Genomic DNA, 109,348 nt, shown 5'->3' on the forward strand with positions numbered 1-109,348 from the left:
AGGAACTGGATTTTATGCGGTTATTAAGGGATAACTATCTGCGACAGCATGTAATGGAAAATACTAGGGGTCAGAGAGTGCTTGACCTAGTAATTACATCTGAGGATTTGGCTGTAACAAATATGACCACATTGCCACCAATCGGCCAGAGTGATCATAGGGTCTTAACTTGGGAGGTGGCTAAAGGTGTAGAATTTTCAATTAAGACAGGGTACATGTGGAATTATCGGGCGGGAAAGTATGACAAGCTTAGGAGTTTGATTGGTTCAGTGCCATGGCATGTACAACTGCAAGGACTAGAAGTTGATAGTGCATGGGAGGTAGTTAAGAAGTGCTTGCATGAAGCAATGGCTGACTGTATACCTAGAGTCCGAATAATAAATCAAGTAGGGGTTAAATGGATGAATAACACCATTAAGCTTGAGTTGCAAAAAAAGAAACAACTATGGAGGGAATTTAAGGAGAAAGGTGACCGGCAGGCACATGAACGGTATAAAGCGCAGGCCAGAAGGGTGACGAGTGTGGTAAGAAAAGCAAAAAAGGATTACGAAAGAACATTGGCCATGCAGGCTAAAGAGAATCCTAAACAGTTTTTTAGATATGTAGCAAGTAAAAGGAAAAATGTACATGGCAGATTGATTTTAAAGAATGCCGATGGTAGGGAGGTAACTGAATCAGTTGAGATAGTTGAGTTACTGAGTGAGCACTTTGCAAAAGTATATCATCAAGGTGGTGACATTGCAGAAACGAATAAACCAGTAGATTATACGGGAATTGTGGTTAATGAAGTGGAGGTGAGTAGTCTATTGCATAACCTCAATGTCAATATATCTGTGGGATTGGATGGTATACCAGCTCGTGTTATACGAGAAGCAGCTAAAGAATTGTCAGTACCCTTGACCATTTTGTTTAATTTGAGTCTCGGGTCTGGGTTAGTCCCGAGCGGGTGGAAAGAGGGGAAAATAGTTCCACTGCATAAAGGTGGTTCCAAGACTGCTGTTGTAAATTACCGACCGATTAGCATATCAGGAATCATTGTAAAGGTCTTAGAGAAAATAGTCAAAAGGAAAATACAAGATTGGATTGAAGAAAATGGGATACTGTATCGGGGACAGCATGGTTTTGTGAAGGGTAGGTCATGCCTCAGTAACTTGCTCACGTATTATAACACAGTGACGGCTGAACTGGATAAGGGTAATGGGTTTACGGTGATTCTACTGGACCTTGCCAAGGCCTTTGACAGGATTCCACATGGAATTCTAATCAGTAAATTGCAGCATATGGGAATGGACATAGGGTTGGTGAGATGGATAGGAGGGTGGTTGACGGAGAGATATCAGAGAGTGGTTTACTCGGGAGTAGAGTCCACAAGACGGCCTGTGACTAGTGGTTTGCCACAAGGATCTGTTCTTGGACCAATGCTGTTTAATTTGTTCATAAATGATATAGGAAATGATCTGAGAGGAACAGTTCATTTGTTTGCGGATGATGCGAAGTTGGGTAGGGCAATAGTGAATGCAGATGACGTCAAAATTTTGCAGGATGATTTGGATAGATTGGAGGTCTGGGCTAAGGAGAATGGATGTCAGTTTAATGTGGCAAAATGTAAGGTTATGCATTTTGGGGTGAAAAGATTGGAGGCAGTTTACTGCATTGGTGGAACCCTGCTCCAGGAAATTGATGAGGCACGAGATTTAGGAGTGTTGGTGGATAGGGAATTGAAATTTAGGGGACACATTGCAAAAGTGGCCAAAACAGCTCATCAAATCACTTGGTTGCTGAAGAATACGTTGACAAGCAGAGACAAGCAGGTTATTGTTCCTCTCTATCGAGCCTTGATAAGACCCCATCTAGACTACTGTGCTCAGATTTGGTCACCTAGGTTTCTTCTTGATGGGGAGGATGTGGAGAGGATCCAGAGGCGAGTGACCAAGATGATAGCAGGTCTGTGGAATGAACCGTATGAGAACAGGTTGAGGATTTGTGGGTTGCAAAAATTGGTTGATAGGCGGAGGAGGGGAGATATGATTGAGACATTCAAATTACTGAAGGGTTTCTATAAAATTAATTCAGAAGATATTTTTGAGAACAGGGCTGGTTGTGGGAGGACTAGGGGACATCCATGGAAACTGGGCAAAAGTGTGGTTAGTAAAGGTGTTAGAGCTGGGTTCTTTACTTTTAGAGTAGTGAATGAGTGGAATGCGCTCCCTGAGTCTGTAGTGGATGCTGTGACAGTGAATGAGTTTAAGGCGAGGTATGATAGATACTGTATGAATGTCAGATAGTTGTGATGAATATGATTTGGGGCCTCCCTCGATGAGTCTAATGACTCCCTGGAGTTGCCCGTAATAATAGTAATAATAGTAATATAGTTATTAATATGTATATATAGTTTAATAACTACATACACATTATTCCAGACTTATTGTGCTGTTCTTCTCAATTGTGGCAGTGCATCAAAACCATCCATAAACATGCTTAATACTTTCTAAAAAAAAAAATAGACCGCAACTTTAATAGATTGCTCTCTTTCAGAATGCAGATGGAGTGAGTTACAGACTCATTCCATCTCTTCGATGCTCTGGTTCCATGGAAACTGAATAATTTAAGGTTTTAATTTCTTTCTTTATATAGCACTTGAATATTTTTTTTTAGCTATGTATTTCAAGTAACCATCTTAGAGAAAAATGCCAATCCTGGTTGGCTGAGTGGATAGCACATGCAGTCTCTAATCTGTAGGTGTGGATGCTTGTGAATACTTTCAGTCAGCAGGTGAATTTCTTCAATGTTAGAGCACAATCTTGTTTAGTGAATGCCTGAGTGGCTTGAAATAAAAGTTCCATGTCTTTCAGAATTAAAAACAAACATGTAATGATAATGAACTGATTATCCACTCTTACACAACTTCTGCCATATATGGAAAAATTTCCTTTGTGTCGATTTTATAAAACCCCTTTAACATAGCTTTCTATCATATCCTCTTTTCTGCCTAGTAACTAAACTTGGTAACCTGACACCTTCGATCTTTCCTCATAGGGAGCATTCCACAGATGTCACCAGCTTGGTCACTCTTTTCTACCACTTCCTGCTCCCAAGAAATCCAGGTGACCAAATCTGTGCACAGCATGATTCAGATGCATCTTACACAGCAGTGCAAGATGCAGCCTAATCATAACTTTATAAAGAGGAATAAGTGTATGTAGTCATAAATACTAGGAAATTGTATTATGAAACATCAATAACAGCTATTTCTCTAAGTTGTATTTATTTTCTTGTTCTCATTTAGTACTAAGGTTAGCTTATTATTGTGATAAATCATTATTTAATAATACAAAAAGGTATTGTTACTAAAATAACTATTTATTTTGGTATTTATATTTTATAAAAATAAGTTTAAATTACATGAAATGATGTTATAGCTTTAAACACTATAATTTACAAATCAAGAAGTTGAACAAAAACATAGTTTATTAAATGTAAACATGTAAAACTGGTCATACCAAGAAGAGTTCCAATGCACATTCTTTAGATTGTTCTCACGGTTTGAGGTTCACCTGTAAGTACGTTCTGCCAATTGAAGTTTGATATTTCATAGAATTATCAGATATTTGCTCGAAAACCTACATTTCCATCTCTTGATCAATTTTCGATATGTCTCAGCCACAAAACCCAGATGCTCAGACAGCTTCCTAGATACATCCCAATCCCTTTGATGGTGTCTTGAAACTAGCATTTCTACAATCAAGCCATTATATATTCTTGATTGCATTTCGATGTACATCCCCAAATTATTTTGATTGCTGGATGAAAAATCAAGTTATCTTTAAGGAATATCACTCCCACCACCATATGGGATTGGCTACTCATCTTCTGTCAAAAACTTTTGTAGAAAACTTCTTTTCACAAAAATTCCTAAACACTGGTCTGTTCCAACTAGAGCACAACATGCCATCCTTCAAAATGCAGTATGGACGTGCTATTTATATACATAAAAAAAAAAAAAAACTACACATATTAACTGTCCTACGTAATTGCATGCAACCGCCCCTATATAGGAGTTTGACCCCCATGTGTGTTCATGGGGCCAGTTTGCTATACTGAGGAATGACGAACTTTTTTCTGGGTAAAAAACCCTCTACCTCTGTATGAGACTGACTAACTCATCTTTAATCAAAAGAGACTAAATAAAGGTTCCTCACATCAGTTTTGGAACTGAATCCAGTTCTTTCCAATCAAAGGGCTTCATCTATACCGACTGAGCTAAGGAGGCTTTTTATACATAGGCAACAGCTCGTCAACACTCCAAAGTCCCAGAAAAATTTTCTTCATCCATTCCATCTGCTGTCTTTTGAAATATCATCTCTCTTAAATAATTTCCTTAATGTGTGTGTGTGTGTGTGTGTGTGTGTGTGTGTGTGTGTGTGTGTGTGTGTGTATATTCAGATTTGATGTTAAATTCCTGAACCTTCAGTCTATACATAGTACTAAAATACCATAGGTTAAACAACTCTCATGGATAGAATTACTGTTCATGTAACAATTTAATAGACAAACTCAACAAATGCACCTACATCTTCTGTTGTCATTAGTTTTCAGCATCATAAGAGGATATTGTAAGTGAATGTTGAGAAAACGTTGAGCATGGAGATGTTAGTGACAGCTTTCTCTTTATCATCTGAACTACTATCTTGCAATTAGAACACTAAATACCAAAAATGTCTTTTTGGTATTTAGTGTGTTCATCAAAAATGGCTTGATCACTGATACCCCATAACATGTAGGATTCTGTGTAACTTAAGTCTCAATATTGTAAGAACATACTAGAAATTCCAAGTCATATAATTTTACTCGTATCCAAGTTTTCCCCAAACACTTATATGTGAAGCAAAAGTTAATAGGTACCTGCTGAATTTCTGTTCAGGACATTGTCTAGTAATCAATGACAATATTATAACAAAGACGTACACAAATTCACATGGAGAGAAGATATAAATGTTAGTGACAAAGTTATTGTTGATAGTGATATTGTTACACTTATCCAACATTATAACATTATCCAATATTAACCAACAGTGTAACAGGATAAGATCAGGGGATTTGAAACTGGAAGTGTCCACCACTGAGTAGAATAAAAATGAATATCACACTGAAAGAAAGTAAGTCTTAAATATAGCCAAGTTAACTGTAGAATCAGATGCTAATATTACCAGAAACAAATGGGCAGTGTAAAAACAAGAATCACACCTTGAAACAGACTGGACAACTTGGAAGAAATCAAGGTAATGTTTTCTTGAGTTTCCTGATGTCATACCTCCTTGTAAGTCCAGTGCAAGTCATCAGGATTCATTAATTAAATAATGGCTGCAACAAATTTAGTATAAAAATCAGCAATAAATATAAATATTAGAAACAATGAATGCATCATTCCCAATGGAGAATGTGTATAACAAGAGAAATATTTCAGCTATTTAGGCACCATGTTTAGAGAAAATGGCATAATACAAAATCAGACAAAAGAATAAAGCTGGTGGAGAGCCACCCACATGAATAAAATGAGCAGCCATTAGCCAAAACACTGAACTAGCAATATATAAAGCAACATTCCAAACCAAATTTAACTGAGGATTCTGATAGTTGGGTCAGAAATGTAGCAGTTGATCAGATCAAGTTGATTAAAAACATTAGGGGAGTGAACAGATGGCATCAATGGCAGCATCCTATTAAAAATTAAGATACACTATAAGGAAGTAACTTGGCATTGTTAGTGCTCAAGAATGTATGAGCAGAGGTAATCAATAGTTGTCTAAGTAGCATGGGAAATTAGTAAAACTAGTGTTATCCAGCATTTATTTTGATGCTAAGATGGTTAGAAAAGGACAAAGAAGAAGACCAAGGTCGCAGTAGAGTGATGTAATTAGAAGTGTTCATCTTCCTTATACCCTCTTTTACCTTGCCGTGTCGAAGGTCCATTGATCATTGGACCTCACTCCATTTACAGGATAAGGTGGTCAGCCTTATGCCCCAGTGTATCCTATGGCCTGTAGTGTTGAGTTCTCAAGACCAGTTTGCCTGCTTTGCGGCATGAAAACCCCCAGAATAAACTGGGGAAAAAACCCTGCTGTCCACGCCCAAGACTGGCTAACTTGGCTATGGCTGAGGAAGATCCTTCAGCTCCTCACGCCACCAACAGGAATCGAACCTAGGACACTCCTTCCCCAGGCATATGGTTGCGAAGCGCTTAGCCACTAGGCTAACTGCGCAGACATTAGAAGTGTTCAAGAAGACCAAATTATAAAATCTGAAAATATTGGAATCATAACAAAAAGCAGATTAATTAGGAGGAAAATTATTGATATGGAGTTAATACTAATGTAAAACCATCAGTGTACATATCAAAAATTTGATGACAAATTTATTCCTTGGCTTTGGCAACATTTCACTTTTGTAGCTTCTTTAAGCATTAACTAAAAGCAAAAATATCCTATGGGAGATACAGAAACATTATCCAAGGGTGTGCTATTGCCATCCATTAGTTGAGTGTACTAAGAGTGCATTCTCTTGGTTGAGTCAGATGCAATGTGACTAGCCTGTGCATAAATTTCTGTCAATCTTAAAATGAGTGTTAGTCTCTCCAAAAGATTCTAATCCACTTGAAAAATCCCTGCACAAATACCAAAAAAAAAAAAAAAAAAGCACCCTATAGGTCTGGAAAAGTCTACGGGAATAAAATACAAGGAGAAATCTGCACTGGGTTGGCATGTTAGTGACACTGCAAAAATGCATGCTGATAAAATTGCACCTCACAAACTACATGGGCATGAACTGGGAGATGGCATGTGAATCTAGAGGTTTTGCTAATGATACTTTTAAAAAATGCCAAGAAATTATATTCTGGATTTAAGCTTTAATCCAAATGAAAGCAAACAATGTGTACACCCTTTCGGATGGGTATAATACTATGCATTATGGGAAGGGTAGACCAGTTTTGAACTTTGATGTCTAATCAGTGGGAGCCAGACCCAGAAGAGATACCAAGGTTGAAGTAATGCATAAGCCATATTTCCCATATACAAAATGTCAAAATAATACACCTTATGACTACTTGTATATATCTTCTGCATCACTTCAACCTTTATCACTTCTCGGTGTGGCTTCAACTGATGAGACCTCAATAAGGTCTCATCCTTATTGAGGTCTCATTACTCAAGGCCTCAATAAGAAAAAACCCAGGTTTTTTCCATTTCTATTTTAATTCTCCCACATTACCTACCCCCCCCTACACACACACACAGTAGTTTGCACATCGCAGAAAGAAGAAAACCCACAATACCCAGAAAATTGTTTGATTGGAAAGATCTGATTTTGAATTCTTTTAGAGTGTAAGTTACATTTGAAAAATGGTGTATTACTTGGCTTCCTAGAGATATGCCAAGGTATTGATCCCCTCACATAGAAAGAAATAGAGAGCTTTGATCTGCCTGACCTAACATTTTCTGTTGGTGCAGTTGTTGTTCATAAAGAAATGACCTGTGTTCCTTGTAATGTTGTCTGAAATCATTTGTATTTAGAGAAATCCTTGTGTTAATAAATTATGTAATTGCTTATGTCTAAAAAATGTTCCTTATCCTTACCTCTCCATCCCATTGTTGCCTCCGAGTACACAATTCAGTAAACAATATTAAAGATGGATATTATTTCTGGGAAAACCCCTATGTTACTCCTCTTAACAAACTATTATATTTACGGCTATTTTGCCTGCTTCTGTTTAGGAGTGCCCATGTTTAAATGTCATTGGGTTTTTACTCATGGATTCTTTAGGGCATTGTAGATGTATATTTACCAATAAATATATGTATCATAAAGGAAGAGAAATTTACACATACCTTTTTCTGGGTATTGTAGGTTTTCTTCTTTCTGCGATGTGCAAACTACTGTGTGTGTGGGGGGGGGGGGTAGGCAATGTGGGAGAATTAAAATAGACTAAGGTCGTCTCCAATCTTTGATTTAGTTTTATTTCAAACCAGCTCTCAGATCCATAAGGTAAAATTGGTTTGAACACTGTCTTGTATACAGTGTTTTGATTAAGCTATTTCTTATTCCATATAAATTTATTCAGTTGACTCTGCTGTCTATTTCCAAATTTAATTTGTCATCTTCACTAAAAATTATGCCTTAATAACTGAACTCTTAATTGTTCTATAAGTTCTTCCAAATTTATTATAGCAGTTATTCAATTTGGTCAGGGAATCCAGCAGACTTTTCCTGGATTTATTTAGGAATATAACATCTGCATAAAGTAAAAAGCTGAGATTAACATCTTCAATTTTGATATCAGGCTTAATTCCTTCATAATATGATCCATATAGATGATGAATAACAGTGGAGATAATGTACACTATTTTCACCATATAGACGATGAATAACAGTGGAGATAATGTACACTATTTTCGCACACCTGATTTAACATCAAACCATCTTCCTGTACCACCTCCAATTCTAACTGCTGATTTACAATTCAAATAGAGACTATGTATTGTTTTTTTTTTTTTTAAATATGGACTATGTATTGATTGCTTGATATAATGTCCCATTTACACCATATAATTGGAGCATTTTAAACAGCTTTCCTCCTGGCACCTTGCCTTATGCCTTTTCCAGATTTACAAAACTAAAATACAGATCCTTGTCTTAAAGCAAAAATCTGATCCTGACAACCTCTATTTGGCCTGAACCCAGCTTGTTCTTCCTCAAGCTTCTCCCTCACAATTTTACTTAGCCATTTCTCAAGAATGCTTGAATGAATTATCAGGAACACTCAGTAGAGGAATTCTTCTGTAATTCTCATATTCAGCTTTATTTTATTTATTTTTTTATTTATTTATTTATTATTTTTTTTTTTTACAGATGAGCACTCTACTCCAACCATCTGATCAGGCATTCGGAATTTTACAGTGTTGCCAATGCAAAACATTTATACCTCCATATGTAACATTTCTGGTCAAATATTATCTGCTCCAGCTGCATTTCCAAATTTCAGGTTTGTGCATTTTTTTTTTTTTTTTTTTTTTTTTTTTTACAGACATATATATAGTCAACCCTCCTATAACGCGGTTTCCATATAACATGGAGAGAAAATTGCGACAGCCCTCCTATAACGCGGTACTCTTATAACGCAGTTTCCATTCAACAACATTCCATCAACTAAATTGGTTTAAGAAGATTCTCTATAGCATGAATTTATCTATGTGTTAAATTTTTACAGTTGAAATTAACGGGGAATTCCCTTTTTGGTGAAGGTACATCACCATTTTCCAATTTCAGTTATCAGGGAATTCCCCTATAAGCGAAGAAACGATGCGAGATTGTTCACAGTGCTCTGTTTTAATGCTTAAAATAGACCGTATGATTGGCTGTTGCGTATTTGCGTGAATTTTTTTATCCAATAGCGCTGCCGAACTTTCGCTGTTGCAACCACCCACTTCGCCATCAATTTTAAGTGCAACTTAGTAGGAAACTGTCTGTAAATCCGTGCAGACGTACATATCACGATTAGTGCTCAATAAAGTGCCTTTTGCTCGCTTAATTTGTGTTATCGTAATGAGACAACATTACACAATACTGTAGGTAATATTTTTTATTTGTTGTAATATTATAATAATAAAATAATTGTTAACACCAGGTTTACGTAATGTCAGACACAAAAGAAACAAGAAAACAGTTAAAAAGAAAGTTTATATCACTTGAGGACAAAATCCAAATTTTAAATCGTTTAAAGGGTGGTTCCCATAACGAGGTACGAATCAATCTGATTCGTACTAATTCTGAGTTTCTTATAGCGCAGTATATGGTTTCCATATAACGCGGCACGAATTAACCTGGATTGCACGTTAAATCTGAGTTTCTTATAACACGGTTTCCATATCACGCGGTACGAATTAATCGCATTATAGGAGGGTTGACTGTATATTATTCAAGATAGCATTCCTGTCGATTGTTTTCTAACATCTTGCTGTCACTGCTTGTTTCATTTAGCAATATTTCAAAGTAATTACTCCATACATCAAGAATATTTTTCCTCGGTTTCATGTCCCCTTTATGATCTCAATATTCTGGATGCTATTGAAAAAGGTCAGAAAACTTCCGAATATTTTGCCACCTTCCTGATATTTATTTTCTATGTTCTTACCAAAGTCTTCCCATGACTTTTGTTTAGCTAATTTTACACAATGCTTTACTTTCTTATATTTTTCTCTGTATTCCCTAAGAGCACAAGGTGACTTAATTGCCAAGAACTTTCAAAATGCTTTCTTTTCCTTGACTGCCTCTTTAACTTCCTGTGTCCACCATAGAGTTCTGATTCTTCTATCTTTGCAGATTACCATACCATATGCCTCTCTGGGTGAATCAATCAGTTTTCTTTAACGTTTGCCACTGAATCTTCAAGGTTGAGTCTACACGGGTAGCAGCTGATAGCTGGTTGAATTCAACTTTGATTAGTTTCAAACTTTCTTACACAACCCTTCTTCTGAATATGAAGTTTGATTTCATCTTGCTCAAAACTAAATGATGATCACCTCCTATTTCAAATCCTGTGTATTCCCTTGTCCTGAACCAGTGGAAAAACATCACTGCCAATAATAACATTTAGTCAATGAGACTTTTCTTATTCCTTGCACTTCTCTCCATGTAATTTGTGCATTTTATGTTGGAACATGGTGTTAGTAATAACTAGTCCATGTCATGAGCAGAAATTTCGCAAATACTTACTATTATTAGCTTTGCTCTTTTCTCCAAATTCTCCCAAAATATTCTTATGTCTGGTAATCATTTCCTACTCTGCTGTTTAAATCTCCAGCAGGGACCAACATTTTTCTTCTTTTTTTTTGTTGTCAGCTGTCTTCTCTAAAGGCTTGAAAAATTCTGCAGATTATAATTTATTTTCAAAACTGTTAACAGCAGAATTGAAAATATAAATCCCTTGGGAAGCTATTTATACATTATTTTTGTTTTGTCTTTGTTTATATTTAATCCTTTCTTTTTACTTTCTGCTTTCAGTTGATTTATCATTTGTCAAGTTTTTCTGCAGAGTTTTCTAAAAGAACAATGTCATCAGCTAGTTATAGGTGATGGTGTGTAATTTGTTATGAGGAAATATCTATTATTATTATTATTATTCAAACCTCAAATCAAACCTGTAACACATGCAAAATACCTTGGTCTCTACAATTGCCACCTTAAATGGACAAAACATATAGAATACCTACATACCAAACTCTGGATCATCGCAGCAAAACTCTTCCATGTAAAAGACATTATTCCATCAAACATAAAAAAACTCTTATATCACAGTATCTGTGAATCCCTACTCAGATACAGTATAACAGTCTATGCAAACACATCTAACAAAATTAGAAATATTAGAAAATTGTGTCGATGATTTGGACACCTTATATGCAACAACCAATATCCAACCAGCACATGGCGACACACAAAATCCTGAGCATAAAAAACCTGAAACACTACATAACATTAATAAGAAATTACTTCAACATCACCTATCGAAACAACAGAGACACATATCGTATAACTCAACCTACAACAACTCTCTACATCCCTACACCCTTCAACAACTCATACAGTTCTTTTGTGAGATCACATAAGATACCCATGCAACTCTACTAAGAAATTTAAAACACATATTATAGATAACTATAGAACATTAAAAGGGGTGCTTAAGGGTCAAAGCTGTATAACTGAGAGGAGACCTCCACATAGCCTTTAAAGGAATGCAGAGAACTGACCAGGGCTTCTGATCTAATGTCCAATCCTCACCTTCTCGTGGTGCACCCTGTTGGGTATCTACTTGGATACTGAACGAACTAGGATGGGCTGGCAATTTGGGATTTAGCCGACCAAATTGTATTCTTATTGGTTAAACCAAAATAAAAAATGATGGTACAACATGACAAATTTTCATGCCGGCTGGGGCGTCGCCCGGTTAAACAATGCCCCCGTTGTTTTCGCCAGGGAACCAGGGCGAACAGCGAAAAGTCAGCTACTGGGACAGATTTGAAAACAAATCTCAACTCAACATCACCAGAGTTAAAGATCGGTACTATCAACATAAGAAACCTGAATGGCAAAGAAATGGAGCTAGCTGAGGAATTAGATAAGTACCAGATCAACATAATAGGGGTGACTGAAACAAAAAAGACAAAAACTAGCGAGATCTTTCTGAGCAATAAATACAAAATGTTATATTCAGGCAATGACAATCAAGGAAAAGGAGCAGCCATAGTATTCAACACAAAATACAAGGGTAATCTTCTTGAATGGCAGTCAGTCTCAAGTAGAGTAATGTGGGCAAATATGAGAATAAGGAACTGGACAATGAGAATTATTTGTGCCCATGATCCCACAGAAGGTTCTACTAAGGTAGAAGTGGAGGAATTTTTTGAGGCTTTAGAAAAAGCAACTGACACAATGAAAAAGGAAAAGTTGGTTCTTGGAGGTTCAGTAGCAAACTGAAGAAAACATTGACTGATTCTGCCAGAGAGGCATGTGGCGAGGTTGTCTGCAAGGATAAAAAAATCAGAACTCCCTGGTGGGCACAGGAAGTTAAAGAGGCAACGAAGGAAAAGAAGAAAGAACATCAAAAGTTCCTGGCAAATAAGTCAGCTTTTGCTCTTAGAGAATACAGAGACAAATGTAAGAAAGCGAAACACTGTGTAAAACAAGCTAAACAAAAGTCATGGGAGGACTTTGGCAAGAATATAGAAAATAAATATCAAGAAGGTGGCAAAATATTCTGGAGGTTGTTGAAGAAGCTTAGAAATGGAGGAAAGAGTACTGTAAAAGGAGTTAGAGATGATAAAGGTGACATGTAAACGGGAGAAAAAGATATCCTTGAAGTATGGAGTAATTACTTTGAAAAACTGCTAAATGAAACAAGCAGTGATGACAGCACAGTGGTAAAAAACACTGACCAGGCATGCAGTCAGGAATACATATCCATACTTGAGTTAGAAAAAGCCACCAAAGGCTTGAAATGTGGAAAGGCAGCAGGAGTAGATGATATTCGACCAGAAATTCTGAAGTATGGTGGTATAAAAGTCTTACAGTGGCTGCACTGCATAGTTCAGAAAGCCTGGACAGAGGGACGAATTCCCGATGATTGGAGTAAAGCTCTCATATTGACCATATATAAAAAGGGAAATAAAGCTGAATGTGAGAATTACAGAGGTATTTCCCTACTGAGTGTTCCTGGCAAGATCTATGCAAGTATACTTGAGAAACGGTTGAGAAGAATTGTGGAAGAAAAGCTGGGTGAAGAACAAGCTGGATTAAGGCCAAATAGAGGCTGTCAGGATCAAATCTTCACTTTACGACAAATAGTGGAGAAATCATGGGAATATAACAAAGATCTGTATTTGAGTTTTGTCGATTTGGAAAAAGGCATATGACAAGGTGCCAAGAGAGAAGCTATTCAATACGCTGTAGTTATATGGTGTCAATGGGGCATTATATCAAGCAATACTTAGTCTTTATTTGAGTTGTAAGTCAGCAGTTAGAATTGAAGGAAGTACAGGAAGATGGTTTAATGTTAAATCTGGTGTGAGACAAGGATGTACATTATCCCCTCTGTTATTCATTATCTATATGGATCACATTATGAAGAAAAGTGGTATTAAACATGATATCAAAATTGGAGATGTTAATGTCAGCTATTTGCTTTATGCGGATGATGTTATACTTCTAAATAAATCCGCTACAAGTCTGCAAGATTCTCTGACTAAATTGAATAACTGTTGTAATAGATATGGTATGAAGGTCAGCAATAAAAAGACAAAGACAATGAAAATAGGCAGAATCATTGAAAATGTCAACTGTGTTGTGAATGGAGAGCCTGTGGAACAAGTAAAACATTTCAGCTACTTAGGCACGATTTTTACTGGAAATGGTAAATTAAATATAGAAATAGACAACAGAATCAGCAAAGCTGGTATGATGGGAAGTCAATTGAATAAATTCATATGGAATAAGAGAGAAATTAGTCGGAACACTAAATTAGCTGTATACAAGACGGTGTTCAAACCAGTTTTAACTTGTGGATCTGAGAGCTGGGTCAGAAGTAAAACACTTGACCAAAGACTAGAGACTGTAGATATGAGAGTCCTGAGAAAGATTAGAGGCATGAACAGATGGCATCAATGGCAATATCATATTAAAAATGAGGATATTAGGAAAGAACTTGGCATTGTCAGCATCCAGGAATGCATTAGCAGAGCTAATCTCAGATGGTATGGTCACTTAAATAGAATGGGAGAGGAAAGATTAGCAAAACAAGTGTTCTTTGCCAGGTTGGCAGGAAAACAACCCAGAGGAAGACCAAGATATAGGTGGATTGATATGGTACAAAGTGCCTTAGACGATAGAAATATAAGATCTGATAATGTTGGAGTCTTGACAAGTAACAGTCTGATTTGGAGGGAAACTGTAGATAGGAAGTTAGTAATGATGTAATTTTTTCATATAGTACTATCATATCCTGTACACCCCTTGAGGGTATATGGCAGGAATTTGATGATGATGATGGGAAGCTACTAATATATTTTTAGTGTAGAACAGTAGTAAATGCATAGCTACGAGGGGGGGGGGGGATTCCAATAAACACAGAACAAAAATGAAAGAGTAACTGATATAATCATAAGAACACATCTTAAAACTCTTTAACCCTGATGTTTCATGAAATAGTAATACTTTTTTTTTTCTTTTAAAATATATAAGAAGACCTAAAATTATTTCATTTTTATTCTGTTTATCAGACCTTTCCTTTCCAAGACCCCCTCCCGTACTTCAAAGATGCCACATTCCAATACTGTAGTAAATGTATTTCTTTTCAAAAGGCATAGCAATGTCTTCTTTCAACTGCAAGAAAACATAGAATAATATGTGGTGTTTTATTCTTCAATGGACACTGGATGTAATCATTTCAGAACCAAATTTTATTTACAATGCCATTTTAAGATTCTTTTCTTGCTACTTTTGCAAACTTAAGTTTGAAAATAATTATGACGATAATAACTAATATTTTAGAAGCATGTTACGCAGAAAGCTTAGCTAATACATAATTTGTTCCATGACTTGTCTAAATTTGTAATGTACAAATTTAGACAAGTGTTGGAAGTGTGGGAGGCTTTCTGTTGCTCAAAATTCTGCAGATAATATTACATTATTATAGATGTCATGGTTTGTTTTCTGTAAATCAAAATTGTAAAAGAGCAAAAAGTAAGCATTCTGTGAAGGTTTCTAAGTAGAATTATGAATAAACAAGATTTAATTTACAAGAAATAGTGCACTTCTAAATAAATACTTTGCAATTAGTTTATTAATAATAAAATTAACAATTAATAGTTACAAAAGATATATTTCAGCGATTACACCACATTTTTTTTATTCAGTTATTCAGTTATATAAAACACTGAAATAATAGTTCCCGACAAGTTTCGTAAATCGTAAGATTTACATCTTCAGGGGTTAAATAGTATAACTTAAAGTTTAAACAAGAGAATTAATAAATACAAATCATAACCATCTGGCTATTCATAAAACTCAAATAACAGAATGCAGATATATAACGTTATTGACGATGAACAATACTGGCCTACACACAAAAAAACAAATGATCTAATAAAAAAAGTGCCTCTCTGGACGGCAGAACTTAAAAAATACTTACAATCAAAACATCCTTTGATACCAAGAATATATGGTGTTCCAAAGATCCATAAGACAGATAAGACCAACAGTAGATGGAAGAGATTCACCGACTTCCAACTTGGCGAAATACCTCACCAACATAATCTCACAACATATAGGAAAAACACCTTCCTTCATAAAAAATAGTAAACATTTCATAGAAAAAGTGAAAGATATACATATTGGTCCAACAGACAGCAAGTCTCGACATTATCAGCTTGTTTACAAACGTCCCGAGACAAGACATTTTGAATCTCCTAGAAGACCTCTTCCCTCCGGACATCTTGAATCTTTTTAAACATTGTATAAACAATACTTTTTTCACCTATAAAGATAGAATCTGGGAACAAAAAGGAGGACTGGCCATGGGTTCATCATTATCACCGGTATTAGCAAACCTATTTATGGAAAATTTTGAAAACAATTCAAATGTTATTGGGAATATAAATGGCAATTCTTAAGAATTACCATAAAAAACCAAAAATATGGCTACGCTATGTGGACGATATTTTCATCATATTCAGTGGAACAACAGATAAACTTATCAATTTCAAAGATTATCTCAACAATTTGCACAATGCCATAAAATTCACTTTAGAATGAGAAAAAAATAAAAAACTTCCTTTTCTGGATATTCTATTAGAAGTTAATGAAGAAAGTGAACTCTCCTTCTCAGTATATAGGAAGCCAACAAACACTGGAAGATTTCTAAATGCAACCTCACACCACCATCCTTCACAAAAAATAAGCTTAATTAAAACTCTTCAAGACAGAGCATACAATATCTCCAGCACACAAGAAAGATGTAATGAAGAACTAAAATACTTAACACAAATCCTCCAACAGAATGGATATGAAAGAAAAACCATCAAGAGAATCCTCAAAATGCCTCCAGCTAACAACACAATAAAACAGGATTACAAAAAATAATCTCGCTTCCTTATATCAAAAATGTTACAGATGAGCTAGCCAAATTAATGAACAAACACAACATAAAAGTAGCCTTCCTTCATATGGAAATCTCAAGATTCCTACATCATCATCCTCTTAAAAAACCAGGAGTCTACAAAATCCATTGCTCTTGCGGGATTTGCTATGTAGGACAGACAGGAAGATCTGGAGAAATATGCATGGCTGAACACCAAAAAGACGTACGATACAAAAGAGAACAAAAAACAGGTCTTGCTTTCCATACCACTTCCACTGGACACGATGTACTCTGGCAGAAAACCATGATGTCATACATAGAAAACAACAGTTATAAGAAAATTTAAAGAAGCTGTTAATATGTTAAAAAACCCAACCCAATGCAATAAAAATCAAGGTTTAATTCTCCATCAAGTGTGGTCAGCTCTAATAAAAAATCTACCTCAATCTGAGATCGGACTGCATGAATGAACGAGAACAAGAACACGTGACATTGTCCAGTATTGTTTCAACGTCAATAACGTTATATATCTGCATTCTGTTATTTGAGTTTTATGAATAGCCAGACGGTTATGATTTGTATTTATTAATTCTGTTGTTTAAACTTTAAGTTATACTATTTAACCCCTAGAGATGTAAATCCTACGATTTACGAAACTTGTCGGGAACTATTATTTCAGTGTTTTATATAACTGAATAAAAAAATGTGGTGTAATCGCCGAAATATATCTTTTGAAACAATTAGCCACAGAAGTCTATGCCTGCAATTAATAGTTAGTCATATCCTGGAGTGGGAAAAAAGCATGGTCATCTAACAGCAATTAAGCAAAATTAATTTAAAAACATTGATTATCGCACTGGTTTTTTTTTTAGGCTCACACAAGTTTTACAATTAATTGAATATTTTTGTTTGAAAAATTGACTATTTTCCAAACAAACTGATGCATCCCCCCCCCTCCAAAGATGCATATTTCAGAATGAAAGATTCTTATTTTCTTCCGCTATTAACAGCAAACATACAATAAAAGAACTATAAATATATATATATATATATATATATATATATATATATATATATTTAATATGTATAGTTGATAGCTATTTAAAATTTCAGTTATGATGCATGTATTGTAAGGAACTACATGTTTCATGCTGTTTAGTAACACTGACTTGGAGATGTAGCTACAAATGCCAGTTAATCCTTCACACTCTATAGAACCTCTACCTGGATTGTCACACACCTCTTAATGAAGATAACCAATAGGTACTAGAACTTATCCATGTTTCTCAACTCTACACTGTTTCACATCCACAGTTTGGTCAAGACAAAACAAAATTAAGACTATACCATGCAACCAGTAGATCCATCTTTTTTTATAGTTCTCAAACCTGGACAATAAGCACCAAAAAATCTTCAGATCTAATTAACTCCTTTGGAACTACATGGAACTACATGTCTCAGAACTACATTTCTTTGGAACTACATGTCTCAGACTGATCCTTGGATAGACCATGTCACTAACTCTGCTGTGCTAAATCTGGCTAAGCAAGAACCACTTGTTAATATAGAGTCAAAAAATTACAACTCAGATGGCTTGGACATGAAGTCTCATCCTTTTTGGAATCCCTCATCCTGTACAAACCAGAAGATGGCACTCGCAGTAGAGGAAGACCATGAAACAATTCTGGCAATACATATGTGAAACCATCAGTAGGCTGAACTGTAAAACTCCATCTGACATCTTCCAGTTAGCTCAAGATAGAGAGACTTGGAAGACCATAATTTGCAATTTTAATAAAAATCTCTTTTCCCTTTTCACATTTATCTTATTGTGAATAAACTATGATGATAGAACGAAACTTAAAGGAGACTTGTGTGTATATGGTTCAATATATTTTTGAGTGATCAGAGATGGCATCTGATATATAAAGAAAGTTCATCCTTGTTACAGATCTAAACAGAAGAGCAGGAAATGAATACCTGACAAAAAATGGGTTGGGAAAATCTGGAAAAAAAGACAAAGCTAATAATAGTATTCTGTTCCAAACAGACTAATAATAAATAATACCATGTTGTAACATAAAGATGTGCACAAATATACATGGAGAGAAGATATTATTATTATGGGCTACTCAAGAAGTCCTTAGACTCATCAAGGGAGGCTCTAAACATCATTTATGCAAATGCATAAATGATGTTTAGAGCATAACTTTACATATTTTGACATTAAACTGACCCCAATTTAAATTGTCCTGCAAACTCTCCATATCGCCTTGATTAACTATCTACTAATTTTGCATCATCAGCAAACAACTGAATATTTCCTTCATGTTATTTCCTATATCATTTATGTACAAATTAAACAGCATAGGTCCCAGCACTGAACCTTGCAGTACACCACTAGTCAACTGTTTTTGCCTCGATTCTGCCCTTCCATATACCACTATCTGATATCTATCCAGCAGCCATCCACTTAGTCAGTGTCATATCCATCCCCTTTTGTTCTAATTTGTGAGTTTTATATCACAAGACAACATTTCAGCTATTTAGACACAATTTTTAGTTAGATAGCAAACTAAATAAGAAAATAGACAACAGAATTAGAAAAGCTAGTATTGAAAGAATTAACTAAATAAATTTAGATGGAATAAGAGAAATTAGTCAAAACACTAAAATAGCTATATACAAGACAGTGGTCAAACCATTTTGAACTTCTGGAAAACTTGATCAGAGACTGGAGATCACAGATATGAGAATTCTGAAAAAGATTAAGTGAACTGATAGTATCAATGGCACAATTATATTTAAAATGATATTAGAAACAAACTAACACTGTTAGCATTCAGGAATGATGATCTCAGATGATGTGGTCCCTTGAACAGAAGGGGTATGACAAGATTAGAAAAGCATGCATTTCATGCAGGCAAAAAGACTCAGAGGATGGCCAAGATGTAGATGGACTGAATCTAGTTAGAAGTGCCTCAGAGGACAAAAATATTCGATCTGACAATATTGGAATCTTGGCAGATAAGAAGTTAACAATAATTTAAACTATAAGAAGATTAAGTGAACTGATTAGGTTCATGGGCATCATAGCATTCTGTACACCTCTTGAAGTACATACCAGAATTTGATGATGAAGTTTCTGATTGTCTCTGAGAACAAACAGTTCCAAACAGCTGCCAGGCCAGTGAAACCTAATTTACACATTAATAAAAGTGCAGAGATTAGGTTCTTGCTAAGAGTGTCTTTTAAATGATGCAAACTAAGGCAATATCTTAATGCCAAATTGAAGCTTTTCAGTTCTATAATACTCAATAGTTTTGTTTCCTACAAAGAATACGAAGGAAAGTAGTTGCACTGTATTTATTCACATTTTTTGGTGAATGGAGTAATTTCTTTATATATATATATATATATATATGAGAAGAAAATCTGGATTAAAACTTTAAAAATTAAAAAATAAAACAAACATAAAAACAAATTTATTTTTTTTATAAAATTTGTTTTATGATCTTATTAAAACTTAATACACAAATACAGAAACTATACATTTTTCATTGCAAAATGGAATTCTATAGAAGTACTGGTCCACAAAACTGGAGTCCACAATCAAGTTATCATGATTTTTGGAAATTGGAACTTACACACGTTTGCGATCTGTTAAAACTCTCACAATAGTACCTACCCCTCCAGCAAAGTATGCCTGAAAAGAAATAATAAATTAACACAACTAATATTGAATACATATTGCTCAAGAGATATCTAAATAATTTACAGTAACAAAACTTAGAAAAAGTACATTTTAAATCAGTATATGGATGGTAAAACTGAGTGACTGAAGTGAATAAGTGAGAAAAAACAAAATTGATACTGTGTAAAAGATGCCTTCTAGGGTAATTCAGTTATCAGATGTGTGAGAAACAAAGTACTGGGAGGTACAATAAGAAAAATAACTGAGTGAAAAGCACGATGTGTATTAGAATTCATTGTAATAGTGGGATCAAATGACAGGTGAAAGACTGAGCAAGTGACAAAAAGGATCAAAGCTGAGAAAGAAAATAATTACTTTCCATCTCACACTGTTGTGTGAGATGGAAAGTAATTATTGCACTGCCTAAGTATAAGAGTAGTGATGAAAAGAAATTAATAAATGGTGATAACTGCACTATGTAATGTATGCACTTGTATATGGAATCAAACGGAATGGTGGATTTAATGACAGGCATTTCAAATAAATATTTTTATGTGAATGAAAGTATTATTATACAGTACCTCTACTATAATAATACTATATAATACAGGAGTCTGGGGATTTGTTGAAGACCTCACATTAACTTTTATACACACAAAATCCATCATACCTCTCCTTCAACACATTCATTGTCAGTGCACTCAATAATTCTAGCAATCCATTCTACTCTTTCACCACTCTCCATGCAAAAAACTGACTCCATGCATCCTAACTGACCACATTCTTAACTTCCACAGATGACCCCCTAGTTATGTTTCATATTGAAAAATTTCCTTTGTGTCAATTTTATAAAACCCTTTATATCTTAAGTTTCTATCGTGTTCCTTCTTTTCAGCCTATCAACTGAAGTTGTAACCTATGCACCTCATAGGGAACATTCCACACTGTCATTGGTCTCGGAATCCTCTCCACCACCACCTGATACCCAAGAAACCCAGGTGACCAAATCTGTGCACAGTAGTCAAGATGCAGCTGAATCAAAGCCTTATAAAGACAAGGATAATAACTTCCCTATCTTTACTTATTAGCATATTTTTCAATATCCAAGTAATCCTTTGAGATATTTTACCAACTTTTGTAATATGCCCTCTGATCTTCTATCCTCTGTCCGTCATTATTCCAGTCCCTAACCTCATCAATTTCCAGCAGCACAGCACCATCAATGTGTTACACAGTACTTGATCTTTTCAACCCGAAATACAGAACCTTACATTTTGCAACATTAACCTGACCATCATTATCCTTTTCCCACAATGCCAATTTATGTAAATCATCTTAAAGATCATACATCACCTTTATCAACTGTTGTCCTCCCATTTTGTATATTCATCAGCAAACAACTAAATATTCCACTCCTTAAATTGTTCCCTATATCATTGACAGTTAGCAGATGCTATTACATGTCAACCATTAATAGTACTGTTAATGGTTGACTAAATTACTGACTTTGGTATACCACATGTAGCTTGTTTCTTTGCATACGTGTATACTCCAGATAACCTTGATATGAAGGTCGAAATGTCAAGTGGTTATTTTGGTTTATATTAAACTGAATTTTTATATAACACGGTAGTTGTTTCCATAATTTTTAACCCGGTGCTGGTGCGGTGGGAAAATGTAACAAAAGTGGTAAGGTGGAGTCCCACAGATCCACCCAAATAATGTAGTGTATTATAGAAATCTATATATTTTTAATCAATATTAGTGGATTCTCTGTGGATTCTTCCTCAAAGTCTTGTTCTATATCAGATTCATAGTTACTGATTAATTCTGAATCAATTTCACTATCATCATCTCCACTAAATGGCTCCTCTTCTGTCAAAGCATCATCTATAAGTTGAGGTAACCTCTGTTCTTCCTTCTTATAACTCATCTGGTAAAAAAAAGATCATTCTCAAAATGCCCTCTAAATATTTACAAAAATGTATTTGCTTATAGTTGGTATATAAAAATATAGAAGACACAGCAGTAACGATAATATTTTAGTAGAATATATGTGAAAACAACTTACATTTCAGAAGTAAATATAGTCACACTTTTGGTAAGGTGGGGTCTGGTCAACCCTAACACACTTTACACCGCTGCACACTAAACATGCTTGAGTGCAACAGCCTGTAATCATCTATGCGTCGATTAGCAGGTTATGCGAGACTGAGGCATGACTCTGCCACAAAATCTTTAGGGTCTGTGACACCCCACCTTACTAACGGCGGGTTAGTAATGAATACTTCAGAATGCAGGAAAAAGCACATGAGATTAAAGCACAGTTCAAATGATCTTTGTATGTAAGAGTGAGGACTGCAAACAACTCCACAGAGGTATTATGTGATGAGGATAACATTTTATTATTTAGAAAAATATCTTCTGTTATTCATTTCTGTCTTATTAAGAGAGACTTCCAGGGAGTCAGGGACTCATTGAGGGAGGCCACATGCTACATCCATCAGTTATCATACTTATTCTTGAAATCATTCACACTTCTTGCACTCATAACATCCAATGGCAATCCATTCCAATCACGCACCATCCTTACCTTGATGGACCTGTGTTTCACTCAGAATTTCGCCACGAGTGCAGGTCACAAAGATGCCTCCGACGATCTTGAGCCTCTCTCTTCCATGTTATACCCATAGATTTCACTAGTGGATCTTCCCATCTTGCAGATGGTCTTCCTGCTTTTCTCTTTATTCTTGGTTGCCAGTTGAGTATTCTATATGTCCATCTGTTATCCCTGAGTCTTGCTACGTGACACCGCCCATCTCATCTTGCTTTCATATACTGCAGTTACCACATCTTTTATGCTTGATCTCTTTCTTAGTTCCATGTTCCTAACATGTTCCATTTTGCTGATGTTACAAATCCTGCGTTCTATTGCATGCTGAGTTATTCTGAAAGTTTCTTCTTCTTTTCTTGTCATGTTCCATGTTTCTGATCCACATGTGAGTGATGGAAGAATGTCACTATTAAATAGTTTTGCCTTTGCAGAGATGTCAAGATCAATAAGTATTTTTTGGATCAATAAGTATTTCTTTTAGTCTGTTGAATGACAGCCATGCAGCTTTCTTTCTTTTTGCTAGTTCTTCAGATAAATCATTATTCATTTTTATTGTTTGTCCTAGGTAATTGTAGGAGTCAACTTGTTCTATAGGGATGTTAACAATACATAGGTGACTGTCGCTTGTGTAGATGTTTTTGATCCAATTTGTTTTCTCTAGATTCATTTCCAAGCCTATTTTACTGCTGTTTGTGTATATGTTTTCACCCATTTCTTCTAGGTCTTTTGGGTTGTGGGATATCAGTATTAGATCATCAGCAAACATAAGGATTTGTAGTTTTTCACCATCTATGCTTATTCCTCTGTTTAGGTCTATTTTTTTCAGAATGTATTCTAAAGTGCTGGTAAAAAAGATTTGGGGAGATCACATTGCCTTGACAGACCCCTCTCTTTATATCTATATTTATAGGTTGATCAAATAGAGTTATTTGTGTGGTCTGATTTTTGTTAATTTCTTTTATCATATGGATGTAAGTAGGGTCCACATTTATTTCCAGTAAGGCACTGATGACTGCATTGTGTTCTATGGTATCAAATGCTTTTTTAAATTCAATAAAGAGGAAGCATAGAGGGATTCGTTATTCTCTGCATTTTTCTGTTAGTTGTGAAATGACCTGGATATGATCTGTTGTGGAGAAGCCTCTTCTGAATCCTGCCTGCTCTCTACTGGAGTTGTCTTCGAGTGTGTTTTGGATTCTGTTCAATATTACTCTGTTCATGATTTTATATATGTCAGAGAGTAGACAGATTGGCTGATAGTTATTTAAGTCTTCCTTGTTCCCATATTTTAATAGAAGTATGGTTTTTTAAGTCTTCCATTTCCTCTAGAATCTTTTTTTCTTTGAAGTACCACGTGAGTCTGGCAGCCAATGCTTTGAAAATAATTGGTCCACCTTGTTGGATTTCTTCAACCTTAACATGATCAGGTCCTGTGGCTTTACCTTTACTCATTTTCTTAAGGGCATGTTCTATTTCTTCTGGAAGTACATCTGGTATATTGCTTGGTTTTGGAATGATAGGTTCTGAAACTTGGCACTTATTTGCATAGAGATCATTATAAAAATTCTGCCCAATTTCTTCTATTCTTTTTCTATTAGTATGTTTTTCTCCATTTTGATCCTGTATAGCAGATGGAATTGAGTGTTTAAAATTTAAGTCTTTCTCTATTTTTTTTTTCAGACTGGTTTTTGCCTACACTGCTTCTCTTAGTTTTTGTATCCTGAAAGCTTTGTAGTCTTCTGGAATTCTTTTCCTTAGTAACTTACAGATAACTTTGTATTCTAGAAAATTTTCTTCAGATTTCTTCAGTTCTTTTCTCTTTTTCAGTAGTTCTATAGCTTGAGGTGAGAGTCATTCTCTTTTCTTTTGTTTCACATGAATTTCTGATTTTTTCTTGCACTCAATGAATTTATTAATAAAGTCAATATAGTCATCATTTATGTAACAATTCTTAATAGTCCATCTCTTCTATGTACTTCCTGAACTTATGATAGTCTATTTGTTTGGGTTGTCTTTTGTGGTTTGATGTTGCCCTGATATTTATTCTTTCTTGTGGTCTATTCTTATAATGGCTCTGAGGAGTCTGTGGTCAGATCTATTTTGAAGTATGTTTCGCCTATTGTACCAATATTTTGTACCAGTCTTTTACTGTCTGTTAAAATGTAGTCAATTTCATTTTTCGTCTCCATTCAGTAATTGCCAAGTCCATCTTCTTCCTGGGTGTTTGTTGAAAAAAGTGTAATATAATATAATATTATATTATATTATCCTCTTTATGATTTTAAAAAAGCATTTGATACCACAGAACACAATGCAGTCATCAAAATAAAGTCATCATAATAAAAACATTTTATTATTTAGAAAAATATCTTGTTATTCATTTCTGTCTTATTATTAAGAGAGACCTCCAGGGAGTCAGGGATTCATCGAGGGAGGCCACATACTACATCCATCAGCTATCATACTTATTCTTGCATTCATTCACACTGCTTGCACTCACAACATCCAATGGCAATCCATTCCAATCACGAACCATCCTATGAGGAAAAAATCTACCCTTACACCCTTCTTAGCAGCATTCATTCTCAGCTTCCAAAGATGTCTCTTGTCCTTTCCCCACCCTCCGTACAATGAAAAATTCCATAAATTGAAATCCTGGATGAGCCTTGCAGAAGTTTGTAAGTCTCAATCATACCATCCTTCTTTCTTTCGTTTGCTAGCGTCTGCAGTCTACAAATTCTCGATCTGTCTTCATAATCAGTATTCCACAATCCTGATATCATTTTTAACACTCTCCTTTGCACCCTCTCCAATATATCAGAAGACCACACCTGTGCACAATAGTCCAAGTGAGGTCTTACTAAGGCTGTGTAACAAAGCAAAAGGACGTCCTTATCTTTACATGTGAATGTTTGTTTCAGCATTGCAATTATCTTTTGAGTTGTATTTGCAATCTTTGCTACATGCCCCCTGAATTTCAACTTCCTATCTACTAACACTCCAAGATCTCTAGCCTCATCAGTTTCTTCTAGTATAATCCCACCAATATAATACAACATTGGATATCTAATCACAACAAAGTAAATGGCTTTACATTCGCTAACATTGAGCTGCCATCCATTTTCCCATGCCCACAATTCCAGACTATTCAAATCATTCTGCAAGTACTGCATATCGGCAGCATTCCTGATTACCTTTCCTATATTTGCATCATCAGCAAATAGCTGTGTGTCACTTGTCAAATCCTTCACAATATCATTAATATACAGATTGAATAACAGTGGATCAAGCACTGATCCATGTGGTACACCACTGGTCTGATATCCGTCAGTCAGTCATCCTCTTCTCCATGCTAATATTTTATAATCCAAACCAATATTCTCCAATTTATGCAACAGTCTACCATGCAGTATTTTGTCAAAATCCTTAGCAAAATCCAAAACTATCATGGTGTATCCATTCCCCTTGTCTAGTTCAATGGTAACATTATTGTAAAATGTGAGCAACTTGCTAAAACATAACCTTACCCTAGTAAACCCATGTTGCTCATTGCAAAGTAGAGATTCACTGTCAACTCATTTCTGAATGCGAACCCTAACCAATTTTTCCAAAATCTTCACCAACCACTCCTGAGATATTAATTGGTCGATAGTTGGATACATCAATCTTTGCACCACTCTTGTGCAGTGGAATTACCATACATTCTTCTCTATTCTGAGACTCATATTAAACAGCCTGGTCAAAGGAATAGCGAGTTCAGTTGAACACAGATGGTTAAGAAAATAACTATTTATTAACTTAAAAGCTAATATTTTGCTGGTATTATATCCAGCATCTTCAGAGCACACAACACAAAGTTTGTTGCCCGCTAGAGAGCCAGACGGATGGTTGTGTTTTCAGAGTGCTCCCGAAAGCTAAGTACAATTTTGAGTAAAAATTAGAATATAGGTTAAAATCATAATGTAATATTGCCTAATTTTGGTAGCTTGTTGTGTCTGTGGGATTTTGGTGTGAATTCCATTATTTAATTTAGTATATAACGTTACGTTTCATAGATTTGAATATGGCGGCAATGCAACATAAGATAATGGCGTCCAAAAATACAACGCCATTGTTCAAAAACTATAATGTGAGAGAGTTTGTCCAATGTGATGTGTGTGAGATGTATGCATTCCCGAATTAGGCTGGAATTTGGATTGAAAGTGATAGTGGTGGGAGAATGTGCAGAAAGTGTAAGCAAAGTGAGGAGTTGAAGTATGTGTCAGGTTGTGAGATAGTTATGGTTGAAGAAGACCAGAATTGCCAGAATGTGAGTGAAAATAGTGGCTTGATAGGAAATTGCGATGTACAAGATGGCAATGAGAGCGGTGATCTAAGAAAGAGTGAAAGCAACCATACAGAGAGAGAAAACGGTTTAAATGATAAAAATAATGAGGAATTATTTGTAGGAAGTGAGATTACTAGGTTGCACGCAGTGATACAAAATGCGCAGCGGCAATTAGAGCACTTGCAAAACTCTTTCCAGAGTGATTCGGCTAACGTAAATAAACAGCGTAAGAATGGGAGAGTTTCTGAAATGAAGGAAAGAGTGTTGTATGGTGACTCATTATTAAGAGGGGTGATAGATGACAGTGTAACTAAATCGTACTTACCGGGTGCGAAATTTAAGGATGTAAGTGAGAGTATTAGAGTGCAAAAACAGAGGGTGAAAGAATTAATAATTGTGGCGGGTACGAATGAATTGAAAGGTGATAATTTTTTTATGAGAGAGGACTTGAAAGTATTGTTAAAGGTAGCGAAAGAAAAGAGTGACAGAGTTAGAATGGTTAGTCTGTTGCCGCGGTATGACAGAGAGGAGTTTAGAAGGAGGGCCATAATCGCAAATGACATTATGCGCAGGTTATACAGACGGTGTGGTTTGGAATTCGTGGACGTGTGGGATGAGTTTGAAGGGCGAAAGGACTTATACAAGATGGATGGCCTGCAGATGAATGGACTTGGTGTGCGGAGCCTGGAAAGAGTGTTGCTGAATGAAGTGCAAATGGATGTGCAAAACCAGGGAAACTAAAACTACCAAGGAGGGGGGAGGATGGATACGCAGACATCAGTGAGACAGATGAGTGTAAGAATGTATATAATGTACACGAGCCAGCACTAAGGAAAAAATGGGAATGGATCATTTAGAATAACGCATCAATATAGGGGTGGGTTCTTTACTTTTAGAGTGGTAAATGAGTGGAATAAGCTGCCAGAGTCTGTTGTGGGTGCTATGACGGTGAACGAGTTCAAGGCAAGGTATGATAAATACTGTGAGAATGTAATCGCATAGTTGTGTGGACATGATGTTTAGGGCCTCCCTCGATGAGTCTAAGGACTCCTGGAGTCGCCCGAAAACAATAATAATAATAACTGTTACAAATGCAAGACAACCACAATCCGATGTAACAGTGGGGCTAGTATAAGTGATTGCAGCGTGCAACACAAGACTAAAGTCTTGTGTTGTGGACATCCGCCTCAGTGAACACAAAAAATATATCCGACACTTTCGCTATGGTAAGTCGGGTCTGGCAGACCATGCTTTGGATACCCCTGCACAGAGGATCAATTGGAAAGATTGCTCTTTCCAATTGATCCTGTAACTTGTAGAAGCTTCTGTAATGCACAGAAGCTTCTACAAGTCAGAGAGCTTGTTCCTGGAATCAACAGAAGCCTTAAAACATACTCCAAACCTTAACAAGTATGGCTGTATAAATCTACCAAAGATTTGGGAGACAGTCATCCTAAGACCAAATTATTATTTATTACTTTTATTTTTTAATTTATATTTTTTCAAACTTTCTAAGACTATCATTTGGACTACTATTTCAAAACTTGAAATTTATTTTATTTTATTTTTTATTTATTTATTTTATTTTTATTTTTATTTTTTTAAAACCTAGATGGTGCCATATTAGGACTTTAGTCTTGTGTTGCACGCTGCAATCACTTATACTAGCCCCACTGTTACACCGGATTGTGGTTGTCTTGCATTTGTAACAAACTTTGTGTTGTGTGCCCTGAAGATGCTGGATATAATACCAATGAAATATTAGCTTTTAAGTTAATAAATAGTTATTTTCTTAACCATCTGTGTTCTTATCATACCGTGAAACCTATTACAACATGTCTGACGAACACATAAGCCTATCCACCAGAAAAGTTTATAAATTAAAGAAATAAATGCTTATATGAGCATTATTATTCTTATGAAACCATGGAGTCAGATTCATCAAGAGAGGTTATCAGCCAACAACATATCATATTGAACCTTATACTCAATCGTTTTTCTAGTATTCTAGCAAATATTTCACTCATAAACCACTCTCTGTAACTACTTATAACTACCCTCTTCACCAAATATTTACATCTTAATTGTTTTTAACATATCCCTTGCTGCCTCTATTGTAAAACCCTACAATTTACATTTCCTTAATCTCTTCCCATAACACTGCACAATCTTGATACTACCTAGGTCACTCAACTCTAGACTCCTCTCCAGAGATTCCTCATTACAACAAAAACTAGGTGACTAGACTTCACAGTATTTTCAACCACCTTTGTAAACATAACTATGTGTTCCTTAACATAGCAACAATGGGCTGTGTAGATGGAAGTTTTTTCACTTGGCTATGCTACCAATTATATATTTGGTTTAATTCTTTATCCAAGTGTAAGCAAACAAAGTTTGTGCCTGAAGTATTTCCAGGACTGGGGCAACTCGTGGCAAAGGTGGTATAACTTCTTATCACTAGCCTTGGTATTCCATAATGCAAAGCACATCTCCTTGCAGACATGTATAATGCTATGCATTAAGGGAAGGGTCACTACCCAGGTGGTGATACTAAGGTGGAAGTAATGGCGAAGTCATATTTCCATATACCAGTTGCCAAAAGGTGTTGCGCCTTATCATTAAAATTTTCTGGCTTAGAGATAAGTTGATGGAAGTTTTCACTTGGCTATGGCTACCAATTATATATTTGGTTTAATCCTTTATCCAAGTGTAAAAGTTTGCTCCTGAAGTATTTCCAGGACTGGGACAACCAAATATATAATGGGCTGTGTAGTTTCTGCAACACTTACATGGTTCATGAACTTCAGGTCTCAACTGATCACATAATCTCCCAATTCCAAATCTCATTTTACTTATCAACATGCAATCTCACCCATTCATCCAGGCTCAAAGTCTATTTAAAATTTTCTGCCTTCACATCAGTAGTACTACTTATAAATCTTATCTTCTGTCAATCCAAAAATATTAACTAATAGTTAAACAGTAAGGGCCAAAGAACATCACTGCAGTACATCACTAGTTGCCTACTTTTCAATGAGATTGCCTCCCAAACACAATTTGTTGATATCATTCTCTCCATCTAACTATTCTATCATCCATCCACAGTTCCTACAGATGGTACACCAGCCATAGTACACAGTAATTTATCATATGCTTTTATAAACTCAAAAAAATTCATTAATTATAATGCCAACAAAACTGCTCAAAAAAAATCTTGCTGACCACAATAAAGAATGCTGCGACTATTTGCCCAATCATGTACTGTAACTCTATTCAGTCTCTCCAATATCTTAAATACATTGAGAGTATATATATATACTATAATCAGAAACATCTGTCATAACATCACCTTCATGCAGTAGTGCTATTTATTCTGTTTCTATTCCTTGAAGATATTGCAAGATTCTCATTAATCAACCAAGTTAAAAGGAGGATTACTTTTTTTTTCTTGCACATTTCCTAAAACATATTCTGATATGTCATCCATTCTTATTGATACCTAGCTCAACCAACACTTCATATACTCCTAGTTCTTTCACTTCTACTCCCTATAGCTTCTAAGAGATGCATAGCAATATTCATAAGAGTATGACATTTATATATGCTGAAGAAGCTCATTACAAAATTCCACTATATCCTGTGCCATCATTTTCCTACTGTTACCATCAGCCAATTTCATCCTTCTGTAATTATTTTTCCTCTTGCATACCAAAATACCAAGTTTTCTTTTATTTTTGCTGATGTCCAATGTTAAGCATAGATTAAGCATGCATTGCATTTGATTTGTCTAACAAGTTTGCCTAGCACATTTGAATGAAGCCAACAAATAAATGCCTTTACTATAGCCAAATACATATGAGTATATCAGCTTTAAACAGTTTGCATTCATATAAGATATATAAGTGTGCTCCATACGTCTGTCCCCATGTCCTCTCCCACATAACGAAAAATTTCATCAGTTGATAACCTATCAAACCCTTTCAGAAATTTACAGACCTCTATCATATCACACTGCCTTTCTAATGTTTACAAGAGTCTGACAGTTCACATAATCAACATTCAATAATCCTGTTTATCTTTGTTACTCTTCTTTGAAACCTTAAAATATCTTGTTTATCCCCTCTGAACCCAGGAGACCAAATCTGCACATAAGTCCGGGTACATTTGTATCAAGGACTTCCTTATCCTTATATGTCAATGAACAACAATTAGTTGTAGACTGAACAACAATGGTCCACGAACTTATCCCTAGGAAACACCAGTGGCCACCTTAAACCTGGGAGCTTCCAGCCAACCATATATCACTTTCAGATACCTATCAGTCAGCCACCCACTTATCTAAGTTAATCTTTTATATTCCAATCCCATAATCTCCTGTTTATGCAATAGCTTTTCATGGGTATCTTATCAAATGCCTCAGCAAAATCGAACAGTATTATAATGTACTCATTCCCTTTATCTAATTAGTACTAACATTGTAAAATATGACAAACTGCTAAAACACAACCTCCGTTTAGTAAACCCATGCTGCACCTAAATATAGCTTGTCAGTCAACCCATTTCTGTAAATTTGCTATAGACTTTGCAGCATCTATGTGTGGGAGTGATATACAGGGTGATCAAAATTAAAGTATCCCTGCTTAAGGTCTTCTGGAGTCCCATCCAGTGATCCAAATGCTGTGAAACTTTGCAGAAATACATTGTTCGTCATGCAGAAGCAATATCTGAGAAAAAAAAAAAAGTATGCCAAAATTCACCACCAAGGGTGGTAAACACTAAATGAATATCACACAATTTGACAGGTGCCAGAGAGCTTAATAAGATGGACACGAGATTTTTCCCTTCATTCTGGTTGTTAATACTGTCCACAGTGATGACACTAACCTTGCCCAAACATGCTTTGCTCATGAAACAGTACTTACTACCTAAACAACTGCAGAGCTGGTGCTGCAGCAAATGTCACCAAGGTCCACTATCTCTAAGTGCTCTGAAATCAATGATGTGTCATTTTGAAGAAATGGCATCATTGGGAGTTAGACTTGGCAAAGATCGCAAACCAATCAGTTTACAATAAATGAATGAACTTGCTACAGTCATTGTGGAGAAGGTCATGAATATTAGCATTGGTTCCTGCAGTGCATGTGATGTATCAAGACAGGGATGTGCCTTACACAACCGTCTGGAAAATTCTATGGAAGATTCTGCATTTCTATCCATTCAAGATAACCCTGACACAGGAGTTGCACCCGCAAGTGTCATGTGACTTTGCAAGTCACATGACATTCGATTTAACATTCCTTGCTCAAGTGGAGTTGGATGCTGCATGGCCATGGATGATTTTATGGGAGATAAAGCTCATTTTCACCTGAACAGAGCTGTGAATACCCACAATTGCTGGGTATGATGTATGCAAAACCCACATGCAATTCAAGAAATTCCTTTGCATTCACCCAAAGTTACTGTCTGGGGTTGGTTTACAGCTTTGTTTATCACTGGACCATTCTTCTTCAAGGACATTTCACAGTCGGGTCCTGTGACCTGCTCGGTTACTGTCAAGCAGTATAGTGATATGATAAACAAATTTGTTGTGCTGCAGCTACAGCAGTGCCTGTGCATGGATTCAGTTCTTTTCATGCAGGATGGGGGGGGGGGGCCCTCTATGGATCAGTCAATCTGTACAATACAGGAGGCTCTTTGAGAACATTTTACAGAACCCAGAGTGATCAGCCATGCATTTCTCACTGCATGGCTGTCTCGTTCACCTGAACTGACTCCCTGTGACTTCTGCTCTGGGGATTTCTCAAAGACCAAGTTTATTTGAATCATCCTGATACCTTAAAAGCACTGAAAGACAGTATAACATAGCATGTGCACAACATCAGTTCCAACCAGCTGTGTTCTGCCATTGAATACACTATGCAAAGGAGGGTGCAGTTTGTGGCATGCTGGGAAGGGCAGAACATTGAACACTTACAGTGTTGGTAAAACAACACACCATGAATGGTGTGTTTTTTTACCAACACTGCTGTCACTTTATTATAAATTTTTTAGTGGTTCTCTGTTAAACTTATGAAACTTATGAAACTAAATTATATAATACAAATTTTTGGCATTACCAGATATGAAGAAAATCAAATACTTCCTAAATGAATCCAATTATAAGAATGATTGATCCTTGTAAATGGTGCTGCAAAGCAATATGGTGACTTATGGTGTCACCATATTGCTTTGCATATGGTGACACCATAAGGTGACATTGCATAGGGTGAAGTCACAATGACTTACTTACTGAGCATCATTGTGTACACATATCAAAAGCAAATGTTGCATATTAGTGATATAAATTATTGGCATCTTGAAGCAGAAGGTTGGCCCAAAAATTCAAAAGTCAATTTTTATGCAATTAGTGTAATCTGATTTCATGCCTTCTTTCCAAGGTATTAGGCCTACTGTCCTGTTCCGGTCTCACACCATCTTTTTAGGGCTCTTACTTCTTTTTTCCTTTTGGTTTATAATTTAGTATTATTTTTGATCTATCAGGTGACATTCTATATATGAGTTGGATTCATTTATTTCTGTAATTTTCTATAGTTTATAAAATTGGTGAAGTTCTCTTAAAATATCTGCATTTCTTTTTTTTATCTAATCTAGTATGGCCTGCTATTCTTAAAATTTCATTTCTGCTGATATTATTCTTTGGTAATCTATTTTCTTCATTGTCCATGTCTCGCTTCCATATATTAGAGGTTTTAGCAAAACCTGTAATATTATTATATGGAAACATTGAATATTCTTAGTCTAGTATTTCTTTGTACCAAATTTGGCTTGAAAATATTATTAATCTTGCCTATAGTTTTGGCGAATTTACTAATTTTATGTTTTGAATCAGTTTCTTCAATGTAACTTATATTGCAACCAGGATAATTAAAATTATACTTCTTTAATTGGTTTGCTGTTTAGAACTATTTTGCTTTTTATTGGTTCTGTTCCTTTAAATGCCATAACTTTTGTTTTTTCGGTAGATATTTTCATGCCGTATTTGGTAACAATCCTGCCAAGATTGTACAGAACTAACTGTAATTCGTCTTCTGTATTAGCAATTAAAATTTGGTCATCTGCATATAATAATGTATTTAAACAGTTATTTGTTTCAAAATCGAATTCCTGTTTTATTGATATACTGACATTCTTTTAGTATTTCATTTATATATATATATATATATGTAGAAGGTATTTTACCTTGGGTATAATAAATGTTAAAAATACCAAGCAATTTTAAACCTGGTTTACTCCATTTCCCAAGTATGCAAACAGACAAACAAGTCGAGTTTGCACCTGCAAGTGATGCAAGTCTAGCTGATCCAACAGGAAATGCAAGACCAAGGCAACTCGTAGTAAAGGTGTCATAAGCTCTGATCACTAATCTTAATATTTACCCTTAATGCCAAAACACATCTCCAAGAAGGGGATGCATGATGTTTTGTATTAAAGGCAAGAGGCCACTACCCAGACCGGTTTCGACCTTTATTGAGGTCTCATCAGTGGGAGCTAGGCTAGAAATACCAAGATTTAGTAATACACTGCTTATAAGTATTTTACCAGAACAAGTTGCCATAAGGTTTAACCTTATTAAATAAAAATCTCTGGAGGAGATATAAATGTAGAAGGTATTTTACCTTGGGTATAATAAATGTTAAAAATACCAAGCAATTTTAAACCTGGTTTACTCCATTTCCCAAGTAAGCAAACAGACAAACAAGTCAAGTTTGCACCTGCAAGTGATGCAAGCCTAGCTGATCCTACAGGTAGTGCAAGACCAAGGCAACTCGTGGTAAAGGTGACATAATTTGCTTACTTGGGAAATGGAGTAAACCAGGTTTAAAATTGCTTGGTATTTTTAACATTTATTATACCCAAGGTAAAATACCTTCTACATTTATATCTCTTCAGAGATTTTTATTTAATAAGGTTAAAACACCTTATGGCAACTTGTTCTGGTAAAATACTTATAAGCTCTGTATTACTAAATCTTGGTATTTCTAGCCTAGCTCCAACTCATGAGACCTCAATATCCAGATTTAGCAGCCCCGAGAGAAAGCTCCATGTTCACAGCTCTGCAGTGAAAAGTAAAATTTCACAGCTCTGCAGAAAAATTTCACAGTGAAAAGTATCCCAGCCTTGGATTCCAGTTACCAGACCCCAAGAGAGAGCTCCTCTTACAGTCCTACTGCCTTGGTAAGAACCTTTGTCTTTTTTTTTTTTCTTCTTTTGTTCTTTGTGTTCCCCCTGTACCTAAGTTTAACAGGTTTATCTTATCTGCAAACAGGGAAAGCTTGGCCTTTTCTACAGGTCTGTATTTTTGTGGACCTGGATCGTACAAGGGTCTACTTTTCGCTTTTTTTTTTTTTTTTTGAAGTATGTCTTTGGCTCTACCGAGAGTAAGAACCCTTGGGTTCGAAATCGACGCAAGTGTACACAAAAGGACGTTTGCAAAAGTGCTAATTGACTGCGTAGGGAGGAAAGATAATATTTCTGGCTTTACCCCCTATAGAGGTGGCAGATATCAAGTAGTTTATAAAAATACAACAAGGGAGAAACTACTCAAAGGGGTTGAGCGTCAAGGGAAACTTTGCCGTCCTTTTGTCGTTGGTAGCATCTCTAAAAAGATGGGAATAAAGCGATTCCCTCTGGAATACCTAGAAGGAGGCAACAACATAATTAATAAAGTCTTTTCGAACTGCAGAACCGTACAAGATGTCCAAGTAGGCAAAGACGCTGACTACCCTGAATGGATGTCAGGGGAAGTCACGTTCTCGTTAACAATGAAACCGAAGTTCCGAATTTTGTAATGATCGGGTCGGCCAGGGTAATGGTGAGTTACACGGGAGTAAAGAGGCAATGTTTTAAATGTGGAGCCCTGACTCATCTCGGGGCCCAGTGTCCGAGGTTAAAGTGTAAGAACTGCCTAACAGCGGGTCACACACTAGCAGAGTGCCAATCGGCATGCCTAAAATGCGGCACTAATAGCCATAAAATAGATACCTGTCCGGACAGAAATCTGGCCGAAAAATTGGGAGGCACTATTACGCCCAACACAGAAACAACAGCCAAAAATATCATTGGCACAGAACCGAATGATTTCCTCACCCTGAAGGTCGCGCATGAGGGAACAACAAAGAATCATGCCGCCACTTCCGAAACACTGCTAAGTACACCAGTGGAGAAGCCTGCAACCAGGAGAGATGAAGGGCAGGAGGAACTCGTTACCGATTCAACTGCCACTACAGACGTAGCAACCGAAAATAACTAGCAGCACCAACAAAACGGAACTATCACTGCAGTCACAATAGACGAGGACACGGAGGCAGTAGATATGGAAATCAACAATGCAGAAACCACACAAAAGAGGCCAGCCAGCCCTGAAGAAGTAAATATTAAAAAATCGAAACAAGGAAGTCCAGCACAAGTTGGAAATATAAAGGCAACTTCAGAACCCACAAAGTTCCCTCACACGAAAACCAATGCACCAATACTGCATCTCTTAAAGGACTTCCCCAAGCATGTGAACCTATTAAGAACAGCAATAGAAACATTCGTAGACATTGAACTCATACTCACAGGAAAAAACAGGCCTAAAGTTGTCAGCGCAGAATGGAACGATATGTTTATCGAGGACATAAATGAAATCACTCCTGAACAGATTAACGATTTTATTGATGCAGGGGACGACGTGGGACTAGCATTGTACAGAGGCATTTACATGCTAAACTATGTCCGCGGAGATAAATTAGCCGATCACATAATTAGAACCCACAAAAATAGACAGCAGGAGGATTTAAACCTCGCCTAACATGCTGGCAAGTCAGTCCATTCCTAGTATAGATCTGCCAGACGGGGGAAAAAAAATCTTGTTTTTCCCTCTTTTTGTCCTCTTTCAGATTAGAATTTTTGTTGTAAAAAAGGTCTATGTCTATTTCACACAAGAGGGGGTATCCGGAGAACCTGGCTGTGAAGGCTTAAACCGAGGCTGTGCAGTTCCTTGTGGGCTGCATCACCAAGGCCAGGCTCTGCCCCCGCTCTTCTCAGTATTAAACTGGTCATTCCGGTTGAAATTTCAGAATTTACCTAGTTTCTTACAAAGTGTTATATAAAGGTTTTAAAGGTTTATATAAAGGTTATTTACCAGTTCCTCTTTTTCATGTGGTGCTTCTTTCATTTGTTTTTCCTCACTTTCCTCGGGCAGACACCTGAAGAAGTGACTAACCGGGGAAAGCTGAAAAGAACGGAAGGAGGGAGATAATATCAGAGATCTGCTTGGTGCTGACATTTAAGTCAGGCCAAGTAGATCGAGTGAGGCCTCTTTTAACTATCTACTACTATCTACTCTATCTTTCTCCTCCTTTCTCACTATCAAGCTGACTCTCAGCACAACTTTTTTAAATCTAAAGAGGCCAGAGATGAAAGGCATGAACCCCCATTCTACCTCAATAAAGGTCGAACCCGGTCTAGGTAGTGGCCTCTTGCCTTTAATACAAAACATCATGCATCTTCTTCTTGGAGATGTGTTTTGGCATTAAGGGTAAATATTAAGATTAGTGATCAGAGCTTATGCCACCTTTACCACGAGTTGCCTTGGTCTTGCACTACCTGTAGGATCAGCTAGACTTGCATCACTTGCAGGTGCAAACTTGACTTGTTTGTCTGTTTGCTTACTTGGGAAATGGAGTAAACCAGGTTTAAAATTGCTTGGTATTTTTAACATATATATATATATATATATATATATATATTGAAAAGAATTGAAGATGGGCCACATCACTGTCTTACTCCTATATTTATTTTTATTCCCTCTATAGGTGTCTTTTTTCACTGTTATAATGTTATTTTCATAAATATTGCCCACTGCTTTTATTAACTGTGGAGGTAATTCAATTTCAATTAATATTTCAAAGAGTTTATTCCTTATTACTAAATAAAAAGCTTTTTCCTAATCTATGAATCATATACGAGTATCTAGTTTAAATCTCTTTGTTTTTCAATTAATTGTTTTAAAATGAAGACTGGGTCAATGCATGATCGAACCTTTCTAAATCCATTTTGTTCTTCCACTAAATATTTTTCAATATAGTTGTTTATTTTCTTTTTCAAGAGTGCTTTGTATATGTTATATCCAGAATTCAGCAAACTTATTCCTCTGTAATTTGAACAATTTGATTTGTCGCCTTTTTTGTAAATAGGCAAAATAACTGATTTTTTTTCCAGTCATCTGGAGCTGTTCCTGATTGTAAAATTTTGTTCAGCGGGTTTAATAATCTCTGATGTAGTTCTAAGCTAGCATATTTAAATAATTAAAAATTTATTCCATCATTCCCAGGTGTGTTCTTATTTTTCATTTTCTTTAGTTTCTGTTAATCTAATGTTATTCTGATTGATCTCATCATCAAATTCCTGCCATGTACCCTCAAGGGGTGTACAGGATATGATAGTACTACATGAAAAATTTACATCATTACTAACTTCCTATCTACAACTTTCCTCCAGATCAGTCTGTTACTTGTCAAGACACACTTCCTATCTACAATTTTCCTCCAGATCAGTCTGTTACTTGTCAAGACACAAATATTATCAGATCTTATTTTTCTGTCGTCTAAGGCACTTTGTACCCTATTGAACCAGCTATATCTTGGTCTTCCTCTGGGTCGTTTTCCTCCCAACCTGGCAGAGAACACTTGTTTTGCCAATATTTCCTCACCCATTCTGCTTAAATGACCATACCCTGAGATTAGCTCTGCTAACGCATTCCTGGATGCTGACAATGTCACGTTGTTTCCTGATATCCTCATTTTTAATATGACATTGCCATTGATGCCATCTGTTCACACCTCTAATCTTTCTCAGGATTCTCATATCTGCGGTCTCTAGTCATTGGACAAGTGTTTTCTTCTGACCCAGCTCTCAGATCCATAAGTTAAAACTTGTTTGAACACTGTCTTGTATACTGCTAATTTAGTGTTCCGACTAATTTCTTTCTTATTCCATATGAATTTATTCAATTGACTTCCCATCATACCAGCTTTATTGATTCTGTTGTCTATTTCCATATTTAATTTACCATCTTCACTAAAAATTGTACCTAAGTAGGTGAAATGTTTTACATGTTCCACAGGTTCTCCGTTCACAATGCAGTTGACATTTTCAACGATTCTGCCTATTTTCATTGTCTTTGTCTTTTTATTGCTGACCTTCATTCCATATCTATTACAACAGTTATTCAATTTAGTCAAGGACTCCTGCAGACTCGTAGTGGATTTATTGATAAGTATAACATTGTCCGCATAAAGCAAAGAGCTGACATTAACATCTCCAATTTTGATATCATGTTTAATACCACTTTCCTTCATAATGTGATCCATATAGATAATGAATAAGAGAAGGGATAATGTACATCCTTGTCTCACAACAGATTTAACATTAAACCATCTTCCTGTACTTCCTTCAATTCTAACTGTTGACTTACAACTCAAATAAAGACTTGCTTTATTTGAGTTGTAATTCATATGGAGTCCATTGACACCATATAAATGTAGCATATTGAATAGCTTCTCTCTTGGCAATCATATTCCTTTTCCAGATCTACAAAACTCAAATAGAGATCTTTGTTATATTCCCATGATTTCTCCACTATTTGTCGTAAAGTGAAGATCTGATCTGACAGTCTCTATTTGGGCAGAATCCAGCTTGTTCTTCACCAAGCTTTTCTTCTACAATTCTTCTCAACTGTTTCTCAAGTATACTTGCATATATCTTACCAGGAACACTCAGTAGGGAACTACTTCTGTAATTCTCACATTCAGTTTTATTTCCCTTTTTATATATGGGTACTATGAGAGCTATACTCCAATCATCTGGAATTCGTCCCTCTCACCAGGCCTTCGGAACTATGCAGTGCAGCCATTGCAAGACTTTTATACCACCATACTTTAGCATTTCTGGTCGAATATCATCTACTCCTGCTGCCTTTCCACATTTTAAGCTTTTGATGGTGTTTTCTACTTCAAGTATGGATATTTTTTCCTGACTGTATGCCTGTTGAGTGTTTTTTACCACTGTGCTATCACTGCTTGTTTCATTTAGCAATTTCTCGAAGTAATTACTCCATACTTCAAGGATATCTTTTTCTCTCGTTTTCATGTCACCTTTATCATCTCTAACTCCTTTTACAGTATTCTTTCCTCCAATTCTGAGCTTCTTCAATAACCTCCAAAATATTTTGCCACCTTTTGTATGTTCTTGCCAAAATCCTCCCATGACTTTTGTTTAGCTAGTTTTACACAGTGTTTAGCATTCTTACATTTGTCTCTGTATTCTCTAAGTGCACAAGATGACTTGTATGCCAGGAACTTTTGATATGCTTTCTTCTTTTCCTTCACTGCCTCTTTAACTTCCTGTGTCCACCATGGAGTCCTGATTTTTTTATCCTTGCAGACAACCTCACCACATGCCTCTCTGGTTGAATCAATCAAGGTTTTCTTCAAGGCTTGCCACTGAATCTCTAAAGTTTGGTTCCTGTTCTCAAACTCTTTAATTTTTTCTTCAATAATCTTTGTGTATTTTAGTCTACAGTTCATATCTGAGAGCTGCTCAAGTTTTATTTGCTTTAAAACTTTCTTACATGTTATTCTTTTCAATATGAAATTCAATTTTATCCTGCTCAAGACTAAATAGTGATCACTTCCAATTTCAAATCCTCTGTACACTTTGGTGTCCTGCACAAGGAAGAAAACATCATTATCAACAATAACATAGTCAATTTAGTTTAATCCTTTATCCAAGTGTGAGCAAACAAAGTTTGCGCCTGAAAGTATCTTCAGGACTGGGGTAAGGTGGTACAACACCAGGGCACTCCTTGCAAAGGTGGAGCAACCTACCAACACTCCTAAACTTACCCCAGTCCTGAAGATACTTTCAGGCGCAAACTTTGTTTGCTCACACTTGGATAAAGGATTAAACTAAATTTATTATACTCTAACCAAGTGAAAAATAAACTTTCAACATCTTTCTCTAAATCCAGAGTAATTTATTAAAAAAAAAAGGGTGGCACACCATTTGGCAACTCCTATAGGTAGAGATGACCTGCTAATGCTTCTGCCTGGTATCTCCACTTGTGGCCTGGCTCCCACTGAAGAGACCTCAATAAAGGTCGAAACTAGTCTGGGTTGTGGCCCTTCCCTTAATGCATAACATTAGACATATCTGCAAGGAGATGTGTTTTGCATTATGGGAGATACTGAGATAGGAGTGTTGGTAGGTTGCTCCACCTTTGCAAGGAGTGCCCTGGTGTAGTACCACCTTACCCCAGTCCTGAAGATACTTTCAGGCGCAAACTTTGTTTGCTCACACTTGGATAAAGGATTAAATTAAATTTATTATACTCTAGCCAAGTGAAAAATAAACTTTCAATAACATAGTCAATGAGACTTTTCTTATTTCTTGCCTCTTCTCTCCATGTGAATTTGTGCACATTTTTATGTTGGAACATGGTGTTAGTAATAACCAGTCCAAGTCCTGAGCAGAAATCCAACAGATATTTGCCATTATTATTAGCTTTGCTCTTTTCTCCAAATTTTCTCAATATATTTTTGTATGTCTAACAATCATTTCCTACTCTACCATTTAGATCCCCAACAAGGACCAACTTTTCCTTTTTCATTGTGTCAGATGCTTTCTCTAAATCTTAAAAAAATTCCTTCACTTCTACCTTAGTAGAACCTTCTGTGGGACCATAGCCACAAATAAGTCTCATTGTCCAGTTCCCCATTCTGGTATTTGTCCACATCACTCTACTTGAGACTGCCTGCCATTCAAGAAGATTAGCCTCGTATTTAGTGTTGAATACAATAGCTACTCCTTCTTTTCCTTGATTTTCATTGTCTGAATGTAACATTTTGTATTTATTGCTCAGAAAGATCTCACCAGTCTTTGCCTTTTTTGTTTCAGTCACCCCTATTATGTCGATCTAGTACTTATCTAATTCCTCAGCTAGCTCCATTTCTTTGCCATTCAGGCTTCTTATGTTGATAGTAGAAATCTTAACTCTGGTGATGTTGAGTTGAGGTGTTTTTTCAGATTTTTTCCAGTAGCTGACTTTTCGTTGTTCACCCTGGTTCCCTGATGAAAGCAACTGGGGCCTTGTTTAACCGGGCAACGTCCCAGCCGGCATGAAATTTTGTCATGTTGTACCATCATTTTATAATTTGGTTTAAGCCAATAAGAATTACAATTTGGTCAGCTAAATCCCAAATTGCCAGCCCATCCTTGTTCGTTCAGTATCCAGGTAGATATCCAACAGGGTGCACCACAAGAAGGTGTGGATTGGACATTAGGTAAGAAGCCCTGGTCAGTTCTCCGCATTTCTTTAAAGGCGATGTGGAGGTCTCCTCTCAGTTATACAGCTTTGACCATTAAGCACCCCCATCTGATTGATCTAATGTTGTTAATTCTGTTAATCTGTCATCTAATGTTATGATTTCTGATTTATCACTTTTGAATGTTATATCAGGAGTATAAAAATCATCATCTTTCCATAAGTTTTCATAATCTTATAATGTCTATGCTAATTTGTTCTTTAATTTCTTTGTTTAAGTATTTCAAGATTTTATATGTTGCTGACTGCACACTGTATGACTACTTCTAGCTCTTTTACATAGTTATCCCATTTTTCTCTATGTAAAGATCTGATTTCTCTTTTCGTTATGGCATTTTTCCTTTTATAGTTTAATTTATTTTGAATTGTATCTGAAGATGACCATTTCCTATAGGCTCCATTTTTCTCCGGTATTATTTTCTCTATATGTTCATTCCAATCTCTTAAACCTCTTTTCCTGTGCCATTTCTTCTTTTTTCCCCAGGCTGTCATTAGCTGTTTCATTCTGGTCCATTCTGTTTCAATATTTTCATTTACTTCTATTTCTTGTAAGTTCTCTTTTACTTTAGTTTGATACAATGTTGGTTCTTTGTTTATTGTCAGCTTCAGCCATTTTGGGGGTATTTCCGATTACTGCATAATGATCTTAATTCTTGTAGATAGGCTTTCACCAATACAGCCACTCATGGCTTGCAGACCATGCTCTGGATACTGGCAAAGAATGCATTGGAAGAAAGCCATGTTAATACACCACAGAAAATTTAAATATGAAAGATTGTTCATGGAATCAGCCTCAGCTCTAAAAACCTTTCCAAACCTCAACAAATTTGGGTGCATCAGACTGCCCCAAATTTGGGAGGCTTGCATCTTGAGAACTTCAGCCCAACAGCCAAGACAACCCAATATAGTAGCCCACTAGGGAGGAGGGGGGCAGACACCTTTAGGACTCTAGGAACAACAGTAGTTTTCTCTCTTCTGCTTCATTTGCTTTTTGTAGTGCCTGCGTGCATGTTCCCATTGTTGTATGTTCCCATGAAGGTGGCAATGTGACATTGCGAAATATAGGAGGTATTTATTAAAGTTTCTTTTATAAACAGTATACATTGTAAATTCTTTAAATAATTTAATAGTCATGCATAATGATCTGTATCTAGATGTAGATTTGTATAGACTCTGACATCTGTTATTAGATTTGCTATTTTTTTATTCTTAATTTCATGCCATAAGATCAGATACTGCTTCTTGATCTAAAATATATCCAGCATTTTCTCATTCATACAAATATAAATATCTTTATGCTATTCACTTTATACAAAGCCATCTCTCTCTCTCTCTCTTTGTGACTTCTACCCAAGTAAGGTTGTAAAGCTATTGTACATGAAACTTGTTAGTGGGTTAAAGATTAGATAATACAGAAACTTGTTATAGAGACCAAACAGGGAACTTTTATCAAACTATTTCACCTAACAATTTAGTATCTATCCACATACTGTGAAAAGCTGTTCAATGTTTTTTCTTTTTTGTGGTACAACAAAAAAATTCCTGAACATGGATGTTTGTTTATAGGTGGGAGATAAATTTCATTGTTTGAGATGAGACCACTGTCCCAATTATTGGAAGTCCAATTATTTGAAGTATCTCAAACAAGTCTCTACAGCAGGATTTCCAGATTATGTAAAAAAATATTAAAAGGCAAAAAAATATATTGCACACCACCACGCTTGGCCGCACGAAGGAAGGCTTGGTTTCGAGTCTAGTCAACGACTAGAGGAAATTTTTCTAAGCCTTTTTTCGACCGGTTCCCGAGTTAGTCGATCTCTGGCACAGGCAAGCAGGTTTTTCCTCCCGGAAACTCGGGTTTTTCGTCCTGTAAACTCAAGAAAATCGACCGTAGAACCCACATTATTTCAGACATTAAATATATTGTGTTAGGGTTAGGGACCACGAGATGGCGGCACATTTGAGCCGTCTCTCTTCACTGCGTACCGCTTAATTAGTGATAGCCTTGGGCCATCTATCTCTGATTGGGTACCAGTGGAGATTGAACTGCCCACTCAGTCTCCAAAAGTTACATAGGGCTAAATGGCCTCACCTACTCCCGTATACGGGAATAAAAAGGCATTAGCTGATTTTTTTTTTTTAAATATATACACAGGTATACCACCAATTCTCTGGCACTCTCGATTCCAGAACCATGTATATTAGTGTTCAGCAAGACCAATAGAAGCTACATAATAAAAATTCACCTAGTACATCTCTGCCACACTATTTATACCTCTCCCATACCTCTAAAACACCATACACTACTAGAAACTTAAGTATTTAATGCAAAAATAAATGTGAATTAGGTAATCAAAAGAAATGCATTAATATACATAGTGTGCCTGTTAAGTAATGACACAACAATTATTATTTCAAACTTCTTCTTCTTCTCTTCCGTCTAAGACGAGTTGAGTCTTCTCTTGAGCAGGATCTTCCAGTCTTCTCTATTCCTTGCTGTTCGAAAAAGTTCCTTATATGTTCTGCATCCCGAGATGTTCTTTATTAATTTCATCCAGGTAATTCTTGGTCTTCTTTTTTCAGTTGGAAAAGTATTGATTAGGACGTTAGGAAGTCTGTCTGCATCCATGCATACAGTGTGACCAAACCATCTCAGTTGTTGTTTTCTAATTTTTTCTATTATTGTCTTTTTATACAATAGTTCTTGTCTGACTGTGATGTTTGTTTTCTTTTCTATCCAACTTGTCTTATTTATTTTTCTTAAGCATTTCATTTCAAATGCCAGCAGTTTTTTCTCCTCTCTTTTTTTTAACTGTCCACGCTTCTGCTCCATAGATGACTGTTGGTATAATTATTGCTTCATGTAATTTGATTTTGGCTTGTTTAGATATCTTGTTTGTTTTCCAGATTTTCTGTAATTTTCCCATGGTGGTCCATCCTATTGCTATTCTGTGTTTGATTGTTTTGAGTTCATCTATTGTTTCTGTTAGTTTTGATCCAAGGTATATGAAGTTGTCTACTTGTTCTAATTGTTCTCCGTTTAGAGTGGCTGAGATGGTAGTTCTGTTCCTCTCTATTTTCATCACTTTTGTCTTTTGTATAATTATGTTTTACAGGTTTCATTTAGCTTGTTGATCAACTTTTGTAGTTCATTTGGGGTTCTTGCAAGAAGGACGAGATCATCTGCATATTTGATATTATTTATGTTTAAACCGTTGACATTGATTCCAGGCTCATTGTCTATTGCTTTCTTTACAACTTCTTCTAGATATATGTTGAATAGGCATGGGGATAATGGGCATCCTTGCATTACTCCTTTTTGGATCTCTATGGGTTCTGTTGTGAGTGTGTCCTTTTTAATTATTGCATTTGTCTCAGAGTAATATTTTATCAGAAACTGTATTATATATTTGTCTATTGCTTTTTCTAGTCAAATTTTGAGAAGGATTTCTCTGTTGATGTTATCAAAAGCTTGTTTAAAGTCCACAAAACAACAATATAGCTCTTTATGGTCTTCCCAGCTGAGTTCTGCTAGTTGGCGCAATGTGAAAATTTGGTCTATTGTTGAATAGTTTCCTCGGAAACCAGCTTGTTCTATGCCTATCATTTCTTCATAGGTGTTTTTTAATCTATTTTGTATAATTCTTATGAATATTTTATAGGTGTGAGGGAGTAAATTGATTGGTCTGTAATTTCTGCAGTCTCTTTTGTCTCCTTTCTTGTATATTGGGATGATCTTTCCAGTTCTCCAGTCATCTGGGATCTCTCCTGTTTGTAGTATTTTATTGAATAGGGTTGTTAAATATTCTATTGATATGCTGCCTCCATATGACCACAGTTCAGTAGGGATAGTATCAATGCCTGGTGCTTTATTGTTTTTCATCTGTTTTATTGCGTATCTAACTTCTTCATGTAAAATTTTTGGGTGATCATTATTTTCTTCTATTGTTGGCATTGTAGTTTTGTTTCCTTGGTGGAAGATTGTCTTAAAATGGTTTGACCAGATTTTTCTTATATATTCAATATTCCCGGTTTCAATCATCTTGTTGTTTATCATTATTACTGCTTTTGCTGAGAATTCCTTTGTAATTTCTCTTACAGTATCATGGAAGACTTTTAGGTTGTTTTGTTGGTATGCTTCTTGGCATTTCTTAGCTTTTTCTTCTAACCATTTTTCTTTGGCTTTTTTGCATAGGTTTAACTTTATTAACTTTATTTTTTAGTGCTCTGTATTTTTCTCTATTCTCTTCATTGTTTTGTTGGTTTACAAGTATCTTGGCCTCTCTTTTCTCTTCTATGGTAGCTATGAAAACTAAAATCTTAATGTTAAATTAAGTAAGGGGAACCCAGACTCTCTTAACCCTTTTGAGGTTTAAGAATTCAAATAACATGCATACTTGTCTTTGTGAAATAATAAATGTGTCTTCTTTTAAATAATCAATTGAGTTTGTCATATCTTCTGCGGATTTGAATTACCGTTTGGAAAATTTTACCTTGAATTTTAAGGGAAAACCATTAGTGATATGTGAATAGGGACCACGACTGCATACATACCCTGATCCCTACATTTTTGTTGAGTATTGGATATTATATCAGAACTTAGTTGCCAGCTGGCGCAGCCTTTAATATATACAAATTTGTCAGCAACCGAAGTCTGAGAGTAAGAGATACAAAACTATAAGTAAAGAAAAGTAAATTAAAGATAAAATAACGATAAAGAAGTCAGCATGAGAAAAACAGGGATATAACAATGGTGCAGCCGACAGGATGTGCTGAAAGAAATTAACTTGCACACCAAACTGGTCTCAATCCCAGAAACAAACTCAATTGTGAAAGGTATAATAGTAAAATTAAGTTTTTTTGAAATTTGTATGAATTTGAGCTGTGTGAATCAGAGAGCATAAGTATGTCCCTACCTAATACACCCACCGAGATGAGCGACCCAGAGTTCTTTAGGACTATAAACCCCCAACAAGTTTTTCCCTCAGTTCTCTGGTGAAGACTGACGATGTGGGGGCATATTTCGAATATGTAGAAGAACTTAGGAAGATAGGGAGATGGAGTGACTTCCAGTTATTCATTTTGCTTCGCAGCAAGTTAATTGGAAGGGTGAAGAGCTACTTCTACTCCTCTCCCCTATTGAAAAATACAATGGACTACCAGAGGTTTAGGCAAATTCTAACCTCGCAATTCTCAAAGACCAAGACAGTAGGGCCAAACCTCTGGAAGCTCCAAAGTATAAGACAAAAGGAAAAAGAAAGTGTAAATGAGTATTACAATAGGTTACTCACGTGTGCTAACACACTAAGTGTACAGGAGGAGGAAAGACGACATCTAGATTGGACAGTATTTCAACTATTCAGAATGGGCCTGAGACAGGAATTGAAGGAGGTGGCATTTGCAAAAGACATATCCAACCTGAAGGAATGCCTTAATGCCGCCACAGGAAAAGAGCAACTGCTTGGGGACATCTATCCCGCAGCCACTGCAAACTACGTAAACGTAGTAAATGATAATAAGGGAGATAATAGATCTTTGAACCAAAGAAAGGAAGAGAGAGAAAAAGAAATAGAAAAGTACCAAGAAGCACAAGAGAGTAATGAAGGAAGCAAAGTGAAATCTGTTTGTAAGATCGAGTGACACGTGTAATCTCAATGAAGTCCGTTCTTTAATTAAGACAGAGGTTGAGAAATTTCAACAACCACTCATGGAACGACTTGATTTGATAGCAAGCAAGTTAATGGAAAATCAAGCTAACAATAAGATTCCTCGGATGATCCCGAAGGAGAGAGAGTAATGGATCTGATAAGACATGAAGTGAATAAGTTACAGCAGCCAGTACTTGACACTTTACAAATTAGAGTCCCTAATGGACAGGTTAGCAAAGATGTCTACCCAATGTGGCTCAAGCCCTCCTTTGTCTGTAGACGGAGAGGTTAAACGAGATTTCCGACGTGAAATCCCTAGATGTTATCGTTGTAACAAACTAGGACACATAGCTCGCAGCTGTTTCACAGCACAGAGATCCTCAAGGGTTAGGCACCAACCTGAGGCCACATCTTATGTCTGTGCCAAACAGTTCTGAAGAGGGAAAACCTCACAGGTATGAAGATAACAACAAGAACAGGCAGGAAGGATTTAGATACACTCTTGGACACAGGCTCCCAAATTTCCACTATATCTGAAAAGTGTGTCAGGGAACTGAGTGAATTCATAAAAGTAAGGACTAAGAGATTGAGGAAGCCGATCAGATTATTAGGGATATAACTCCCTGTAATTTATGCCAAAAAACGGGTAAGATTAAGGATAGAATTGGTATACTGCCTAGAAATCGTATACTGCCTATAAACGCGTGCCCACACGTGGAGATGATCCTAGGTGAGGATTTCCTGAAGAAACATGGTTTTTCCTGTCAATATCTCAAATCAACAGTGCTGTTTAATGGGAGAAAGAATGACTCAAAGACCGATCAAAAATTAGTAGAATATGGGGTAGTCAGAAAATTTAATTGAGAGTCAGAACACACATCAGAATGAGGGGCAGATACAAACCAAAGGGACCCCTACTGATACCACGACATTACCAAAAGATAGAGTGGAGGTTAAGAAAATATTACCCCACTGCGGAGAGCTGAGAGAAAAAATTCAATCGGGAGAGATTTCTAGAATTAATGAAAAGGGGAAAATAAAGGGAAAGGGGACAAAGAAATTTTGTCATAACTCAGTAAAGAAAAAATTTTAATTAAGGGGGGGGGGCCTTTGTTGTGTCGGAAAAAGTGATAAGTCATCCCTTTTTCCCACCCAACATTAAGTTACCCCTAAAGCAAGGGATAAGGACATGCTTGTGCCCCAGATGGGAAGTGTACCATATAATGTCCTAAGAAAATGTAAACATCCAGAAATTCCGAACATTGTTAAGATAGCCCATAAGTTTATTAAGATAGTAATTGTGAATGAATTAAAGTAGAAAGTCATGTAGTATTAACAAATAAATATGTATAAGCTAAGTACAAGTTTAAAGTATGTAAAGACAGTTCGTAGCCACGGCGTCCAATCGGCTGCCGCCGTATATGTGACGACACCGCCAAGTGAGGGAGCTGTTCCGGAGTATAAAAGTTTCGGCGAGAGTTCGAATCTCTTTTCTCTTTTCTCTCATCTCTTACCCCTGGTCGCTTGTGTCTCGCCCCCGAGGTTCATCGGCACCAAGTTTCCCGTAGGAGAGCTATGTAGTGCTTGCCGCCACGTGTAGCAAGGATTTCCCCTTGCTATGCATGTTACATCGGAAAGCTGCAACTACAGTGTGTTCAACACATTTGGAGAAAGAGCCGCTGATGAAAATTCACGTCAGCATACGAATTTAGTTACCGGCTGGCGCAGTCTTAAATCTATACAAATTTGTCAGCAACCGAAATCTGAGAGTAAGAGATACAAAACTATAAGTAAAGAAAAGAAAATTAAACATAAAACAAACAAGAAAAACGGGGACATAATAATGGCCCACATAACAATATTTCAAACAAAGAAATATATTTCGAATTGTCAATTACGCAGATTCAAAATAATCTCCCTCCAACTCCATACAATGATTACATCTGTCGCACAGGTGTTCAAAGAAATAGCGGAAATTGAAGTTCTAGAACGGAAACTTCCTTCAGTGTCTGAGCCACACCGAGTTGGATCCGCAATGTTGCCGAAGCACTCCCCTTTCAAGGCACACCTCATCTTTGGGAAGAGGAAACAGTCTGCAGGAGCCAACTCTGGCAAATGTGGGGGGGGGGGGGGGCGATGTTCGATTACACAGATCGACTTCAAAGCCAGGAACTACATCACAGGCAGCGTACAGTGCATAAGCATGTTGTCATGCAACAGAGAAACCAATTGTTGTTGTGGAACAGTTCTTTCCTGACACATCGCATTTGGGAATGAAAACCTTGCATTACTCCTAAAGAATACTGACTGTTCACTGTGTTACCCTCAGGAACAAATTCACTGTGGATAATTCCAGCAGCATCAAAAAAAAAAAAAAAAAAAAAAAAAAAAAAAAAAAAAAAAAAAAAAAAAACGCCATTGTCTTGATATATGATTTTTTACTTCTGCCAGGGAGAAGACGTTCCATGCTCTAGCATTTCATTTCCAGATCAAACTGAAAACACCAACTTTCTCACCAGTGACAATTCTTTTCTACACATCACAATCTTGATCAACTGCATGGATGAAATTTTGAGAACTGAGTGCTCTCTCTGTTTGTGTGTCAACGTGTTCAACATAAACCTCAAACAAATTTTCCTCTTGTGCAAATCTCTTTCTAAGATTAATCTGGCTGTTTCCTTACCAACACCAAACTGTACAGCAAAGCAAGTAGCCCTAGTGATTATTCATCTGTCATGGGCAACAATTTGCATTCTCTCAATCTGAGGACAGATTGAGAGAATGCAAATTATACAGCCTAGTGGATAGAAGGAAGAAGAGAGACATCATTGAGAAGTATAAATTAGTGAGGGATAATTACCAGATTGGCATGGATGACATTTTTCATACATATCTGGAGAGAGGGAGAGAATGAGAGCCATCCCTGGAAGCTGTATAAGGTGGAGGTAAGGAGTAGATTTTTTTGCATGGAGAGTGGTCGGTGATTGGAATGCATTGCCTGAGAGTGCAGAAACAGTGAATGCATTTAAGTTAGGTATGATGAGCTGTGCATATGGGACCTCCCACGAGGAGTCTCTTGACTCCATGGAGGTCTGTTAATAATAATTTCACCAAATTTTCATTTGTCCATAAAGAAACTGATCATCCAGAGCGTGGTTCATCCTCCAGGGACTGCCTTCCCTCTTTAAACATACAAAAAAAACAGTAGAACATCAGACAGTCATCGCTGTAAACTTTTTTAGGTCTTGGTACACTTCTGTAGCAATTTTTCCTAATTTACAGTAAACTTTTATCACAGCTCTTTGCTTCATTATGCAACTTCTAACACACTACACTCACACACTCTTACTTCAACAGTTGCCACATGAAAATTGCTGAGACACCCAACTAGGAAGTTGCACCTGCAATTACAACACACTCTAGTGATCAAAACTATAAACACATTTGTTACTTTTATTCAAAGAGCTGTCCTGTAAAAAACCAATCTCATTACTTAACAGTCAGCCTGTGTAGATGATACATTATAAGAAGATATAGATTTGTGCCTACACTTGACAAGACTACCACTGTAAACTGTTCCCTTCTTAGAAGCTGTAGTTAGAATTAAATATAAACAAAATAAGTTGAGATTTATCAAGCAATCAAAATAAGTTGAGAATCACTCAAAATCACCACGTGCAGATGTGAATAATTAAGTGAGCATGCACACACACAATGCACCATCTGTGGCAGCCAGTGAATAAGTCAGATTATCACAGGAATTTCAAATACACTCTTGTAATTTTGTCCAGACTAAGGGAGGTCCCAAAAATCAGCGCTGAACCTATATAAAATTATTAAAAGTGGAAAAAATTATTATTATTAAGACAGACCTACAGGGAGTCAGAGACTCATCAAGGGAGACCACATACAACACACACCACTTATCATACTTATTCTTGAATTCATTCACACTGCTTACACTCAACATCCAAAGGTAATACATTCCAATCATGCACCACCGTCTGAGAGAAAATCTAACCCTCACACCCTTCTTGGCGGCCTTAATTCTCAGCTTCCAAGGATGCCCTCTCGTCCTTCCCCACCGTCCATAAACTGAAAAATTCCATCAATTGAAATCCTGTATGACCCTTTTAGAAGTTTGTAAGTCTCAATCATATCATCCCTCTTTCTCCTGTTTGCTAGTATCTGTAGTCTACAAATTCACAATCTGTCTTCATAATCAATATTCCACACTCCTGATATAATTTTTCACACACTCCTTTATACTCTCTCCAATATATCAGAATCACAACGGAAACCACGAGACCAGACTTGCGCACAATAGTCCAAGTCAGGTCTTATCAAGGCCTTGTAAAGAAGTAAAATAACATCCTTATCTTTACATGTGAACATTCGTTTCAGCATTGCAATTATCTTTTGAGTTGTATTTGCAATCTTTGCCACATGGCCCTATGAACTTCAACTTCTTATCTATTAACATTCCAAGATCCCTAGCCTCATCAGTTTCTTGAATGAGGATGCCCTGTAGTCCTTTCACCACCATCCATAAATTAAAATTTATAACCAAATCTCATCAATATAATACGACACTGGATATCTAATCATGCCAAAGCGAATGACTTTACATTTACTGACATTGAACTAACACCCATTTTCCCATGTCCACGATTCCAGCCTATTCAAATCATTCTGCAAAAACTGCACATATCAGCAGCATTCCTGATTACGCTACCTATCTTTGCATCACCAGAAAATAGCTGTATGTCGCTTGTCAAATCCTTCCCAATATCATTAATGTATAGAATGAATAACAGTGGGGTGCTTAAGGGTTAAAGCTGTATAACTGATAGGAGACCTCCACATAGCCTTTAAAGGAATGCAGAGAACCGAACAGGGCGTCTGACCTAATGTCCAATCCTCACCTTCTCGTGGTGGCCAACACCCTGTTGCATATCTACCTGGATACTGAACAAATGAGGATGGGCTGGAAATTTGGGATTTAGCTGACCAAATTGTATTCTTATTGGCTTAAACCAAAATACAAAATGATGGTACAACATGACAAGATTTCATGCCAGCTGGGGCATCGCCCAGTTAAATAAGTAATACACATGGTATGAAGGTCAGCAATAAAAAGACAAAGACAATGAAAATAGGGAGAACTGCTGAAAATGTCACTGCTTTGTGAACGGAGAACCTGTGGAACAAAGTAAAACATTTCAGTTACTTAGGCACAATTTTTAGTGAGGATGGTAAATTATATATGGAAATAGACAACAGAATCAACAAAGCTGGTATGGTAGGAAGTCAAATGAATAAATTCATATGGAATAAGAGAGAAATTAGTCGGAACACTAAATTAGCTGTATACAAGACAGTGTTCAAACCAGTTTTAACTTATGGATCTGAGAGCTGGGTCAGAAGTAAAACACTTGGCCAAAGACTAGAGACCCAGATATGAGTCTTGAGAAAGATTAGAGGGGTGAACAGATGGCATCAATGGCAATATCATATTAACAATGAGGATATTAGAAAAAAACATTGTCAGCATCCAGGAATGCATCAGCAGAGCTAATCTCAGGTGGTATGGTAACTTAAACAGAATGGGCGAGGAAAAATTAGCAAAACAAGTGTTCTCTGATTTGGAAAAAAATTGCACATAGGAAGTTAGTAATGATGTAAATTTTTCATGTAGTACTATCATATCCTGTACACCCCTTGAGGGTATATCGCAGGAATTTGTTGATGATGATAAATAACAATAGACCAAGCACTGATCCTTGTGGTACACCACTTGTTACCTTAAATTGCAGACTCGTCTCCTGCATCCCACTTTCTGATATCTCTCAGTCTGCCATCTTCTTATCCATGCTAATATTGTATAACCCAAACCCATTTTCTCTAATTTATGCAACAGACTACCATGCTCTATCCTGTCAAAAGCCTTAGTACAATCGCAACTTTATCATGGTGTATCCATTCCCTTTGTTCCCTCTAGTTCAGTGGTAACATTGTTATAGATGTGAGCAAGTTGCTAAAACAGACCATCCCTTAGTAAACTCATGTTGTTCATTGCAAAGTAGAAATTCACTGTCAACCCATTTCTGAATGCTGGCCCGAAGCAATTTTTCAAAAATCTTCACCACCACTCATGAGATACTAAGTGGTCGACAGTTGGATATATCGGTCTTTGCACCACCTTTGTGCAATGGAATTACCATACATTCCTTCCATTCCTGCAGAATCTTCCCTCTTCTGAGAGTCATATTAAACATACTGGTCAAAGGAATGGCCAGTTCAGCTGAACACTCTTTTAGAACACGTGCTGATATTCCATCAGTCCCTATTGCTGAATTCTCATTCAATTTGCGCAACAGCTCTAATACCTGCACCTCACACTCCTGTGTTTCTTCATCTAGTGAAGAGGTAACAGTGAGCTCAATGCTGCGTTCACCAGGTTGATAGCTTTTAACGAAATGGGCACTCATTAACAGAACAACCTCTTCTGCATCCGTAACCCTCGCACACCATCTGGATTTAAAAGACTTATTCATTCATTTATATTTTGGAAAATTATGGAAACAACGACTGTGTTTCAGTAAAACTTTACTGTAATATAAACCAAAATCCACATTCGACGTTTCGACCTTCATATCAAGATCATCTTCTGGAGCATATATACTATATGCAGAGAAACAAGCTGCACTACAATCTACATGGTTTGTTAAAGTTACTGACCAACCATTACAACAATTAATGGCCTGACCTCTGGTGAAAAAAAAAAAAAAAAACTTATTACATCAACGCTAGAATCCTATTATTATTATCCATTCATTGTAAAATTACATTGGGAGCAACAAGTCTATATACATACAAACACCATGATTATACATATATATTCCAATCAGTTGGTATGGGATGGTTTCAAATACTAGCTGAAGGTTGCCTAAGTCCTGAAATATGCTGGATACTAAATATTAAGTTGGCTGATTTTGTGCCATCCAGATTCTTGGAATTTTCATGCCACCATTATTGTTGATATTTGGGTGGTTTATCAGAATTTTGCAGGCTTCCTTAAATTTTCTTTCATACCAGGTTTTTGTATGATGTAAAGAGCAGGTACGTTTCCAGTCAATTTGGTGTGAAGTGTTGAGAGCGTGATCTGAGAGGCCTGCTTCACTAAAATGGTTATATTTAATGGGTCTTATGTGTTCTTTCTTACATATAGGGATTGTACATCCTGTTTTAACAATGTATGGTAAGTTACAAGTGCAGTGGATACAATAAACTCCAGGATGTGCCAATGGGAGAAGAGAATCCTTAGAGGAGTTGAATATGTTTTTAAGTTTTGTAGGTGGTTTAAAGGTGGCATTGAGATTATATTGGTGTAGGATTCTGTTGATTTTTTCTGGTAAACCTTTAATATATGGGATGGCTATGGTTTTACTGTAATCTAGATTCTTTTTTGATGATGTTTTATGAAGTATTTTATTAATAGTATTTTTGCTATAGCCATTATTTATAAAAGTGTCGCTAATGATTTTTAGTTCCTGTTTCAGAGCTTGCTGGTTAGAGCAAATAGTTATAACTCTGTTTTAAGGGTGTTAATGACTCCATATTTTTCTGATGGGTGGTGGTATGAATTAGCATGTGTGTGTCGGTTTGTGGTAGACCGTGAAGGATAGACTGCCTGAAGGAAGACGTGTGACTAGTGTGTCCAGGAATGGGAGTGAGTTCTGATTTTCAATTTCAATTGTAAATTGTATGCATTCATGTTCTTTGTTCGGGTGGCTAAGGAATGTGTTTAGCATTTGTCACCCATGTGTCCAGATAACGAACACATCGTCAACATATCTAAGTCACACTGTGGGTTTTAGAGTGGAGGAATCAAGAGCACTTTGCTCAAAAGTTTCCATGTGAAAGTTTCCATGTAGTACCGATTGGGGGGGGATAGCGGTGAGCCCATGGCTGTACCTTCTTTTTTTGGGTAAAATTTATTTTGCCACACAAAGTAACTGGAACATGGTACATGGACAAAGAGGGCCATAATGTTGCGCCGAAATTTGTTCCGCAGAAGGATTGTGTCATTGATTGGGACAGTTGTGGAAAGGACAGAAACGTTAACTTATTAGTCGAATAAATGACTAATAAGTCATCTTTGTGGAGTGTTATGTTTTTAATTTTGTTTATAAAGTGTTGTGTGTTCTTTATGTAGGAGGGGGAATGACCGATCAACTCCTTGAGTGTTGATGCTAATTTCTTGGCTAAGTTGTAATTAGGGCTATCTGTACCTTCCACAATAGGTCAAAGCAGCACCTTTTGTTTGTGTACTTTCAGGACACCACATATTCTGGGAGAGTGGGCGTAAGAGAGCAGGAGAGCAGTTTTTCAACTGTGTCTGATGGCCATGAAGTGACGAACTTAAGTAATTTCTCTGTTTTATTCGGTATCCTGTTCATTGGGTTATAGTTTACCAGCTGATAAGTGTTGTTATGGGAGACTAGTTGATTCATCTGATGGATGGATGTTGATCTGTCAGGGATGACAGTGGCATTGCCTTTATCAGATTTCGTTATAACTATGTCCTGATTAGCTTTCAATGACTTGATTGCTGCTAGTTTCGTTTTTGTAAGATTGTTATGTATGGTTTTCTTATTGTTCAGAACATTGCTGGTTTCTAATCGTATTTTATTGGCTATATTATTGGGTAGGGACCTAACTTCTTCTCTTTCTATGTGGTAGATAAAATACAAATCCAATCAGGAGATCGTCTCCCCGGTAAACAGCTCCAACAATGAACAAACAAGGGAGACAAGGAGCGACCAACCACCTGCAAGCAAGAACCATGTGATCAACTTGTCAAGTCACACCTTAAATAGCAGCCAACTTGCACTACTTGGTAAAGGCCTTAACTACGCATTAGCACCTAAAATGGTCAATAAATTGGATTTTATCTACACATAGAAAGAGGCATTAGGTCCCTACCTAATAATATAGCCGATAAAATACGATTAGAAACCAGCAATGTTCTGAACAAAAAGAAAACCATACATAACAATCTTACAAAAACAAAACTAGCAGCAATCAAGTCATTGAAAGCTGATCAGGACATAATTTATAACGAAATTGGATACTGTCGTCCTTGACAGGTCAACATCCATCCATCAGATGAATGAACTTAGTCTCCGATAACAACACCTATCAGCTGATAAACTATAACTCAACACACAGGATAAAGAATAACACAGAGAAATTACTCAAGTCCGTCACTTCGTGGCCATCAGACACAGTTAAAAAACTTATACCCCATTACGCCTGCTCTCCCAGAATATATGGTATCCTGAAAGTACACAAACAAAATGTGCTGCTTCGACCTATTGTGGAAGGTATAGATAGCCCTAATTACTACTTAGCCAAGAAATTAGCATCGACACTCAAGGAGTTGGTTGGTCATTCCCCCTCCTACATAAAGAACACACAACACATTATAAACAAAACACTTCACAAAAAAGATGACTTATTAGTCAGTTTCGACATTTCTGCCCTTTTCACAAATGTTCCAATCAATGACACAATCCTTCTCCTATGGAACAAATTTCGGCTCAACATTAAGGCCCTCTTTGGCCACGTACTACGTTCTGGTTACTTTGTGTGGCAAAATAAATTTTACCTACAAAAAGAAGGGAAGGCCATGGGCTCATCACTATTCCTCCCAATCACTAACTTCTACATGGAAACTTTTGAGCAAAGTGGTCTTGATTCCTCCACTCTAAAATCCACAGTGTGGCTCAGATATTTTGACGATGTGTTCGTTATCTGGCCACATGCATGACAAATGCTAAGCACATTCCTTAGCCAACAGAACAAACAACATGAACTCATACAATTAACGATAGTGGTCACACGTCTTCCTTCAGGCAGTCTATCCTTCAACAGTCTACCGCAAACCAACACACACTGGCCAACATGTATATGCTAATTCATATCACCACCCATCACAAAAATATAGTTATTAACACGCTTAAAAACAGTTATAACAATTTGTTCTAACCAGAAAGCTCTGAAACAGGAACTAAAAATCATTAGCAACACTTTTATAAATAATGGCTATCACAAAAATACTATTAATAAAATACTTCATAAAACATCATCAAAAAAGAATCTAGATTACAGAAAAAACACAGCCGTCCCATACATAAAGGGTTATCAGAAAAAAATCAACAGAATCCTACACTAATATAATCTCAATGCCACCTTTAAACCACCTACAAAACTTAAAAACATATTCAGCTCCTCTAAGGATTCTCTTCTCCCATTGGCACATCTTGGAGTTCATTGCATCCACTGCACCTGTAACTTACCATACATTGCTGAAACAGGATGTACAATCCCTATATGTAAGAAACAACATATAAGACACATTAAATATAACCATTTTAGTGAAGCAGGCCTCTCAGATCATGCTCTCAACACCTTACACCGAATCGACTGCAAAAGTACCACCTTTTTACACCATACAAAAACTTGGTATGTAAGAAAATTTAAGGAAGCCTGCGAAATTCTGAAAAACTACCCAAATATCAAAAATAATGATGGCATGAAAATTCCAAGAATCTGGATGGCACACACATTCAGCCTATTTAATAATTAGTATCCAGCATTCTTTAGGAATCTAGGCAACCTTCAGCTAGTACTGGAAACCATCCCATACCAACTGGTTGAAATATATATGTGTAATCACGGTATTTGTATGTATATATGTATAATCATTTGTTTGCATGTTTATGTTTATATGTGTAATTAAATGCATATGTATAATATATATAAGGTTTATATGTGTACTCATATATATATAGACTTATTGTTGCTCCCAATGTAATTTTACCCAAGATAATATTAATAATAGGACTCTAGCATTGATGTAGTAAGGTTTTTTTTTTTTTTTTTTTTTCACCAGAGGTCAGGCCAATAATTGTTGTAACGGTTGGTCAGTAACTTCAACAAACCATAGTGTAGCTTGTTTCTCTGTATATATGCTCCAGAAGATGACCTTAATATAAAGGTCGAAACGTCCGATGTAGATTTTGGTTTATATTAAACTAAAGTTTTACTCAATACAAACTAAAGTTTTACTCAATTATAGTCTCTATAATTTTCCAAAATGTAATTAGATGACTGTGTAAGCCGAAAAGAAAGGATTCTTTCTTTTACTTGCAGCATATTGATAGAATTCTTGTGGGTTTACTTGAGCATGCAGAGCCAGTTTCTTTTCATACTCAGACTTTGCTTTCAGTACAACAGTTGTGACTATTTTAGCCTGCTGCTTATAATGTTCATAATGGTCGTCATCCTTATGCAAATTGTATTCCTTCCACATTGTCCTTTTCTTACGAATCTCTTGCTTAATAAGATTACACATCCCTTTAGATTCCTACTCTATTTATTCTTCGAACTCTCGGGACACATTGTGATATCGCATCATTTTAAGTATTGTTTAAATCAGGGGGTCTTCAACCTTTCAGAAAGTGCGGGCCACATTAAAAATTTCAATGAAGCCAGTGGGCCACTAAGCTTTAAAAGAGGTATACCGTGAGTAGACATATCGATACAAAATAAATAACGGAAAAAACTCGCGTAGAAAGATTATTTAATAGTATAATTTTCGCCTGTGTGTCACAGGCATCTTCAGTACATTAAGCTCAAAATTAAACACTAACTGACAATTCCAAAAAGTGCCACCTAAGTAGCTGGTGTAAGATAACTAAAAAGGTCAATAACTTTCCTAAAAAAAAAAAAAAATTAATACAATAAAAAGTTAGGAAAGATTAGCTGATTTGTAAAGTACTATCTCCCATAAAGGGGATAGACGTAAGCCATCGGATCTGTTTAAGTTAGGAGAATGAAGTAGATTTTCATATGTTTCTTTATAAAGGCATTCCATGAGAAACTGACTTTTGTGAAGAACTCTTGTCTTTCTCCAATGAACTCTGTGTCTAGTGAAGATGGCATGTTCAGAAAGTCCAGACTTTTTCAGGTTTAAAGTATTCAATATAAGATTGGTGTTCTTCTAGCCGAATAGAGGCAGATCTTCCCGTTTGTCCGAAATAAGATAATCCACAAGAGCACGGAATCTGGTGGACACCTGGATGATTAAGATGTGGAAGCTTGTCCTTAGGAGAAGTGAGAAAGGTGAAGATTTTTCTAAACGGTCGAAAGGCAACAAAAATATTCAGTGGTTTTAAAACTTTTGCTATATGTTCACTGATGCCTTGTATATAAGGGATAGTAATGCGCGTTATTTCCTCTGTGTTTGAAGAGGAAGACATATTAAAACTACTCAAAGTTCTTTTAATGAAGCAATTCTTATAACCATTAGATAGAAAGGAAGAAGTTATATATTGTAGTTCTTTCTGTAAAAGATCGTCTGAAGAACAAAAGGAGTGGGCCCGATGAACCAATGTTTTAATAGTTCCTGCCTTTTGACTGGGATGGTGATGAGATTCCGCATGGATATAATGGCCTGTATGAGTCTTCTTTCTATTAACTGAGAAATGTAGGTTACCATCTGGTTGGCGAAGAATTAGAAGATCTAAAAAGGCTAACTGCTTATTTGATTCTACTTCTAGGGTAAACTTGATCCTAGGATGAAATGCGTTTAACTTAGTGAGAAATTGTTGAAGTTCATCAGAAGAGCCATTCCATACAGCAAAAATGTCATAGACATATCTGAACCAATGAGTAGGTCTGGGAGAAATGTTGTCAAAGATATGTTGTTCAAAATGTTCCATAAAGAAATTGGAGATAGCAGGAGAAAGAGGATTGCCCATTGCTGTTCCTTCAATTTGTTGATACAACTTATTTTTAAAGGGAAAATAACCAGAATTTATTACAAAATCAAATACATTTACAATGTCTAAAGGAAATTCCTGTTGTAGTAATTCAATACCTTCCGAAAGAGGCGCATTTGTAAATAAAGAAACATCTAAACTGATCATGATATCAGAAACGTCCAAATGAAGATCTGAAATTTTATTTTTATCAAATTTACTCTCCTCTTCAACTAGAAGAACTGATACTTATATAAAAAACACTTTGGATTTCAGATCTTCATTTGATCATTCATCAAAAATAAATCTAAAGAAGACTTCGTCACGAAAATCATTAAATCTCTCTTCGAACTCACTTTGCAACATGGCTAATTTTGTAGCGTATTCATCAAGAGACGAAAGTTGGACTCAGCAAGAAACTGAAAATGAGTTAAGTCATTTTTTGCAAGTTGTGCCTCCCAAAGTTTCAGCTTAGCCACAAAAGCTTTGATGTGATCAAACAGAATGTGCATCAGTTGATCTTTGGATTGTAGTCACATATTTTGGTCATTCATATGCAATGAGATATCAGTCACAAACACAAAGTCTGTCATCTACTTCATATCGTTAAATTCTACAATCGGGTTCCCCTTGTTCTGCATGAACTGCTGTATTTCGTTCCTTAAGTAAAAGACTTTTAAGAACCTTCCCTCTGCTCAACTAACACACATCACTATAATAAACCACATTGCCATGATCCGCTTAACACTCTTGGGTCAAAAATTCTTGGAATTGACGACGATTCAATCCTCTCGCCCTAATAAGGTTGATGATAGTCACAATAACTTTCATAACATTCTCAAATCGAATAGTTTTCACGCACAAATTCTCCGTGTGGATTAAACAGTGGAAATGGATGAAATCTTTTTCCTTCTAGTTCTGGTTCTTTCCCAGCAGCACTACAAACCCTTCGTTCTTTCCCACCATAGTAGGGGCACCATCACTTACCACACCCTCAAGGTTGGTTAACCTGAGGTCGAAACGCTGGAGCATTTTCTTGGTGGTTTTAAGAATATCAGTGCCTTTCATCGTTCCCTTCATAGGTACGAGTGCTAGCAGTTCTTCTGTCACATTGAATTGTTGATTGATGCCACGGCCAAAGATAGCCAGTTGTGCTGTATCCTTCACATCTGTGCTCTCATCTAAAGCAACTGAATATGATGTAAATGCAGATGACTGTTTTTTTAAAAGTTCCTTCAATATCATTGGCAAGTTCTTCAACATGTAGTGCTACAGTTACAACAGACAAACTCGGGTTTTTTTAACACTTCCTTATTATTTCAGCAGAGAATATCCCCAGCAGTGATGAGACACTCTTTCACAAACTCGCCGTTCAAGAAAGTTTTTGATTTTTTAGCTATTACATAACTTACTTTGAAGCATGCTTCGCTCTCTTCCCTCTGCCTGTTAAATGTACCCTGCAGGCATTTTAATTCAATTTGGAGACAGTTTACTTTGTCCACATGAAGCCACCCTTGAAGATGATCGATCGAACCAGAAACGCATGCTTTGTCACATAGTGTTGTTTTATATTGTATTTTTTTGATACCGACACTGACTTGCAACAAATTAAACAGACTGGCTTATCGTCGTTCGGCACAAAAAAGTACAAATTGGTCCATTTTTCATTAAAACCAGACAAGAATCCCTTGATTCACGTCTATGCGTGAATCAAGGGATTCTTGATATTTTTTACTCATAGACGCCATAGTAATGGAAGGTGAACCCAAAAAATGATCCAAAATGGCTGTGTAACAGTTATTATCCACTGAATATGTCTCACACTAATGAAAAAAGTCTGGCAATATAAAACCACAATTGGATATGTCTGACATGATGAACCTGAGTGTGCTTATACACGAATATCACACTGTTTACGACTGACTGACTGACTGTGGATGAGATCCTCTTGAATTTATGTGAAAATAACAAAGTATCGAGAGCCTTCAAGATGTATCTGGAAGGCACTAGACAGTGCCCTCAAACGAACTACTGCCTCAGCCATCTACCCGTGACGTTAGTACTAGTACTTAAGTACCGCTTGATGCTGGTAGATGGCCGAAGAAGCATGTCTAGTTAAGATTTCTTTTTTATATCAAATGCACAGCGTTCCTTGTGAATCTGGAAAGCATCTTACAATTCTAAATACCACAGTATAGCTTACTGGCCCACGGGCTTCATTGAAATTATTTTTTATTTAATCGCGTTTTAATGTTAAGTAGTTATTTTTTCAAAATGGCCAGCAGGCCATAGCAAAGAGCTCCGCAGGCCACAAGTAGCCTGCGGGCCATGCGTTGAAGACCCTGGTTTAAATGCTTCCCATGCACTGTCAATATTATTTCCATCCAGCAACCAATCCTATTCCACTGAACTCAGTGTACTCCTCAGTTGGTCATAATCTCTAGCTTTGTAGTTCAGCATGTAACATTTTCTGAATGGAACAGTTACGAACTCAGTCACTTTCCAAGTGAATACCGCATGATCACTGTCACCAACTGGAGGCAGAATAGTTACATCTTTAACCGAAACACCCTCTGACACTATAATCAAATCTAACACTCTTTGACCACGAGTTCCTTTTGTCACATGCTGCTTGAGGAAGTTGCCCTGCAACAGCTCAATAAATGCATTTTCATTCTTCTCATGAGATTCTACTGCTACCCAATCAATATTTGGATTCATTTTAAATTTGGATAATTAATGTCTCCCATTATGATTACTCTTTTTGTGCTCATCTTTTCTATTTGGTGATGCATTTCTTCATCACTAGCAACCGATCCACCAACTCTGTAACTACAGCCTACTATATATTTAATCTTGTTCGATTCCATCTCACACTAGATGGCTTCAAACTCACTGTCACATGAAATATTGTTAGTAGTATTACTATAATCATGGGTCTCAACTCTAACTGGATTTAAATCATCCGATATCATTAGCAGCATGCCCCTCCTCTCCTCTCTATCCTTCCTAAAAATACAGATTGTTTCAAAAAGAATAAACCGATTTCAAATAATTATATTTAATAATGAAAATGTGGTACAGCTACAAAATAAATTACCAAGTATGAAGTAAGGCCTAAAGTTTCACTCGCCACAATTACAAATGCTCAATGTGTCCTCCACCTGCTGTACGGACAACATCAAGCCGATAGCTGAATTCATCGGGACATTCTTTTTGAAACACCCTGTACTGTACACATGACACTCGATACCAGTTAGTAGGTCTGATTCTGATAGCCAGATCTCACTAATACCTACAATGTGAGGTTGCAACATACTGACTAAGGCAACAAACTCTATTCCCTTGTTTCTGATACTCCTAGCATTCGTGTACAGACATAATAATCTACCTGTTGGTTCTTTTGTATTGTCTTGTCTGCAGTCTGCCTGGCACAGTTGGACAACTTGCAGATCCCTATTATTCTGTAATGCCTTACACATCAGACAGCTTTGCACACATATGATGGGTCTGAACCAGACAAACACAAACCCTCGTCAACATTTCCACAACAAAGACCATTCCCGTCATTAACACAGTTATAAAAAATTATTGCTCTTACACTCACATTCACACCATTCCTCCTTGTATAATTTAGTTTCCCTGACTCTCTGTGTTAGGTCTCATACCAGTTATTAGTTTTTCTAGACTCCTGATACCAAACACATTCAGGTGTAGGCCATCCCTCTTATACAAATCCAATCTTCCCTCAAACTCACTCCACACATCCAAAAACTCGCATCCATTCCTTCTACATAGCCTACGCATCAAATTGTTTGCCATCATAGCCCTTCTTTGTAATTCATTTTCATCATAATGAGGTAAAATACTAATGATTTTCACTTTCTCAATCTTCACTCTCACTTCTTCCAACAACCCTTTCATGTCCTCTCTCATACAGAACTTATCGTTCATACCTACTACAAATACGATTTCATTTACTTTTCTTTTCTTTTTTGAATTGCTTGAGTTATAGTTTTAATTTTCGCTCTAGGAAAACTCTATTTTATAGCTCGTTCATCTATAGCATGTTTTATTATAAAGTCGCCATACCAAATAACTTCTTTCTTTTTACTAACGTCACTTACCTGATTTCCATCATTTCCTGACTTACCTGTTTCTTTCCTTTGTTGTTTCTTATTTTCCTGTTCATTTTTCTTTTTCTCCCTATGCTCATTTAAACATCTCTCAACTTTTTGCAATTCCCATGTGGTCTCTCTGATGATTTGCTTCACTCGGCTATTTTGGCGGTTAATTCATTTTCGTTAACCTCTTTCATGTGCACAATAACCTTGTTAGCAGGGCTAACCTTCCTGTTCTCGCCTGCGGTGCTTTTTTTAGCATTACCTTTCTTGTCCTTTTCTTTGGCACCATTTTAAACATATACTAAATATTGAAATATCTTAATAAAAATATATGATCACAACGGATTCTGGCAACCGATTACACTTGTTCACCACTCTCCAAGTAGAAAGAAATGAGTGGAATAACATCACCTCTTACTAGATTTCCAGGAATGGCTTCTGCAACCCACAAACCACTTATATTGGTCACTCACTTCTGGTCAAAGAGATGGTCAATCATTTCCATCACTCCTTGATTCCAAGAAACCCAGGTAACCAGAAAAAGTTCCATGTTTGGTTTCTAGAGCAGTTTCTGGATTATATAAAAAATGAAATAAAAATACATTTTTTTTTTCTAGATATATGAAATGATCAAATCAAATCCTTATAATGATAACTGCTTCATCTTTGCTTGTCAGCATATTCTTCGATAAGTAATTGTATGAGGTACTATGGACCCTTCTGTAATATGTAGGTTATAGTGTGTTTAGGAGGGACAGAGAGAATAAAATGGGAGGAGGGGTATTATTGATGATAGCTGATGAACTGCAGCCAAGGAGAATTGAAGTTGTATCGCAGGATAGTGAAAGGAGCTCATTTGAGGCTATTTGGTGTGAGATTGAGACTGGCAGAATAAAATATACAGTTGGGTGTTGCTATAGACCAGGTGATGGAATAGATGGTGGAGATAGTATGCATAGGGAAATTGATGAAATGAGTGGAAGGAGGGTAATTATTATGGGGGATTTCAACTATGGTAACATTGATTGGAAGGTGGAGAGGACACATGTGAGGAAGGAAAAGGATTTTATTCAATTATTAAGGGATAACTATCTGAGACAGCATGTAAATACTAGGGGTGTGAGAGTGCTTGACCTGGTAATAGCATCTGAGAATTTGACTGTAATGAATATGACCATGTTGCCAGCTATTTAATCTGTTTATTAACGATATAGGGAAGGATCTAAGTGGAACAATTCATTTGTTCGCTGATGATGCAAAGTTGAGTAGGGCAATAATGAATGCAGAATTTGTCAAAGTCTTGCAGGATGACTTAGACAGATTGGAGTTCTGGGCTAAGGAGAATGGATGTCAATTTAATGTGACAAAATGTAAGGTTATGCATTTTGGGGTGAAAAGATTAGCAGCAGTATACCACATTGGTGGAACTGTACTCCAAGAGATTGATGAGGCCAGGGACTTGGGAGTGTTGGTGGATAGGGAGATGAAGTTTAGGGGTCACATTGCAAAAATAGCTAAATCAGCTCATCAACTCACTTGGTTGTTGAAAAATACCTTGACGAGCAGAGACAAGCAAGTTATTGTACCTCTGTACCGAGCCTTGATAAGACCTCATCTCGACTACTGTGACCAGATTTGGTCACCTCGGTTCCTTCTTGATGGGGAGGAGGTGGAGAGGATCCAGAGGCGAGTGACTAAGACGATAACAGGTCTATGGAATGAACAATATGAGAACAGGTTGAAGATTTGTGGGTTGCAGAAACTAGTTGATAGGCGGAAGAGGGGAGATATGATTGAGACATTCAAATTGCTAAAGGGATTCTATAGGATTAATTCAGAGGATATTTTTGAGATCAGGACTGGTGGTGGGAGAACTAGGGGACACCTATGGAAGCTGGGCAAGAGTGTGGTTAGCAGGGGTGTTAGAGCTGGGTTCTTTACTTTAAGAGTGGTAAATGAGTGGAATAAGCTGCCAGAGTCTGTTGTGGGTGCTATGATGGTGAACGAGTTCAAGACAAGGTATGATAGATACTGTGAGAATGTAATCGCATAGTTGTGTGGACATGATGTTTAGGGCCTCTCTCGATGAGTCTAAGGACTCCTGGAGTCGCTCGAAATAATAATAATAATAATATGCCCTCTGAACTTCATCTCCCTATTCAATAATATCCTTCAAACTCCAGCTCCATCAATTTCCTGCAGTCTAGTTCCATCTTGTTATCTTTTCATCCCAAAGTGTTACACTTGTTCTGATTAAACTGGTACCTACTATCCTGTGTACATATTATCAGATAATGACTTCCTCATTTTTTCACTTTATTCCAAACATAAAAAAACATAAGACATTTCAGCACCCATATTCAAACCAACTTTTACAATAAAACAGCTTTTCATATTCTTCATAAATTATTAAAAGATCTAAATGATAGTTTATTATTAATTAATTCCAGATATATTTTAATGCATGCTAAGTCCATTAGATTTGTATTTAATGACCAGTTTTAAAGTAATTAATATCCACTTCAAATTGACCATCTATCCTGCAATTATCAAAAAATATGAATGATCTAGTCAAGTTCAAGTATAACAAAACTTTTAATGCATTATATAAAATCATAAAATGCTCTTAATTAATGAAAACTCTGTACCATAATCACTTGACGAAAAATTATACCTTTTCATGCCAAGCCAATAAATGACCACTGCTTCCTTCAGATGGGCTTTCAAATCCACGGTATATATACTTCATCAAAGTATCAACCTGATCTCTGTCCAAACTGTTCACTGCTTTATCAATGTCACTAGCTTTAATAGCAAGTAGTACCCTCAAGACTAGACTGAAGGCAGAGTCCTACAAACATTGTAAACCACTACAATTAATAAAATAAGATATTTTAAATATTTTATAGATAATTTATAAAATAATATAAAAATAATACAGAGATAACTCATGAAATAATAATCAGTTAACACCTTTTATTCCCTTATAAGGAGTAGGCTAGGCCTTAACTCATGAAATATTATGAATTAAATCATTTCACTAGTAAAATTTATTTTTTGTGTGAAAGGTCTGTGTAAGACTATACAAAGTATTAAGAAATGACATGGATAAATTCAATATTAATGTGGATACGTTTAGCCAAAATTTTTCAATTATATGATTTAACAAATACCTATCTGATTTAGAGTAGTTTTGTTTTCCTCTGTCCATAATATACTAGGCATGATTTATTATAAAATAAGTAGAAATAAAGACAAGTAAATGGATAGACAGAGGCAAAACTGTCTCCTACTTAATTTGCACAGAGCAGTTAAATGTGCTGTCTCACAAAAGGTATAGTGGTAGAACCACCTCCTTATCTCTACTCATCATATCAGTAACATTTAGAATAATCGTATGAACACTTTCATTCTGAGCTTCATGCTTAGATCATGACTCTCGTCCATCTCCTGAACCATGGTTCCAACAAGTATACCTTTGTACTTATTAATTGGTAAATCAGTAACTGGTAATTCATTTCAGAAATAATGGACTTTACAACCATGTTATAAATCACTATTTTAATTTCCCAACGTTTCAACCTTCGTATTAAGTTCATCATCCGGAGTATATACAAATATACAAGGACAAGCTGAGTTACATTTCACATAGTAAGCTAAAGAAACAATGATTTGATCCCCGGTTAGTCTACTGGCATGACCTCTATCGAAAAAAAATAAATAAAAAAAAATACAGATAAACTTACAAATTAATTAATTAATTAGAAACTACATCAAAGCAAAATTCTATTTAAGATAACATGAGAGAAACATTCTTTCTTATAGATAGTTTCCTTACGGTGACAATGATGTCTTATTTTTAACATTACAATTGTTATATTAGATTTAGGTTTCTGGATTATCTACAGTCCTCTTTATAGTTAACTCTTGAGGAGAAAGGTTCCATGGGTAGAATATGTGCCTTCCATATGCTTGGGATTTTTAGGCCATCATTATTGTTCAGATCGGGATGGTTGATAACAATCTCACAGGCTTCCTTAAATTTGCATTCATACCATGTTTTGGTGTGATGTAAACAACTGGTGCTTTTCCAGTCAATTCTATGTAAAGTGTTCAAGGCATGATCAGAAAGGCCAGCTTCGCCATAGTTATTATATTTAATGTGTCGTTTAGGTTCCTTTTGTTTGATAGGAATCTGATGATAGGAATTTGATGTTTCCCCTATATATGGTAGATTACAGGTGCAATAAATACTGTATACTCCAGGGTGGGCCAGTGAAGGGAGTGGGTCTTTGGATGAGTTGAGTAAGCTTTTTAATTTTGCAGGAGGTTTAAAGGTGGCTTTGAGGTTGTATTTTTGTAGTATTCTGTTTATTTTATCTGATGTCCCTTTAATGTAAGGAACGGTTATAGTTTTATTGTAGTCTGGTTTATCTTTGTTTTTTATTGAGGTCTTGTAGAGAATTTTGTTAATAGTATTTTGACTGTAACCATTTTTTGAAAAGTAGAAAAGTATTGCTGATAACTTTAAATTCATCTTTCAGTGCTTGTTCATTGGAGCAGATCTTCAAAGCCCTGTTTTTTAGAGTTTTAATTACACCTAGTTTTTGTGTTGGGTGGTGGTAGGAGTTTATGTGTATATATATTGGCCAGTATGTGTCGGTTTCCGGTAAACAGTGAAGGAAAGACTGCCAGAAGGAAGACGTGTGACAAGTGTATCTAGAAATGGAAGTGTGTTCTGTTTTTCAATCTCAATTGTAAACTGTATGCATTTGTGTTGTTGGTTTAGGTGGCTAAGGAAAGTGTCTAGTGTCTGGCAGCCATGAGGCCAGATTGCAAAAACATCGTCAACATATCTAAGCCAAACTTCGGATTTTAAAGGAGAGGAATCAAGAGCATGTTGCTCAAAATGTACCATATAAAAGTTAGCAATGGTGAGCCCAAGGTGAGCCATTATCTAATATAACAATTGTAATATTAAAAATAAGGCATCATTGTCATTATAAGAAAACTATCTATAAGAAAGAATGTTTTTCTCATGTTATCTTAAATAGAATTTAGCTTTGATGTAGTTTCCAAATAAGTAATTAATTTGTAAGTTTATCTGCATTTTTTAAATTTTTTTTAATGAACTTATTTTTTCACTAGAGGTCATGCCAGTAGAATAACCGGTGATCAAATCATTGTTTCTTTAGCTTACTGTGTGAAATGTAACTCAGCTTCCATTGTATATTTGTATATACCCCAGATGATGATCTTAATATGAAGGTCAAAATGTCGGGAAATGAAAATAGTTATTTATAACACGGTTGTGAAGTCCATAAGACTATTCAAACCTGCAGCAGTTAGTTGGAGAGTGGGTACATTACCCACTCAGCCAACCAGGAAGCAGTTGAAGTACTGACTTACTATACTTACTAGTCCCATTCCATTCCATCCAACTTGGTTCTATGGAATAGCATTCAAAGTATTCTCCTGAGACTACAACCTCCAGCTTTTCAAAAGAATAGGTTTTTGCAGCCTCTTGTGTGTAGGAATTGGATTTAAAAAAAAAAAAAAAAAAAATATGTATAAAGTTACAGTGTGGTTGATGAAACTTCAATCTATTTGTGTCACATATGGACATTAAATATTATTTAACCTAATTTTGCAAATACAAATGATGTGAATGAAATGAGAACTGAAGCAACTCAATTTAAACAAAGATCCTAATTTACCAAAGTTATTCCATCCACCAGTGACATCAGTCATAGTTTGAATTCTTTTGCCAATAAAAATTACCTTGAAACCAAAACCAAACAAGCAATTTATAATTACTAATATCTAAAATTTAGTGATGCAAAAATGCGTACATACAAAAATACATACAACACATAAAAATACTATGTAAAACTTACTTAAAAATCATACCTTGATAGCTTGATTTTTAGTACCAAGAGGAGCAGTTTTCATCAGAACTTTGAGTGCTTCTGTATGTTTTGCTATAAAAATGTTAAGCAAAGTTTTCCAGTAATAACAATAGGATAATAATAAAAACCAGTAACTAATCTTTCAATGGCTCACTTAAATGTCAAACCTATATAATAACTGGAGGAGGTCTCCAGTAAGGAACACAGAGCTGACCAGCACTTCCACAGCTGAAAGTCCACTTCCCACCTTCTAATGATGTGCTCCATTATTAAGCGTCCTTTGTGATAATGAATGCACCAGGATGGGCTGGTAATTTTGAACTCAGATGACCAAACTGTATTCTGTATTGGCTTCAATCATGCAATATGATACAGTGTAACTAAATGTAACAGCTGGTGCATGACCCAATTAAATACACTGTCGCTTTATTATTATTACTATTATATTATGATTATTATTACATATTTCCATGGAATTCCAGCACAAACTGTGGGAGGCCACCTTATGCTACTAATTCAGAAGTCAGACTAAATGTGGTCTTTGAATGACTGTCTCAGATTTTTGACAAATGAAGGCAGCCATACTCATATCTATCTATCTATCCCAATGGCTTTAACAGGCCTTTAAGCCCACAACCTTCCAAGCATGCTTGGATTTCGTAACCGAAATACGAGAATAGAATGGTCACTCCCATGCCTCAAGGTATTCTTGGCTGTATCCCTGTGTGTTCACGGGGCCGATTTGCCTGCTTGCGGGATGAAAAACACCAGATAAACTGGCAGAAAAACCCCTACTGCCCGCGCCCAAGATCTGCTAACTTGGCTATGGCTGAGGAAGATTCTTCAGCTCCTCACGTCTCCAACGGGAATCGAACCTAGGACACTCCTTCCCCAGGCATATGGTTGCGAAGCACAAAGCCACTAGGCTAACCGCACGGACAGCCATACTCATATGGCTGCATTAATTCTGAAGGATATCACTCTGAGATGACATTTAGCCTCACTTCTCTGAATTAACTTTGTTTTTATCTAGCCCTAGCGGCACTGACATTAGTTCCTTTTCAGTCACAATCTGAACTGATTCTACGACAATCCAATTGAGTGCTGTTTACACAATTTATGCAAGAAGCAATCAGCATCTGATATTATTTTCTATGCTATCCTTTGCACTCTCTCCTCTGTATTTGCATCACCTCAAAAACAATAGTCCAGATAATGTCATGTCATATCAAAGCATTGTAAAAAGACAAAATGACTTTCTTATTCTCATATAACAGTGTTTCAGCAATGCAGTTATCCTCTGCGACGTATTTGCAGTTTTTGCAATATGACCTCTGAATTTCAACTTATCTACTAAAACTCCAAGATACCTAGCCTAGTCAGATTCTTCTAGCATAATCCTACCAGTATAATATGCCACTGGATATCCCATTATACTAAAGTGCATAATTTTTCATTATTATAAGGTTGGTCGATTGGTAGAACCTCTGCTACTAATGGCCCGCAAAAAGTTAAGCAAGTTTGAGCACAGTTAGTAGTCGGAACGGAATTAATCATTCCATGTTGTTGCCACATCTCACCCTCGATGAGTCTTTGGATTCCCTAGAGATGTCACATAATAATAATAATAATAATTTTATATTTGCCAATATTGAACTAACAGCCATTTTCACTTGCCCTCAATTCCAACCTATTCAAATCATTCTGCATATCATTTGCAGTTCTGATTACCTTACCTATCTTTATGTCACCGCATAGCTATTGTCAAATTCTTAACAATATCATTTATATAAAGACAGAACAATGCTAGACCAAGGATTCATGTCTGGGATACACCTTATCTTAACCACTAATCCTATCTTATCACTGATCACCTTAACCACCTCCCCCACACACAACTTTTTCACATTTGTTAGTCAACCATCCTCTTATTCAAACTTCTCCAACTTACACCACAGACTTTCATGCTGAATCCTGTCAAAAGCTTTTGTAAAATCTAATAAAATAATCATGGTGTAACCATTTTCCCTTGTCTAACAAAAACAAGACATTTAAAATATAAGTTGTTCAACCAATGCTCTTCATTGCAAAGTATAAATTCTCTGTCAACTTTTTTTTTTTTTTTTTGTGATCTCTCATCAACTTTTTCGAAATCTTCACCACCATGATAGAGATACCGAACTGACAGATTGATAGACAATCCTTGCACACCCTTGTGCAATAGGATTATCATACATTCTTTCCATTACTGTGGAATTTTCCCTGTTTGAGGGTAAAATTATATAGTATGGTCAGAAGAACAGCCAATTCAGCTAAACACTATTTTAGCATCCATGGTGATATCGAATCAGCCCAAATGCTGAAATCCTGCTAAATTATTGTCTGGGTTATGTCAGTACACAAATACCAGAAGTATAAGGAACAAACTGAGTTGTATGACAGTGAACATATTGTGGCCATAGATTATCAACATTAGTGAGACCTGGCTTTCAGAAGATGTACTAACTGGTATTGAGTGTAAAGAGTACATTATTTTTAAGAAGGATAGGCAAGATAAGAGAAAGGGTGGATGATGCTAATAGTATCAAATAATTTGAATCCAGTTAGGACAGATTGCATTATTTTCCTATATTATCAATTTTATAAGACAAAAACAGTAAAATTAATAAACATTAATAAACAGCAATCTTTCAGATTGCTGTTTATCACTTCTTCAACTAGAAGAACTGCTAAGTATATAAAAAATTCTGTGCACTTCAGAAATAAAATTTCCGATCTGCATCTAGACGATTCGGAGATTATGATTAGTCTAGATGTTGTTTCGCTATTTACGAATGTTCTGTTGGCAGACGGCATAGAATTACTACACCAAAAATTTCCTCCAAACATTGTCAAATTGTTTGAATTTGTAATAAAGTCCAGTTATTTATCCTTCAAAAACCAGTTATACCAACAAATCGAAGAGACAGCAAGGTAATCTAATATCTCTTGCTATTGCCAACTACTTCATGGAGCATTTCGAACAGCATATTTTTGACGACATTACACCCAAACCTAACATTTGGTTCAGATATGTGGATGACATTTTTGCCATATGGAAGGGCATCTCAGAAGAACTACAACAGTTTCTCTCAAAAATTAATGCACTTTGTCGAAGGATCCAGTTCACCTTCGAAGTAGAAGTAAATAAGCAGTTAGCCTTTCTCGAGCTCTTGATTCTTTGCCAACCAGATGGTTATCTACAATTCACAGTCTATAAGCCAATACATCCATGCTGAATCACATCACCATCCCAGTCAAAAGGCAGGTACTATAAAAACACCAGTTCATAGAGTCCACTCCTTTTGTTCTTCAGAAGAACTTTTACAAAAAGAATTACAGTATACTAATTCCTCCTTCATATCCAATGGCTGTAAGAAGTCCTTCATAAAAAGAGCTTTAAGTAGTTGTGCTCCAGCATCCTCTTCAAGTATAGGAGAACCTACACGTATATACCTATCCCCTATGTACAAAGGTTAGTGAACGCATAGCTAAGGTGCTAAAACCACTAAATATCTGTCTGGCTTTTCAACCCGTCAGAAAAATATCCACATTCCTAATGTCTCCAAAGGACAAGCCCCCACATCTCAGCTATCCAGGTGTCTACCAGATTCCCTGCTCATGTGGGTTATCATATTTCAGACAAATAGGAAGATCTGCTCAGGTCCGGTTAGAAGAACACCAGTCATATATCCAGTACCTTGAACCAGAACAGTCTGGAATTGCAGAACATGCCATCAACACCAGACATAGAGTTAAGTAGAACAAGACAAAAGTCATTCACAAAAGTCAGTTCCTAATGGAACGGCTATACAAAGAAACATGAAACATTATTTCACTCTCCTAACCTAAACAGATCCGATGGTCTACGTCTTTCCCCCTTGTGGAAGATAGTACTTTATAAAAGCAGCAAATCTTTCCTAACATAATTGTATACAGATATATATATTTAATTATAAAAAAATAAAATAAAAAAATATTTTTTTTTAAATTATTATAATTGAATAATTATTTAATAATTAAATAATTAAATTTAAATAATTAAATAATTAAATTTAAATAATTAAAAGAATTAAATAATTTAAAAATAATTTTTAAAAAATAATAATTAAATTTAACCTTAGCTACTTAGGTGGCACTTTGTGAATATAACAGTTATTGTTTAAGTAGCCTTGTACCTGTAATGATAATGCCTGCGATACTCAGGTAAAAATTCTATGAATAAAGAATAATTGATGTTAGTTAATTCCGTTATTATAATAGTTAGTAAAAGTGAGCTTAAATTTTGAGCTCACTCAGCACCTAGTGGCTGTGATTGGTTATTGTGTCAACCAATCCAATTGAACGTTGTCACTGTCATGAGTTGAGAGATTACTATATTCGACAGCTTTATTACAAACAGGCTGTTATATATGTTTTCTGGAACTGAAAATCTGAAAGTGGATGTTAGGAAAAAAATGCTAATTGTTTTTTTCTTTTGCTTGTACAGTATAGAATCTGTTGAGGTTGCAAAGTTTTTTAACAGTATAGGGACATTTTTATTCTAGTCTTCGGAAACAACATATAGTAAAAAATATCTATTCCTGAATAAAAATGAATATTCTGTGTATTATAAGATGTTCTTGATCTACAACAAAATACCAGCATGCGTGAGATTGGTAAAACAGAAGAACTGCTGATACTAAAATAAAAAATAAAAAAAAAAAAACTAATGAATTTAGGATTCCCAAAAGTGTGGATAATTCCGATAGTGATCAGATGTTATATATACCGAGTCTCAGTAAACAAAATAAAATTCTTGGAAAACGGAGCGAAATATACAGAAACTAGAGAAATATACATAATGTGCAACAAAGTTTACGAGATGATCTGCTGCTCCATCAAACCATATTTATTCCTGCAATACTCTCTCTCATAAGTGTTTTTTTTTTTTTTATGCCATCATAAATTCACTTATTCATGTTTAGAATTTATAGGATCATGCTATTCACTCTACCCAGCAACTTATAGGACATACATATCACAAATGATAATTATTAATTATTTTTTACCATTTAATGAAAGTGTTTCTACTCACACATTACTTCCTATTCTCACATCGTATTACTATTATTATTATGGGCAACTCCAAGGAGTCGACAGACTCATCAAGGGAGGACCTAACATCATGTCAAGAACAACTATTCGACATTCACACAGTATCTATCATACCTCGCCTTGAACTCATTCAGTCATGGCACCCACAACAGACTCTGCCAGCTTATTCCACTCATTCACCACTCTCCAAGTATGAAACCTAGCTCTAACACCCTTGCTAACCCCATTCTTGTCCAGCTTCCATGTATGGTCCCTAGTCCTCCCACCACCAATTCTATTCTCAAAAATAACTTCTTACAGTAATTTGTAATTTCCCTTCCACCTATCAACCAATTTCTGCAACCCATAAATCTTCAACCTGTTCTCATAAGGTTCATTCCATAGACCTGCTATCATCTTAGTCACTCGTCTCTGGATCCTCTCCACCTCCTCTCCATCAAGAAGAAACCCTGGCACCCATATCTGGGCACAGTAGTCTAGATGGGGTCTTATCAAGGTTCGATACAGAGGAACAATAACTTGTTTGTCTCTGCTTGTTAAAGTATTTGTCAGCAACTAAGTGATTTGATGAGCTGATTTAGCCACTTTTGCGATGTGCCCCCTAAACTTCAACTCCTTATCCACCAACACTCCCAAATTCCTGGCCTCATCAATCTCCTGGAGTATGGTTCCACTAATGTGATATACTGCTGCTATTCTTTTCACCCCAAAATGCATAACTTTGCACTTTGCCACATTAAATTGACATCCATTTTCCTTAGCCCAGTCCTCCAAACTATCCAAATCATCTTGCAAAATTTTGACATCCTGTGCACTCACCATTGCTCTACCCAACTTTTGCATCATCAGTAAACAAGTGAACACTTCCTCTCGGATCCTTTCCTATATCGTTAATGAACAAACTGAAAAGTAGTGGTCCAAGAATAGAACCCTGCGGCACACCACTAGTCACAGGTCGTCTTTTGGACTCTACTCCTGAATAAACCATTCTCTGATATCTCTCCACCAACCAATATATTATCCATCTCACCAACCCTATATCCATCCACATATACTGCAGTTTACTGATTAGAATTCCATATGGTATCCTGTCAAAGGGCTTAGCAAGGTTCAGTAGAATCACTGTAAACCCATTACCCTTATCCAGTTCAGCCGTCACTGTGTTATAAAACGTAAGCAAGTGACTGAGGCATGATCTACCCTTCACAAAACCATGTTGTCCCCCATACAGTATCCCATTTTCATCTATCCAATCCTGTATTTTTCTGTTGACTAATTTCTCCAAGACCTTGAAAACGATTCCTGATATGCTAATCGGTCGGTAATTTACAACAGCAGTCTTGGAACTTCCTTTATCTGGTGGAACTATTTTCGCTCTTTCCATCCCCTCGAGACTAACCCAGACCCAGGACTCAAATTAAACAAAATGGTCAAGGGGCACTGACAATTCTTTAGCCGCTTCACGTACGACACGAGCTGGTATACCATGCAATCCCACAGATGTATTGACGTTTTGTAATAGACTACTCACCTCCACTTCATTCACCACAATTCTTGTATAATCTATTGGTTCATTCATTCCTGCAATGTCACCACCTGGATGATATGCTCTTGCAAAGTGCTCGTCAGTAATTCAACTATATCAACTGATTTGGTTACCTTCCTACCATCGGCATTCTTTAAAATCATTTTGTCATGTACATTTTTTCTTTTACTTGCAACATATTGAAAAAACTGTTTGGGATTCTATCTAGCCTGCATGGCTAATGTTCTTTCATAATCCGTTTTTGCTTTTCTTACCACACTCGTTACCTTTCTGGCCTGCGCTTTATATCGTTCATGTGCCTGCCGGTCACCTTTCTCCTTAAATCCTCTCCATAGTTGTTTCTTTTTTTGCAGCTCAATCTTAATGGTGTTATTCATCCATTTAACCCCTACTTGATTTATTATTCGGACGCTAGGTATACAGTCAGCCATTGCCTCATGAAAACACTTCTTAACTGCCTCCCATGCACTATCTACTTCTAGCCCTTGCAGTTGTACATGCCATGGCACTGAACCAATCAAACTCCTAAGCTTGTCATACTTACCAGCCTGATAATTCCACCTGTACCCTGTCTTAATTGGAAATTCCAGACCTTTGGCTACCTCCCAAGTCAAGAACCTATGATCACTCTCACCAATTGGTGGCAACATGGTCATATTCGTTATAGCCAAATTCTCAGATTCAATTACTAGGTCAAGCACTCTCTGACCCCTAGTATTTTCCATTACATGCTGTCGCAGATTATATATTTTATTTTTTTCATTTTAGTTCAGATATCAGTCAACATAGTGATTTCAGGCCGGGAGATGAAAATCATCTTCATAGGCCTTCAAGAAGAAATGTTATCCACCAGAACAATAAAACCTGCAAACGTATATGGAAATAAAATTTATTTTATGCATGTGAACATCCCAATTCTCTGTATGTATCTGTGAAAAAGTAAAAGTTCTTGAAAGTAGTATCTGTTCAACCTTAGTACTATTTCATGAATGAAAGAGCAATAAAGTTTTAAGAATACATGATACTCATAACTGTGCATAAATATTTAAGAAACCAATAACTCTGATAGTTCTTTTGCCAGAATATGCAGTTTTCATTAAAGGAAGCAGTTCAGCATTGTTAGGTATGCCTACTGAAAATTGTTCTATATATTACAAGCAACAGTATATCCTTATTGATAAAGAACATATGAAAATAAGGGCTTGTGAATTTAGGTGAAGTCCCTTTTGAATGGAGAAAGAGAAATGATAACCCAATCACCCATATACAGCATCAAGAAGTAACGGGGGGGGGGGGGATTCAAAACTAATTTTAACATAAGTTAAAATGAATAAAGTCTGATGTTAATGGAAGTCTGCAAAAACATTTTGATGCTTGTTATTCACTTATAATCTACACTGTGGATTATAAGTGAATAACAACTGTTTGGTAAAGACAAGTCTTTTATTCATATACACTGAAAAGAAGCCAACAGACAAAATGAGGAATAGATGTGTATGCACATCTGTTACTCATTTCAGAATTTAGTGCAAATCAGTGCTGTCTATGTTTATCAAACTTAATTTCTATGATACTGTGAGTAAGAAATTAGAGAAAAGAAATAGTTTTGACGTATATTTGGATTTGAATTAGGCATATGACAGGCACAACCAACTTATTTAGAAACTATGGAAATGCAACATCAAAACATGACGCCCTAAAGTGGACAGGACAGTTAAGGAACAGACCACTTTAATTGGCATTAAAGACACCTAGTGTGAGGAACAAACAGCCATTACACCCACCTTAATAAAATGTAGACGTTCTTTCACTGTGATGACTGCAACAATCCTATGGGGCATACTTTCCACAAGTGTATGATAATAATCAACAAGAATTTTGGACTATTTTCCTGGACGCATGTCATAAGGTCCTGGACTGTTGTGACAAACCATGGACAACGACTAGTGGGACCACTGGTCATTGGCCATGGTTCCATGAAGGGAGCTCAGTACCTTGATATTCTGAGTATTAAAGTGCTGCCTACACTGTGGAGTTTTTATGGAATGGATCCATGTTATTATCAAGATGATAATGCCCCATGCCACAAAGCTGCAGCTGTTATGGAATTGCATGAAGAGATGGGAGTTAAACGACTGCCCTGGCCCTGAGCAGAGTCCTGACCTTAACCCCATCGAACACTTGTGGGATGAATGGAGTGGCGATTGAGGTCCAGAGCAGCACATTCTCGATCTGTCACTGAACTCAGTATTGCATTGATGGATGAATGGGAACAAATTGTTATTATTATTGTTCCGGGAAACTCCAAGGAGTCGACAGACTCATCGAGGGAGGCCCTAACATCATATCAAGAACAACTATTCAACATTCCCACAGTATCTATCATACCTTGCCTTGAACTCATTCACGGTCATAGCACCCACAACAGACTCTGGAAGCTTATTCCACTCATTTACCACTCTCCAAGTAAAGAACCTAGCTCTAACACCCTTGTCAACCACACTCTTGCCCAGCTTCCATGCATGGCCCCTAGTCCTCCCACCACCAGTCAAATTCCAACTGATGTCTGCTGAAATGAGGAACAGATGTGTATACACATCTGTTACTCATTTCAGAATTTAGTGCAAATCAGTGCTGTCTATGTTTATCAAACTTAATTTCTATGATAGTGTTAGTAAGAAATTAGAGAAAGGAAATAGTTTTGATGTATATTTGGATTTGAGTTAGGCATATGACAGACACAACCAACTTATTTAGAAACTAAGGAAATGCAGCATTAAAACATAAAGCACTAAAGTGGACAGGACAGTTAAAGAAAAGACCACTTTAACTGGCATTAAATAGTTATGCCACACACAATGGCCAATAATGTGGGTCAGTATTAAGGCCTTTGTTATGATTACTGATTAATTCAGTGATTATGGAAATAAAAACTTATCAAAATTTGCAGATGACACCGAACTGAAATCAACAGTTAATAATGAACAGTAAGGGCTGTCACTTCAGGGAGACTCTTTTTGTTGGATATTTTGATAGTCTGAAAAATGGCAATTAACATTTAGCAAATTAAAACAGTCCTTTAGAGTGGATGGCAAAAATACAAGAGTAATAAACTCAAAAGGAAAGGTAAACTCAAACTACTGGAATAAGATCTTAAAACAGTAAAGCAATCCATTGTGAAATTTTCTAAAGAATGCATTATAGAGTTCATAATGGCTGGAAATAAATTTGGATATCACAGCTTATTGGTAACATTTTAGCACTATCTCATATATTCTGTTTAAATTACTGGGAATTTTAAAAGTGTGTTATGCTCGCTTCATTTTCGGAAATAAAATAATTCCAAACGTGAATACTTCTTTAGTACTGCACTTTTGCTGATCAAAATATTGCTGAAATGCATTTATTGCTTCTATTATATGATTAATTTGATCATCCCGCTGCTTAACTTCTTTCTTCTTTCTTAAACAATCATATTATTTGATTCTTTTTTTTTTTTTCCTAGCTTTACAACTCTTTATAAGTTTTAGCTTTCAAAAACATCTCCTAAATTTATTTCTTCATTTTTTACCCAGATCTCTCAAAAAATCAGTACTGGAAGATTTTTCAGCTGTTTATTATGAGTATTTCTCCAATGATTTAGGTATCTTAATACTGTTCACCAAATGTAAATTTCTATTTATAATCTGTTTTGCTTGGTAAAGTCTGCATTTAACATACTGCCCACAAACACAGCACCAATGTGCAATATATTTTATAACTTCTTCTTTTCAGTCATTTTGTGTCCACATCCTCCAGTTCCTTCCACCTTTCTCTGTTTTGTCAATGGCTGACCAACTCTTCCCAACAAAATTTGACAATTCATCGCTCCACCTTCATTTAAGATGTCTTCGGCCTTGTTTCCCTTCTTTTGAAATCCAGTTCATTAGTATGGTGGTCCATCATTCATCTTCTCTTCTGGATAGATGACTCGCCCATTTTCATTTTAGTCACTTGTGGTGAAGAATAATGTCAGTGATATGAGTCTGGCTTCATATCTTTTATTTAATGCGATGCCTAGCATCAACCTCTCCATTTTTCTTCGAGTTGTTGCTAAATTTATTTGCCCGTGCTTTTGCTAGAGACCAAGTTTCACAACCATATGTGATGACTGGAAGTATATACTGGTTAAATGTCTTCCTTTTTAAACAGAGTGGGATTTCATTGTTTCGAAAAATGCTTTTCAATTTTCTGAATGCACTCCAGGTAAGTTGAACTCTATTTATTTCTTTTTGGAGTCCACAGTTTAGATCAATGAGATGAACTATGTATGTATATGAAGAAACTCTTTCCAAGAAATTGTTTTCTATTATTGTTTTTTTTTGGTGTTACAAAATGATTAAACATGATTTTAATTTTTTCTGTTTATTTTTAGACCAACTTTGCTGCTTTCATGATATAGGTCTTCTATCATTATATTAAGGCCTTCTGGACTGTTTACAAAAATTATATCATCTGCATATCTTAGGTGTGTTAAATTTCTGTTATTAATTTTTATACCAAGGTTTGTCCAGCTTATGTTATTAAATATTCCTTGAAGGACTGCTGTAAAGATTTTGGGTGATAGAGAATCACCCTGTCGGACACCTTTTTCAATTGATATTTCATTGCTACTCGTATAAAGTTGGATTGTTGCTGTTGCAGCGTAGTATATTTCCTGGAGGCGGCCCATATATTCTCCAAGAACTCTGTGATTCTGGAGTGCTTTGATTTTTGCATTATTTTGATGGAATCAAATGTTTTTTCATAATCAACACAGGCTAAACAGAGAGGCAATTGGTTTTCTCCTGCTTTTTCTATTATTTGTTTTACTGCATAAATAGGATCAAGTGTGTTAAAGTCTTCATGGAACCCTGCTTGTTCTGCTGAATTGGTTAATTTGAGTCTAGAAGAGGGGTTAACCTGTTTGTTATTACTTTTCTGGGAATTTTGTACAGATTAGAGAGAATATTGGTCTATACTTCTTTACTTATTCATCTCCTTTTTTAAATAACAGTATCGAAGTAGTGTTTTTCCAGTTTTCTGCTATTTTCCCATCTTCTAGCATAGATTTAGTAAGTTTGTGACATGGTTAATTATGCTGTTTCCATCCCAATTAATTAATCCTATGTGAATTAGGTCTTTATCAGGGCATTCTCTATTTTTTGTTTCTTTTATTTCATATATATTTTAAAACTTACTGTTCTAAAATATATATGTTGTAATATATGAAACATATTTTCTTAGTTTATTACCACAAAAACAATACTTTATGATTTCTTTACATTCATATTACACATATTTTCATCATATATTTCCTCACAGTTGTGTTGCCTAAACTTTTTTTTTTTTTTTTTTTAACTGATCATTACCAGAGATCCTTATTCCTACAATGTAACGTTTACACACGAGTATACTTTACATTTTGCAACATTATATTATAATGAAACTCCACTCATCAGCCTACTGAAACAAACTACTCAAATCACACTGAGTAACATGACATCAGAATTTTCTGCTATTCCCTTTCACAATGTTGCATCATCTGTAAACAATTACATATTTTCCTTCTAACCTAGAGACTATATCAATATATTAATTAAATAAAAATATCAGAACAAAACCGTAGTATACGGCTTTCTCCTTTGCTACAATTCCCCCATACACAATTCGTTAAATCTATTAACGAGCCATCATGATAGCTTTCTTTCATGAAGTAAGTTATTATGTCTTTTTATTTATTAATAATAATTTAATAAAGGTTTGAAGGTGAAGAGCAAATACTATCTCCCACCACAAAAAAAAAGGATATTGATTCATCAAATTGGCAATTTCCAACTCATCTAGTGCTGTGGGTGGTGACTGTAACTCACTGCCATCTTCTTCTGTATATGTGTCTTCGTTGTACTGATCGACATCAATTGTTCTGAACGCAACAGAAGACGTCTGCTTTGCCATTCCTAAAATAAATTTGCCTAACGATTCGATAACACACAACTTTGTAATGGCTTTAAAAAAAAAAAAAATGGCAATCCTCTAAAACATTACATAACAAAACACCCACATAACCACGACATAATAATTTGCCACCTCCTCGGAAGAGATTTCCCGTTAGAGCCAAAAACATTCAAAACTGTTGAAAATAAAATGTAAAATAAAATAAAAAAAAAAATTAAAACCAAAGGAAGAAAATAATAATTATCACTATTGTAAGTAACAATTTTAGAAACGAATGATGCTTCTACCAGAGTAGAAATTTAATAATAGTAATAACGATTTTCGACTTTGAACGGGAGCCTACAAAAGGATTGTTTTCAGATTGATAAAGAAGGTTATGATTAACTTTTGACTGTGCCCAGCAGCTAGGTTCTCGTTCCTGCACCTTGTTAGTACCCATTAGGGAAAGACCAGGGAAACGCAAGTGTGCTTAAAATGCGCCAAAATCCCTGCCCTAAAGGATCCCACCTGGGGCCAGGCCTAAAAATCATATCATTTAATATGGAAGATTTCTCCAGTGTCAAGCAAAATCTCATTGCAAATATTTGCAGAGATAATGACTGTGATGTGCTCTGCCTGCAAGAAACTCACAGAGGAGAAGGTGCTACAAGACCGTATATCCATGGCATGAATCTCATGAAAGAAATATCACACGATAAATGTGGTAGTGCAATATTTACAAAAGAAAACTTGATCCCATCGTCCATGGACTCAACGAACAACAGAAACATCGAGATGATTACAATCGCATTTAAAAATATCTCAATCACCTCAGTCTATAAACCACCAGAAGAAGATTTTTCATTCCCTGACATCCTCTGCAATAATAATGCATACATAACTAATGTTGTATTAGGTGACTTTAACAGCCATAGTGTTAACTGGGGTTACACAAAGTCCAGCAAAGATGAAGAATTTATTGAAAAATGGACTAAAAACCTATCTCTAAACCTGAGACATAATCCAAAACTCCCCGCATCTTTCAACAGTGGCAGATGGAAGCGAGGATATAACCCTGACCTCATATTTGTTAGCTCAAAAATATCCAACATTTGTTCTAAAAAGGTTTTAAATCCCATTCCACATAAGTACTAAACATATAATGCTTCAATTCAACCCAAGCATATTGCCTAACACAATCACTTAGAGAAGACGATTTAATTTCCAAAAAGCTAATTGGAAGGGTTTCATTGAAGATCTCGCCCACTCCAAAGAACAAGTCCCTCCAAACCCTCGAGGGTATCCAGAATTCATAAAAATACTGAGGAAACTCTCACACCAAACACATCCCCCGAGGACGTCGCACAAACTACATTCCAGGCCTTTCCAGTGACATACAAGCCCAGTATGCTGATTATTTACAACTTTACAACACAAACTGCTTATCAGACAAGATTATCCAAGCAGGGGAAAAATTATGCTCCAAGATGGGAGGAAACGCGTTCCTCATGAAAAAAAGCAATAGAAGCCCTTGATATAACCCATAGTAGCAGAAATGCAAGGAACTTTATCAACAGAATTAGGGAGGATTTCAGTAAGCTATATGAGCATCTGCAGGTAACAGCTAATCAAATTGCTCACCAGCTCTGCTGAATGGAAAATTCCCTAAGAATCACCCAAAAAATAAGCTATTTAGAACCCTAAGTGAGGAACAAAATATCTGATTAACTCAGATATCACAATCACTGAACTTAACGCTGCCATAAACCTATTAAAACCTAGAAAATCTGCAGGACTTGATGACGTCTGTAATGAACAGAATAAATATTTTGTAACCAGGACTAAAGAGTGGTTATTAAACCTATACAACACTTGCCTCAGAACTCTAAGGATACCAACTATCTGGAGGCATGCCAAAGTGGTAAGTGGTGGCCTTTCTGAAACCAAGGAAAACTCCAACAAGAAAAAAAATTACAGATACCCAGCAACCTTTTTAAACTCTATGAACGATTAATTTTGAATAGGCTACAATCCCTAATCGAACCCCATCTTATTGCTGAGCAGGCTGGTTTTAGACCAGGCAAATCCTGTACATCCCAAATTCTCAACCTCACTCAATATATAGAAAATGGTTATGAGAAAAAACTAGCCACAGGAGCAGCCTTTGTAGACCTAACTGCATGATATGATACCATAAACTATTTCACTCTCAGAAATAAAATATACAGAATAACTAGAGACTATCGCTTTGTTCTCCTGATCTAATCACTCTTAGAAAACAGACACTTTAACGTGGACCTGGGAGGAAGAGCCATTGGCACCTCCAAAAAATGGCCTCCCCAGGGAAGCGTATTATCACCATTACTTTTCAACATCTATTCAATAATCTCCCCATCTTTCCAGGAACTAGAAATTTTAACTCTGTTGATGACCTTGCCATAACTACTCAATCAAAAATTTCAAGTCCATTGAAACTACTCTATCACTTGCCTTAAATAGTCTAACAACATAATATACCAGCGATCAACTAAAACAAACCTCTTGAAATCCCAGACTGGCCTTTTCCACCTTAACAATAAGGAACCCGAACGTTTCGAAAATAGAAGAAAAAACTAGTGGCGACTCCTTTTGTATCTGTTTGTTGTCGAAATCGGCAACCTTCATTAGTGTTGTGTCAACTGTTTATGACATTTGTTTCATTAGAAGCCGAGTCATAATGCCAAGAGTGACAGTGTGTTTTGACGAACGGTCGGTCGCACGATATTCATGCTGTACGCGACGAATTCAAGCTTTGTTCGATTCTCGACGTGACGAGAGGCATCTTTAAATGGGCTTTACAATGGACTTGAAGATGAGTTAGCTGATCTCAGACGAAGGAAGCAGGGTTTCTTCTCTGGGAAACTGGGATTTTTCATTCAGTGCATAGGCAAATCGGCCATGAGAACACACGCAATTTACAGTAGTACTGTTGTTTGTATTGATGGAAGGTAGATGATGTGGATCGTAATGTTCTTTATGTTGGAGAATTACACAGTAGGGAAGACTTTGGGATGGGTGTAGCGAAACAGAGTAGAGTGCCCTCTCAAAATGAGACCTTGGAAATGTCACGCAATGATAATGTTAATATCATATTACTACATGAAAAAGTTACATCATACTAACTTCCTATTGACAATTTCCTCTAGATTCATCTGTCGTCCATCAAGACTTCCAATATTAAAAGTTCTCGTATTTCTTTTACTGCACTTCTATTACACTTTCACTGTATCTAACTACCTAGATCTTGAAATTTCTCTGAGCCTTTTTCCTGCTATGATTGTGCAGAACACTCTTTTACTAACCTTTCTTCTCTCATTCAGTTTAAATAGCCATAGCACAGGAGATTAGCTCTACCAGCACATTCTAAATGTTAACAATCAGGTTATTTCCTAATAACCTATTGTTTTTAATATGATACGATTTTAATATAATATGATTTGGAGATATTAGTCAAGAGCAAAATACAGGCATGGATAGATGAAACTGGGATACTGTACGAGGACAGCATGGTTTTGTGATATTGCGAAGGCCTTTGACAGGATACCACATTGAATTCTAATCACTAAAGTGCATGATATGGGAAGGGATTTGAGAAAAACTATTAATTTATTTGCTGATGATGCAAAGTTGGGAAGAGCAATAGTGAATTCACATGATGTCAAAATTTTGCAGGATGATTTGAACTATCTTGAGTAGATCTGTATTAAATGTCTGTTGTACTATCTTCAGTAGATCTGCATTAAAATCATTGGTACCACTATCAATGATATCTTGGCAGTCTGGGCTAATGAGAATGGATGTCAGATTAATGTAACAAAGTGTAAAGTTATGCATTTTGGTTAAAAAATTAGCAGCAGTATATCACATCGGTGGAACTGTACTCCAAGAGGTTGACGAAGCCAGAGATTTGGGTGTGTTGGTGGATAGGGACTTGAAGTTTAGGGGCACATTGCTAAAGTGGCTAAATCAGCTCATCAGATCACTTGGTTACTGAAGAATACTTTGACGAGCAGAGATAAGCAACTTATTATTCCTCTTTACCGAGCCTTGATAAGACTCCATCTTGACTACTGTGTCTAGATCTGGCCCCTGGGTTTCTTCTTGATAGGGAGGAGGTAGAGAGGAACCAGAGGCGAGTGAATGAAATGAACTTTACTAGAACAAGTTGAAGATCTGTGGGTTACAGAAATTGGTTGTTAGGTGGTAAATGGGTGATATAGTTGAGACATTCAAATCCACCTTGTGCAATAAATCCACTAATATCTTTTCATAATTCAGACAAGCTATCACTGATAGTGGTACCAATGATTTTAATACAGATCTACTCAAGAGAGTACAACAGACGCTCACCATCTCATGGTTTTTAATCCAACACCACATATTATTATCTGAAATAGGTTATGTCCTACAGTAGATTTTCTTCAGTTGCTGGATTAAAAAGCTGAGGTGGTCAGTAAAAAAGCCTACCTGCCTGTGCTACAGATCGACGGACACAACTCCTGTAGTCGGAAAAAAATAGAATCGAACTTAAAACGTTTGTTGTTAAGTTAGCCAGCGCTATTGACGCAAATGCCATTTCCACAATGCTACCCAGCAAAATATAAAAAAATAAATAATAGACATCATTTATTTTTTCATAAATAAATAACCAATTCGCAATATCATTTTATTCCGTAAAGAGAAGCACCCATTGCACTGATGTTTGGAAAGCTAAGTTAAGGAGTGTAGAAGGGCAGAAAAAATTGTCTCTGTAGTCGGTTTTCACCTTATTTATCAGAGACATTCATAGCCGTATCGAGAATACCTTTTAGTTGGAAAGACCTGAATTGCAAATCTCATCTAGTCACAAAGATCCTAAATCAGCCTTTTCAATTGAATGTGAATTAGTCGGCGTGTATGGAGGCAGCATGGTTTCCCTCCCAGAAACTCGGATTTTTATACCACTAAACAGACAAGCTTGCCAGGTGAACACACGCAACTTACATAAAGAACATACTATAGCCATAGGGCTAATCCAACCTATCCTGGAATAATGCCAACTAAATCCGAGGATGCTTGGAAGGTTATGGGCATATAAGGGCCTACAAAAACCCATAAGAAGAAGACTAAGAAGATTCTTGACTAGTATCGAATATATACAATCATCAGCTTTTGAATCTACATTATGGAGTTATGTATCTCTTCAAGTTATCTGCTAAAAATCGAGTGAGATTTTCATTCCGTTTTAGGGAGCAGATGAGGTCGTTTTAGTCTTATCTGACATTTGGAGAGTGAGCGGGCAGTTCTGTCTCTATCCAGTAGCCAACAGGAATATGTGGGCCAAACCTATCACTAATTTAAAGCGACATCCAGTGAAGAGGTAACAAACAACTGCCGCCACCTTTAGTCCGTGACGTTAACACATATGCAAATTGTCTGAAATACTGTGGGTTATATGACGATTTTCTTGAGTTTCTGGAAGGAAAACCTCTTGCTCCCTTTCAGAGTTTGTCTGACTCGACTTGTCAAAAAATGATTTCAAAATTTCTCTATTCTTTGACTAGAATTGAACGAGCTATATTTGTTTACTTGATTATGAGATGTTGTCGAAAAAGAAGGGACCATATTTTTATTTCGTGGATGTTTAATAATAGAAAATAGTAATTATACACCAAGAAAAAGTGTGCATGAACTACATATCTCGAAATTTATTGATTCAATTGTCCCAACGATAGATCAGTTTATCAGTAATAGTTCCGAAGAAACCTTAGCCCAGACCCAATAATGAACATCGCACCAAGTATTGAACTTCTTCATCCGTAGCCAAATGCCTTCAGGAAAGTAGTTTCTTGAAGTAGCCAAACAAATGGAAGCATAAAGGCAAAGTCTGCGTTGCAGGAAAGATGTGGAAGAGTTTCCTTACGATCGCGGTAACCACTCACAATGGTGCATGGAGATGTTGAAGTGCAAAAAAATCAAGCGCTTGTCAGGAGTTCTGATCGTTTGCGTTCAATATTGGCTTTTTTGTTTGTGTAACGTTTCACAGTAAAGTTCTGCATCGATTGTTCCTCCCTTCGGCAAGACATCCACAAAGAACGCCTTGGCGATCCTAGAATATTGTGGCCATGACTTTACAGACAGTAGGAACAGTTTTGAAATTTTTGTGCTCAAGAGATTGCGGGTGTTTCCAGGTCACGGAGCCTTGTTTGCTTTCTGAGGCAAAGTGATGAACTGATGTTTCGTCTCTTGTGACTAATCGAGGGAGAAAATCCTCACCTTTTCACTGTATCGAAAGAGATTCTCCAACTCATCCACATGTATGTTGTCTTGTGCTCCTGTGACAATTGTTGATGCCCTTGCCTTTCGAAAGCCAAGGACATCATTAACAATTTCGTAAACAGTGGACTTACTCAAGTTTACCACTTCACGTTTACTCGTCGGTCTTCAAGAACGATGAGCTTAATGCACGAAATGTTTTGTTCAGTCATGCTCGATGAAGGTCTGCTAGCCCAATGTTAATCTTCATTGTTACCAAGGCCCAGTTTAAATTCATTGCACCATAAACACACATGTTTCTTTGGCATGACCTTTTCACTATACAGGGTAACTAATTCACAGCGAATGACACTTGGCGAAATCTCTTTTGCTTGGAAAATAGCGAATAACTTCGCTGACACCTGTTTTTGACCACACTTGTACGGCAGCCGCTGTCTTTAAACTTCAATTAGCTGCGAGACAAGACACTGGAACGGTAGTCTTTTCAAATGTTATTAACGGCTCTATCTGTCCACCATGTTTTATCGCATACCTTTCGCCATTATTACGAAAAGAATGTGGTACCTTACTTTTCGGAAACTCCTCGCATTTATGTGCTAATTTCCTGACGCAACCGTGTCCTCCAGTTTCACTGCTATCCACATGGCAGTTCCTCTGCTGATTTCAAAGAACAGTTTCATGATGCTAATTCCACTTTAAATATTATTCATAAATATGCCTTAGTCTAGAGTAATTTGATTAGAGAAGAGAAGACAAGAGTAATAAATGAATCCTATATTAATGAAATAAATAAAGACCCTTCGGCGATGTTTAATCCCAGATTATTTCAAAGCCGAATAAGAAACTCTAAGATAGAAATCAAATCAAAAAGTTTCATGCCGAATATAGCATATTTAAATAATTTTTACATCGCCGAAGTGAAGTCTTTCGGATCTTTATTTATTTCATTAATTTATTCGTGCACTTCTTTAACAACTCGTACTGTAAAGTATTAAAGCTATTATCACTACAATTATGGTATTTATTGGTCTATCTACTCACTGATGAGACCTCAATAAAGGTTGAAACCGGTCTAGGTAGTGTCAATCATCTCCCTGAATGTAAAACAACATACATCTCCTAGGGGATGAGCTTTACATTAGGGTTAATACTGAGAATAGTAATCCTAGCTTTATCCACCTGTACTACGAGTTGCCCGGTGTTGCACTACCCCAGGTATTTGCTTAAGCTTGGGCACGCCGAACTTTTATAGCTTGCTATATTCGGCATGAAACTCTTTGATTTGATCTCAGAGTTTCTTATTCGGCTTTGAAATAATGTGGGATTAAATATCCCCTTAATTTAAAAGAATCCTATATTGCTTTTTATGACCAAGGAGAGTAAGTAAGTAGGACTTTTCTGGCTCTAATAAGCTTTTGGAAATCAAAGGCATTGAGCTCTGCCTTCGTCGTCTTCGATAGTTAGGTTCTGTTTCTAATAATGCTTTCAATACTCTGTGGTATAATAGCATGGCAGACAATTGCTACTCATTCGTGTTCTTAAACCAAAAGTAGTATTCATGTTTAAAAATGAGTTCTTGCATGGTTTTTCTTGTTGAAATTTCAACATGGTCCCGCTGTTTTCGTCAGGAAACCATGAGAACAGGAAAAGTTAGCTAATGGAACAGGCTCTAACTCAACATCTAGAGGAAGAAGAATAAAACCAACATCAGAAGAACTGAAGATAGGAAACATAAATATAAGGAGTATTGATGGAAAGAAAATCGATGTGCATTCAATTAGCCTCTCTTTATATACAAGTAGCCCAGTCGTGAAGTTATTTCATGCGCAAACTTTTTTTGCTTACACTTAAATATAGGATGAAAGCAAGAATATGATTTCTTGGCATCTTTAATTTATTGTGTAACCAAGTGGAAAATCTTTCAACAAATAACTATGGATATACAGGGATACCCGAAAAGAACTAGGTCTGTTTAGATTATCAAATTCAACCTGAGTATTTATTCTCAAATGAAATAAATGCCATTTCTTAGAGTGTTTTTTTTTTCAGGTTTGTTCTGTTCATATCGAAATGTCGCTTCATTGCAAGAATTCATTGGTAAAATGCAAGAAGAAAGAATTGAACGTGAAATTCAGTAGAAATACGAGAGAAGAAAAAGTGAATTTAAATTCAGATGTGGTATAATCAGTTCAAGGGCTAAGATGCCGTCTTGAGAAATGATCTCGGAAGGCCAAGAGTCGAGTCAATTCACGAGAACTCATCCAATACGACGGTAGATTTTTGTGAATCACCAAACAAGCAGACAAACCATTTTCTGTAACACTTTGATCAGTCCGTTTCGTTAAATTTTTGAGAAATCTCATGACTGCGTTGGAGGGAGGTCTTCACTCCTTTTTCATGAGGCAATTTAAAACATCTTAACAATATCATAATTTCAATGGGAAATACTAAAAAATAAAAGCGATCCACTCAGAGTAGAATCCGCCCTGTGGCATAGGTGGCTATGCCACAGCTTATTAATTTATTAATTAATTTATTAATTAATTTATTAATTAATAAATTTATTTTATTTTTATTAACAATTTATTAACAACCTTTCACAGAAGTTTGCTCTTCTGTTTCAAGGAAGGCAATTTGCAGCGATACTTTCGAGATTTTCGAAGGTAATTTTCAGATACTTTTGGGGGAATGTGTTCGGAAGGATTTCTTCGGATCGAATCCTTTTGTCCTTGCACGTTACTTTAGCTCCAAGAATAAACAGATGTCATTAATGTCCGACATGAGCTCTCTGCAAGTGTAAGTGTTGCACATCAAGAGTACATTGAACAGCTTCCTCTGGTCTGCAGTACTTTCTATTCGCCATCATTACAATGAAATTCGCACTCATTAGCATACTGCACCAAATATTTCGAATCATTCTGATGAACTTCGTATCCCAGTTTCTGCTATTGCCTTTCTCAATTCTGCATCATCCCGAAACAACAACATATCTTCCTTCAAACTTTTAATATATTATTATGCAATTATTAATAATAATTTCATGCAGTTGGAAGATGTACCAAAAGCCAAAAGGGAAAGGAGAATTATCCTACTACAAAACGGATATTGATTCATCAAGTTAGCGATTTCCAACTCATCTAGTGCTGTGGGTGGGGGCTGCAACTCACTGCCATCCTCTTCTTTATATGTATATTCGTTGTACTGATTGACATCAATTGTTTTGAACGCCACAGAAGACGTCTGCTTTGCCATTCCTAAAATAAATTTTGCCTAAGGATTTCACAATGCACACATAAATTTTTGATTTAAAATAAATAAATAAATAAATAACAATCTCAATAACATTACGTAACAAAACATACACATAAAGACGACATGATGGTTTGCCATCTCCTCTAAAGTGAGCTGTGCGAGGACAAAGGGAGCGTTTCTCTGAACGGATGAGATGCGATGCATCTGGCCTGAATCATCAGCGAAAGCTGCTAACGGAAGTAATAAGAGATCAGGAAAGTGAAAAGAGATTTAGATTTGAAAGTTACCAAGATGGAAGTAATCAATATTCGGGCAGCAGCAAGTTCATTTAAAGCAAAACGGCCCACCAGAAATCAATCTAAACTTCAGTTCAAAACCTCTCAGAAATCATATCGCATTTATAACCCAAGCATATCAAAGAAACAAATTAATGTGGTTGCTACGAATACCAAATAGTCATTCAAAATGAAAATACTGTTAAACAATGCCAGTGAGTATCTACTTATTGGACTCGGACACGATGTAGCAGTCCTTTAAAATATGGTCAAAGGACTGGTCATCCAAAGAAATCGCTAAACATATTACTTCCAAACACCAGTTAGTTTTGTGAATTTATTATATCTCTCCTGAAAATACATTAAAGATTGTGCAATTTCAGATCCGTTGTGAATGCCACAGACTTCCCCACTACTAATCTCTCCAGATATCAATAACCGTTAGTTATTACGTGTAGGTAAAACATATTTCTATATGAAAGTAGGCCACATTTCATCTAAAAAAATAAACGAGTAGCTGTCAGAAGCTACTTGATGACCATTCTGCATTTCTTTTTTCAAATGTTCACAGACGAGAAGGCACCGGATCGTTGAGAAAGGTTAGAGCCAATGCTTTCGTGTTGTTTAAAACGCTGTGTAGAAATTACGTGATTTTTGTTTGTTTCGAAGAAGTTAGAGGAAAGAGAAGAAATATATTACGTACAGAACGAATACCCTACTCCTACTGATTTGCAGTTAGGAGAAAGTGATTCCTTATTCTTTATTTCCCAATGAGAGAAATAAAATTATATTAAGTGATATTAGAAGTATCGGTAATAAAAATGTTAAGGATAATTCAACGTGGTCACAAATTATACGCATTAAGCCAGAATTGTTTTCGCAGGAGGAGTTATGGGATTGAATATAAAAAAATACTCCGCTTATGGAGAGAAAGGAAACATTCGTACTAATGACGGCAGCAGGTAAACTGCACGCAACTAAAAGTTCTCTAAAACAATTCTGGCTTAATGCGTATGTACTTAAAACGGGTGTTAAATTATTTGAATCTCATCACTGGGTTCTGTGACCACGTGGAATTATCGAATGCCAGAAGTTTCCCACTTTTATTACCGATGCATGGCCGGCTCATTTCCGGTGTGTACAATAGACCGATCGCCTTAGAGCTATCGGAAATAAACTTTGTCAGGAGTGCACTCTTGACCACTTTTGCAGAAGTGCACACTTTTCAGAAGAAGTGAAATATATTAGTATTTTATTTTTTAAAAAAAGGGGGGAGAGGATGACTTCATTCAAAGGTGGAAACCAGTCTGGGTAGTGACCCTTCCCACAATGCATAGAATTATATTTAGAGAAAGTTGTTGGAAGTTATTTTCCACTTGGTTAGACTATAATATATTTAGTTTAATCCTTTATCCAAGTGTCAGCAAACAAAGTTTGCGCCTGAAGTATCTTCAGGACTGAGGCAACTCGTAGTAAAGATGGAATAAGTTCTCATCACTCCTTGTCTCAGTATCTCCAATGATACTAAGGCAGAAGCAATGGAGAGGTCATATTTACCTATACAACCTCAATAAAGGTCGAAACCGGTCTGGGTAGTGGCCCTTCCCTTAATGCATAGCATTATACATGTCTGCAAGGAGATGTGCTTTGCATTATGGGAGATACTAAGACAAGGAGTGATGAGAGCTTGGTCCACCTTTGCTGTGAGTTGCTTCAGTCCTGAAGATACTTCAAGCGCAAACTTTGTTTGCTTACACTTGGATAAAGAATTAAACTAAATTTATCTTAGCATAGCAATATACACATCCGAAAGGGTGTGTGCTTTGCATTATGACACGTGCTAAGGAAATTGACGCGAAGTGATTAGCTTGTGTATACAAGTCGCCCAGTCATGAAGTTACTTCACTCGCAAAGACATTGTTTTGCTTCCTTGGGAAAAAGGATTAAAACCAAGAATATAATTTCTTAGCATCTTTAATTTATATATATATATATATATATATAATATATATATAAAGGGTGTTCGGGATAAATTTGACAGTTTCGTAAGGAAAAAGAAAAACTTCTTTGTATCTATTAAATTTAATGAATTGACAAAAAACATTACAGGCAGAGTTAATTACAATACTATCAACAAGATTTACTCAAAATAACCACCATTAGCATCGATCACAGCTTCAATTCTGCTTCGGAACCTCGAACAAGCTGATGCTACAGTCTCCCTGGGAAGGGCCGCAAAAACTGTTTTAATTTTATCCATTAACTGGGCTTTTGTATTACTGGAAGTGCGATTGGTGTCTTTTTCAACTGCGCCCCATACAAAATAATCCATGGGGTTAAGGTCTGGGGAGTTTGGAGGCCAAACATTTGGACTGGTGAAGTCGTAGAAATTTTCAGACAACCATTTTTGACTTTTCCCAGAGGTGTGGCAAGGGGCCGAATCCTGCTGCCATACATACGGCCTACCATTGGCTACCCTTGTTATCCAGGGCTTGACTACAGTTAGCAACTCCACGAACAAAGCCCGAATTCCAATGCCAGGGTTCTTCAACACCTGTTCCTGCAGATTTGCGAGGAATTCTGCTGTACGAACGCAATCAGATCGTCTGCTAGGGATCTTTCTTCTTGCTACATCCTCGTAGTCACCATTGCAAGTCTCTAGTTCATGCCTGATTGTTTTTACTGTATTCAGGGAGCATTGGGCAGCAGTCGTAATATCCTTATTTTGATGGCGGGCACAAATCATCATGATACAAGTTATTCTCTTCCATGATTCAGGTGGGTTCCAGCTATCCATCCTTTCTGACATCTTGTATATGAATGAAGAAGGGTCCAAACTTTTAAATGAAGAGAAGTGTGTGTTAATACATGTAACTTACGGAAAAATATAATTAATTATAAATATGTCAAATTTATCCCGAACACCCTGTATATATATATATTAAGCCAGGCTCACTTATAGGACTAATAGCCGAATGTTAAATTAGAAAATAACTAATTTATTTATAAGGCACTACTTGTTTCGTCTTTCTAGTATATATATATATATATATGTGTGTGTGTGTGTGTGTGGAAAGTATTTTACCTTGGGTATAATAAATGTTAAAGATACCAAGCAATTTCAGACCTGGTTTTCACTCCATTTCCCAAGTAAGCAAACAGACAAAACGGACAAAACAAGACCAAGGTAAAATACTTTCTACATTTATATCTTCTCCTGAGATTTTGATTTAATAAGGTTAAAATACATTATGGTAACTTGTTCTGGTAAAATACTTATAAGCTCTGTATTATTAAAATCTAGCCTTTCTAGCCTGGCTCCCACTGATGAGACCTCAATAAAGGTCGAAACCGGGTAGCGACCCCTTGCCTTTAATACAAAGCATCATACATCCCCTCCTTGGAGATGTGTTTTGACATCAAGGGTAAATATTAAGATTAGTGATCAGAGCTTATTCTACTTTTACCATGAGTTGCCTTGGTCTTGCACTACGTGCAGGGTCAGCTAGAGTTGCAACACTTGCAGGCGCAAATTTGACTTGTTTGTCTGTTTGCTTACTTGGGAAATGGAGTAAAACCATGTTTGAAATTGCTTGGTATCTTTAACATATATATATATATTAAGGAGGCTCACTTATAGGACTATATAGCCGAATGTTAAATTAGAAAAGAACTAATTTATTTTTAAGGCACTACTTGTTTCTTCTTTCTAGAATACTTCATCGGTGCATGGAATTAAAAAGAGATACGCAAAAAACATTACTTGGGTACATCACTAAAGATTTCAATTATCAAGGGGTTGCTAACATTAGAATGGATTTGAGAACTATTTGCGTTGTTGTTGTTCTCGTGCACAAGGACAGGGTATCGAGACCGCCATAACGGAATAGCAGAAAGGTTGTGGCTAAGGTTGACGTTAATGTGAACATGATTTACACCAATTTATGCTGATTACAAGATTATTCTTTCAACTTCATCGTAGCGTTTGTAAATAATTTCGGTTCTCTGTTAAAGATATCAAGCAACTTTATAAGCTAAGTTTTTAATCCTTTTTTTCCAAATAAGCAAAGAGACAAGTAAATCAAGTTTGCGCCTGAACATATAACTCAAGTCTGAGGCAACTCGTGGTAAAGGTGGAGGGAGCTCCAATCACTTTCCTTAGTATTTTTTCCCCTAATGCAAAGCACATCCCCTTGTGGAGATGTATGATGCTATGCATTAAAGGTAATGGTCACTACCCAAATCGGTTTCGACCTTTATTGAGGTCTCGTCAGTGGGAGCCAGACCCAAAAAAATGCCAAGGTTGAAGTAATGCAGAGCTTAAATGTCGAAACCGGTCTGGATAGTGGCCCTTGCCTTTAATGCATAGCATCATACATCTCCGCAAAGTGATCGGAGCTTACTCCACTTTTACCACGAGTTGCATCAGACTTGAACTATGTTCAGGCGCAAAGTTGACTTACTTGTCTGTTTGCTTACTTGGGACAAAGAATGAAACCAAGTTTATATAAAATTGCTTGGTATCTTTAACATAGTATATACCGAAGGTAAAACACTTTCTATAAATTTTGGTTCTATCCCAGTTTACTGTGTGTTTAGTGGACTGATGGTCATTGGTATCAGAAGAGTTGAGTACATGACTGGATAAGGCCGCGGCCGTGGTTCTACAATAGGTTGATATTTCTGTTTGTCCATAACATGGGAAATTACTGTACGCAACTGGATATTTCAAATTGTTATGTTTAGGTTTTACTGGTCGAAGCTTTCTGAAGGGAGTGAATAAAGTACGAATTTTATATTTCCGGATGATTTTTACCAGTTTATTAGAAATGGAGTTGATATACGGAATCGTGATTATAGCCTCCGTAGCGCAATTGGAAGAACGACAGTACATTGCGCACTTCGATTGGAATAGGCCTAAGTTCGATTCTCGTCGCGACGGGAGGAATCTTTATCTGGTCGATTTCAATCGATGGTGAGTTAGCCGATCTCATACGGAGGTAGCAGGGTTTTTTCTCCTGGAAACTCGGGTTTTTCATCCCGCATACATACAAATCGGCCCTTCAGAACACACGCAATTTACAGACAAAAATTACTAGTTGTGGTGGTGTTGGAGGTGGGCGGTAGATGGCGTTGATTCGTAGTAGAGGTAAGGTGTAGAGACAGTTGAAGATGTCCTCCCGCGATGAGTCTTCGGACTCCTTGGAGGTATCAGGAATAATAATAATAATAATAATAATAATAATAATAATAATATATATCCCCCTCCTCCACACACACACACACACGCTGAAAAATCGTGACTGGTGTCGCCATCTAGCAAGTTGTTATTTTAGTTTTTCGCTGTTGGCGATTTTTTTTTTAAAATTTTATTTCACACATTTTGTTTTGCTTTGTAATTTTGTTGTTCCTTCCAACGCGCCAAATCTCAAAATACTGTTCTTATTTGAGAAGTACACAAGAAACCTTGCTAAACTGTTTGTTACCATTATTCTGAAGTGAGACAATCCATTTGAGAGATAAATTCTCTCTCTCTCTCTCTCTCTCTCTCTCTCTCTCTCTCTCTCTCTCTCTCTCTCTCTCCCCTAGACCCTCTGCTTCCGTTAGATCTTGCTACTTTTGCTTTGTCTCTTTAGAAGTACTTCCATTGAGCTGGAATCCGTCATTCTGCTACCTGGGGGGGGGGGGGGATATTGCTTCATTTTTGTAGCTCGGCTGTGAAAGCCTAGCCACGATATTGCTGTACATTGTTATCTCGTTTGATTTAGCAGCAAGAAATTAGCTTTCTAAGGAAAGTGGTTTCGGAGCTCCTTGAACTGTGAAAGAACGCATGTTAAGCGTGTTTGGTCAAGTTAAGAATGACAGATGCTAATGCCCTTATCACCATTTATTTGCCATGTGATCGGGGTGATTCACCCCACTGAGAGAAAGATAGAAGGTGCGAAACTTTCAGTCAGAGTCGACGGATTTCTTAGGAGGACGTCAATCCTTTACATGAGAAGTTAAGCTGTAAAAAATAGAATCGTAATTAACACTTGGCATTATCAAGGTCAATAGCAAAAATAAAATATCAGATTTATCATTAATGATGCCAGAAGTTGAGCAATTCGACAAAAATTGTGTTTAAAAGTAGACATATTTCTGCTTTTGAATACAATTTTATTGAATTGCTCACCTCCTAACATCATTAATTAATCAAGCCGATCATACAACTCGGAAAAACACATCGTTAAAGTCATTCCATTTAAACAACAGAGAACAAGATGAATATATAGATGGCATTCTCGCTCTTACCCGCAATCATCCCTTCAAATATTTTAAATGCACAATAATTTTAAATGACATCCGAAACTGATGCAATCATTCTCTTCCTCATCCTCCTCAACTCTTTCTATTTCACCTACTTTCTCTACACAGACTTTCCGATGTGCAAGCGTCCTTAAAATGTGGCTGCTCCTCCTATTTGTTTCTATTTTTCATATTTTAAAAAAATGACGATAATGATGTTTTTACGATGTGTGTGTGTGTGTGTGTGAGAGAGAGAGAGAGAGAGAGAGAGGGTCCGCGTTTGCTCTGTGTAGCGCTGATTAATATCTTGTTTAGTGGTCCGTCCAGAAGCGTGTAATTTGCACCCACGGGGTGCGAGTGATGGGAAAGTTTATATATCTCATCTATCTGTTCGAGTGGTTTTCTGTAAACCGAGAAAGAAAAGGTGCTATGGGAAAGATGTGCGATTCGATTACCTAGAAAAGAAAATCTGTGGTTATTTTCCTTTTCTACACTCAACTAGACTACGACGTGTTGACCATTGAGGTGAAGAAGAAAAGCGTGTCTGAGACACCTTGTCAAATAGAGATAAAAACATCATCAATATTTCTTAACCAAATAGAAGGTTCGAGCGAGACTGGAAGTATTAAGAGCATGTTTTTCAAAGTGTTCCATATAGAAATTGGCCCGCCCGAGGGTAATACCTTCCAAGAGAATTAACCAATGGATGGCAAAATACAAAAGATCAATAAGTCGGGGGGGGGGGGCATTCTTCAGTAAATTTAGTGTCAGAAAGTGGAATATTTGTGAGTAGGGAGGTGATGTGAAACCTCACCTGATATCATTATTATTTATAATATTGTTAAAAATATTTTTAACTAACTGCTTAAAACAGGGGGGGATAGTCAGTGGGAGAATTAAAAGTTTGAGTTTTTTAACGACTTCAGGAAGCCAAGATGTGGCATTTTTCGAAGCTTTTTCAAGGTTTTTTTTTTTTTTTCCCTGAGACTTGTTGGGATCATAATCTAGCGGTTTATAAGTGGTGCGGTCTCTGACCAGCACATTCATTTTCCGATTATAATCACTGCAATTGAGAAAAAGAATAACATCGCTTTTGTCAGCTCTAGTAATGATTACTGCAGGAGTTTTAATTGAATCCAAAGAAAATAGAAACAACGCTTTACTGCATAAGGTACACATGAAAGGAATGTAGCTAACTCAAAGTAAAGTAGAAATCTCCAAAGGCTAACTGTCGATGATATTCCCAGCGCAGTGAACGGGAGAAAGGCAATCGAGTTACTGCATTGTGCATTTGCCTGTAGAGAGAAAACAACGGATACCAACGTTCAGGATAAACACTGACATAACTGATAAATGCATTAGGATTAAAGTGGAAGTTCGATGCAACTGTTGATCCAGAAAATCCGTGTTAAAAATCCTGTTAGGAATTTACCACTGCTCTGTCGGGAGGAGTGAGTGCATTTACTGCATTAAGTTCCGCCACCACAAACGAGATTGTAAAGGGATATAAATATGGAGTAAGAAGTAGTTCGTTCTACTCCTCGTGAGGAACAGAATGCACCACTTCTCTGAATAAATCCCTTAATCGATGAATCTAACATACAGATTTTGAAATGTGAACGAAGCGATGTGAATGACGGGAAAAGGGGGGGACAGAATTGACAGAAAGCGTTTCACGTCCCTTTTGAAACAGGTGAGCTAGAGCAGGCAGACTTAAATTAATTAACTAAATATATGTCTTTTAATTATTCAAACAAAACAAATTAAAATTGAACAAGTAAAAATTATTGAAATAAAATGGATACTTAAAAAAAAGCAACAAATAGCGGCAGAATGTTAATTCCATGAACATTTTGCCCAAATTTTATTACTCCTTATTATTGCAGCGGCAGAATGACGAATAATAAGAGGGCTGAAGTGAACAACAATAGAGTTTTATTGCTTTCACCTTCGCTTGCTGTTTTGTCAGATTTGAAGCGAACGTGTGTTATCCACATTTCAACCAATTGCTTGTTGTGTATTGATTTTTATTATTGAAGGTTTCCTTCAACCAAGGCTCAGTATATCTTCAGAAGTGCTAAGTGATTCTTGAACAAAGTGTGTCGTGAGTTAACCCCAGTATTTACATATTTTTCGGAAACGTTTTTTTAATAATGGAAAAGTGGCTTTAGAACAGGGACTTTGAAAAGAAGAGCAAATGAAACAGGTAATGCTAACCCTAATTGTGATATACGTGTTGTAACGGCGAGTAAATCTGATACTATTAAAGTAGACGAAACAAACAATTTAAAGAAAAAATACAGTGGGAAATATAATAGTTCATATTTGGAATTCAGGTTTACTTGATGTGGAGATGAAAGTGAACAGAAACCTCAATGTGTTTTGTGTTATGAAGTATTGTCGAACAAGTGCATGAAACTTGCGAAACTCCGATGACATTTAGAAAGAAAACATTGTGATGTGAAAAATAAGCCAATTGAATTTTTCTAGTGACATGAAATCATGGGAAAGATATAGTTTCAGCCATGGGTTCGAATAATACCAAGGCACTGGAAGAATCCTATCTCTTAAGTTTTCACATAGCGAAAACAGGGAAACCTCATTCTATTGGGGAAAATTTGCTACTTCCAGCTATAAAGGATGTGGTAAAAACTATGTTTGGCAATAAGTTACTAAATGATATTGATTTGACTCCTCTTTCAATGACACTGTCGGTCGAGAATTAATGATGTGGCAGGTGAGGTAGAATCTCGGTTAATCAAAAGAGTAAGAAGAGCCCTTATTATGCGTTACAAATAGACGAGACTGCTGATGTTACAAGTGATGCGCAGTTAATAGGCTACGTAAGATATGTGCATGATAACAACATTCATGACGATATTCTGTTTTGTAGAACTTTGTCATCGTGAACAAGTTGAGAAGAAATATTTCACACTCTCAATATTACATAATACACAGAAGGATCCAGTGGGAAAAATGTATAGGCTTCTGTTCGGATGGAGCGCGCGCTCTTACAGGCATAGTGGGGTTGTTTTAAGTTCAAAGAAGTGGCTCCGGATATGAATTGGGTGCATTGTTTCATACGTAGGGAAGCGTTAGCCTCCAAAGGAATGCCACCTGAATTTAAAACTGTGCTATACAACGCTGTCAAGCTAGTTAATTTTATTAAAGCTCGGCCGTTAAATAACAGATTATTTTCAATACTCTGCGATGAAATGGACAGTGAATACACAACTTTTGCTTCATTCTAAAATTCGCTGGCTTTCCAGGAGGAAAGTACTAACAAGGTTATTTCAATTAAGACATGAAGTTTTATTGTTTGTAAGTGAACGTAATTCTAATTGTGCATCACTCCTTGTTGACGAAGCATGGTTATCAACACTGTCCTATCTTTCAGACATTTTTTCGAAATTAAATGAACTAAATCTCTCAATTCAGAGAAATTCTTTAACTGTTCTTGATGCCTACGACAAAATAAAGGCATTCGAGTAAAAAAAATGGTATTGTGCATTAGTTATGTAAATGACAGATAATTTGCGCCTTTTCCAACATTGGAATCCTTTTTAGTGGAAAAGGATATTTTCATTGCTTCTGAGTTTTGGAAAGGGTTTGTGACCGCCTGAAAACTCTGAAACAAAATTTTGGAACATGTTTTCCAAATTCAGTAAAACCCCTTTTTTACACTTTTCAGGGGACATGGAAAAAAGTGCAAATAGCAGGAAATGTAAAAAAGCATTAAAAAAAGGCTAAAAGATGACTTACTGCTAGTATGTGAGTCTACATACTAGATTACAAATTTTAATAACTGAAAATAAATGAATTTACAATTACTTACATTTATCTATTTTAAAAAAATCTTTAATTGTTGATTGTTTTTGCTTTTCGTGTTTTTTTTTTTTTTTTTTTTTTTGACATAGCGCCAGACTGCTTTGCATTGAGTTCAATGCTTGACCTGTTTTTTTACTATCGTGTTCAAAGTGGACGCGGAGAGTCCAAGATCTTATGCTAAATGCACACACGTGTTCCGGCATGTCAATTTACACGTCGCAGAATTGCCATCTTTTCTTCTACCGAAATACATTTTCTGTCTTTTTTCTCTATGTTACTAACATGGATAATCCACCACCGCAACTTGAAAGCAACTTTCACACGCTAAATTACGTTGCAGAAATTCTGAAACATCAATTCGTACTGTGATTGAAAAATCACGGTATCGCTCATCACTACAATACTGCTGCATGCGCGTACGTCACCGTGATGGCGGAAACGAAACTACAGCCGAAAGCAACGCAACGCCACGCCACCTGAGAACAGAAATGCGCAAATTTCAGCTGAAATCGATTCAAAAATCGGTATTGCCACCGAGGAAGAAAAAAAAAAAAAAAAAAAACGCAAATCACGGGAAATAACGTCCACATCAAGTTGTTAATGGCAGGAAAACAATACATCGTGAGAATAGGTCTTAAGACGGGACCAACAGAAAATGACGTAAATGGCAGGAAAACGTAAATTGCGGGAACGTAAAAACGGGGTTTCACTGTAACTTTTATAAGAAATTCCTGTGGATTCGCGATCGATTTTAGGATTACAGTCATGAGAACGACATTTCCTTATCGAAAAAAGAACAGTTAATTGAGCTTTCAAGTGACAGTGGGCTTAAAATGCAATTCTGAGATCATGGTTTGGCTCGATTCTGGATCTCGCCTTCACTGAGAAGTGAATTTTCCGAATTATCTGAAGAAGCATCGAAAATCGTCATGCAGTTCTCTACAACCTATCTTTGTGAGAAAGGATTTTCATCGCTCCTTCAAATAAAAAGAAAATACAGAAATAGTTTTAGTGTATGTGCCAATCTTCGACTGAAGTTGACCAATATTGAGCCAGATATCCAGCAACTCTGCAAATGTCAAAAAGCTCAACCATCTCATTAAAAGTAAGTAGTAATATAATAATTCCATATTATTTATTATTTTAATAAAAATTAAAACTTTGTTCAGTGATGATACACTTTTAATCGTTTACTTTCAATTTAATTAATTATGTTGACATATGTATTCAAAACATGATTTTAGATTTATTGTGTTATAAATGGCACAGTTTTTCCGAAAAGTTGGTAAGCCCCACATAAATATTTTTAAAAAATTACATAACTTATTGGTCCATAGAATTGTTTTAGGCATTTTATTGGTCCTTGGGCTTAGAAAGGTTGAGAAACCCTGAGCTAAAGTTCAACCAAAGGTACTGAAGAAAAAAAAAATCTTTTGCAAGCGAATGAGTCTCGTGAGGGGCTGCTGCAGATTTTGAAATGATCGCAGCCCAATCTTTCTCTGCGTGTTCACGAGATTCGTTTAACTCTTCTAAAGGAGGAAAACACTTTAGTTTCCAAAGGATAAAACCCGAACTTAGTATGAGTCAGGCTAACTGAGGTAGAGAAAGCCAAAAAAATTATATTAAGGCTTCAAATTGAAGAGCTGTAATAAAATATTTTGGCTTCTTCGATGGGAGTCGAATCCGGTCTATCTATACAAAGGATATCGTTGAGAATGACTAAGGTACTGAGCATCTTTTTAACATGTTTGGAATTTTCATTGATAATTCATTGGTACATTGCGCCCTTCGATTGGAATAGGCCTAAGTTCGATTCTCGTCGCGACGGGAGGAATCTTTATCTGGTCGATTTCAATCGATGGTGAGTTAGCCGATCTCATACGGAGGTAGCAGGGTTTTTTCTCCCGGAAACTCGGGTTTTTCATCCCGCATACATACAAATCGGCCCTTCAGAACACACGCAATTTACAGACAAAAATTGCTAGTTGTGGTGGTGTTGGAGGTGGGCGGTAGATGGCGTTGATTCGTAGTAGAGGTAAGGTGTAGAGAGAGTTGAAGATGTCCTCCCGCGATGAGTCTTCAGACTCCTTGGAGGTATCAGGAATAATAATAATAATAATAATAATAATAATAATTCTCTTCTTGAACTCAAAATCACAAAAATCCTCATGCAAAAATATAAATAATAATAAAATAAAATAAAATAAAGGGGGCAGACTCTCGTTCAATTCAGCCAACCAATTTTTCAATCGGTGTCATGTGAAGAAAGTATACTCACGGAGGACGAGTGCTTGGTTGATTTCTTTGCAGAACAGCGTAGAAGACTCCGAAGTGAGAACGAAGTGGATTCTGTTTACGTTCTGCAATGAAAATAAAAGAAAATAAAAATGACGAAGGAACACATGGCGATGACCATGTTTAGAAACTATTTTACTATTCACTGACACCTTAATTCCCGGCCCGGCCCTTATAGGGTACTTTTGGTAACCCCTACTTACTCTAAACTGAGAAAACAAATATCATTGTGGATTCGCTTCTATTCGCCTTGGAGGAAATATTTAAAGAAGTGTGTGTGTGTGTGTGTGTGTGTGTGTGTGTGTGTGTGTGTGTGTGTGTGTGTGTGTGTGTGTGTGTGTGTGTGTGTGTGTGTGTGTGTGTGTGTGTGTGTGTGTGTGTGTGTGTGTGTGTGTGTGTGTGTGTGTGTGTGTGTGTGTGTGTGTGTGTGTGTGTGTGTGTGTGTGTGTGTGTGTGTGTGTGTGTTTAGCCAGTTTCTGCGTTATCTCTGTTTAGTCCAGACAAGAATTCGATTTCTTTCCCCAGAACTCTCTTTTTAATCCAATAACAACTGACTGCAGTGTTTCGGTATTTCAGTCAATAATACTAATTACAGTAGGAAACAAGAAATAGCGGCAGCTATTTCAGGTTTCCTACTATTTCGGCAGCTATTTCAACGGCGGGATTCGAACCCGTAGCCCGAACATCAGGCTACGGGTTCGCTAGTCACTACGCTAACGCTAGTGATACGCTAACCACTTGGCCAACCAGGCCAACAAAGCGCCCAAAAAGTGTTTCAGTTCCAGAGCAAAGACTCGATATATTCTTCCCCAGTTTGTCCAGCGTGCGAGATGATTTCGAAACTGCGTCAAACATGATTGGGACATCCAACGTTTTTTCCCCCATAGGTACAACCTTCGTAGAGCTGACCGAGCTGACACCAGACCGAACTCGAAGGTAATGCTTCATCAGTCTTCCAGATCGGTTGGTGAATAACCTTTCTCTCATTATTTCATTATTCTACCAGCAGAGGATTAAATTATTCGTATGAGGGGAGCGCCGCTAAGGCCATGATTTGCAGAGGAGTGGAACGAAATTTCCCACGAGCACGGCTTAGTGAAGAATTCATTGCTGCGTATGTTTTCGTGTCCTTCTCAGTTCTAACTGAACTCAAGCAACAAGAGCCGCGAAAAGCAAACAAAAAGTAAGAGATTGCATGCTGACAGAGGGGGGAGGCAAACTTGCGAACACCTTAAAGATTCATTTCAGAAAGAAATTATATGTGGGCGTAGTTTCAACTTCACAGATGTTCATCACCATCTCTAATCTGAAATATTTACTTTTACTTGCAGAAACTCAAGGTTCACTTCTTCAAGCATCGCTTCCTTGAGGCTTTTTTCTCAATTACGCGCTTCTTGCATTTCAGAGAAAGAATTCTTGGGTGCGTTCTTCTCACGTAATGAGTTGAACACTTTAATCTCCGCTTTATTTTATTATCATCATCAAATACCTGATATGTGCCGTGAGGTGGAGTGGAGGATGTCATTATGGCACTGCATGGAATTTACAGTTACTAACAATTTCCTTCCATTAATCAGTAATGTGTCAACACTCATATTTCTCTCTTCTGACGCAATTCATAGTGTATCATTTACCCTTCCTCTTGGTGTTTTATTCATCCTTGCATCAAGCCTCTGTTTTGCTAACCTTTTCTCTCTCTCTCTCTCTTTTCGCTTTAATGACCATACCACGCCGAGATTAGCTCTGCTCCTACACCGATCAATGTTAGCAATATCAAGTTCTTTCCAAATATCGCCAGTTTTAAAATGATACTGCCGTTCACGCAATCTTCTCACACTCCTAATCTTTCTCAGACCTGTCATATCTCTGGTATCCAGTCGCTGATCAAGTGTTTTATTTCTAACCCAGTTCTCAGATCCATAAGCTAAAATTGGTTCGAACATCTTGTATACAGCTAATTTAGTGTTTTGGCCTAATTCCTCTCATATCATATTCTATACAAATTTATTTGTCTGACTCTCGACAATACCTGATGTGTTTACTTCGTTGTCTGTTTACATATTTAATTTGCGATATTCACTAAAAATTGTGCTTAAATAGCTGAAATGTTTTACAGGTTCTTGTTCTACAGGTTCTCCATTCACGATGCACTTGATATTTCAAGTGTTTTCATTGTTTTTGCAATTTATTGCTGACCTTCATGCCATATCTATTACAACAGTTATTCAGTTTAGTCAGGGAATCTTGTAGATGAGTATTGGATTTATTTAGAAGTACAACATCATGATACTTTTCTTCATAATGTGATCCTTACCTGATGAATAAGAGTGGAGATAATGCGCATCCTTCTCTTACCCCTGATTTAACATCAAACCACCTTCCTGTATTTTCTTCAATTCTAACTGCTCAAATATAAACCATGTACTGTATTGGTCGATATAACGTTCCTTTCACTCCATGTAACTACAGAGTTTTGAACAGATTTTCTCTTGGAACCTTGTCATGTGCATCTTCCAGATAACAAAACTTATACAAAACAGATCTTTGTCATATTCCCATGATTTATTAAATCTATTTGTCAAAAAGTGAATATCTTCACAAACACTTGTTTGACCTAAACTCAGTTTTCGGTTTTTCACGCTTCCCTTCCAGAATTTTTCTTAGCCTCACGTATGCATCAATAAATCCTATCAAGGACACTCAGATAGAGAAATTACTCTGTATCTCTCACATTAAAATTTACTTCTTTTTTTAAACAAGGATACTAAGAATACTCCACCTGAATCATCTGTAATTGTACTCTGTCAAGAATCGCCTGAATTATGTTGTTGGGTAGCCATTATTAAGCTCTTAAACCTTCATATTGATACTTGCATTCCTCTTGAATGTGTCTTACCACCGTGACCACACCGCTTGTTTCTTTTAGCAATTTTTCAAATAATCACAAAAGGCAAATAGAATATCTTTATCTTCAGTTTTCATTTCACCTTAATCATCTGTAATTCTAAACTTTTTCAATAGCCTCCAGAATATTTTGCGAAATATTTGATATTTATTTTTTATGTTCTTGACAAAGTCTTCCCATTACTTTTGTTTAACTACACACACAGTGTTCAGCTTTCTTACATTTGTCTATGTATTCCCTAAGAGCACAATCTGACTTATTTGCCAGGCTTTCGACATGCTTTCTTCTTTTCTTGCATTGCTTGCCTTGCCTTCAAT

General features: G+C 36.4%; 2 protein-coding genes across 2 annotated transcripts in view; both read right to left on the bottom strand.

The window, feature by feature from the left end:
* Nucleotides 1-20,153: 20,153 nt before the first annotated feature.
* On the bottom strand, nt 20,154-84,048 carry LOC150103673 (actin-related protein 2/3 complex subunit 5-like). Its single transcript, XM_090397038.1, has 4 exons — nt 83,769-84,048; nt 71,259-71,330; nt 68,023-68,199; nt 20,154-20,390 (listed from the first exon to the last, which is right to left on the bottom strand). Exons 1-4 carry the CDS (start codon nt 83,913-83,915, stop codon nt 20,328-20,330), a joined length of 459 nt encoding a protein of 152 aa, XP_090253164.1. The 5' UTR covers nt 83,916-84,048; the 3' UTR covers nt 20,154-20,327.
* Nucleotides 84,049-99,600: 15,552 nt separating this feature from the next.
* LOC150103674 (uncharacterized) overlaps nt 99,601-109,348 on the bottom strand; it is an 83,302-nt gene continuing 73,554 nt past the window's right edge. The window contains exons 4-5 of the mRNA XM_090397283.1: nt 106,110-106,191; nt 99,601-99,722 (exon numbers count right to left, since the gene is read on the bottom strand). Of these exons, the coding sequence (XP_090253409.1) occupies nt 99,718-99,722; nt 106,110-106,191 (87 nt within the window). The 3' untranslated portion in view covers nt 99,601-99,717. The remainder of the gene's footprint in view (nt 99,723-106,109; nt 106,192-109,348) is intronic.

The sequence above is a fragment of the Typopeltis vanoorti genome, chromosome 8 (assembly GCF_054136105.1).
Source record: "Typopeltis vanoorti isolate ZY-2024b chromosome 8, IOZ_Tvanoo_1.0, whole genome shotgun sequence".
Lineage (NCBI taxonomy): Eukaryota > Metazoa > Arthropoda > Arachnida > Uropygi > Thelyphonidae > Typopeltis > Typopeltis vanoorti.

Coding starts and splice junctions, on each gene's coding strand:
- LOC150103673 (XM_090397038.1), bottom strand. CDS start 83,915: ATGGCAAAGCAGACGTCTTCTGTTGCGTTCAGAACAATTGATGTCGAT. Junction 68,200..71,258: donor CTAAAAATCAAGCTATCAAG/GTATGATTTTTA, acceptor CAATGTTTGTAG/GACTCTGCCTTCAGTCTAGT. Junction 20,391..68,022: donor TATTGGCTTGGCATGAAAAG/GTATAATTTTTC, acceptor ATTTCTTTTCAG/GCATACTTTGCTGGAGGGGT.